The 144,179-nt window shown below is 40.5% G+C and overlaps 1 protein-coding gene and 1 pseudogene across 2 annotated transcripts; both read right to left on the bottom strand.

The window, feature by feature from the left end:
* Positions 1-30,689: 30,689 nt before the first annotated feature.
* LOC131240150 (pentatricopeptide repeat-containing protein At3g57430, chloroplastic-like) lies at positions 30,690-36,957 on the bottom strand (annotated as a pseudogene).
* A 154-nt stretch (positions 36,958-37,111) lies between these two features.
* Positions 37,112-133,302, bottom strand: LOC131240149 (probable cyclic nucleotide-gated ion channel 5). 2 transcript variants are annotated; one of them, XM_058238218.1, is made up of 8 exons: positions 133,079-133,301; positions 106,217-106,398; positions 102,548-103,124; positions 76,686-76,898; positions 62,412-62,713; positions 41,214-41,325; positions 38,857-39,093; positions 37,112-38,375 (listed from the first exon to the last, which is right to left on the bottom strand). In XM_058238218.1, the coding sequence occupies exons 2-8, from the start codon at positions 106,273-106,275 to the stop codon at positions 37,671-37,673; spliced, it is 2,205 nt and encodes a 734-aa protein (XP_058094201.1). In that variant the 5' UTR covers positions 106,276-106,398; positions 133,079-133,301; the 3' UTR covers positions 37,112-37,670. The 2 variants fall into 2 exon arrangements, with proteins under 2 accessions (XP_058094201.1, XP_058094203.1); XM_058238220.1 differs by lacking the exon at positions 106,217-106,398 and having other exon boundaries at positions 133,079-133,302.
* Positions 133,303-144,179: the final 10,877 nt, after the last annotated feature.

Raw genomic sequence — 144,179 nt, 5'->3', positions numbered from 1 at the left:
GATGGCATCAACAAAGTTAGGTCTAACTATACACCTGAACTGTGTACAACTTTTTTTTCTCATTAAAAAAGTTACAGGTGGTGTGCTCCAATCCTTCTGGGGAAAAAATGCGCATGATACGGACTAGCAATTACTATTAGAGAACTTAGGTCTAAATTTTAATATGAAAGTGCCTCACAATGAACAACAAAAAATTTGCTCAACTAGTTGCATTGGGTCCACTATGGTGTAAGATGAGACACTTTAAAATCAGACTTAAGTAGGTCACATAGTGGAAAACAATGCACAACCACCCATTGGCTCCAAATCACGTGGGCCCACTTGATGGTTGGATTAGCCTAATTTTGGAACCTTTTACTTTGTAGTCATGCCATCCTATTGAATGAGGAGGTGAATTGCCTATGTAACCATGGGTTATGGGAATATCCTATAAATTTAGATATGGCCTAATAAAAATGTATTATGTATGTATTTTAGAGGTGAGACCTGCAATAATGAAAAAGTGTCATGTGTGCGTGTTAAAAGTGAGACTTGCAATGAAAGGGCACAAATATCATTTCATCGAGAGAAATTTGTTCCTTCTCACTGCGGGCCCCACCTCTAACATGTGTACATTGTGTTCTTTCATTAAGCTATGTCCAAGTCATAAGGGATTCATGTAACCACTGATTAATGGATTAAAATGCCATGTATATATAGGCACCATAGTGGGCCCCTCATTCAATAATTGGTTAACACAAACTTCTCATTTACAATTAGTTGGTTGCGCGACATTACCATTGTTGATGCAAAAATCTAGTCCACCCTTTTTTGACCTTCGAGTACCTGCACAGGACGAAGACAAAGGAGACCCTGGCTAGAGCAGGGGACCCTCCGATGCCAAAGTCAGGCTAGAAATCTGGGTCTTATAGTATTGAGGGGTTCGAGGAGAGAGTTTTTGCGTACCTTTCATCCTTGGAGTCTCTCCTATTTATAGTAGAAAGACGATCCCGCCGTATGGGGATTCTTTCCCGATTTTTTGAGATTTGATTTAGATGGTATTTTATTTATGGATATTCCCCGATCCCGAGATTTTCGGGATTGGAAATCCTTTTATAAGATTCTCGGGACGGTGTTTGAGATTACACCATCTCTCCTTTGTTTGGCTCGGCCTTAATAAATTTGTAATCTCGGCTGGCTTACAAAGGAGGTTTTTTCGCCTACTATCGGACGAAACTGAGTCGGTTCAGGACCGATGTCTTTCTTATATCCGATAGCTAATACCCCAACCCACCATACATGGGTCAGATTCATAATCGGTCAGGTGGCTTCCTGATTTAGGGCCTTTACTAGGTCCCTTTAGATATTGTTGTCTCGTTAACCGAGTCAACTTGATGTATCTTATACTTGCCTTAGGCTCTCGACTCTCAATTTTGGTCGGGATTCGTTTCCCACGAATCCGAGCAAGTTTCTCCTTTAGGCTTTATTTTAACTCAGTCCTCACTATTGACTCGGATCCCTCGGATAGTTTCAGTAGATAACCGAGTCTCTGGACTTGCCATATTTTTGCATACCTTTTATCCTTGGAGTCTCTCCTATTTATAGGAGATGGAGGATCCCGCCGTATGGGGATTCTTTCCCGATTTTTTGGAGATTTGATTTAGATGGTGTTTTGTTTAGGGATACTCCCCGATCCCGGGATTTCCGGGATTGAGAATCCTTTTACAAGATTCTCGGGACGGTGTTTGAGATTACACCGTCTTTCCTTTGTTTGGCTCGGCCTTAATAAATTCGTAATCTCGGCTGGCTTACAAAGGAGGCTTTTTTGCCTACTGTCGGACAAAACTGAGTCGGTTTAGGACCGATGTCTTTCTTCTATCCGATAGCCGATACCCCAACCCACCATACATGGGTCAGATTCATAATCGGTCAGGTGGCTTCCTGATTTAGGGCCTTTACTAGGTCCCTTTAGATATTGCTGTCTCGTTAACCGAGTCAACTTGATGTATCTTATACTTGCCTAAGGCTCTCAAATCTCAACTTTAGTCGGGATTCTTTTTCCACGAATCCAAGCAAGTCTCTCCTTCAGGATTTATTTTAACTTAGTTCGAACTATTGGCTCGGATCCCTCAGACAGTTTTAATAGATAATCGAGTCTCCGGACTTGCCATATTTTTTCCCAACAGTAAGCCCCCTACTCCTTGTGTCAGTTATATCGGTAATAAGGAGTAATGCACTGTAGACCGAGGTTATGATGAGACATTTATTGCTTCTTGTGTCGTTCTTAACGTGCGATAGATCGTTACTCGAGGTTGCACGAGCGGACAGTCATCAAGTCGTTTCCTCCGCTTATAAGCATCAGACACGTGGCGGAGACATTACTTACGTCAGTCAGCGTGCGCCACGCGTCGGCGGGGGAGTCGAAATAAGCGTCGATTCGACTCCTCCTTAAATACTACTGCCACGTGGCTCGACTATAAAAGGAGGAGTGGGATCGACTTTCGCACTTTCGTCTACCCAGTTAATCTCCTTCTTCCGTTCTCTCTTCTTCCTTCTTTACTATACTTACGTTCTGCCATTCTTCTCCGTCCTCACTTTCTTCCTCCCTCCTCAACTGTGTGCTTTTCGTCTTTCTGATGAGTCTTATCTTCTTCCATTTTCTTTTCGTCGTTCAGTGGCAATGCATCCCTCAAGTCTCCAGGAGGGGATTTCCAGTGATGAGGACGATACAGAACATTTTTTGAATGTTTCAGAATCGCCTTCCTTACTGGCGGAGATGGCGATGAGTGCCAATGAGGCTTTCCAGCTCACCGCTAGGACGTCCAGTGGGACTCCAGCGGAACGCCTTGCTCTAGAGGGCCCTTCTGTCCTGAGACATGCCCCGGGTAGGCCCACCCCCTTTTTCCCTGGGGACGACTTAGAGGAAGAGGAAAAAGAATTAAGAACCTGTGAATCTGCTCTTCCCAAGAGACCGATGAGGACTAAGTTTGGGGGAACCACTGGGTCGGTTCCCCTACGAAGATCGACTCGGTTTACTGAGTCGGCAGCTGAAGAAGGAGAGGCTGCCGAGAGTGAGGAGGTCGGAAATGAACAGAAGGGGCCGGTTCCCTCAGTTTTGATTGAGACGGATTTGGATAGGATTCGAGTAGGGTATCATGTTCCCGACTCAGTAATTCTTTAACTTTCGTTTCCGAACAAATTGCCCGACCATCCCCCTCCTGGGATGGTCGCAATTTTTCAAGTTACCATACAATGTGGCTTACGTCTGCCCTTATAACCTATTGTTCAGGATTTCCTTTCCCGGCTCAGAATTGCTCCCGGGAAGATAGTTCCAAATGGGTGGAGGAACTTGTTTGGATGTGCAGTGTTGTGGGCTGAGACAGAGCAGCTCCTACTTACCATGGACGAGTTCCTTTATTTATACTAAGTTTGGCTGAACACTTCACAGCCCGGCTGGTATTTTTTGAGCGCTTGGCGGAACAAGGGTGGTTCTTTGATAACCGACCCTCATACCTCTAACAAGCATTGGAGAGAGAGAGAGGTGGTTCTGGGCATGCGGTCGCTGGGAGACTGCCGAGCCTAGGCTGTACGAATCCCTTGTTCCCCGGGTGTTCTCTAAAGCAGGTGACTCGGCACGCCTTTTCCCTCATCTTGCCTTGTTAGAATCCTTTTGAGTCTGACTGAACGTATTCTGCAGATATTTTCAAGAAAAAACCGAAGTTAGCAGCTAACGCCTTAGCTCGGATTAGAAACCTGTGGACGTTGAGCCCGAACGACAGGTCTTGGAAGTCTCTTTTACAACCGGAGCGTCTTTTTCTTTCGGGCTTGGATTCATCCGTGACAGGTATCTTTGAATTATTCAGGCACATCCTTCTTGAATTCTTTTGACTCTACATTTTGTCTGACACAGAAATGGCTGAAGCTCGACCCCTTCTGAAGCCATCGTCAAAGTTGAAGGCTCCTCCGAGTTCAGTCCTTCTGTCCGAGCCTCGGCCTCCAAAGAAGGCGAAAACTGCTCCCTCAGTCGCGGAGCCTTCTGCCCCGTCGTCGATCTTTTTGACCCCGAAGAGAGGGCGGACGTTCCGGTCGAGTCCCGGACGACTCCTGAGCTAGGACCTGTTGCAGAACGGGTCTTGGGGCAAAGGGAGGAGTCGGCTTCACAGGAGCAATCATCCTTCCATCGGGTCGTGGCGGACATGGTTCCTTCAGCTGTTTCTGCCAGGAGCGAAAGGGAATTCGCTTCCCTCTTCGAAGCTCTCGGGAGTCGGATACTCTCTCATGCTGTGAGGGTCTTGCTTCAGGTAGGATCCCGAACTTTATCCCTTAGCTCCTTGTCTCTTTCGGCTTTAATCAGGCTTAGTTTTTTTTTTTTTGTAGCTTGCCCCTTGCCTGCTGAGAGCCAGCGTCGATTTGACCGAGGCTGAGAAGACCCAGAAGCATGTGGCGGACGTTGAAGCGGCCTAAAAACGGGCTGCAGAGGCAGAAACCCAACTGGAGATTATCACAACTCGGGTCGGCCGTTTAACTGGCGAGTTGAGCTTGGCCCGAAAGGCGACTGAAGATGTTAGAGCCGAATGTGCTCGGATGGCTCAACTGCTGAACATGGCTATTGATGAGAGTCAGCAACTCTGCCTGGCTCATGACGCCTCTGAGGAGAAGCTAGCTCGGCTAAGGGCCGACACAAAAGTAGCTCTCAAGGTGGCCAAGAAAGAGGCAGGAGAGAAGGCTGTAAAAGACTTCCTTGAATCTTTGGAGTTCGAAGACGAGAGAGATCGCTTATACGCGAGCAGGTACAAAGCTTGCATTCAAGTGATGAAGTAGTTTTTTCCCAACCTTGATCTTTCGAAATTCGAGGAAGGGCCTCCCGAGGATCCGGCAGTTGAGTGTGATGATGCTGCGGGTGGTATCAGGGCCAAGTCTGAATCGGCTCAAGCTCCAGAGGTCATTCCGAATGACCCTTGATAGCTTTGGAGCTTGATTTTTGGTATCATCATCAGCTCCTCTTTTAGTACCATCATCGGCTCCTGTTTTGGTACCATCATTGGCTCCGGGCAAGCTCGAGAATAGCGTTATTCGAAGAAGAAACTCACACGTTGTGGCCGATCTTTCTTTTACCCCTTTCTTGTCTAACAATGTATTGCTGAAACAAGATGTAACTCGATGTAACAAACTAATAAATGAATATGCTTAGTTTCATTCTATTCATTTTTGACTCAGTTTACATGTCTGTTATTTTTTTAGCCCCCGTTTTTTTATTACTTTGCCGTACCGACTTTAGGGGTAATAGGTTTGTAGATGCTCAGCATTCCACGGATGAGGTAACAGTCGTCCGGTTAGGTCTTCCAACCGATACGTCCCCGGTGAAATGGTGGCTGAGACGATATAGGGTCCTTCCCAGTTGGGTCCCAGTGTTCCTAAGCCAACTTCCTTAGTATTGAGGAATGTCTTTCGGAGAACCATGTCTCCGACTCGAAAACGTCTAACCTTTACTCAGGCGTTATAGAACCGAGTTACCTGTTGTTGCCGATGCCCCATACGTAGCCGGGCTTTTTGTTCGTCCACAAGATCGTGTCCGAGTGCTAAGAGTTGTTCATTATCCTCTTCGTTAAACGTACTGACTCGGGCTGAAGGCAACCCGATCTTGACCGGAGCGACGGCTTCCGAGCTATAAGTATGGGAGAAAGGAGTTTCTCCTGTGGTGGTTCGAGCTGTAGTTCGATATGCCCACAATATTTTCGAGAGTTCTTCAGCCCATACTCATTTGGCTCAGTTGAGCTTCGTCCGGAGATGCTGTTTGATGATCCTGTTGACCGCCTCAACCTGTCCGTTCGTCTGAGGATGGTGGGGCGACGAGTACACATTTCTGATCTCGAGGTTGTCACACATTTCACGAAAGGTCCTATTGTCTAACTGCTTTCCATTGTCGGTAACAATGGTCCGGGGTACTCCGAACCGACAGACAATGTACTTCCACACGAAATCAGTGATCTTCTGTTCGGTTATTTTCGCTAGTGGCTCAGCCTCGGCTCATTTCGTGAAGTAATCCACGGCTACAACAGCGAACTTGGTTTGGCCTCTTCCCACAAGGAGTAGGCCTATGATGTCGATTCCCCATTGTGCGAAGGGCCAAAGACCAGTCCCTGAACCCCTCAATACTATAAGACAGATTCCTAGCCTAACTTTGGCATCAGAGGGTCCCCTGCTCTAGCCAGCATCTCCTTTATCTTCTTCCTGTGCAGGTACTCGACGGTCTAAAAAGAGTGGATCAGATTTTTGCATCAACAACCATTATATATTGTTTCACAGTTAAATGTGTTTGTTTACCAAACATAATATTTCATGCAGGCACCATAAGTATGTTGTTTACCAAACAAATCTATCTGCGAATAAGTATAAATCAAAATAAGTTACATGAAGCATAAGTAGCTTAAAGTAACTTATGAACCAAATACTCCCTTAATATGAGGTGCTTCGTCAAAGGATTACCCTGAAATCATAATATTTCAAAACTCAAGTGGACCATGCTATTAGATTTAGAGGTTTTTGCATAATTTCAAATAAGATGAGTGTTGAATCAACATGATATATATATTTGGGATCAAGCAAATCCATAGCTCAAGTGACAACAAGAAATAATGGAGATTGGAAGCCTAAGGTGAAAACTTCTCCGGGACCACCTAAGTTTTCCATCAAGCTGATATTCGTGTTTCCCTTCATCTAGGTCGGTGTGACTCTATGAGGAGGAGCCCCAAAATTGAACTAGGAAAATAAATAGACGTGCGGATGGAACAAATACATTACAATGGGCTACAACAGGGGAAGTGGGTGGTGGCAGGGTCACCACCCAATCCGTGTTCCAAACAAGAGCTGGTGTAGCTGATGGACGGGTAGATATCGTGCACGTAATATGCTCTCTCCACTCCAGAGAAAGTTGCCCGAGTTAGGCAGTTGCGCGAGTTAGGCAAGAGTTTTCGTCCACGACGTAAAAGATTATGGATGGCTCAAAAATGATCAAAGAGTGTTTTCGTCGTTCCGTGATTAGGGATAGCTCATCGGTTGCTTGTCCCAACCGGGACCATGTTGCGTCTCCATCTAATGCCAATGAAAAGGAGCTGCAAGTGAAATCGGTCTATGTGGGGCCCACCAACATAATATATGTTTGGCATGTATCCATGCCCTTCATTTATTTCTAAAAATTATTCTAGAATAGTTGATTAAAGGTACAAATGGATTATTATTTGTCATCCAACCAGTTCATAAGGTTACATATACCTAGATGAAGAGAAAAAAACAAATGCGGGCTTGATACAAAAATTATGTGGCCCTAAGAAGTTTTCTTGCTTGGAGCAGATATAGAACATTTCCACCGTTTCAACGGATGTGGATTGCGTCCTACCCCCGCCCGTTTCTATCCGGGCATTTCTATAGCTGGGCCTACTGTGATGTATCGGTTTATCCATGCTGTCCTCCCTCCTCTCGGATTATTTTAATATATGTATACAAAAATAAGGCACATCTAATAATCAACTGTACCAAACAAAATAATAACCTCGGGTTGTATGAAATGACAAAGCATTAGATGCAAGAGTCACATGTGGTGTAGTGCACTTGAGAGCGTTGGATCTGTCTTATTTTTCTTCGTATGCCTTAAAATGATTCAAGTGGATGAATGGACGGTGTGGATAAACCAATACGTCACGGTGGGCCCACCCACAGAACCGCCCATTCGTGGCTAGAGACAGGCGGAGGTAGAACGCAATCTGCGTCCCCTTTCAACGGGATTTCGTCCCGCTTGTACGGACTCCGTGATAGAAGGGCAAGGTGATGTATGTGTTTGATCAATACTATCCATCCATGTTTTTCCTATAATTTTAGTATGAGCCAAAAAAAAGTTAGGTAGAATCAAGGCTTTAGTATACCAAAAATTGAGGACTAAAAATCCATCATTAAAAGCTTTAATTTCTTGATAGCTACATAAGCTTTGATTACGCTGATGTTTGTGTTTTTTCTTTCATTCAGGTGTACTTGCCCTTGTGGACGGCAAATAAAAATGTTAGGCTCTAAGTAATCCGTGGTTGTAATTATCACCATTATTTCCTGTGGTATGGTCTACTAGAGCTTTGAATTTAGATTTTTTTTTAACTCATGTAATTAAATAATCTGGAAAAAAAATGAATGGATGGCATGGATAAATCACTATACATCATGGTGGGCCCTAATATCCCTACCATTTTCCTGTAACGTAGGCTACTTGATTTTTAGATTTGCTTTAATGTTGAAATTATGCTTTAAAATGAGGTAATAAAATAGATGGACAACATGGATAAGATGCACACATCAGATCATGGTAGACCTCACATAATTTAGTAAATAGGCGATGGGTTCAACGCGCTTTTGAAAAAAATAAAAAAAATTGCTCGGTACGCAATCCGCATCCGTAGTACTGGCGCAGGACGCGATGGGCGTCCCTCTCATCGCACTCGTTTTCTCCTCGAATCACGACTCTATATTCAAATGAGAGACTCTCAGTAGTCCGCATGAATACCTCCAAACTGTAATACCCCGGATCGCTAGAGCAAACCCCCAGTTACCGGATCCCAATGAATGATTCGGTTTGCATATACAAGTTATGGATGAAACAATCCTAACCGTCCAATTAAGGAAGTTGTAAGGTTTTGATTGCAGAATATAAATCATTACTCTTCATTATTTGTTTGCAGGCTACTGTAGGACCCGTTTGATTGAGCAATCAGGGATGCCTTCTCACTCTGCGATACCAACAATTTTGAGTACTCCTACAAGAGGAAGCGGATTGCGTACTGAGTAACTCTTAAGCGTACTGAGAAAATTCTGTGGGGTCCAAAGTGATTTGTGTATTTTATCCGCTCCGTCCATCCATTTTATCAGATAATTTTAGGTCTTAAACCTAAAAATAAAGTATATCCAAATCTAAAGTGGACCACACCACAGGAAACAGTGAGAATTGAACGTTCACCGTTAAAAATTTCTCACAAGCCACGGAAGTATTGGATCAAGCTTGTATTTGTTTTTTCCCCTTCATCCATCTCTTTGTGATCTTATGAACAGTTTGGATTAGAAATAAACATCATTGAGGGCCCTATAAAAGTTTCAACGGTGGAAATCATTATCCCAACTGTTTAGTGTGGTATGGTCCACTTAATCTTTGGATATGCTTATATTTGGGCTCAACCCCTACAATGAGCTGTAAAACTGATGGACAGTGTAGATAAACCACCTACATACACGGTGAGCCCAACAAAGTTTACTTAGTACCATAAGAGCTTATTGAGTAACTCAATACCCAATCCGGGTCCTTGCTCTTACTCTGGTGGTAGACTCTCAGGAGTTTCAACACCTGGTTGAGGGTTCGAGGACCCATGGGTGGTGAAATCCCACCACAGCCTGAGTGTGTCGTGGTGCATGTGCGTGTGTTAAAATAATAATAATAATAATAATACTCAGTAACCAATCCGATTTCTGCTACGGATTACCCCATTTTCCGGTGTATACTATTCATACGGCTGTCAATGGCTGGGCTGGCCTATTGGGCCCTTAGGCTTGGCCCACTTTGGGGTGCACTTGGTCAGGCATGTATGGCCCAGTGGCTAAACTTTAGCCCAAAACTAAAGCTCAGGCATGTATGGCCCAGTGGCTAAACTTTAGCCCAAAACTAAAGCTCAGGCATGTATGGCCCAGTGGCTAAACTTTAGCCCAAAACTAAAGCTCATTTATTAATCGAACTGGCTTTGTCTTTGTAGCGGAATATTTAAAGAAGCTACGCACCTTCACTTAATGTTAACGAAAGCGACGCCATGTGAAGTCGACGCCTTTACATATAGGGAGCTGAACGGCATTGGAATTGACGAGCTTCCCTGGCATTCAGGTATGTAATTCAATCTTCCGTTATTAGCATTGACTTGGGCTTGGTCTGACTAAGTCTAACCTAATTTGGTTCTTTTTAAGAGTATATACAAAAGTTTTATATCTTTCTTATCTATTTTTAATTTAGTTTTAAAATATTCAATTACTTATTTAAATTAGATAATTTATTAATAGCTATTAATATTATTTTGTGTAACTATTTCAATTTCAATGACAACTAACATTCTTATGAATTATTGTTAATGGCAATAAGTTCATGGATGGCTATTTCAATTTTAGTAGTAAATAGGTTCGTGCTCGGGGTTGGGCTTGGGCTGAGCTGATTATTAATTTATAGGTTTTGACTTGTCATGGGCTTGGGCTTTAGTCCTAGTAAATGATCTGGGCTTGGACAGTCCTCCATGTGGGAGCCTGATCAACCCAACGGTTACACTACAGTAAGACTACTGTGATAGTTCATCACCATTTAAGTATTAGTGTTGATTAAGTCAATGTATATGCGGTGCATACAACATCAATTGGACCATTCACGGTTGTGGTTAGATCATTATTTTAAAACCTCACTGATCTGTCGGTAATAACTATCTGATTTCTCCCATTGAATCTGAACCGTTGATCATTTTCTTTTTATCGATCCATTTGATACCTATCAATTAGATGGTCAAGATTATCCCAATGGGTGTGATTTTCATTCCACAATTCAATCATTGAGGATCACCGTACATCTATGCCACATGTAATGGATGATTCTGATCTACCACCAAAGTCTTTCTCTGCGGTACCATCCACTCATGTATGAGATGACTAAACTACCCTTGGCAACTATGGCTGTCAACGGGTCAGGTTTAGGTCAGGTCCCGTAATACCCCCTGCCCAAACTGGGCTGTTAGGTTTAGGTCCCTTTGGATTCTAGTAACCTGAAATAAATAAATAAATAAATAAGGTGAGACCCGAACCTGATCCGATTTCCAATGGTCCAAGACGTTGGGCTGGGGCCAGTTAAGATCGGGCCGGGTCCATCTGGTACCCGCGGTTCCCAGTAAACATTTTCAGCTCCGTTCACAACAGCTACGAGAACCTCGTGAAGCCTTCTTATGTTGAGGGGCACTTAGGTAATTTAATCATTGTGAAACTGCCGTGGTCTATGAAATCGGATTGCGTACTGAGTAACTCAGTACGCTCTTATCGTACTGAGTAAACTCAGTTGGCCCCACGGTGAATGTACGTAGTCTATCCACGCCGTCCATCCGTTTTTCCATATAATTTAAGGCGTTGAGCCCAAAATTGAAGAATATCCAAAGATCAAGCATATCATACTACAGGAAACAGTGGGAATAATGATTTCCACCGTTGAAACCTTGTTACGCCCCACGGTGCTGTTTATTTCTCATCCAAACTGTTCAAACAATCTTAAAGACATGGATGAAGGAAAAACATGAAAATAAACTTGATCCAAAACTTCTGTGGCCCTCAAGAATTTTTCAATGATAGATCTTCAATTCACATTGTTTCCTGTGGGGTGGCCCATTTGAGGGTTGGATATATTTAATTTTTTATCTAGATTTCTAAAATTATCCCATAAAATGGATGAACCGAGTGGATAAAATACATAAATCATGATAGACCTCGCAAAGTTTACTCAGTACGCTAATTGTACTGAGTTACTCAGTACACAATCCGCTTCCGTGGTCTATATACTCAATCAAGAAATCCATTTCCAGCCAGGCTTCGGTAGTGATCCCTCCAGTACCAAGCTCGGTACTGGTCTGTGAGGAAAAGTTCCGTGGGCTCATACGTGTATCCCTCATCCGTGCATGAACCCAAAAATTAAGTAGATCCGAATCTTAGGTGGAACACACCGCGTGAAACAGCCATTAAGGCCCCATGTAACATTTATTTGCCTTCTAAACTATTAATTGTTGTTGACATCTTAAATATATCAATTACAGGTTCTATTAATGCCATTAAGTAGCGGCCGATGCCAACGACAAGTGTTTGATTTTATCGAAAAATTCAAAAAATCTATGTTGATGCTAGAATGTTTTAATATTGTTACTTGATGTCATAGAAGTAAGTTTGATGACGTCGACAAATCTTAGATGAGTTATCGATGCCATCGAAGGTCCTCTTGAAGATGTTCGTGGAATAGCGTAAGTGCAGAATTTGTTTACTATTCCAATTATAATAGTATATATATCAAGTGTAATTGAGATTTGAGTGTGAGAGAGGTGTATTAGGGCTTCCTAAATCCTTCCTAAGGAATCAACGGCATAGCTACGACTTGTGAAGTAGATTTGAGGTTTGTTTGAATTGGTAAGACTCAATTTCTTATAATTTTCTACTTGCAAGTGTATTATTACTCAACACTTTGTGCCATGGTTTTTTCTGCAAGAATTTTTTATTGTAAAATTTGAATGGTTCTTGTTTAAACTTGGTTATGTGATTGTATGTATTTTGCTTGATTCATCTTTAGATATCTCCATGGTTTTCAACATTTATTAGGTCACACTGATCTACAGGAAGGGAAATCCAAAATATCAACTTGAACCAAAACTTTTGTGCCCCCATGAAGTTTTTAATTAGTGAGCGCTCTATCACCACCATTTCCTCTGGTGTGATCCACCTGATATTTGGATATGTCTTACTTTTCATCTCATGCTAGAAAATGATATGGAAAAATGGATGAACAGCATAGATAAGACATACATCATGGTGGGACCTACAGGCTTTTTCCAGCGCCAACCATGGGTCACTGCCGAATCCGCGTCCAGCCCAGGGGACACACCCATTTCTTCCGTTTGGATGATGAAAATTTGAAAACCCTTCCCTAAATTCTATCAAAGAACGTATATATGGAGACGAACCCTATAAATAAGGAAAATTGCACCTTAAAGTAAAAAATAGGATGAAAAAAGGAAAGATACAAACGAAACCATGACTTTTACGGACGCGGATCGCGTCCTACCCCGTCCGGCCGGGCGGGGCTCTGTGGGGCCCATCATAATGTAAGGGTTTTATCCATTCCGTTCATCGTTTTTCTCAGATCATTTTAATATGTAATAATAAAAATGAGGTAGGTCCACAGCTTCAGTGGACCACACCAAAGGAAGCTGTAATGATAATGACACCCACCGTTGAAACCTTTATAAGGACCAACGTAATGTTTTTTTTTATATTAATAAGGTCATGTAGACGTGGATGAAGTGAAAAAACAAATATCAGCTTGATCTGAGACTTCTCCGGCTCCCAAGAAGTTTTTAATGGTGGACGTTCAATCCCGACTATGTGGTCCACTTGAGCCTTGGACCTGTCTCGTTTTTAGGATAATATCTTAAAATTATCTGAGAAAAGTGATAAACGGCGTGGATAAAACGCTTACATTACGTTTGCCCCACAAAGCCCTGGCCAGACGGATTGCTGTCCCGGCAAGGGTAGGACGCAATCCGCGTCCGACTTTTCCTAATATATAAAAGGAAATATATAAAGGAAAACATTCTTTTCCTAACATATAAAGAGGATTATAAATTTATAATCTGTCCTTAAAAAAAAAAAATTTAAAAAAAAATCCACTATAAATACTCAATGCAAACTCACTCATTTCAACAAACACATGCAAGCCTCTAGTGCACCCACAACTTTCCACAGCAAGAGCTTCTTGGCCTTCTTAATTCCGATGATCCCATCACCTACGACGATGATTCCCGGTCGAGCATGGGCTGTTTTCCTCGTTTTCGTTGTCTATGTTGTCATTTTGCAGCACAGCAGCGTTGAGGCGGCAAGGATGTTGTTGTCTGAGGATTTCGCTGGCCACAATCACCTGGCGGTGTATCCTTCTGCGTATGACAAGGCAAAATCCGCCGTGGCGTTTTGGATGGGCCGACTGGTGTCTGGACCGAATCCCAGTGGTCCTGGCCACTAGTTCATGCATGCTGGGCCGACCCAAGCCCGTCGGTATATATATATATATATATATATATATATTTTGTACGTACAAAATTGAATAACGGCGCATGAAAGTTGAATCTCTTTATATTTTTGGATAAAATACTTACAGTTTTATTTATTTTAAGAGATATATTCGGATATTTTTCCTTCTGTTTATGACTGCTTTCTTTGTGGGTCCTTACTCATGGCTCAACGGTAAACTCACAAGAGTTTTAATACTGGTGTCATAGGTTGGAGTACCCATTGTGGTGTGTGTGGGTATGAGTGGGTGCGTTAAAAAAATGGCTTTTGTGTAGAGAAACCCCACCGGAAATGATTTTTGATATGTTCATGTGTGAACTGCCCGTAGCTACCGATCACTTTCTTAGTAATTTCTCAGATGAAGAATTTCAGATTTTGGTGATATATATATATATATATATATAGAGAGAGAGAGAGAGAGAGAGAGAGAGAGAGAGAGAGAGAGAGAGAGAGAGAGAGGAATGCTCACCTGTACACCTTCTTACGTGAGCACCTGTGGACACCTTTGCACACATGTCATGGCCACATAATCTGAACGGTCCACGTGATGCGGCACCCCTTGAAACCATGCAAGCCCAATTTTCAGCCTGATATAAACTCTGGTGGGCCATGGCAATTCATCACAAGTGATGTGAGCCTAAAATATGAACTATCCATGTGATGCGGTACCCGCGGGGCCTGACTTTTATCTTTACCCAAAACTTCGATGAGCCATGGCCAGAGAGAGAAATCAAGGGAGGAAACAATTTTCTTTTACCATGGCCCACCAAAGTTTTTGATCAGAGTGAAAGTCAAGCACCTCGGAATTTCATGGGGGTGAGTTCAGATTTTGGGCCGTCATCACTTGTGATGAGTTGTGAAAAAGTTCTCGATGGCACGGGTGTGCATTCCTATATATATGTGTGTGTGTGTGTGTGAAAATGTATCACGAGGCCGAGAGTATATATCCATGACCGAGGTGGACTACACCACAAAAAATAGTTGATAATAGAATATTCCTGCCTGTTGGAACCTTCTGATTGTATATAGGGCTCAATGAGATGTGGTTTGACTTGCTACTCATCCAAATTGTGTCCCAATTAGACGGAGTCACACCAAATTTTAGCCCATTCCAAAACTGAACTAGGCCCCATCAAGTGCATGTTTTAGGGATGATTTTTCATTATTTCAAATGGTGCGGCTCACCTAAGTTTTAGATATGACTAATTTTTGGACATCCCATACCTTAGAGGTGAACAACCAACTGCATGGGTGAATGTCCATCACACATCACGATGGAGCTTATAGAGCTTCACCTCATTGTGAAGCTCCCATGAAGTCGACCATATTACTATTTCCATATATAAAAACTTAAAAAACTCCTTTTACCTACACAGGCGCATGCTCCATAGAGAAAGAAAGAAGATAACGGTGAACAGCCCATCATCGCCGTTTAATTTCCTTGTTATGGCCACTCCAATCTCTTATCTACCTAATAGTTGGGCTGATGTCCTAATATAAGTCGATGGATGGCACAATGTCATCAAGGTGAGCCCATAAAGTCATGTCCCATAATCTCAAAAAATTAGAAAACATTAGACATTTTAGATAAAAGGATAGGGCGTTAGGCATTGAAAGTGAAAGGATGTGGGTGTATTTGTAGTAATATTTCAACCGTCCTTTCCCAAACAATTATAAGATTAAAAATGTTCAAAGATATTAGTTTTATATATAATAAAGACTATCTTTTCATTAATTAATGTTAAAATATCATAAGATTTCCAAACCTCAGCAATAGTTATAACATGGGTACCTGGAGGTAATGTACGGTGACGCACGCGTCTAATGGAATGCGTGGCCCCACATCTGCCCGTTACCACTGTAAACTTAAGGCGGCACGGATGCCACTGGGCCGTACCTCTCCTATCAAAACCTGGCAAATGGCCCTACAAAAAGTAGGTGATTGACAAGCCTCCGAGAGCTCATTTTCTGTGCCCGAGGCACAGAGATACACCGGTGCCCGGGACTGTGTGGGGTCCACAGAGATATCCGTGACAAATCCACTCGGTCCATCGTTTTTGAAGGACCACGATATGATAGGAAGTTAAAAATCAGGCATATCCAAAACTCATGTGGGCCATACCACATGAAACAGTGGGGGATTGAACGCCTGAGATGACGGAAGTTTTTTTTTATTATTATCAGGATGATATTTGTTTATACAGTTTATTTGAGTGGTAACAACCATATGAATAGTTTAGATGGGATATAAACATTATGGTCAGCTCCAGATAAATATTATGGTCAGCTCCAGGAAGGTTTCAACGGTGGAAGTTTCCCTTCCCACTGTTTGATTTTGGGTGGCCCACCTGAGTTTTGGATCTGATTGATTTTCATAATCCTATCCTATTGTGGTCTTTAAAAACAGATGGACCGAGTGGATTTGTCACGAACATCCCTGTGGGCTGTACACAGCCCCGGGCACAGTTCACATGCAATCCGCTCTTAAGAGCATGTAGAGACATGTAAATTGTAATAGAGTTTTGATGGAAAGGAAACATGTTTTGCCAAAAAAACAAAAAAAAAAAAAAAATGAGACAGATACAAAGCTCAAGTGGACTGCACAGCAGAAAACAATGAAAATTGTAATAGAGTTTTGATGGTCCACTGGATAATTGCATCTACATCAATTTTGGGATAATGCCATAAAATGATATGAAAAATTGGATGGATGAGTTGATACATAGTACATACATCAAGGTGGGCCCCATGGTAAGGGTCGCATCATCTTGGGTGAGTCCATGCACTTCTAAAGAGGGAGGGAAATGGGCTATTAATTAAAAAAAAATGCTCAATTATAATGTAATAAAGGTACTAACACTAGATTTTTAATCCATATCTTTTTTAGCACCTATACTTTTTGGCTTTTTCAATGACCAAAAAGTCCCCATGCAAGCTATCTCGTTCTACTGCGATAGTTTTTCGTAGAATTCAAGAGGGCCTTTTGAGAATGGGGTATGGGCCCCACTAAATCAACGATGGAGATCATCTCTCAACCGATTTAATCCTTCACTTTAATCAGATAGTTGTGAACTCATAATAGGGTCATTTCAAAAAGCAATTACAATTATTTATGGTCCACAATTGCATTAACGTTGTGAATTAATTTCAAACTATTCCATCTGGTATGGTCCATTCGTGATGAATTTTTCTCTCAAACTTGGACAGATGGCATGAAATTAAAACTCATTTAATGTGGACGGCTTAGATTTGCTACAAGATGATCTAATAGGCCCACCCATAATTTGAAATGAGTTTAATAGTTGGGTCCCTTACGCGAGAAAGTCATTTACAATTTTTTTCTCTCTTTTTTTTTTAATGAAAATGAACCATTTTTGCCATTAGAACCGTTGCCACTTTCGTGAAACACACTCTGGTGAGCTTATAAGATATGACGACCAAAGGTAGATTTAAGTTTGCATAATAGTGGCTTCTGTGTATTTGTGTGTTTTTTTTAGTGAGTATCAATGATAGAGTTTGTGAATGGGAGGAGGGTGTGGTGGTTCCTTTTATAATTATTTTTTTATGGGTATGAATGATTGAGATTTGTGAAATGGAAGAATGTTGTAATGGATATATATGATGAATGTTGAAATAGATAAATATGATGAATGTTGAAATGGATAAATATTGTGGTGGAAGAATAATGAAATAGATAAATATATTAGTGGAAGAATGTTGAAACGGATGAATGGTCATAACTGTCATAATGATGGAGTTGTAATCATTTTTGATGAGTCGACGATCCACAGTGTGTATCGACAATTCAGTCATTGATGAACTTTGGACTCACTTTTGGGTAATCAAATGTTGTTTAAATAATGAATAGTTCTAAAGTCATTCGAAATTTCATCAAATTATTTTTCTAACGAGTACATGATCACCCAAATCGAATATGTAATGAGAGAGTTATGACCGGTTCATCAAATCAGTGATCCATAGTAAGTATCAACAATATACAATGAATATCGACGATCTATAGTTAATATCAGTAATCCTCACTGAATGTCAACAATCCATAATGAATATCAATGATCCACAATTAATATCAGTGATCCTCACTAAATATCATCGATGCAGAGTGTATACCGGCGATCTTCACTGAATATTAGCGATTCATAATGAATATTGGCGATATACAATTAATATTGGTAATCCTCACCGAATATCGGTGATCCACAATGATTATCAACAATCCATAGTGAATATTGGCGATCCACCATACAACATTCATCCATTCTAATATTCATCCGTTACAATATTTATCCATTACAACATTCTTCCATTTCGACATTCATCACATTCATCCATTACAACATTCTTTCACCCATTACAAAATTCACCCATTTCATAAACTCCTATAATTCATACCCAATAAAAAATAAAAAATAACTATAAAGGGAACCACCAAAACTTCCTCCCTTTCACAAACTCCTACTATTGATACCCATAAAAAAGACACATAAAAGCTACTATTATCCTAACCAAAAACTACCTTTGGTGATCATACCTTATACGTTGAAGAGAGTGATCGAAAATCTTCAAATATATATATATATATATATATATACACACACTCAAAAACTTGTTATAATAGAGGGAATGACACCGACTGCATGCCGGAAACTTGTTGAAGTGGGTGCTACGTAGGTGGCAATGATCTTAACGGCCAAAATGGTCCCCTCCCATGAAAAAAAATGAAGAAGAAAGAAAAAAAAAAAAAAAAAAAGCTAAATGGCATTCTCGCATAAGGGACTCACCTATTGAACCCATCGCACATCGTGTGTGAGGCATATTGGATCATCTTATAGTAGATCTAAGCCATCCATATGAAATGAGTTTTAATTTCATGTCATCTGCCCAAAATTGAGAACAAAACTCATCACAAATTAACCACACCGGAAGAAACAATTCAAAATTAACTTACAATATTAATGCAGTTGTGAGCCACAAACAACTCTATTTTTTAAAATGGCCTTACTGTGGGTTCGCCTGTTCAATTAAAGTGAATGGATCAAATCAGTAAAGGGTGAACCTAATCATTAATTTAGTGGAGCCCACACCCCATTCTTAAAAAGCCCTCTTGACTTCTGTAACAAACTAATGTCATACGAGGGGACGGCTGACAGATGACATTTTCATCGGGAAAAAGCCAAAAAGTACAAGTGTGCTAAAAAAGATATGGATTAAAAATTTGGTGCCAGTGCCTTTATTATGTTGTATTATTACGTCATAATTGAGGACCATGTTAATTAACAACTCAAGGAAAATGGATTTGGCTTAACCCTTGCCTCACCTAACGATGTTGCCACGATGAACGTGGGTCCCACCTTGATGTACATATTGTATATATATCCATGCCATTTATCCAATTTTCTAGATTAGTTCAAGGCATGAGCCTAAAATTGAGGCAAATCTTAATATCAAGTGGACCAAAACTAAGACATCTATCACCTCCATGGTAATTGACCATCCATATCCCAACTTATTCTAGTACATGAGCCTAAATATGAGGCAAATCCAAAACTCAAGTGAGCCATGCTACAAGAAATAGTGGGGATTGAACCCCGCCATTAAAACCTTCTTATGGTAGCAAAAGTTTCAAATCAAGCTGATCTTTGTGTTTTTCCTCCATCTAGGTGGGAATCACCTTACAAACACAAGCATGTAAATATTATGGTGGGCCCAAAATGGTTTCAATGATAGCCTTTCCATCACTATTATTTCTATTTATTTTGGTATATATATGAACTATCTCTACAAAAGATAAAGAAAAAATCAAAATACTTATTACAAAGAATAATAATAAACTAAAACTATCCAAAACCTAAATCATCAAATCCAACATGCTAATGAATTCTTGATATAAAACTTGATATCCTAAAAAGATTATGGTAATTGGCTGATTAGCAGACATCATCTAATGGGCGCTTAAACAGACAATAGACAACATTCCAAGATTCATGGGTCACCCACGAATGTTTCAACTATAGCCATCTAAAAGTTTGTTGATGATATCATTTTCAACCAAATATCATAGAGATCAGGCATCATACAATGTTTCAGATTGGCATCAGGCTATTCTTAATAGTAAATCAAACTCTTAAGAATAAGTTTAAAGGCATTAGGTTAATTTTTATATTTTCAATTTTTTGCCCTCTGCATCATTATGATTAGGTCATTACCTCTTCTTTAAACTAATTGTTCATTATCCAACTGAAAAATAATTTCTTACTCTAGACCTTTAATTGAGTGGTTTTGTTTTGTTGTTCCCTAGGATTAGTTTGAATTCCCTCAAGTGAAATGGACCCACTAATTTACGGTCCTACATTCCTGTTAACATAGGACTTTCCAAGTATAGAAAAACATCATTCAAGTCCTATTTGTTCATGAATTGATTTTATTATGTTATCTTCTTTTGATTGTTGTGCTCTTCTCCGTTGAATATATGGGACAACAAATTGAAAAATCTTCTATGGAGAAGATCAAACACACCAACATTTTAAAGTCCATGTCAACATCCAACCCCACATCACCAAGAGCTCCTCCGGTGTACACAACATCCAAACCATATCAATGTGTGTGGTAGGAGCTACCAAGCTCATTACTCTTGTGATTTTCTTTAAGAGTTGAGATATACCTTAGGGATGATGACAACACAGAATATCTTTTCTTAGGTTAGTATGTTGTTGCTTGACATGATAAGATTTGTTACTTTGCAGTGAAGAACTAACGATGTGCTCGATTGAGTTTTATTTCTTACACGTAGCTAAATGCTTGATATCCCAATGATTTAAAGAGCATAGCTTGTTATGTTTCATCATTCCTTGGGCTTTTGGGATATTGGGTAGGTTCTTAAAACAAGCACCTGATGTCCCAACAAGATGTCCATGCATGAGTTAGGCCGGGTTTTCATAGCAACACCTTGCACTCTTGCTCCTCCTCTCTGCCTCCTATATTTGATTTTTGATACCCTTCTCAACCAAATATTGAGGAAACACATTGATCGTGCTCACGATGAAGTCCTACCACCAATATGTTCAACCAAGTGCATATGAAACACATTAATGCATTGTTAGATCGAAATTCAACTATTAGCTAACAAGGTGTAAATAACTCTTCATAATTCAATGTGCTTGAACTTAATGCTTGTAATTTAATTCGTTCATGCGTCCACAAGCAACCTAACTCTCTATCTGCCATGCTTAAATAGTTCATGCATGGAAGTTCCCAGAAACACAAGTAATATGTGTTAGGGAAATTCACCTTGGTGGTATGGACTAGAATTCAAAATTTGAAATTAATATGCATTGCCTAATGACTTTTGGGAACCCAATGCACTTAAATAAACCCAAACCAATGTTGGTAAATGATCCCCTAGATTTATTTAAAGTATTTTTAGATTTCTTTTGAAGTATTTTATGTTAGATTATGAGTTATATATGTTTTATGTAGCTTTTTTTAAAATAATAGGCCTCACACTAATTTTTTTTCAATGGAAAGTAGGTCTTATGGCTTTACATGCCATGCTTGGTGGATACCTTGCCTCAATCACAACATGATATAGACATCAAATCAAATTATCAAGAAGGAATTTATGAAAGAATGCTTTAGGATTTAGACTAAAATAGAATTTGTTAGTGTAAGTTTATTAACAATTGAAGCAAAAAATGAAATTTTAATTAAGATGATGGTTGGCCAAGAAGTATTTGGGCGTGACCACTTTGATATATCTATAACTCATGAGAGTATGAAGATGGAAAAGGTGAAAGAAATGGGGATGAGGTTCTTGAGTTTCATGTGATTGTTATAGAATAGTTGTAAGATCAGCCAATAGGGTGGGTAATTAAAAAACAATGTGTTTATAAGATAAGCATAGCTAAAAAAGGATGTTGAGATGAATGAATACCAATATGAAAAAGAATAGAATTATAAATGAATGCATTCCAAGAAACTCATGAGTAGTCCTAATATATATTAAGATGATGGAAAGTAAAACTTCGGTGATTTGGCCGCATATAACAAAGATCAGGAACTGCACCAGGTACAAAAAGTGAACTAAGTAAAAGTTAAAGGCTATAGAGGGATAAAAGGAATGCCTGAAAGGAGGCGGTCATGTGAGTGGAGGCAGTGTATTAAAATAAAATAAATTTAAATTTAAATTTTAAAAAATTAATGAACTATCGTTTAATTGAAGTTATGAAGTTATTTATGGCCATGATAAAGTGGAATGGACGGACAGGATCTGTATAGCTGACGCCAATGAAGACGAGGATGCCAACTTACATATTTTTATTTTTTAGTTTATAAAGAAGTCTCAAGTCTAACCGGTTGGACATGATCCAGCTGTGGTGGGCCTACGAATGGTCCAAACTGCTGTGTGCCACTTGTACCATTCACAAGTGGGGTCCACTTGGACATGGCCTATCCTAAAATCATGATGGTCCACTCATCAAGTACCCGCACGTGTATGATGAATACAGATAATCAGTCCTTTTTTTTCAACTGTCTATTTTTCCATACATGTGGCCCACCTGATGAATTTATCCTAGCTAGCCTGATGTTTGGGCCAAGAGAAGCTCATGGCAAAACCCATCTAATGAACGGCTTGGATCCTGCACAGGGGTGTCGCAGAATCATGTTTGATCTTGACATGCCCTGGCTCATTCTCCTTGCGAAGAGCTTGTCCAGTGCTTCAACATTGTGGTATGGAGGATCAAGGAGGGGTGTTTGTGGCCAGTGGGTTGGTGGTCCTCACCGTTTGTCTATCCAGTGGTCCAATCCATGGATGGCCATTGTTCAATTTCACAAACAACGCACAATCCCGGCCATCACTTCACCACAGGCGCACCATATTGACATGTGCTAGAATCCTAGGTTCATTTCAATCAACCAACGGTGCATATCATGCTGATCGAATCAGATCATGCAATAATATGATCATGGTTTTGGGACCATTTCCTTTCCTTCCAACATGCACATTTTCCATTCAAAACTCATTAGCTCAAATCCAATTTAGTTATAGATTAATGAAAGTTGAGTGGTGAATCCAGACCGTCAATCTACTTCCTATCCATGGATGGAATGTTAGAATACATGCGTGCATGCGCATTCCTCATGGAAGTCTTCAAAGCCCAATCATCTTTAATCCAACGTCCAAAAAAGTTAACACGAGTAAAGAAAGAGAGTCCGAGTAGAATTAGGGAGCGATTGCATCTGGATCCTTACTCTCGCTCCGGTGGTAGACTCTAAGGAGTTTCAACACCCGGTCAAGGTTTTCGAGTATTCATAGGTAGGGAAATCCCACGACCGCGTGAGTGTGTGGGGGTGTGTGTGCGTGCAAAAAAACAAAAAAAGAGAGAGGAAGAAGAAGGACAAGAAAAGAAGAAGAAAGGGAGCTATTGCATTTTTACTAATAAGAGCTTATTGTCTTTGTTTTAAAAATTTAAAAAAAAAAAAATTTATTTTTTTATGCTGTTTGATAAATGTCTAATTAGAGTATTTTTTTTCTCTCCTTCTCTCGTTAGTTCTCATTCCAGGCCTCTCTTTCGTCTCGTCTCAGCTTCTCCTCTCTCTCACAGGATGAAAGACCCATATTGAAGGTTGGGCCATATACAATGGATGGTCCACAACAAAGGTGGGACCTACATGATGGATGGTGGGCATCAAAGGTGGGTCCCACCCGATGAATGACCCGTATCAAAATGTGGCCCTGCATGATGAACTATCCACATCAAGTGGGCTCTACATGATGGACGGTCCACGACAAAGGTGGAACCCACATGATGGGTGGTGGACATCAAAGGTGGGTCCCACATGATGGACTATCCACGTCAAGTCTGCCCCGCATGATAAATGGTCAACATCAAGGTGGGCCCACATAATGCATGGTTTACATCAAAGGTAGGCCTCACATGATGGATGGCCCACATCAAAGTGTGCCCCAATATGATGAACCATCCACATAAAGTGGGTCCCACTTGATTAGTGGTCCACATTAAAGGTGGGACCCACATGATGGATGATGGACATTGAAGGTCGGCACATATGATGGTCAGTCAACGTCAAAGGTGGCACCCTACACAATGAATGGTCCACATCAAAGTGGGCCCACATAATGGACAGAGTGGGCTTCACATAATGGATGGCCCACATCAAAGTGTAACCCCTCGTGATAGATGGTCCACATCAAGTGGGCCCCACCTAATGGATGGTCCACATCCAAGGTCTCTCACATGATGGACGACGCATATTCAAAGTGGCCCACATGATGGAAGGTGGATATAAAAAATGGGCCTCACATGATGGACAATCCACTTCGAAGGTAGGGCTCACATGATGGACACATCAAATGTGTTCTCCATGTGTTGGGTGATGGATAGTGGACATTGAGGGTCCCACATGATGGTGGGCCTCCCATGATGGATGGCCTACATCAAGGTAGGCCCTTAATGATGAATGGTCCACATCCAAGACAGGCCTTGCATGATGGATGGCCCACTTTAAAGGTTAGGCTTACACGATGGATGGTCCACATCAAAGGTGGGCTCCATATGAGGGACGATCCACATTCAATGTTTTGTTGAGATGTGGAGCCACATCTGGACAGGGCTGCTCAATCAGTTGAGTGTCCTGCTCGACCGGTTTAGTAGCCTACTCGACCAGTCGAGGACTGGTTCAACACAAAGTCAAGCGAGCATCAGTTTTTGGGTTCCGCAGTGCTAGACCGGTCGAGGCCCATGCTTGACCAGTCGAGGTTACGCAGATTCGTTTTGCGGATTTGATATGGACTACGGAAATTTGAGTCAGTTTTGCAGAGGTGAGAAAGGGAAGTTGCCTAAACTATAAATAGGGGTCCTATGGTTTATTCTAGGGTATACAAAAGATATTCTAAGGTGTGGGCAAAGGGTTTTCTCTATACATCTAAGGGCCTGTTTGACCGGGCAGATTGGATGGGATTGGATGGTATTAAAGTGGATTGCACGGATTTTAAGGTAATGATAGCTGCGTCAGTGGATTGGTGCAAGATCTATGGGATTGCTATATCCCGGGATTACTATATCGGGTCTGTTTGGCATGCCTGGAATCCTGGGATTAAACCTTCCAATCCCTTTCAATCCCTCGAACCAAACACGTCCCAGGCAATTTTGAAGGGATTAGGGTGGATTGGATGGGATTTAAAGGTAATGATGGGGATGTCAGTGGATTGTCTTAAGATCCATGGGATTGCTATATCCTGGGATCAGGATCCCGTGTCTATTTAGCACGCCTGGCCAATCCCAAGATCTATCTTCCAATCCCTTCCAATCCCATCGAATCTGCCCAACTAAACAGGCCCTAAAAGGAAAAAGTTAGTATATTACTTGTAATCTTGTTTTCTTCATATTGGAAGTTTACCCATGGTTTTTTACCCTTGTTTGGGGTTTTTCCGCGTATATCTTGTCTTATGGTTTGTTTGGTATGTTTTGATTCTACTTTGGGATTATATTTCTTTCTGTTTATCATTTGTGGGTGAGACCAGAGATTGGATCTCGATTCACTGCGTTGTTGGCGTACTACGCAACAACTGATATAAGAGCTTTTGGTTTAGTTCTATTAGGAGCAATGACGGAAGAAGGGAAGACTAGAATTGAGAAGTTTAATGGTTCAAACTTTGCCTTCTAGAAGATGCAAATGGAGGATTATATGTATCAAAAGGACCTCTATATTCCTCTATGAGGAAAAGAGAAGAAACTAGAGAAGATGATAGATGATTAATAGTTTTTATTAGATCGGAAGGGTTTAGGAACGACTCGACTCTCTTTGTCTAAGAACGTCGCCTTCAATATATCCAAGGTGAAAAACACAAAAGAATTAATGGAAGCCCTAGCTACAATGTATGAAAAACCATCAACATCCAATAAGGTTCATCTTATGAAACAGCTATTCAACATGAAAATGTCATATGGTGGGAGTGTGGCTGAACATCTAAACGAGTTCAATACAATCACGAGCCAGTTGGAATCCGTTGAAATTGTTTTTGAGGATGAGGTCGGGACGTTATTGATCTTGTCCAATTTGCCAAACAGTTGGGATGGTTTAGTGATTGCTGTGAGCAATTCTTCAGGGTCGACAAAGTTGAAATTTAATGATGTGGCCGGTCTAATTCTCAGCGAAGAATCTAGAAGAAAGGCATTAGGAGTTTCAGGGATTCAGGGAATGCTCTAAACGTTGAAGGAAGAGGAAGATCGCTGAACAAAGGAGGTAATAAACACGGACGTTCTAAGTCAAGGAAGAAGTCCAAGGGACCGAAAGATAAAGATGGGTGTTGGCATTGCGACAAGAAGGGGCACATGAAACTTGATTGCAGGGCGCTTAAGAATAAAGAAGGAAGCTCTCGGGGCGGGAAGGATTCAGTGAATCTATCTAAGGAAAGTAACATAAAGGCGTTGATCTTGTCTCTTAATGCGAGGAATGAGTCTTGGGTTATAGACTCGAGTGCTTCGTTTCATGCCACTTCGTGTAAGGAAGTTCTACGTAATTATGTGTAAGGTGACTTCGAGAGAGTCTACCTGGGTGATGATGAGCCGTGCAGTATTGTTGGAAAGTGAGACGTTCATATAAATTAGAAAGAAGGAACAACATTGAAATTAAAGGATGTCAGAAATGTACAACGGAACTTGATTTCAGTGAGGCAGTTGGCCGATACCGGATATGTGACGACCTTCACTAGTAATTCCTAGACTATCACAAAAGGTGCTTCGGTGATATCTCGAGGTAAAAAAGAAAGTACTTTGTACGTGACTTCAGGATCGTATAGTTCACTCGCAGTCGCATCAACTGGAGTGAATGGGCAGTTATGACATCAGAGGTTGAGACATATGAGTGAGAAATAGATAAAAGTGCTATTGTCAATAAGAAAGCTACCAAGGCTGAAGTCCATTGACTTGGAATTCTGCAATGACTGCATGTATAGCAAGCAGAAGAGGGTAAATTTTAAGAAAACAGGACGCGCTCCAAAGACATCTGTTGGAGCTTGTACACTGATGTGTGGGGACCGGCACAGGTATCATATCTTGGTGGCTTACGTTATTTTGTTTCTTTTATTAATGATGTTAGTAGAAAACGGTGGGTCTATTTCTTAAAGTATAAATCTGATGTATTTGACGTATTTAAGAAGTGGAAAGTAATAGTAGAAAATGAGACAGGTAAAATAATAAAATCTCTCAAATCAGATAATGGGGGCGAGTACTGTGATAAGAGGCTTGAGGAGTATTGTGCAGCAAATGGAATCAAACATCAGAAAATGATTCCAGAGATACCACAGCAGAACGGTGTGGTTGTGCGCATTAACAGGATCATCCTTGAGCGTGCCAAGAGCATGAGGTTACATGCATTGTTGCCCAAGACGTTTTAAGCAGATGCTGTGAATACTGCCGCATATCTCATCAATAGAAGTCCCTCAGCACCATTGGATGGTGGGCTACCAGAAGAAACATGGATTGGGAAAGAAGTAAACCTTACACATCATAAAGTGTTCGGTTGTACTTCATATGTTCACATTGATGCAGAACACAGAAACAAGTTAGATGTGAAGTCCAGGAAGTGCACGTTTATAGGTTACGGGCAACATAATTTTGGCTATAGGTTTTGGGATACAGAAAATAGAAAAATCACCAGAAGCAAAGATATAGTCTTCAATGAAAAGGTGATGCATAAGGACAGTGTGCAACAAAATAAGGCCGATGAGAAAGAATTCATAGAGTTGGAAGAGTTACAAGACACGGGTATTACAGCGCCACAGGATGATCATGCATAGGAGCATTATAAGGCAGAGCCGCAGACACCAGTTATGAGGAGGTCTACTAGGGAGAGGAGACTCACGGTCTGATACTCACCCTCCTTATATTATCTATTGCTGACAGATAATGGTGAACTAGAATGTTTTGAGGAGGCATTACAGTCAGATACACGGGTTAAGCGAGAGCAAGCCATAGATGATGAGATGGACTCTCTTATGTCTAATTGAATATGGTAGGTAGTCACTCTACCTAAGGGTAAGAAAGTTCTTCATAACAAGTGGGTTTACAGACTGATGGAGGAGTATGATGGTTCAAAATGGTATAAGGCTAGATTGGTTGTGAAAGGGTTCCAACAAAAGGCAGGTATCGACTTCACTAAAATATTTTCACAAGTGGTGAAAATGTCTATAATTCGTATAGTCTTGAGTATAGTGGCTACAGAGGACTTACATCTAGAGCAGCTAGATGTTAAGACAGCCTTTCTTCATAGGGACCTTGAAGAAGAGATACATGCATCATCCGACAAGATACGTAGCACCAGGAAAGGAGAACAAGGTGTATAGACTAAAGAAGATTCTATATGGTATGAAGCAGGCCCCGAGGCAGTGGTATAAGAAGTTCGACAGTTTCATGTCGGGAAACGGTTTTAGGAGATGTCATACAGACCATTGTTACTATTCGAAGAAGTTTGATACATCATACATCATCCTTCTTCTGTACGTTGATGATATGCTTGTGACCAGTTCAAACATGAAGCACATCTCAGATCTCAAAAGACAACTGTCTAGAAAATTTGCCATGAAGGATTTAGGAGCTGCAAAATAAATCTTAGGCATAAGGATAAAGCGTGACAGGGAAAATAAGAAAATGGTTTTGTCACAAGTACATAGCAAAGGTACTTGATCGATTCAATATGCAAGGTGCTAAGCCGGTTAGCACTCCATTAGCCAACCACTTCAAGCTTTCTAAGGAGCAAGGTGCAAAGACGTAAGAGGAACGGAACTACATGACTAAAGTCTTATATGTGTTAGCTATTGGGAGTCTCATGTATGCTATGGTGAGCACGAGGCCAGACATTGCTCAAGCAGTGAGAGTTGTTAGCAGGTTCATGAACAACCCTGGGAAGGAACATTGGGAAGCTGTGAAGTGGATCATTAAATACCTGGTAGGTACTGTGGATATAGGGCTGTGCTATGGTGGATCGAAAATCAAGCTACAAGGCTACGTAGATTCAGATTTGACAGGAGATATCGATAGCAGAAGAAGCACTACAGGTTATGTCTTTACTATGGGTAGTGTTGCAGTCAATTGGGTCTCTCAGTTACAGAAGATAGTATCTATCAGTACGACGGAAGCAGAATATGTTACAACTAAAGAAGCGTGCAAGGAGATGGTGTGGTTGTAAGGTTTCATGGAAGAGTAGGGTAAGAAGCAAGCAGATTGCAAGCTGTACAGTGACAGTTAGAGTACAATACACTTGGCTAAGAATTCAGTCTTTCATTTAAGGACCAAGCATATTGACATCAGATATTACTTCATACATTCGTTACTAGAAGATGGATCGATTGCTCTGGAGAAGATTCATACAAGTGAGAATCCTGCGGATATGCTGACCAAGGCAGTCACACGGGAGAAGCTGAAGCTCTGTTCAGCTTTGATTGGTCTTCAGGCTTGAAGACAGGGAGGTGGTGCACTTCGGATGTAGAAGACGAAGGTTTATAGTGATATGTCTCCAAGTGGGAGACTGTTGAAATGTAGAGCCACATCTGAATAGGGCTAGTCGACTAGTTGAGTGCCCTACTCGACCGGTCGAGTAGCCCACTCGACCAGTCGAGGACTGGTTCGACTCAAAATCCAGCGAGCATCAGTTTTTAGGTTCCGTGGTGCTCGACCGGTCGAGGCCCATTCTCGACCAGTCGAGGGTCCGCTCGACTAGTCAAGGTTACGCAAATTCATTTTACGGATTTGATACGAACTGTGAAAATTTGAGTCGGTTTCACAGAGGTGCGAAAGGGAAGTTGCCTAAACTATAAATAGGAGTCCTAGGGTTTATTCTAGGGTATTTAAAAGGTATTTTAAGGTGTGGGCAAAGTGTTTTCTCTATACATCTAAAGGGAAAAGGTTAGAATATTTCTTGTAATCTCGTTTTCTTCATAATGGAAGTTTGCACCTGTGGTTTTTTACCCTTGTTTGGAGTTTTTCTACGTATATCTTGTCTTGTGGTTTGTTTGGTATACTTTGATTATAATTCTGTATTATATTTCTTTTTGTTTATCGTTTGTGGGTGAAACCGGAGATTGAATCTCGGTTCACTACATTGTTGGCGTGTTGCGCAGTATGTTTGACATATTGGATGGCCCAAATGCCTTCAAATATGAAAATTGTAGCCATCCACTCGTTTTTTTATTTGGGACACAGTCCATTTATGATGAGATCCACCAAAATAACCATCTGAATTGCTCTTATAATAAAGTTTTTGTAATCTTTAAAAATAACATCAACTGCCTCTTAAAAAAGCTCATATTTAAACATTTTACGTAACATACTTATTTTGAAATAAGAGCTTTTCATCATTTTGAAAATGTAATTTTTACAAACCAACTTATTTAAGGCAAGAACTTAACAAAAAGAGCTTATTAGAATAGGCCTTTTTCCAACACCAAACTCAAAATATGTGGAGTTGTCCATCTATAGCACATGGATGGGAGATAGAATTAGGGAGAAGTTGGGCCAAAGGTATCTATACTATAGAGTCGACTAATGATCAAGGCCGTTCATTTCCAAACTCAATCGTCTAAAATGGTTTTGTGGATCATTGGATGGCTAAGGTCTACGCTCGATCTCTATCCCTGATTGTGGTTTTTCAGCTTGATAATATTGTGCATGTATACATTTAATTATCCTAAATCTGGAATCCTAACCATTCATAGTCTTCCACGAAAGTTTACATGGATCACATTGAAAAGAAGATCATAGCCATCACTTTTTCTCCATTGAATACTTTAAGTCTAACCATTTACACTATTTTACTGTCCATTTGAAGGCCACCTCTACAATGTCCAGCATCACCAATCAATGCAATTCCAACCCTGGGCTGATGCGATGGATGGTATAAATCGACTGGCCAATTCACCATGTAACAAGTATTGTGCTATGATCCAGCGAGCCTCTATTGAAATGGAGGTAGTAGAGCTCATGTAAAATCCTGATCTTCACCATTTCCAATCTGCATTTCTATTCAAGTGATCATAGCTCACCAGTAATCCCCACATGAACATGATCCATCCTTGAAATGGTGGAATCACCACACATCCCTAACGATGATCTCCCACCCCACCATCTTTGAAATGTACTTGGTGGCCACATGACAATCATTGCAGACTCTTTAAGGTTCTTGGTGCCTCTAGTTCTGTGAATGGGAAGCATCGCCAGCTATGAACTTGTGCACCTTGTCCCTGGCCTCAATCCAACTGCATCTGGTCTCTTTCCTCACTCCACTTTCATTCATGTTCTTCCTCACCTCTGTCACCTCACCCCAGAGCCCAGCTGATGCGTATATGTTTGAGAGGAGCATGTAGTGGCTAGCCACATTGGGCTCTAATTGTAGGAGTTTTTTGGCTACCATCTCCCCAAGTTCTATGTCTCCATGTATTCGACATGCCCCAAGCAGGCTACTCCATGCCCTTGCTCGGCAGGTGCCAGGGGCCATGGTCGTGATGAGTTGTTGCACCTCCTCCAGTTTCCCCGCCCAGCCGAGCAAATCTACTATGCATGCATAGTGGTCTGGTGTAGGCTCAATGACGTTGTCCTATTTCATCCTGGAGAACGTCTCGAGCCCTTGGCTCACCATCCCAAAGTGGCTGTAGGCAGCAAAGAGCGCGATGTATGTCACCTCTGTAGGCTTCACTTCTTCCTTTGGACACCATGTCCTTAAATAGCTCTATTACTTCCTCTCCATGATCGTGTATCCCATACACTATGATGAGGATGTTCCATATTATTACATTTCGTTTGGGCATCCGATCAAACACCCTCCTCGATAACACTAGGCACATGTTGACCAGGGCGCTCCCCACTGTGACATCAAAAGCTAATCCATGTTGAATGGCATACGCATGGATCTCTTTCCCGTTTGTCAGGGCAGGGGCGGCTCAACATTTTTGGGGGCCTTAGAAAAGTCATAAACATGAAGCTTTTTTTAAAAATGAAGTTAGAATTTAATTTTTTGAGAATTTAATTAGTAATAAAGTAGGTAGGTGTGGCCCTAGGTTTTAGGAGAAGAACTTATCGAGAATGGTGCTATTATTTTGAAAAGAGATGATAGAGTTAGATTGTTATTATTGATAGTGCTAGTTTCTAAGATTTATTTTTTATTTTCAATTTCAAATTTGTAAACTAATTTTTAAATGTTCCTATTTTATAGGCTTTTCAATAAGTTTTATTTCAAAAAATTTAGGCTTTTTTTCTTCTTCTTAATTTTAATTTTGCTATAATATAGGACCTTCATTATTATGGGGAAATCTAAACAAGGACAATCAGGGTCGTCTTGAGCTATCCAAATCAATTATTAAGGCCTCCAAAGGAGAGCATCACGCCAAGTGCAAGCAGGCCGAAACGAGCTCTCATCTCCGTTCTCGTCACCTAAAGACGACATTCAATGAACAACCGAGCCATGTGTATGTCCGAGCCCGAGGCGAATAATTCGACTGACTCTGAATACTAGTACTTGGCCTCAGGTCTGGATAAGATGAGGCCGAGCCCGGGTAAGAATACTCCAAGTGCCGAGCCAAGAGGTTAGCCTAAATGCGAACGTGACCGAAGATCTCGCCCAAGGACACATGTCCTTAAGACACGATATGCCACACGACCCAAAGAATGTGGATAATATCTCCACAATTACAATATCCGCGTGATTGAGTAAATCGTGTCGAGATTAACGAGCGCGATCCTCTTTACCCACAAGTATAAATACCAGGGGACCCCATCGCAACAGGTATGCAATATCTCGCACCCTCTCTCTACATAACACGACTTAGACCCAGATTCTCTAGCCTAACTTAGGCATCGTAGGGTCCCCCGACTGAGCTAGGGTCTCCTTTGCTCACCCCTTTGTACAGGACCAGGGTTCGTTTGAGGTTCGCAGCATTGAGTGAAGGGTAGTCTAGATTTTAACCTCAACATTTTTTTGGCGTCGTCTGAGGGAAACGTAAACAAAAAGCTAGGAAGTTTTATCAGATATAGCGAGAGGAAAGAAAAAAGTGACAACGGTGGAGCCCGAACCTAGTGGACAACATCAGTCTTCTTCGTTGTTGCATACCGAATCGACTCCAATAGGGCCATCCCAACGGACTTGAAGCCGAGGAGGAAAGTATAAGGCACTACAAAATGAAGTCCAGATGCTGAAAGACAAGATCAGCCGAATGAAGGCGCAGCAAAATCAACAGTCACTTCTTAATATGGTGGAAACCACCCCGACGCCCGAGGAATGACCGCAACAAGTTAGTTCCCGAGTCAGAGGATCCCAGGCACAGTCCGCACAAGCTCCCAGCCCTACGCACAATGCAGTGTCCCAGAATCAGTCCGCCCAAATCCCAGAACCTGCTCGGGATGCAAAACTGTCCTATGTGTCCATCACTTCTACTCTAGCCCTCACCGACCTCCACCATCGGCTGGAGAGGAGAAGACAGGCAAAGCACCCGAGGTGGCAGATGCCTCCTAAGAGACAATAGTTGAGAATTAGAATCCTTGGGAAGCTCAGCTTAAGGAACTCTGTGACCAGTTCAAGACGTTTCAGAAAAATCAGCAATCTGCGTCTGTCCCAACTGCAGTCCAGGCAATGATGGAAGAAATCGAGCCTCCCTTCACCTCAGAAATCATGGATGAGGTGATGCCGCTAAGGTTCAGGGTGCCTCCCGTCATCCAATTCTTTGGGTCTGGAGACCCGTCGGAGCATGTAGAGTCTTACCGTTCATAGATGCAAATCCAGTCAGCCACAAATGTAATGATGTGTAGATCTTTCTCAATAACCCTCTCCGGGTCTGCTCGGAGTTGGCATCGACAGCTTAAACCAAAGTTGATCGGCTCCTTCGCAAAGCTCAGCAGATTGTTCCTTACCAAGTTCATCTCTAGTAAGAAGAGTTGGAAGCCGACTACCTATCTGTTTACTCTCAAGCAGGGGACAAGGAGTCACTGAAGGAATTTATTGCCCGCTTCAACGAAGAGGCATTGTTAGTGAAAGACTACGATGACAAAATAGTACTCTCGATCATGTTCGGTGAGCTCAGGAAGGGGAAGTTCACCTTCTCGATCGGGAAGAATCCACCGACCACCTTGGCCGAGCTCATCAGCATGGCTCAGAAATATACCAATGCCGAGGAGTTCTCCAACTCTCGCATGAATGTCCAAGTAGCTGAGCGGTTGTCCAAGGAGAAGCAACCGATGAACGAAGAGTCTCAGTCATCCAGCAAGAGGCCTGACGATCGAGCCACTGGCGAGCGCCGACCAAGCAAGAAACCTGAGGGCAAGTTCCGCTCCTACACCCCCCTCAACACATCTCTTGAGCAGATCCTGTTAGACATCAGGAATCAGAAACTCCTGCACTAGCCAGTTTGCATGATGACCAACGCAGAACAGCGAGACAAGCATAAGTACTGTCATTTTCATCATGACCATGGTTATAATACGAGCAACTGTGTGGATCTCAAGGATGAGATTGAAACTCTCATCCATAGAGGTCATCTGCGACAATACGCCAAGGAAGAGAAGTCAGTCTAGAAAGAAGAGCGGCCGAGCAAAACTGCGGAAGAACCTGCCGAGATCCGAACCATCTATGGCGGTTCATCTAGTGGAGGCGACTTGAATAGGGCTCGCAAAGCTTACTCTTGGAGCTCAGACCCCGAACATTACGTCCACTTGGCTGAAAGGCCGAGGAAAGAACTCCGAGTGAGCCCCTGTAGTCTGACCTTTACAGAGGATGACGCAAGCGGAATTCAACATCCGCATGACGATGCCCTCATGGTGGCTATGACTATAGCTAACCACAAAGTTTACCGCATCTTGGTTGACACCGGGAGTTCAACCGACATCATATACTCCGAGGCATTCGAAAGGATGGGTATCGACAGGTCGTGCCACCAACCTATGAAGAACTGTCATGAGCATTATCAAATTCGGTTTATGTGGAATCTTAAGGCGAATCTTAAGGACAATACCATTGCCTTCTTTATTTGCTTCTCTTACTACCTACATTTCGCTTAGCAGACGAAGCGCATCATCGTGACAGCCATTTATAACATAACCCATGATCACCGTGTTCCATGAAACCAAGTCTCTATCATCCATCCCCTGGAAGATCATCTGTGAAACCTCCAACTTCCCCCACCTTGGAGTACATGTCCATCAGGGCATTCTGCACATACTGATCACCCTCAAAGCCCTTATTCAGCACGTACCCATATATATCTTCTTTACAGGAGAATGCTTCGCAACACACACAAGCAGGCAGCATGCATGCCATCGTCGCCGGGTTTGGGCAGAGGCTCAACCGCTTCCATCTGAATGAAGAACCTCAGAGCCTCTCCGTGGAGTCCATTTTGCACATACCCGCTGATCATAGCATTCCAAAGCCCAACCCTCCATTCCGAAATCCTGTCAGACGCTAGACGACCACTCTCAACTAGCCCACAATTACAATACGTGTCAACTGGCGTACTGCCCACATAAGAATTTTCAAAGAGGTTATCGTTCCTCGAAGGCAAAGGCATGGATTTCTTTCCTGAAATCTAACATCTCCAAATGGGAGTAAGCCAGCAGCACGTTTGCAATTGTGACCCCATCGAGCTTGATCCTGACGAGTGTCATGTGGCATAAGAGAGCTAATGCTTCCATTAAACGATCATAAGAGAGCTAATGCTTCCATTAAGTCGCATATCAAGAAACCAAATCCCGCATATCAAACTGCTCGAACAATGCGTATGAATCATCCACCCATCCCAACTTAGTGTACATTGCCATCAGAGCATTGCCTGTGAACGTCCGATCATCAGAGTAGAAATAACCTATCCACAAACCATGCCCATGATTTTTTTTCCTGATCCGCACCCATCCCACCCGTTCAAATGTGAGCAAGCGAGGCAACACTGACAAGCGTGAAGGAGCTGGGCTCCACCAGCTCCACCTGCATGGCACGGACTGCTTCCAACGCAAAGCCCCACTCCTCAGATTGGCACAACGCCACAATCATCGAATTCCAAGAAATTTACTCTGTTAGGAATTCTATCAAACACCTAGTCGACGTCCTCGAGATCACCGCATTGCCCATAGAATGAGAGGAGGGTGTTGACGACAGTGACAGGGGATGAACTGTAGCCGTATTTGACAGCGGCAGCATGGAGCTGCTTCCCGTAATTCAGGTGGTGGAGACCGAGGAATGCAAAAGTTGTCAGGCGGGATGCGGCAGAGATAATCTCCACGTAAACAGAGAATGCTTCTTGGAAATGGTCGTATGGGGTGTGGTACCGGATCGTCTCTATCCATGATGAGGGTGGGATTAGTGGTTTCGAGGTAATGAACGCGAAAGTGAGTTTTTCGATACTAGTTGGTTTTGGCGGGAAGAGGGAAAGGTGAAAGGGAGAGACAACGGTCGATATTATCATTCGTTAGTTAGACCATGCGAAATCATATGAATCGGGTCCGGGTCCTGGCCAGGTCTGTCCAAAAAGGTGCTGCAAAAGCTATGGGCCCGACCATAATTTGTGTTTTATCCACGCCGTCCATCCATTTTGCCACATACATCATGGTGGGGAACACAGCTTTTCCACCAGCTAACTGGGTGTTATTGGGTCACCACCCAATCCAAGCCCTAATATTTAGTCCCAAGAAAAATAAAATAAAAATCCGCTAGCGAAATACTTGAGAGAGACATCCACCGTTAATTTTTTACAGGCCCAGTGTTAATATATGAAATCTAAGGCCCAAAAATCATACCTATAGTTAATTCACAGGAAACAGATGAGACGGCAAGTGCCGCCTGTATGCTTTCCAATCGTGGTCCACCTAAATCAAATGACGGATCTAATTTCAGCCCTCGACCTAACATGTGGTGACACACCTAGTAGTTGGATTAGATTTATATAAACATTACAGTGAGGCCCATCCAAACCACAACACTTTTTTTTTTTGGGCAAAATTCCCATGGGCGTCGTCAAGGACAGAGGCCAATATCAATGGTCTGGGATCACTGAACAATGGAACTTGAACAAACTGACAACCGAACATATCCCACCCAGGATTGCATGACGCCACTTTAACAAGGGTTGTGGCATGGCACTTGGTGGAGGCTGTTCAGAAAATAATCAGCCAGAAGTAGATTACCAAACACAACTGTAGCGGACCCCACCTTGGAATGGTGGCTTTCTACAGCCCTGATGACATTTGACTGCATCTAGGGAATTCCTTTGCCATATACAGAATAAGAGGAATCATCAACCTCATCAACATATACAATCTCTATGTCAGTTTAGTGTGGGTTGCATGTATACTTGTGCAGAAAAAAATAAAAATAAAATAAAAAGGAATCAGGGCACTGTCCCTCTATCCATCCGTCCATCAGGTAGTGTGTCCAGATTGAGATTTGCTAGCAAGGCTCCAGCCTAACCCAATCTGCTTGGCCCTTCTGCCCCACAATTGGATTTTTGAAGCTGTTGATCTAGTTCTCATCGTAGATGGTTCTGAAGGAGAGAAAAATCTCACTCATTGGACATCTCTTCATCCATAAATGTGACTTGCAACAACCATACACAGACTAGCAGTGGCAAGCTTACCTTTGCATGATGGGTGGCAATGTGACTTTCAATGAGATTTAGTTGGATGTTGATCATATAACTGAAAGAGCTTCTAGATTGAGCGGTTCAGATCATCAAGTGGTGGGACAGAAGGGGGGAGTAGACCAGCAAGCCTCTTGGGGAAGATCCTTGCTAGAAAACCTATTCCAGATTTTTAACTTCAATCTGCATAATCAGTAGTGAAATCCGGCTCTGGAGGCTTCTGCAATTTCACCAGGTCCCTCCCACTCTTTGCATCCCGGAGCCTGTGAACACCGCGGAGAGCATTAGCCGCAAACCGTGATGCATAAATGGTGGCCCCTAGACTTGACGAACCACCTGCTACACTATTTCCATGCCACATCACTTCCTCCTCCTCTTCTTCTTCTTCCTCCTTGCGCCGCAGCTCTGCAATCTTCCTCTTCGTGTGCCGTCGCCATGCTGCTTGGATGAAGCACGCAGCCCATGTCCTCCATTGCTGAGAGTAGAAGCGGAACGTGTGCTGCACCTGTCTGCTGTGCAGCCGCCTGAACTGACTGGCCACAAATTTCAACTCATCAGCTATCAGGGCGAAAGCTTCCACCTCCGTCAACGCTTTCACTGTTCTGGTTGAAGATGGGAGGCTAGCACCAGCTTTCGGATCCAAAGCCCATGTCAGCAGTTCCTCACCGCAAAAATCCCCTTCTTTCAGTAAGCCGCGATTGAAGAACCCAGTCCTCCCGCCGTCAGTCGTCACGCTCTCCAAACGACCGCGTATGATGAAGAGCATCTCGTCCACAGGGTCCCCTTCCCTGACAATGTAAGTGTTATCCGTATATAAGCTGGGCTTGAGCCGTTCGCATATGGCATCCAGCAACCGCTCATCCATTTTCTCAAACAAAGGCACCTGTAAACAGCAGAAACCACCCCATGATAATTAAGAAACAAAAAGAATTTCAGTTTTGGATAGACGAAAGGGAAAGGAGAGACATTAAAGTAATCAGTGCACTGAGAGATTGATGAGGTGAATCTAGCGGGCATGTGCTAGACCCAAGACATGTATCATGTGGGCTCTGTGTGAGCATCCACTGTCCCAAAATTCAAACCGGTCCAGTCATCTAGTCAGCCACAAGTGTACATTGATGTAGGCCGTTCATGAATTCTCCCTAAATTTTTCTTCTTTCTTTTTTTATCTTGTACAAGAGTGTCCCAGTTGAATTATGAAAGGTATGTTCACTCTCGGTCCCACCTAATGACTGGCCCAGATGCTCTTCACAAGCGAAGTTGGCACATCCCGCAATTCACCCCTCCAATCTCTAATGCAAATTGCCCTAGAATGCTTCAAGAAAACAGTAAAAAGAGTGACTGGCAAGGAAATAAGCACTTACCCTTCTCACCAATGCCAAGCAGAGATGTCTCTTGATGTCCCTTCTAAGATCCTTGGGCAGGGACTGAACTAAGCTTTCTTCATCCACCCCTCGTGTCTCCAACCACTTGTATTGGTCATAGCGTCTAACACGTTCCCTAAGATCCTGAGGAAGCAAGCGATGGTGCATCCACTGCTCTGAATCACGCCTTTTGACTCTCATCTCTTCAAGCCGAATGGTCAGTGATTGGAGATATGTCTGTGGTAACAGTCAACACTTGAAACATCATTTCTCCACAAATATACTTCTTTATAAATTTTTTTAAAAAAATGGCATGCTATCATCCCACAAAAGTTATAATCATAAACACCTCAATGGATATAAAGTTACTGTCTACCTTCCACATACTGCAAACAGGTCACATGTTTACAGCATACATAGTGGAAAAGGTTGGCCCCACCCTGAAGATCATTGGGGGCACAAAACAGTCCAATCCATTCATCAAGTGGGGCGCACTATAGGAAAAAAAAAAAAAAAAGGATGGCCAAGGGATTGTCAGTTAATTGTATAGATGGGCTGAACCTGATTCATGGATTCATCTGATTTTTGCACCAAATGATCTTCAAGGTGATGTTCGGAGTATACCCGATATTATCAAAATATCCCCAAATATTATCCATATCTTCAACTTGGTGATACCGATAACATTAGTATCAGAAATTCCAAGCACCAGTGATATATCACTAAGCATCTCCAATGTATAGATATCGCCAATGTATCACCAATATTTTCAACTCTGTAAATTCGAGGCATCTCTTGTATCACCAATGTATCACCTATTTTTTACTGTGTTAAATTCCAGGTGTCGCTTGTATCTCCAGTGTATCGGCGATATCTAACTAATATTGCCAATGTATCGATATCGTTAAAAATCTGTTTATTAAAATAAATAAAATCATTTCAATTTTTTGTGGGTGCATGGTTGTATGATGAACTGCATGTTTGTTTGTGTGTATATGCATGCATGCATGGATGGATGGATGGATGGTTGGATGGTGGGTTGAATGGATGTATAGATGTGTGCGTGTGCGCATGCATGGATGGATGGATGGATCCACCATTTTCCCCATGTTTCCCCAATGTTTCACTGAGACAACGAAACATGCTTTTAGGCCCCCATTAAACGGGAAATTATTGTTTGATTCCTAAATATGCAAATATGCATATCACTCAAAAAAAAATGCAAATGTCTTTCTCATTATTAATTGATTCTTAAATATACAAATATGTGAATTTTAGCATCTCCTGAAGTTTCACTAAAAAAACCCACCGTTTTCCCCATGTTTCCTTACATTTCCAGGAATCGGCAATAACGTGTTTCCATATCACCAGCTAGCGAAACTCATAGCGATACCAATACTTCGAATATTGGGGTCAACCTTTTCAATGGCTTGGGTGCTGTGTACCTGACATCTTGGCCATGTGTGCAAGGTGTTCAGTATCTTTATTCTGGAGGTGGTCAGCAAATGGTGAGTTATCGGTAAAATCTTCTTCTCAGTGCTATTGAGAGGTGCCCCCTTGTGCTAAGGTATGGAAGTTCCCTATTTAAAGCCTTTGCGAGGGTGGCTATGGTGAATAAGATCCTAACACTAGACAAATTAAAGAACAGGAAAATGGCATTTCCTTTATGTGTTGTGTGTGTAGAACAATGAAGAGTTGGTCAATTATTTGCTTTTTCCATTGCTCGATTGTTATGTAGGTTTGGACTTTCTTTCTCCTCCTATTTGGGGTGGATGGGACATTTAACACCTCAATAGTATGGCTTTTGTGTGTGTGTGTGTGTGTTTGGTGGGGGGGGGGGGGGGGGGGTGGGTTTAAAAAAACGGAAAGGAATATCGCAGAAGATCTAGTGGGGTATGTGGAATGGAAGGACTGTTAGAATTGTTTAGAACAAGATCTCATCAGTGGAAAGAATATAGAGGAGGATCCACCACATGATTATCAACTGGGCACTATTTTTCAAAGCAGGCTCTGTTAGGTAATTGGAAGTTTATAGCTGTATTTTCTCTTAGTATCTGATGTAAGTGTATTAGACTTTAGTAGGCCCTAATCATATGCTTTCGAGGGGGTCACTGTTTTTGCATTAGGCCTTCTTGCATGTGGTGTTTTTGCGTTATTTTTCAATGAATGAATACAGCTGTCAATTCTCAACCAAAAAAAAAAGGTATTTGACCACTATCCAACAACAAAAGGCTAATCCACAAGCACGTTTGCATCAATAGTGCAATACAGTTGCATTCTCTCATCAATTACATTTTGAGAAAGAACTAATCACACAAAATGAAATAGATTTGACAGAACCCCTGTTGTGACTTTACCTGCATGTTGCCAATAAGGAGAGCAAAAAGAATAAGCCCAAGAATGGCAAGTGCTATGGAGAATATAACCTCTCCAGGGTAGGTACTAGTCGCAAGCCCCTGGCCAAGTGTACTGCAAAAAGCAGAAACCAAATGACATTAACTACTGAAATGTGAACACAGCCCAAACAAGCCAAAGAGATCACTAATTTGACATTATGAAATGACTAAGCATGGGAACATTTATTTTTTCATATATGCTCAGCCAGCAAATGTACAACTACAGATATTGGAGAGTACAACTTCAACAAAGAAGGCTAAACAAGGGCAGAAAATCGCCTCTGCACTGATGTGGCACCTCAGTGATTCTTTATATAAGGCCACAATGAAACGCTAGATTGTGAGAGAGAAGTAAAAATCAAAATGTCCCATGTAGATGGGTTCAAATCCAATCAACAGGACAGTAAGATTGGATTGTGGAAAGGAAAAAAAAAAAAATCAAAATGTTTCATGTGGACGGGTTAAATACAATCAACAGGACAATCACAAAAACAATTCAACTCAGTAAATTTAAAAAATAAATAAATAAAGGAGAAGGAAGATGCTAGTTAACCAAGAAATTGCATACAAAAAATCTAACCAGGGAACTGGGTAATGGTTTCTCAGGAAGGCAAAAACTGTGAGTAGCATTGATTTCATTGGTCATCATATTGTAAAGCATAAATAAGAAAAAAAACAGACATGGAGAAACAAATATAGACTGCATTTGAATGACAAAAATTGTCTTGCAGAAAAGAAATATCAAACAAGTGTTGTATTTGTAAGAGCCCTGCAGTACAAAGATAGCAAAATGATAAAATTTGTCTGCATGTGGCATGGTAATCTTTTCTAGATTCCAAGTTTTCTGAAGCAAAAATGCAAGCGTCTGTATGCATCGAATGGTTTCTAGCCAACTGATGCAGAAAAATGTAGGAGTCCACACAAAAAATAAAAATAAAAATAAAAAAATCAAAGATTACTAGGATTCAGTAAAGACATTGGCAGTTAGAAAGCTGAAAAAGGCCACAGAGACATTCCTTTCAGTCATAACAACAGCTTTATGGAAATAGAAGGAGAGATTACATGATTACATCAAAGGCAAAGAACCCCAATACAGATAGCCAAATGCTGCATTATCTGTTTTGCAAGATTGAGATTGTAACCATGGGCTTCTCTAGAAACCAAGGGAAACAAAGGGTCCATTTGGATGTAGAAAATAACTCCACAAACTACCCAATTCAATAATCGATACGTTAATGAAATTGGAATTTATGATTTAACAAATTAATGTTTGGTTGTTTCCTTGTCAGATTCATGATTTAGTGATTCTGTTGTTTGGTTGGGGTTCTCAATACATTTTGAAAGATTTCCACATCAAGTTCTAATGTCCTTCATAAATCAATTGGAAAACCATGACCATCAATACTGACACTGTGAATCAATTATAATATAATAGGTCCAACCACAGATTTAAACCGTCCATCATATGGGACCCAAACTTGCCTGCACTCCATCTTAATTATAACTTTGACTAGATGGTCATAACCATCAATATCAATGGTTTCCAAAAACATACAATCCATATTTGAACATGACAAGTCAAATACGTATGAGAACCCCTTCATTATGTGGGTCACACATCGGATTCCCACATATTTCAAGAATCAGTTTGATTCGACAAAGGAACAATGCATATCAATTATAATTGAGTAATGCAGATGGCCTCGTATTTTGAAGCATGCAACTTTCTTTGGATTGAAGTCCACAAGCAGAAGACGATGATGATGGTTGAGAGAACACTGAGATACCACCATTTCAATTGCTCTGCAGCAATCTCAAAGACATTCCGAAGAACATGGTCGCTCACCCAGGAAGAATGTGGTGAAGATGGATTTACAAGATAACTAGATTCCCGTGAAGAAGGTTTTGGCTACCAGAATGGTCCTTTTTTCTGCTTTTGTTGCTAGGTTCGACCCTCAGTAGCCTGCAAATGATGTGGTCCATCTGTTTGAAGAGTATTGGAAGGTCGTGGAGACTGTCATCCCTAAAAACAAGGTAACCGGCAAGCTCCAAAGGTTGGAGTTCATTAGGTTTCTGCATCTTGATGTGGAAAAGGCCACTGATGTATTAGCTGGAAGGTAGGCGTGGCATCTTATGGTGAACCTTGCTAGCGACTGAAGGTATGGACAAAGAGTGGTCTTGAATCAAGGAAGGTGAGTTCAGAAAGGTCGACACAAAGACCTGTTAACAGGAAAGAAATGGTGATATCCAGAACCAGGGGAGGTTAAAATGAAGGAGATGAAATCATACAAAGATGTGCATGGAGAGGGTATTTCAGGAAATCAGGGTGTGTGGAAAGATATGGTTCAAGAAAAATAAGGGTTGTGGTGAGGGACTCATTGGCTATAGTTAGGAGCAATGTTTTCCGTATCGTCATCGTGTAACGTATCGCACCATTGGGTTACAGAGACATATCAGTTATCACATGGGATATATCGGTTGTATCGTGCAATGTATCGCTGCTGTTGGGAAACACAGGGAAGCATTGGGAAATTGGACGAATTTTTCAATGAAAGTTCAAGGATTGTTAAAAAAGACATCGATACACTTAGAAATCAAAACATTAGAAAAAAAAAAAAAAACAAAAACAAATGCACATAATAGGTTTCCTTTGTATGGGGTATGGGGTCCTAATCTATATGTTGTTGAACTGAACTAATGCAGTATATTCAAAGTTTATTCATATAATTTATAAATGTAAGAAGACATGTATGGAAACACGAGCAATACATTTAAAAGCAAAAGAAGAATCACTAGATCAGGTTACATACATGTTTCATTCTTTGTTTGGACACAAATTGCAACAGATTTGCTAGAAATTGGATTTTTTTTTTCTCAATTTTCCGCAATTTGGCCCATCTCCCCCAAATCTCAAAATCAAAGCTCCAAATCCATGATTTTTCATGCAAAGTATGAATAATCATGAATTTGTAACCATTTGACACTAATTTAACATGATTTACAAAAAAAAATTAATAAATAAATAAATAAATAAAGAAGAAGAAGAAGATTGAAAATCGAAAATGCTCATCGTATTGAACATGTGGTATATATCGGCATAACATGTGCGTTTCGTATCACACAAGTGGGAAACAAGATATATCGTGAGATATATTGACTGATATCGTCAATACTGAAGACATTGGTTAGGAGATATCTCTTTAAGGCTTGCCTTGTTGGGAAGGTAGATTTCAGCATAGTTAATATGGAAGATTTACAAAAGTGTGCGCCTGAGCTTTGTAAAACTCAGATCCTAGAGGGAGTCAAGAAATTGGATAATGCTCAGTTGATGCAGGCTGAACTGGCCCCAACATCCATGGGCTAGGCCCAAGCCCAAGCCCCACAGCTAGCCAATCAATAAAGAGGCCCAAGCCTCCTAATTAGGCAGCTAGCCATACAAAATCAATCTGCCAAATCTTCGTAAATTCATTCTAATCCCTTAAGCATCTTTTGATTACTTTTTCATACATGTAATAAGTAATTAGTTGTCAATGACATTATGAAACCACCTTCTTTGTAAGTCCAAGGAGCCAATTTAAGGGCCTTATATGAGTAGTCTCAAGGCATCTTTAAATTAAATAAAATTTCTGAATTTTTTTTCTACTTTGTTTGTGCTTCTCGTGCTTAGATTAAAAGGGCCTACGTTAAGGCAGATCCTTCCCATTAGCCGGCTAGGCCTAGGCCAAGCCCAAGACCCACAACTAGCCCATCAATAATGAGGCCCAATCCTCCTAATTAAGAAGCGAGCCATATAAAATCAATCTGCCAAATCTTCCTAAATTCATTCTAATCCCTTAAGCATCTTTTTATTACTATTCTATCTCTGTAATAAGTAATTGGTTGTCAATGACATTATGAACCTACCTTCTTTGTACGTCTAAGGAGCCTATTTAATAGGCTTACATGAGTAGTCTCAAGGTATCTTTAAGTTAAATAAAATTTCTGAATTTCTTTCTACTTTGTTTGTGGTTCTTGTGCTTAGATTGAAAGGGCCTATGTTAAGGCGAATCCTTCCCATTAGCCGACCACGCTACTTTGGTATCAGAGCAAGTTCAAACTGGCTAGATTGATGCCCTGATCAACAACAATCTCGATATTCTATTCCAGGTTCTTTAATCATAAAATTTTGCATCTTTTCAAAAAAAAAAAAAAAAAGCACTATTCCAGCCCATTAAAAGCCCCCAAAAATCAGCCATATTCTAGCCCATTAAAAGCACAAAAAAAATCAGCCATATTCCAGCCCATTGAAAGCCCCAAAAAATCAGCCATATTCCAGTCCAAAATCCCACGCCCCAAAAATCAGCCCTATTCCAACTCATTAAAAGCCCAAAAAAATCAGCTATATTCCAGTCCAAATCCAACCCCTACTACCACTAATTAAAAGCCCAAAATCTAATCCCTATTATGGCCCATTAAAAGCCCTAAATTTAGCCCTACACCAACCCAAAACCAAGCCCCTATTATAGCCCATTAAAAACCAAAATCCAACCCCTATTCCAGCCCATTAAAAGCCCTAAAACTTAGCCCTATTCCAGCCCAAAACCCAATCCTGTTTACAGTCCATTAAAAGCCCAATAACAGCCCAGAATCCCCTCTTCCAGCCCATTAAAAGCCTTGAAACCCAACCCTATTCCAATCCAAATCCAACCCCTATCCCCAGCCCACTAAAAGTCTGAAATCCAACCCATTAACAGTCCAAATCTAGACTTTGTTCCAAACCACTAAAACCAAGAATCTCAACCCATTAACAATCTTCTTCTTTTCTTTTTCTTTTTTGGAAACGGTGATCAGATTTATTTCTAAAAGGGCAAAAGCCCAAAGAATTACAGCAACAAAAAGAAGAAGAAAACAGAAAAAGAAGATATTACAAATCGGCCCAATATTCACTGAGCTTACTGATGTCACTTCCTTGGTATGATCTATATTCTATCCATTAACAATCTTCAAATCTAAAACCGCTCTATATTCTATCCATTACTTTATCGATGTCACTCCCTTGGTACGATGTCTACTCGGAGTGACAACATCTATTAAGGGAAGCTTAGTGACCAATTGCATCACCGAGCAATTCGCAAGGGTAGCCAGCTTGGAAGTCACTATTTACGAGCTACATAGAGAAAAGCATGAAGAGTAACCTAATTTCGTTGGAGATCCTAATGGTAACCCAGATCCGCAACCACAGTTCTAGCTAGAACCTTCGATGAATCAACATGGCACTGCTCGGAAGTATGTGTATGACTTCATGCAACGACTCTTTGCAAAGAGCCCATGACACTTCGATAGAGACAACTCTGAAAGACGATATGACAAAAAAGATACGAACTGAAGTTCCGGACTTCAGAGATCACTTTGATGAAAAAGCTTTTGTTAATTGGATTACAATGCTTGAAGATTATTTTGCATGGTACGACATGGACGATGTCCAGCGAGTGGCCTTTGTTAAGGTCAAGCTAAAGGACCCAGTAAGAATCTAGTAGCAAAGCATTGATGAGAACAATCTTATCATGGGCCACCCTGCTATCATCAGGTGGGTTGACATGAGTGAGAAGCTGGAAAGTAAAAGTATTTGCCTTTAAACTACATAAATACCCTCCTCCAAGAGCTCCTTGTGTTCAAATAAGGAACTTTATCAGTGGCTGACTACACTAAGAAGTTCAATGAGCTTTATGTCTGTTGTAAGCTTGTAGAGACAAACCGCATAATAGCTAACCACTATCAGCTAGGGATTGCGCCAAACGATCCGGCAGGATGGTCATGTATGATTTCGGGTCAACCGACGATGTTCATCAGAAGGCTTGATGAGTTGAACACAAGTTGCGACAACACTCTCCAATGCTTGGCTCTCCAGTGGGAGAACCTCCGATGAGGAAAGGTCCAAATCCACATCTTAACAAGATTCCATTGCAAAGCGACCGGACACCTCCCTACCCTTTTCAGTCGCGGCCACAAATGCAGGCTCCGCTTGTAAGGCAACCAAAACTTTTGCAGTATTCTCCATTACATAATTCATACCAAAGGCAACCAACATTACAGGAACATGGCACTAAAGGGGGAGGTCCTAATTCTAATCCTCCCCTCAGGGAAGAACGGCGGGTTGTTGATTGTAACCTTTGCAAACATATAAGGCACTTTTCTAATGAGCGTCTGCAAGCCAAGAACCTCTATTATTGTGGTAATGAGGACCCCTACTACCCAAACAACCATGAGTATTACGACAAGCACGTCAAGATGGAATAGCGTTGTATAAAGCCTACATCACAGCTAGAGGAGCCCCCTGCTGAAACCACGAACAAAGCAGGGAATGCCAAATCGGTTACGTATCGGCCGATACGTAATGGTAACGGTACGCACCGTTACCCGATTCGGGGCCGAAACGGCTGATTCCAATTTTTGTACCCGTATCGGCCGATACGGGGCCGATACGGGCGTAACGGCCGATACGGGCGTAACGGTCACCCGTAACGGTCAGCGCCGTAACGGTCGAAAAACGGCCATTTTTTTTTGCATTTTAAGGTCCGTTTTTGATGTTTTTTCGAAACTTCTTGCTTCCAAACTCCTTCTCACTCCTTCTACTGCTAATTTCGACCAACCTTGGCTGGATATTTGAGGAAAAAACACATTATATTGGCGGATTTTGTTGAATCAAAGCTTGGTGGGCCATTTTTCATAAATTTGTCAAAAATAGGTATTTATACTTTTTTTAATATGTTTTGCTGTTTTAATCACTCCATATGATGTGTTAATCATAGTAGAACATGTTAATATGCATTTTACAGATTTGGGGTGCCATTTAATATTTTTTTAATATTTTTTTCTATTTACGCATGAATTTTGCCCCTTTTTTTTAAAATTCAAAAAATCAATTTTTAATGATTGTTTTGCTGTTTTAATCACTCCATATGATGTGTTAATCATAGTAGAACATGTTAATGTGCATTTTACATATTTGGGGACCCATTTTATATTTTTTAAATATTTTTTTCTATTTACGCATGAATTTTGCCCCTTTTTTTTAAAATTCAAAAAATCAATTTTTAATGATTGTTTTGCTGTTTTAATCACTCCATATGATGTGTTAATCATAGTAGAACATGTTAATGTGCATTTTACAGATTTGGGGTCCCATTTTATATTTTTTAAATATTTTTTTCTATTTACGCATGAATTTTGCCCCTTTTTTAAAATTCAAAAAATCAATTTTTAATGATTGTTTTGCTGTTTTAATCACTCCATATGATGTGTTAATCATAGTAGAACATGTTAATGTGCATTTTACAGATTTGGGGTCCCATTTTATATTTTTTAAATATTTTTTTCTATTTACGCATGAATTTTGCCCCTTTTTTTTTAAATTCAAAAAATCAATTTTTAATGATTGTTTTGCTGTTTTAATCACTCCATATGATGTGTTAATCATAGTAGAATATGTTAATGTGCATTTTACAGATTTGGGGTCCCATTTTATATTTTTTAAATATTTTTTTCTATTTACGCATGAATTTTGCCCCTTTTTTTTAAAATTCGAAAAATCAATTTTTAATGATTGTTTTGCTGTTTTAATCACTCCATATGATATGTTAATCATAGTAGAACATCTTAATGTGCATTTTACAGATTTGGGGTCCCATTTTATATTTTTTAAATATTTTTTTCTATTTACGCATGAATTTTGCCCCTTTTTTTAAAAATTCGAAAAATCAATTTTTAATGGTTGTATTACTGTTTTAATCATGCCATATGATGTGTTAATCATAGTAGAATATGTTAATGTGCATTTTACAGATTTGGGGTGCCATTTTATAATTTTTTAATATTTTTTTCTATTTACGCATTAATTATGGCCCTTCTTTTTTAAATTTAAAAAATAATTTTTTAATGATTGTTTTACTGTTTTAATCATGCCATGTGATATGTTAATCATAGTAGAACATGTTAATGTGTATTTTACAGATTTGGGGTGTCATTTTATAATTTTTTTCTATTTTCGAATTAGTGACTTTATGTTTTTATTTGCTTATATTGGACAGGTTTTGCCTTGGAGCTTCTTAGGGTTTAGTTAGAATATAAAATCTATCTTTATTAACATAGGTCATACACTCATACTCAAATCTAATTATCTAGTGTCTACCTAAGCCTAAAGAAATGTCTGGATCTGGCCAACAACAAGTAAGTGATGATATTGGATGGCAACATTGTGAGAGGGTTGGTGGTACTAGGCATCAAATGAAGTGCAAGTATTGTGATAGACTAGTGACTGGTGGAATTACCCGTCTCAAACAACATTTGGCACATCGAAAGGGTCAAGTTGCGGCGTGTATTAGATTACCGAAAGAGATAATGCTTTTAATGCAAGCTAGTCTGGATGAGTCGAAGGGTAAATGTGTTGCTGTACAAAAGAAGAAAGATGATGTTTTAGATGCAGCTCAACAGGAAGTGTTTGGTCCTGAATATATGGGCGTTCGTGATGAAAATATTATTGATTCTGACGAAGATTCAGATCGAGAACTTACTATAGCTAGGAGAGAGAGCTTACGTCTAGCTCGTGAAGAGGAAGAACGTCGCCGCATGTTTGGCACGCATGGGTCAGTGCGTGATACAGGGGGGGCAGTGGGAGTGGGAGTGGGAGTGCAACTGGAAGTGCAACTACTTCTGCAGGTGGGGGTGGGGGGGTAGGTTTGGTGGGTTACGACGTATGTTTGGGAGCCGACGACAGACATCTTCACATGATGCCCCTATACGTTTGGATGAATAAGTAAATGAGCCTAGGAGACCCTCTATTGATCCAATCCTATTTAGGAAAGAATCAACTAAACAAAAGAAGATAAAACAAATGTGGAGTAGAACTTCCGTTGAGAAATTAGGTAGAGCAGCAGCAAAGTTATTTATACATGCCAACATACCTCCTAACGCAGCCAATTCTCCATATTGGCAGGTGGTAATTGATGCAGCAGCAGAAGCAGGTGAAGGAATAAAAGCTCCCACGGCTAAGGAGATTAGGGGGAAATGGACAGATGCAGAGTATGTGGATGTGAAAGCATACGTGGCTACCTTTAAACCTGTATGGCAAGCCAGAGGATGCACAATCATGTGTGATGGTTGGACTAGCCCAACCAAACGCAGCATGATCAACTTCATAGTGTACCGCCACTTAGGAACTATATACCACAAGTCAATTGATGCCTCAGAGGCAACCAAAAATTCTACTTATATTAATGAACTAATGGATAAAGGTGTTGACGAGATTGCACAGGATAATAAACTGCCGATTGTGACAAAAAATGAAGCAACATATAAGCTTGCAGGACATATGTTGATGGATAAGAGAAAACATCTTTTTTGGTCACCATGTGCTGCCCATTGTATTGATCTTATATTGGAAGATATTGGGAAGAAGAAGAATGTTAAGGAAATGGTCGAAAGGGCAAGGGAAGTGACGACGTTTATTTACAACCATAATCAAGTAGTTGCAATAATGAGAAAGTTTACGAAAGGACGAGAGTTGTTGAGGCCTGCGGCGACTAGATTCGCAACAAACTTTATAGCATTAGAGAGTTTATTACAGCATAGAGAAGAGTTGAGTGAGATGTTCGCTTCCCGAGAATGGCTCAACACAAAACATGGGAAGAAGACATCAGGAATACCGGTCGAAGTTGTGAACACCATACGGGACAACAAATATTGGAAGAAGGTCAAGGCGATCCTAAAGGTGATGGAGCCATTAATGAGGGTACTCCGTCTTGTTGAATCCGATGAAGCACCTACCATGGGCTTCCTATATGATGCCATGGATAAGGTAAAGCTTGTAATTCAACGTGATTGTAGAAGTTGGCAGACTTATTGGAAGATGATCGACAAGAGATGGACAAACCAACTCCATCACGATCTTCATGCAGCAGGTTATTACCTAAATCCTAGGTATAGATATGCCCAATCATTTGTTGCGGATGATGAAGTTCGTGTCGGGCTAAAAAATGTGATAAAGAGATTAGAGCCTGACTTAGATCTGCAAATAAAGGCATTAAATGAATTAGATACATTTGGAAATCGCCTTGGTAGCTTTGGAGATGCTCTTGCACAGCATGCAGTATCTAGATTGCAACCGGCCGAATGGTGGATTAATTTCGGAGAGAGTACGAAGGCTCTCCAAAAATTGCAGTAGAAATTTTGAGCCAGACAACATCTTCATCTAGTTGCGAAAGGAATTGGAGTTGTTTTGCACTCATTCATTCAAAGAATAGGAATAAATTGCAGACTAGAACATTAGATAGACTTGTCTTCATGCACTACAATATAAAACTAAGAATGCGACGACATCATAGGAGCATTACAACTGCTGATGACGGAGACTACTGTCCAATAAACTTGGATAATATTTATGATGAGGATGACCCACTTCTACCTTGGTTGGAAACAAGGGAAAAACAAATTGAAGAGGATAGTGAACAATTGGAAATTGATGACCCAGAAATACGCAGAGCGCAACAAGAGAGTCGTGCAGATGTGTTGGACCCAGTAAGAGGGGCAGCGTTTATGCCACGTACAGATACGGCTCAAGATCAACAAAAGAGTACGAGCAGTGGTAGCGTGACCGTGTCGGATGAAGACGATGACCCCCCTGCCCCTGGTGCTGGCACTTCTGGTGTTGCTCAGTGCCCTATACAGCCGTCTACAGATCACGATGTCGATGAACAGCGACGAGGTGGTACACGAGGTCGGACTTATGAGTGTACCGAGTCACGATACAGCCAGCAGGAGGTGGGTACATCTAGTGGTGCACCGGGTCCGAGAGGTTCGAAACATCAGCAGGCTCATGGTCTTGGTTATTATGATGGATATTCTTATGGTGAATTGAATTATGATGGTTATCGAGCCTGTTCCATCACATTCATGTTGGAGTAGCCCTCCGATCAATATCCATATGATTATAGATATCCGATCCAAATCCAAGTTACTCATCACAGACGCACTCTCAATCTCAAGATTCTCAACAGGCCTGAGTATGGGCACCGGTATGGCTATTCGACGGGCACCGGTGGATACTTATTCCGGGTCAGAGTCGTTGCCTAGTCAGGATCAGTCATCCTCTAGTTTCGTTGATCTAGTATTTCCTTCTGGCACTGGATATTATGGATATGTAGCACCTACACCTATTGGACAGCCTCAGCCTGATGGTGACGATGACGATGATGTGGAGGTCGAGCAACCACAAAAAAGCAGATTTTCATTTTGGTGGTGACTTGTGAGTATATATTTGTGTTAAGGTAAGTATTTGTTGCAGCAGACAGCTCACAACAGTATTATTGCAAGATCGCGAGTACACACTTGACACTGCCGAACTTGTATTTAAAATAGCTCCCCCGACAACCAATCAAGTAATCCTTAATCAAGTTGCAGGGAGTATATCAGACACTACTAATTTTTTATTTTTTATTTTTTAATATTCTTGACTTGAGGATGACAAGTCATAGACAAGAATCATCACAGTCACGTGCATGGTGCACCACACTGCACAGGACCACAGGTATGTTCGAGAAATTCCTCAAAAATAATTACAAACACCTGATGTAAGATATTTTCATTTTACATTCATTCTAATATATCTATCATTGACAGTAGATAGTTAGAAAATTAAATATATGAATTTTGTAGTCAAATTCAGGTTATCTGGTTCATAAATTCATCAGACAGTCCGATACAACTTCTCACCAAAGAGTGGACCGTTACACCACCATAAACATGTTCCAATTTATAAATGAATGCATATTTGGAATGCTTAGAATATTCTGGATTTAATCCATATTTTTTCATATTTTTTTGGCAAAAAAAAAATTTTGCGCCGTTACGGGCCGTTACGCCCCCATATCCGTATCGGTTTTGGAGGACACCGTTACGCCAACCGATACCGATACGGGATACCTTGGGACAAAGCTGAGGTTGAAGGCCACACTCTTATCATACGTTGCCTCCTTACCACCATTGAGGAGGAAAAGGAAGACTAGCAATGGATTACTATTTTCTATATGCGGATAAAATGCCAAGATAGGTTATGTAACATGATCATCAATGGCAGCAGTGCGATGAACATCATCTCACAAAAGGTAATTGATAAGCTCAAATTTCCAATTGAAAGGCATCCAAAACCATATAAAGATGCATTAATTGATGACACGACCATCCCCATGACTTCAAAGTGTTTGGTGTCCTTTAAAATCAGCATCTATTACGACGATATTTAGTGCGACATAATTCCAATGGATGTCACCCACATCCTTCTTAGTCAACATTGGTTCTTTGATCAAAAGGTATAAAGCAACGGTGAGGCCAACATGCAAACTCTCATATGGCAAGGTCATCAGATCCACCATCGCACATTGTAGCCTACATCACCTCTTTCATCTACACCCCCATCATCAACATCAGCTTCCCTTCCCAACTCACGTGTTCTCACCATGCGAAAGTTCGAAGAGGAGAGCAAAGAGAAATGCACAATGTTCACTCTAGTCACAAAATAGGTGCAAGAGACTGTTACTGATAAGGATGAGCTTATTCCTAATGAAGTAAAATCCATGCTTCATGACTTTCAAGATTTGGTCCTTGGTGATCTGCTTGAGGAGTTGCCTCCACTGCGAGATATCCAACATGTCATGGATTTGATTCCCGAAGTATCCTTACCTAACTTTCCAGCATACTGAATGAGTCAAACAATGCATGCTCAATTGAAGCGTCGAGCTGATGAGTTGCCAAAAAAGAGCGACATCGGAGAGAGCCTAAGCCCATGTGTAATGTTAGTCCTCCTTACTCCCAAGAAGGATAGAATTTCGCATATGCGTGTGGACAACCGAGCATTAATAAAATCATGGTGAAGCACCATTTCCCTATTCCCCGACTTGATGATATGCTAGAGTTAATGTAAGGTGATAGCATTACCTCCAAGATTGAGCTTCACAGTGGATACAACAAGATCCACATCTAATTTGATGAAGAAGGGAAAACGGCATTCAAGACGAAGGACGATCTCTACGAGTAGTTAGCCATGCCATTCGGTCTCACAAATGTGCTTAGCACTTTTGTGCGCATCATGACCCAGTTGTTGCACCTTATTGGAAAATTTGTCATGGTCTTCTTTGATGACATTCTTATCTATGGTAATTCGAGGAAGGAGCACCTCAATCACTTGGGTCTTATTTTCGAAGTCCTTCGCGGCGATTGCTTGTACATCAACCTTAAAAAGTGCACCTTCATGAGTGCATTCGTCTTCTTCTTAGGGCACACTATCTCATCACAAGGTGAAGGGAAGATAGCATTCAAGACGAAGGACAGTCTCTACGAGCAGTTAGTCATGTTATTCAGTCTCACAAACGCACTTAGCACTTTCATGCCCATCAAGACCTAATTGTTGCACAATTTATTGGCATATTTGTCGTTTTCTTTGATGACATTCTTGTCTACAGTAATTCGAGGAAGGAGCACCTCAATCACTTGGGTCTTATTTTTGGAGTCCTTCACAACGAGTGCTTGTACATCAACCTTAAAAAGTGCACCTTCATGAGTACATTCGTCATCCTCTTAGGGCACACTGTCTCATCACAAGGTGTAGAGGTGGATCCCGCCAAGGAGAAAGCCATTGTTGATTGGCTGACACCTACTACTATCTCTAAATTTCGTAGTTTCCATGGCCTCACCACATTTTCCATACATTTTGTACGGAACTTCAGCAACATCATAGTTCCAATTACCGATTGCATGAAGCAACAAGAGTTCAGATAGACTAGTGTGGTAATAAAAGCATTTGATACGATCAAAGATAAGATGACCGAAGCTTCGGTTTTGTTCCTTCCAGACTTTGAGAAGATATTAAAGGTGAGTTGTGATGCTTCCAACATTGGCATTGGTAGAGTTCTTAGTCAAGTGGGCCATCCAACAACCTTCTTTCCCAAAAAGCTCTTTGATGCGAAGCGGCAGTACTCCAATTATGACTTGGAGTTTTATGTCGTTGTTTAGACTCTACAGCATTGTTGTCACTATTTGTTGGCAAGGAATTTGTCATATACTCCGATCGTGAAGCACTCAAGTATCTAAACTCTTGATAGAAAATGAACGCTCACCGTGTCAAGTGAAGCAGTTATGTTCAGTTCTCCTTTGTCATCTGTCACAAGGCTGGAAAGGACAACCACATTGTTGTCGCATTGAGTTGTCATGTGCATTTATTGTCATTGATGTTTGTCACTATTCCAGGATTCAAAGAGATGCGGTGTGAATATGCTACCAGCAAAGATTTCAAACGTATTTATACAGGCATTCTTAGTGGAGAGCATGTGAGGCATCCACATTTCAAAATTCACGATGACTACTTGTTCCAAGGGAAGCAACTTTGCCTACCCAATATGTCCATCCACAAGTATATTGTGAGGAAGTTACACACCTGTAGGTGTAGTGGTCACTTGGGGCGTGATAAAGCCCTAGTCCTAATAGATACCTTTAGCCTCATCAAAATCAGATGCCACAAAGATCTGCCAGTTATACAGGGTTAACCATCTCGCCAAAGGTTTTTAAAAAATGGATTGTATCAACCACCGTTGATCCCACATGCTGCGTGGGAAGATCTCAACATGAGCTGTCTTATGTTTGCCAAAAACCGCTAGAAAAGTTTATTCAATTTTTGTGATGGCAGAGCGACTTTCAAAGATTACTCATTCATACCATGTGTGAATACTGCAAACACCCTCAGGATTGCTCAATTATTTTTCAAGAGATTGTTCGTCTTCATAGGCTTCCAAAGACAATTGTGTCTAATCGTCATACTAAGTTCACAAGTTATTTTTGGAAAACTCTTTGTGCAACAACAAAAACCAAGCTTTAGTTCTCTAGTGCCTACCACCCTCAGAACGATGGTCAAACGGATGTAGTCAACCATAGCTTGGGAAAGTTATTACGGAGTCTTGTATACGATTATACAGCTATGTGGGACATAGTAATACCCATGGCTGACTTTGCTTATAATAACTCAATTAACAGGTCCACAGGGATGTCACTTTTTGAAGTAGTAACTAGTATACAACCACGTATTCCGATTGATTTGGTTCCTCTACCCACCATAGAGTCAAGAGTAAGCGCAAAAGTTGATGACTTCATCCACCATATGCAGCAAGTGCATGATGAAGTTCAACATAATATCACTGCAAGTAATGAAACTTATAAGCAACATGCAAGTGTGAGATGTCGTTTTGTTGAATTTGCAGAAGGCGGCATGATTATGGCCATATTCATCTTCAATGGTTACCCCCCAGATTCTCAAAGAAGCTCCATCCTCACAATGCAAGACAGTTCACAATAAAAAAGAAGATTAGTGTCAATGTTTATGTTTTAGAAGTCCCACCAGATTTACCTATCAGTCCTACTTTTAGTGTGAAAGATCCATCTATCGTGAGCACCATGCTAAGGATGGTAGGAACAAGCTATCACACTTCTGACCATTTTGATACCTATAGATATGATCATTGAGATTCTCAACGACCAAATCGTCCATGCGTTAAGGTGGTTACCAGAAGTTTCTCGTTCGCTAGCCCATTAATAAGGAGGCACAAGCCTCCTACTTAGTTATGCAAAATCAATCAGTCAAATTTTCTTAAATTCATTCTTATTCCTTAAGCATCTTTTCATTACTTCTTCATTTTTGCAATAAGTCATTAGTCGTCAATTGATATTATGAACCTACCATCTTTGTACATCTAAGGAGCCTATTTTAGGGCCTTACATGAGTAGTCTCAAGGCAACTTTGAATTGGATAAAATTTCATGATTTTTCTCTCTACTTTGTTTGTGGTTCTCGTACTTAAATTGAAGGTTACTACTTTTGGGCAGATCATTCCCATCAGCCGATTGCGCCATCAGTCCTCTTTATGGTCCCATTAAAGAGGGAGGTGGATAAAATTTTAATGGAATGATGGGAAATCCCAAATGGACCAGTGAAGAGTTCTTTTCGACAAAGAAAGACCATGGGTTCATAAGGGAGATTAGCTTATTCAAAATATGGGGTGTTCCTCTTCACGCCAGGGACATGGACACATAAACCCTACGTTTGTGCATTGAATACGTTCTAAACATTGATCCAAAATGAATTGAACATTGTCTTGGCCAAGTAGGGAAAGTGCAGATCCTCTTTAATTGTATGGCCAACAAGGTATTCAATAATGATAACGTTGGTCGTAAAGGCCAACCTTATGGGCATTATGATATGGTTTTTTTTTAAAGATTAACAAAGCAATTTATTAAGAGGGCACCAAGACAGTGCACAAAAAAAAATGCAGAAGAAGGAGGAGAAGCCAAAGCAAAAAAGAACATAAGCAAAGAAAGAAGCCCCATCCATTACGAGGTGCTTAGGTTTGGAAACAGCCTCTTCAGCCCTACTACCCTCGTTTAGGATGCACCTTCCTTACCTTTCCCCGTGTATAAACCACAAAGCACCCAAAAGAACCAACCTCCAAAAAACTCGAAGCTTTCGATCAAGCCGAACACCATGCCATATCAAGAGTAGGTCCCTAATTGATTCAAGCATAACCCATGATATATTAAAGGAACCTATGAGACAACTCCATACCATCTCTACGAATGCACAATGGATGAAGAGATGAATGATGGGATTCGGCATTTTCCATACACATAACGCACACATTCAGGAGCACATTGGACCTCTTTTGGATATTGTCGATAGTAAGAATCTTTGCCCTACCTACAAGCCACACAAAAGTTGCGATCTTTGGAGGGGCTCCATAATGCCAAATATGACTTGTATGATTACTAGTCTCCCTCCTCTCAAAGCTCCAGAGGAACTCATAAAATGACCAAACGGAGAAGCACCCCAACTTATCTTTTACCCACACCATTCCATCCTCTTCTTCCTTGATTGGAACGTCAACTTAAAGGCAATTGAGTAAGTTCACAAATTCTTCAATTCCCTTCAACAAGGCGATGTCCACGCCACCTTGGACCCTATTATAGGGAAGCATTTAAATACCATGAGCAGTTATGATACGGGTTGTAACGATCGTTATAGGGAAAAAAAATCTTTTTTAACGAAAAAAAAAACATTCCGGCCCCATATCGATCCATTAAGGCCCCTTACAGGTCCATTACAAGCCATTTTTTTTCCAAATCAGGCGTTACAGCCCCATATCATGTAACGAGCAACACTGTTACCATTACGTAATGCATAACAGCCATTGTGGCCGTAACATAACTGTTTTTTAATATCTTGATGACCAACTCTAAGGTGTTGTTCCTCTCGTGGTTGAGGAATGGGATGCGCTATGAAGATATGAGAGGAGGGGGAAGGCTCTACTAGAAGGGTGGACTTGGATCTCTGGCATGCTCTAGCTACTCGTTCGAGCGACGTCATCGTGATTCATGACAAGAATCGAAAGGAGGTTATGGATTATGGCATAGGAGTCGCAGTGAAGATTAGAGTTGACATGGAAGAGGGAGCCCATACATTTGTGGACCATGGGCCTGATAGTCACCATGTGTTAGATAAGGTGGACAGGGCATCATTGAGATCTATACGAGTCACTTCTTATAAAAATAGGCAAGAGGCATTAAAAAGAGGCACTTTATGTGGGGTCAAGGTGTTCCGTATCCGTTACGATATGGTCGTAAAGGCCGATAAGTACAGGTAACGGACGTGACTGTTACGCGATACTGGGTGAAATGGGGCAATTGATTTTTTGGGGCCGTTACGAGGCATAAAGACCATTACCCCCGTAACGGTCAAAGAACAACCACTTTTTTCCTATTTAAATCCATTTTCTCCTCATTTTTTCACTTATTACAAAAACTTTACTAGACTATTCTACAACAGATTTCGACCGCTCTTACTATAGTTTTTAGGATTAAAACGTAGATCGAAGCAATTTGGGCAAATAAAAGCTCCGAAGACCCTTTTTTTCACCAAAAAAAAAAGTGGTATTTATGCCCTTTTTTCCTATTTCTAGTTCCAATGCTTGATTGTGATGTGTAAATATTAGAGACACTCAAGTTCATAAATTCACCAGACAACCAGATACAACACTCTCACCAAAGAGTAGACCGTTACGCTACCATAAACATGTTTAAAACAAAAAATGAACACATATTTGGAATATTTACATTATTCTAGATTTTCTAAATATTTTTCTAAAATTTTTCGAATAAAAATTCTTTTTCAACTATTACAAGAGTCATAACGGTCGTCACGCATCCAGATCGCTCGTTACGGCCAATACCCGTATCAGTAATGGTGATGACCGTTACAGCCACCATTACGGATACGAAAAACCTTGTGTGGGGCGGATGGAAATAATGGCACAATGACAGGGGATGTTACATCTTAATCCCAAAGTCAAAGCATGAACGATGATGGGTTGACGCATTTAGACGCATTGGCATATTTAATTCCATCTAAGATGACACATGCTTTTTCAATTTGGTTGCAATCTTATAAGGTGCAAGATAAAGAAGATACAATGCTTTTGCTATCATGAGACATAAGATTGTTGTTAGACACATTGGCATATTTAATTCCATCTAAGAGGACGCGTGCTTTTTCAATTTTATTGCACTCTTATAAGATGCAAGATAAAGAAGATACAATTCTTTTACTATCATGAGACATAAGATTGTTGTCTCACACGTCTCCAGTGTAGAATTCAAGTTTATTGAGGCGTGGAATGCAATGAGGACAACCAAAGTTGAGGTGAAGGAGAAAATGGGTTTGGGCTTGGACACCAAATACAAGAGGGGCCTTGGTGGTTGAGAATCGGGTAGTGCAGAGAGTTATTGCCAACACTGAGCATGATCAGAATACAGGCAATAGGCCGAAGAGTGTGCAAGCTAAGACAAGCCAGATGCAAAACTAGCATAGATGGTGTGTTTATCTTCCTAAAGGAGCCCACTTGCCACTGGATCTATAGCCCCAATCCTCTCTGAAATAAGGTCCAGGGAGGCTAGGCTGAATAGGTTAAAAAAGTGGGCAATGCGGATGGGTCAAAGGTCGCCTTCATGGTTGGAGTTAGGAACCTACAGAAAAAGATGGAGGGAAGCATTGATCTTGAATGAAAAAGGTAGGGATCAGTCACTAGGGGACCTTAGCTGTAAGCCTGTAACTTTGGTTTGTCCTCTGACAGAATAATTAGGAGCAGCATAAGAGTTCTGTTGAGTTGGAGGAGACGGATGGAGTTCTAAGAGGGGCAATGGAAGTTCAAGCAGTGGAGAACTGTTTGGTTAATTATGACGAAGTGGCAGAACGGATCAAAATCGAGTAGAAGAATCGAGAGAAGGGACGAGGATCAATTGTGTGTCTAATGAAGATCATGGTGACATGGAATGTCAGAGGACTCAAGCATCCTAATTATGGACTTGTAGTAAAAGATTTTCTTAGGAGAAAAACTAACATAAAACAACTCATGCCTTGGCCCTAGTTGGATGGACATGATGCATCCAACTAGGTGTTGCTCCCACTTCAAATTGCACTTTGGACTCGCGCTCACCAAAAAAAAAAAAATGCAGAGGATCTCCATACAACCTACTAAATGGCCTCTCACACCATGCAAACACCAATTTCACCAATGGAATTATTGAAGATCCACAAGGTTCCAAAAGGAGCTAGAAAAAAGTTCCAAATATCTCTTGCCAAAGAACTACGGATGAAGACAATCCAATTATTCCTATTCTTTCCTACACATAATGTGGTAAGGCACACGTCGGGGAAGACCAGTTACTTAAGTCTCTTCAATTTCCAATTTTAGAATTTTGTTTGTCGTAGCCACCCAAGCAAACTTAACTCTTGGGGGAGCAAGGGCCTTCAAAACACTAGCACAAGGAGGGACGCAACCCTACAACAATAATAACTTGAAGAAAGACTTGGTCAAGAATTTACTACTTGGCGACCATTTCTAAACTTTCCCATCTTCCAACGAACTGTCAACATGTATGTCCATCAAACTGTCAATATGCACGTTGCACAACCTGCCCATTAAAGTCACAATATGAATCAATTCCTCATCAGACAGGCTTCTTTGAAACATAATGTTCCAGATCACATCAGCCACACCAGCTCATAATAGCCTATAACCATTTTCTCCTTGCCAATCATGAGCGACCTGACACAAAGCCGGAAAAAGAATCTCACCCAACCAGCATCCATCCAAAAACGTGGTTTATCACGCTTTACCAACAGAAACAATTTCTCTAGGTTGAAACATAGATTTGATGGATCAATTAGAAGTTTTCCCTTGGATGTCTAAATTTTGCTATCTACTCAAATGAGCTACATCTCACTCGAAAGCATTTTCATAAAATAACTTTATCTTGATATTATTTTTAGAAAATGACTTTAGTATGCAATTAGGTAGATCGTTGTCATTGTTTTGGTAGTCTTTGCACATTGTAGCCATGTGCGGACTATCACACCCCCATTGGTGCAAAGCAAGGACCACAACCCTGATTGGTGATCGCTACCCAAACACACCCCCAAATCCAGAACCACAGCAAAGGATCTTCTAGCAATGGTACACTACATTCACATACAATTTGTTCAAGAACTCACTGTATTTCTGTGAAACTGGCCATTCCATTAAATTCACGATATCATCATCATAACCTTGTCCCAGCTATTTGGGGTCATCTTTATTAATTGTGTTTTGCCAAGCACTCCTATCAAAGGCCTATCCCACAGTAAGACTAGCCTTCATATCCCTTCTCCCACCTGGATCCATGCCCTTTTAGGACTTAACCTCATCTTTATCAGTGCCATCTTGGTTCTAATAGCACATGGTCAAGCCATCTCATCGGCTCTCCATCAAACTACACCCTGTTGGGCTACTCTTAGGCTGCCCATTCAATCAACCTACTACCAAATAATAACATAACCTAAAGGCACCTTATCTCATCAGAAAAGATGAGATCTCAAAAAGGTAGAATCAAACAATTAATTGCTTGACATTTTGAAAATTAAAACAGGAAAGTTTCGTTAATGATTTGTCAAATCAAGAAGATCAATGACATGGTGATAATATTTATAAAAAAATTTAAAATTAAAAAAAAAAAAAAAAAAAAAAAAACCAAAAAAAAACAAAAAACAGTGGCTTACCTCAAATTCTGTAAACCCCACCACAAGCAGTAACAATATTTAGACACGAATGATATGGATTCAACAATTCGAGACGACAGAGCCTGACTGTAGATTCCAAAATCAAATGGTGAGTCATCAGAAGCAGAACAATTGCTACTAAGAATTCCGGTTTTAGCTGTGTTCCACTTATCATAACCTTCCATATGCCAGTTACCACAATATAAGTAATTTCCGTTGCAGTCCTTGAAACCAGTACAAGCTAAATGCCAGCAGGCATCGACACGTTCTACAGCTAACAAGTACCAGAAAGCACCAACTATCTGCAAAGATACCAATCAACAAATGTTAAATACATACCTTGTTTTACATGACAGCTTAACTGATGGTATTCAAAAAGGCACATAACAACAGTATCAATAGAAATAATTGAGGTTTTGCGGTCAGTACTCTTGTGTAATAGATACAGTGAAAAAAAGATTATTTGCTTTTCTTCCATTTTTCAGTTGTTACATATCTGAAGCTACACTATAAATATCCACCTCCAATCTACAGAAGCCCAACAATTGACAATATCATTCATTAATTCTTAACAGTACATTACATGTATTAAATCTTCCCAATTACATATTTGCAATTATAAACCCAAGCAAAACTGTCATTTCAAATAAAAATTACAAATGATGATGCAGTAAAATAGTTAACACATCAATCTGCAATTCCATTTAATGCACAAATCCATCCCTTCTAAACATGGATAATTTAGTTTTTCATGATGGTGGTACTAACTCCTTGAACCCTTTACTTAATGATGCAGGACATGAAATTTAAATATGATATGCAAGAATTCAGGCTTAGATCAAACTAATGCAGAACGATCACATAATAATTCCACATCCCACACAAAAGTTCAAACATTCAAGTAAAGCGGAATCTGCACGGGTCCAGGCCTACAAATGTTGGGGCTGGATCAATAAAAATTACGGACCAAACAATGCTCAAAGGGAAGCAAAAATCATCCACACATGCATAGCAAACAGTCCCTAATCCAAGGGATTCCCCAATCTCAATTCAAGGAACCCTAGGGTGAAAAAAGGGGCAAATAAATTAGGACTAATGCAAACTAAGGCTAGGGTTTAGGAAATAGGAATGAAAAGAAGAAAACCAGAGGAAAACCTGACCCGGAGAAAGCTCCTGCGTGTAGATGATGACTCGGGGCTAAAGCACGTGCGCGGGTGGGCTGGCCGCACGTGTGATGGAAGCCCGCATCTCCAAAGTGACACATAGGCCTTTGTCGGCCAGGGGAGACCTCCAATCCCTCCAAGTTTGACGATGATCCGATATAAGGTCGAGGCATAGTGCTCCGCCAAAGTCTCAGCCCTCCTACAGGTCCAGATTCTAGAAACTGGCTGTAGGGGGATGAATAGTTATAAAATGCTGGGAAATTCAAAGCAATAATGATGGTAGAAGATGAGATATATGGATGGGAGATGGTAGGGACAGATGGAGATAGATGTGCCTTACACCACGTAGTTAGCCCTGTGAAAAGGGAGGGCTTCACACCCACTTTTGAATTCTTCCACAACTCACTAAGAGAGCAGAAAAATAAAGCAAGAATTTTTATTAAGTTTCAATCAATCTAAAAGAACTACAAAGGGTGTCTATTTATAGGGAAAACTCTATACCCCTAAACTCGCGCCATGTGCGCAACTTATTACTTGGCGATGAAGTAAACTAAAATAAAAACCAAACAAAGAAATCTAAAGCGTTTATGATGTTCTAAATAACATAAATAAGCAAAACCTAAAATATGAACTTAATCCAACTAGTGGGCCCCGATCATGAGATCCCATGATGGACTTTACTTAATTATCGGGCCCACTCCAAGGAACTAAAACTCCGTCTTCTAGCTAGGGGGGCCTCCTTCGTGCGTACGTGCGTTTTGGGGGGGGGGGGGGTGTGATGTCCCCATCAATTCTCCCCGGCTGGGAAGATTTCGCCACTGGCGAAATACAACTCCTGAACCGCTCTAAGATGTTAGGACTAAGTCTCTGAAGCACCTCATCGGTGAGCCACGTGTTGTCTGAAGCTGGGCGTGACTTCCATTTAACTAGGTACTTCTGTAACCTGCCGTCCGACGTTGAAACTATCCGATGGTCCAGGATATCCTCTAGTTCCTCTCTGGGTGTGTGAAGGTTAGGTATGGGAGGCAGAGGCTGAGAAGAAAGGTCAGGAAGAGTAGGTAAGCTGGAAATATGGGTTGGGACGGATAGGTATGGAAGGTTGAGGCTGGGAAAATGGGTCGGAATGGGTAGGTATGACAAGTAGAGGCAGGGAAAATGGGTCAGGAGGGGTAGGTATGAGAGGTAGAGGCTGGGAAAATAGGTCGGAAGGAGGCCATAGATCAAGGGAAAGGTCTGGGGAATCAGGACGATTAGGCGAAAGGCTAGACAATGCATCAATGACCCCTTGAAATGCAACCAAATCCTCCACATTGAATGTGGAACTAATTCCCATGGAGGGTGGAAGATTTGCCACATACGCATTGAGACCGTTTCATTTTATAATTTTGAATGGTCTGGCGCTATACACGTGTAATTTTCGAACAGCTCCCTGAGGGTACCGCTCTGGCCTGATGCAGATCATCACAAAGTCCCTTACATTGAATTCCTTGAAACATTTATGTTGGTCTGCAAAAAGTGAGTAATGTTCATTACTAGTCATGATCTTCTGCCTGAATTCTTGATGCCATGAATGAATGTGATGTGCAAAAGACTCTGCAGGCTCTGACGGCCTATGCGATAGTGACATAGGGACAAGATCAATAGGTTTCCCAGGTTTATAACCAGTAACGACTTCATAAGGACTGAGACCTGTGGACCTATCAACAGAACTATTAAACGCAAACTCGGCTATAGGTATTACGGTGTCCCATATTCTGGTGTGCTCTACATCCCTCCTAGGGGGAGACTCATCCAGTAGATCATCAAGAACGACATCACGAAACGCATCCACTACCGGAATGGCCTCAGTGGGTAACTCTACACTAGCCTCTGATGCACTCTCTCTAGCCACGAGGCCGCACATGTTGTACCCCTCAAAATAATGATCGATGTCCCTCATGAGGTGGGGGTACGAGTGCACGCCCATGACTGATTCCTTGGCCACCTCCATTCATTGGTCTATCTTCCTAGCCACCTGCCTGAGATTGGCTATCTTGCCTAATGGTGGGGTTTGTCCTAAGGGAGGCCTCTATTTGGTCAAGGCATTGATCTATGCTTTGTTCCAAGCACTTACCCCAAGACTCGATCTGCTAGGACAGCTTGTTTAGTAACTCTAGTAGTTGTTCCATATTTAGTGTAGGGTGCAAGCCAAAACCATGACCCGTACGTGTGGGCATACACTTGCTAACTCCACCTAAGGACTTTCTAAGACGACTATATGTAACTAAATAGGACAAAATGATCCTATGAGACTCTATATGTGGGAACTATGCAGTGTTACTAAAATCCAGTAATATAGTTGACAAAAAGGGACTATGAACTCCTAAAAGCTACATGTGATGGACTTGATGCATGAAGGACTCAAATATCCTAACCCTAAACAAGTAATGTATTCCCCTATAAGAACCCTAAGCTTTGATACCAAATTTGATGCAGGACATGAAATTTTAATATGATATGCAAGAATTCAGGCTTAGATCAGACTAATGCAGAACAGTCACATAATAATTCCACATCCCACACAAAAGTTCAAACATTCAAGTAAAGGGGAATCTGCATGGGTCCAGGCCTACACATGTTAGGGCTGGATCAATAAAAATTATGGACCAAACGATGCTCAAAGGGAAGTAAAAATCATCCACACATGCATAGCAAACAGGCCCTAATCCAAGGGATTCCCTAATCTCAATTCAAGGAACCCTAGGGTGAAAAAATGGGCAAATAAATTAGGGCTAATGCAAACTAAGGATAGGGTTTAGGAAATAGGAATGAAAAGAAGAAAACCAAAGGAAAACTTGACCCAGAGAAAGCACCTGCATGCAGATGATGACCCGGGGCTAACGCACGTGCGCGGGTGGGCTGGCCGCAAGTGTAATGGAATCTCGCCTCCCCAAAGTGACACCTAGGCCTTGGTCAGCCAAGAGAGACCTCCAATCCCTCCAAGTTTGACGACGATCCGACGTAAGCTGGAGGCGTAGTGCTTCACCGAAGTCTCAGCCCTCCTACAGGTCCAGATTCTGAAAACTGGCTGTAGGGGCATGAATAGCTGCAAAAAGTTGAAAAATTCAAAGTAATAATGATGGTAAAAGATGAGATATATGGATGGGAGATGGTAGGGACAGATGGGGATAGATGTGGCTTCACACCACGTAGTTAGCCCTTCGAAAAGGGAGGGCTTCGCACCCACTTTTAAATTCTTTCACAACTCACTAAGAAAGCAAAAAAATAAAGCAGCAATTTTTATTAAGCTTCAATCAATCTAAAAGAGCTACAAGGGGTGCCTATTTATAGGGAAAACCCTATACCCCTAAACTCGCGTCATGTGCGCAACTTATTACTTAGCGATGAAGTAAACTAAAATAAAAACCAAACAAAGAAATCTAAAGTGTTCATGATATTCTAAATAACATAAATAAGCAAAACCTAAGATATGGACTTAATCCGAATAGTGGGTCCCAATTATGAGATCCCATGATGGACTTTACTTGATCATCGGGCCCACTCCAAGGAACCAAAACTCCGTCTTCCAACTAGGAGGCCCTCCCTGAACGTCGTCATCGATCCAGATTGACGGTGGGGCCCTCGTTCGTGCGTACGTGCGTAGGGGGGCGGCATGCCTGTGCGTGTGTGATGTCCCCATCAATTCTCCCTGGCCGCGAAGATTTCACCACTGGCAAAATAAAACTCCTGAACCGCTCCAGGATGTCAGGACCAGGTCTCTGAAGCTCCTCCTCAGTGAGTCACATACTGTTTGAAGCTGGGCATGACTTCCATTTAACCAAGTACTTCTGAAACCCCGCCATCCGACGTTGAAACTATCTGATGGTCCATGATATCCTCTATTTCCTCTCTGGGTGTGTGAAGGTTAGGTATGGGAGGCAGAGGCTGGGAAGAAGGGTCAGGAAGAGTAGTTATGGGAGGAAGAGGCTGGAAAAATGGGTCGAGACGGGTAGGTATGGGAGGTAGAGGCAGGAAAAATGGGTCGGGAAGGGTATGTATGGGAGGTAGAGGCTGGAAAAATGAGTCCAAAGGGGGTCATAAATCAAGGGAAAGGCCTGGGGAATCAGGATAGTTAGGCCAAAGGCTGGACAATGCATCAATGACCCCTTGAAATGCAACCAAATCCTCTACATTGAATGTGGAACTAATTCCCATGGAGGGTGGAAGATTTGCTACATATGCATTGAGACCATTTCGTTTTATAATTTTGAATGGTCCAGCGCTATACACGTGTAATTTTCGAACAGCTCCCTGAGGGTACCGCTCTAGCCTGATGCGGATCATCACAGTCCCTTACATTGAATTCCTTGAAACATTTATGTTGGTCTGCGGAAAGTGAGTAATGTTCATTACTAGTCACGATCTTCTGCCTGAATTCTTGATGCCATGAATGAATGTGATGCGCAAAAGACTCTGCAGGCTCTGACGGCCTATGCGATAGTGACATAGGGACAAGATCAATAGGTTTCTCAGGTTTATAACCAGTAACGACTTCATAAGGACTGAGACCTGCGGACTTATCAACAGAACTATTAAACGCAAACTCGGCTATAGGTATTACGGTGTCCCATATTCTGGTGTGCTCTATATCCCTCCTAGGGGGAGACTCATCTAGTAGATCATCAGGAATGACATCACGAAACGCATCCACTACCGCAATGGCCTCAGTGGGTAACTCGACACTAGCCTCTGATGCACTCTCTCTAGCCACAAGGCCGCGCATGTTGTACCCCTCAAAATAATTGTCGATGTCCCTCATGGGGTGGGGGTACGGGTGCACGCCCATGACTGATTCCTTGGCCACCTCCATTCATTAGTCTATCATCCTGGCCACCTACCTGAGATTGGCCATCTTCCCTAATGGTGGGGTTTGTCCTGAGGGAGGCCTCTATTTGGTCAAGGCATTGATTTATGCTTTGTTCGAAGCACTTACCCCAAGACTCGATCTGCTGGGACAGCTTGTTTAGTGACTCTAGTAGTTGTTCCATGTTTAGTGTAGGGTGCAAGCCAAAACCATGACCCGTACGTGTGGGCATACACTTGCTAACTCCACCTAAGGACTTTCTAGGACGACTGTATGTAACTAAATAGGATTAAATGATCCTATGAAACTCTATATGAGGGAACTATGCAGTGTTACTAAAATCCAGTAATATAGTTGACAAAAAGGGACTATGGACTCCTAAAAGCTACATGTGATGGACTGGATGCATGAAGGACTCAAATATCCTAACCCTAAACAAGTAATGTATTCCCCTATAAGAACTCTAAGCTTTGATACCAAATTTGATGCAGGACATGAAATTTTAATATGATATGCAAGAATTCAGGCTTAGATCAGACTAATGCAAAACGATCACATAATAATTCCACATCCCATGAAAAAGTTCAAACATTCAAGTAAAGGGGAATCTGCACGGGTATAGGCCCACACATGTTAGGGCTAGATCAAGAATTCAGCTTACACATTCAAATAATTCCATCATATGTTTGGAAATCAGAAGCTCCTGCGTGCAGATGGTGACACGGGGCTGACGCACGTGCGCGAGTGGGCTGGCCGCACGTGTGATGGAAGCCCGCCTCCCCAAAGTGACACCTAGGCCTTGGTCGGCTAGGGGAGACCTTCAATCCCTCCATGTTTGACGACGATCTGACGTAAGCTCGAGGCATAGTGCTCCGTCGAAGTCTCAGCCCTCCTACAGGTCCAGATTCTGAAAACTGGTTGTAGGGGGATGAATAGCTGCAAAAGGCTGGAAAATTCAAAGCAATAATGATGGTAGAAGATGAGATATATGGATGGGAGATGGTAGGGACAGATGGGGATAGATGTGGCTTCACACCACGTAGTTAGCCCTTCAAAAAGGGAGAGCTTCACACCCATGATTAAATTCTTCCACAACTCACAAAGAGAGTAGAAAAATAAAGTAGGAATTTTTATTAAGCTTCAATCAATCCAAAAGAACTACAAAGGGTGCCTATTTATAAAGAAAACCCTATACCCCTAAACTCGCACCATGTACGCAACTTATTACTTAGCGATGAAGTAAACTAAAATAAAAACCAAACAAAGAAATCTAAAGCGTTCATGATGTTCTAAATAACATAAATAAGCAAAACCTAAGATATGGACTTAATCCGACTAGTGGGTCCCAATTATGAGATCTCATGATGGACTTTACTTTATCATCGGGCCCACTCCAAGGAACCAAACTCCGTCTTCCAGCTAGGAGGGCCTCCCTAAACGTCATCATCGATCCAAATTGACGGTGAGGCACTCGTTCGTGCGTAGGGGGGCGGCGTACGTGTGCATGCATGTGATGTCCCCATCACTTAAAGGTTAAGAAACCATATAGACCAACCTGACAAAGGAGAGGAATGGTAGCATGGATGCTTTTAGTTCTTTTCAGTTCATATTATGTTCTCGATATTAACAAGACGGAAAAGTTCCATTGTTTGCACTTTTTGCACAACCTGAAACTCGCAACTGATGCCAAAAAAAATGAGCTTTGACATTATATCACTTGCCTCTTCTTCTTTTTTTCATGTGAAAATAAATGGTTAGGAATTGCAAGTTTCACAAGACCAAAAGGATAAGAGGACCAACGGCAAGACAATGGATAATTATACAAATCGCATAAAATAGCAAGCCCATAATCAATTGTATTGTATAATTGGGCATTGCTTTTTATAAATGCATCACATTTATCAGTGAAAAAAAAAATTTAAGGAAAAAAAAAAAGTGTAGCAGATGAGGATGTGGACTTTCAAATGTTGATAAATCGGGTTGATGTGCTTGCTGAGGAGTTTTGGGGTGGATTATAGCGTGGAAAGGGGCCCAAATATCCTCCATAATAGGCTAAATCCGTAGACCCATCAATGGACCACATATTGTGGCACCCATGGTAAACTTTTGGATCCACAAAAGGGTCTTTAGGGTCTACTTATTTTGGTATATTTTTGGATGAATTTTAGTTTATTTTTGCTATGCTTATTCTCATTTAAATAGATGGGGGTATTTTAGTCATTTTCCTTTAAATAAAGAGTATAGGGTTGAGATTATAACATCCAGCACATATTTTATGTTCAATGTGAGGTAAAGGATAGTGCTAGGGCTTCTCTTTTGTTTTCCTTCATATGAAAACTCAATAAACATAAAAAAGTCCAGCAGCTTTTTGGGACATTTTATCTTTTCTACAAGTCTTAGGCTAGGATTCATGCAATTGCATGTTTCCACACATGGGACATGATCTAGGCCATCAAAACTGGTGAGAGCTTTATTTATTCATTGGTCATTGCATTGTTTTTCTTTTCTGTCAAGTGAAAGAATCTCTATTTTAGGATTGGGTGTGTTTGGACATGATTTCGTCCTAAGATTTTATACAACTACATGTGGTTAATGACTCTTATTCATTACCTACACCAACAGCCCAGTATAACCTCAAAATTCTCTGTGTGGTAAGGGAAGTCGTGATGTTATTCACCTCTACTAAACACAACTAAGGGGCCATTTGGATGGCCTAGATTTTCATTTACTATATCATGCTATCAAATTGATGGTTGCATTGGATGTTGCCCAAGAGCAAAATTTGCACGTGACCCACAATGACTAGAGAAATGAGAGCGGCCCATTTTGATCATACAATGGTCTAGTCATTGATCTAGACCGTCCATAATGTGGTTCTCACCCTTGATCGACCATCCCATGGAAAATCACTTTTATTTGAAGATCCTTAGGGGGCATTTGGATCGTAAGTTACTTAGGATAAGCTACTTATGCCTCAAGTAGCTTATCTTGATATCTACTTGTTAAACTAAAGTGATTAAGTAACTTCAAATAGAAAAGTTACTTATAACTATAAGTGATCTTAAACCAAACTTATCTCAAATAAGTTAATTATCTACTGTTGTAAGTGGAAAAGGTAACTTATTTGGTGGTATCCAAACGAGCCCTTACTATCCATTCAAAGGTTAGTAAAATGAACACCCATATTGATCATCCTGCAATTGGTCCAATCATTGATCTAGACCATCCATCATATGGTCCCACCCTTGATTGCCCATCATTATCTTTGTTGGATGATCTTAATCGTCTAGTCAATGGTTAAGGAAATAGATGGTCCATATTGATCATAATGCAAATGGTCCGAACATTGATCTAGATTATTCATCACTTGGTTCCTGCCCTTGATTGCCCATCCCAATGAAAATATCACTCCCATTGGTTGATCCTAACCGTTGATTCATTGTCTAGGGAAATCGATGGACCACGTTGATCATACTACAAATGATCCAATCATTGATCTAGACATTCCATCATGTGGGTACCAACTTAATTGCCCATCCTTCTTAGAAAACTCCTCTGGTTGAATGATTCTAACATTTTATTTAAATGATCCTAATATTCCAATCAATATTTAGGGAAATCGACAGTCCGTATTGATCATGCTGCATATGTTCCAATCATCTATGACATCCATCATGTGGGTCCCATCCTTGATTGTGCATCCCTCCCAAAAAATCACTTTTGGTTGGATTGATCCTAACCTCTAATCAATATATAGAAAAATGAATGGTCCATATTGATCATACTAAGAACAGTCCGGACATTCATCTGGACATTCATCTTGTGGTCCCACCTTTGATTGCCTATACCTTTCAAAAGATCAATTTGGATGGGTGATCTAGCCTTCCATTGATGTCATCATTGATTTAGACCCTCCATCGTGTGGGTCCCACAACTTTATTTGCCTCTCCCTCTTTAAAAAAAAAAAAAAATCATTTTGGTCCAATGACCTTAAGGCGAGATTTGGGAAATCCTTGGTGGGTGTTGGAGTGAAATTCCATCATATATTTGGAAATCAGAAGTACCCATTTTTGGGTATTACAATGGCCAATGAGCATTTAAATTGTGTTGTGATTTTCAAAGCCCGTTGTCCTCCAAACATAGGAATTGTGAAGGTAGCGGGTATTAGAATACTTCAGCATTCAAATTCCCTCCATCAAAATGACCCTAAAAGATACATCCAAGCTTGCTACCAACTCTTCGATTTCATGGATGATCTCCACGATAGCAAGCGGGAGACTGTTAGATTAAGTGTTCTTAAAATGTACTCGGTGACAATGATTGCACAATAGGGGCACTTCAAAGGGCGTTTTATCAGAGCAAAATCAAATGTATTAGAATGGTGGTGGTTTCTGCTTAATTCTACTCTCTCTCTCTCTCTCTCTCTCTCTCTCTCTCTCTCTCTCTCTCTCTAAGTTTCTAAATATGGCTCCTAATCTAATCTGTCTCCTTTATTGTTATAAATAAGTACCATGGTACTTTTCCTCCTTTATTGTTATAAATAAATACCATGGTACTTTTCCTCCATTCATCCAATTATTTTACTTGAGCTTACACTCTTGTTCAACAACTTTGTCAACCAAAATAACCCAGTATGTCCCATACATTTCCAAATGTCCATTAGTATATCATCTTATCTGAGGACCTTTCCTATTTTCATCTTTCTTAAAGTTTCTTTCACTTCCGATATCCTAATCCTATGAGAGTGTCTATGGTCTCTGACGACATATGAGCAATGTTTTTAATATCGCAATCGCATAAGGTATCGCACTCTTGGGATATGGATATATATCGGTTATCGCATGGGATATATCGGTTATATCGTGTAACATATCGTTGTTGTTGGGTAACATAAGAAAAAATTGAAAATTTGGTTGAATTTTTCATTAAAACTTTAGAGATTGTTAAAAAAGACATGAGTACACACTTAGAAATCAAATATTACAAAAAACATGTGCACATAGGTTTCCTTTGTATGGGGTCCTAATCTATGCGCTATCTAACTGAACTGATACAAGTATATTCAAAGTTTATTCATATAACCTTTAAATGTAAGAAGACATGTATGGAAACAAGGAAGAAAAAAAAAATCGCTAGATCAAGTTATATACATGTTTGATTTTGTGTTTGGACACATTGAAAATTTTCAATATTTCTCAACTTTCCGCAACTTGGCCCATCTCCCCCAAGTCTCAAACTCGAAAGCTCCATATCCATGAATTTTCATAAAAAACATGAAAATCATAGATTTGTAAACGTTTGACACTGATTCAACATGATTTACAACAAACGAAGAATGGATCGAAAATTGAACATGCTCACCAAATCGAACAGGTGGGATATATTGCATTACCTGTGTGTTTCGTATCGCACATGTGGGTTACAAGATATAGCATGGGATATATCGGCCGATATCGTCTATATTTAAAACATTGCATTTGATTTTATGGCTCCTTCCATACCTATGCTCTCAAAGTGATTGTCATTTAACGATTATGAAAATAGCTTCCATACCTTCCATTGATCTCATTGTCCTTGACTAATACCCTCTGGCTAGCTCTTAATGCATCTAACAAGATCCAAGTCCCTACCTTCATCTCTCTCATTTTTTGATGTACAAAGACAACTTTCTCACCTTCTCTTGCCCCCAATCTATTGTGAAGATCATCATAAGCCTTAAGTTTACCCCTAGTTACTACTTTAAAAATCTTTTTGGCATTTCTAAATTATTTAAAGTTTTCATCTTTTCTAGTCCCTTGTCAGGCTTAGACACATAAACATAATTCATTAATAGTTTTTTCTACATCGTCATTCCACCACCAATTTCCTTATGTGATCAACTTTTCCCTGTAGATACTCCTAAACATCTTTTGCCACTTTCCTAATGCATTCAACCATCTCATTTCATTCTCCCAAAACCATATCCTCCGTGTATTCTCTAATATCGACTCATATCAACATCACAATTTGGTTTTTTCAGTGTCATTGTGCAATGAATACTTGACATTGGAAAACATATTGAGTCATATGCTTTCTCTCATATTTGGATAGCTCAATTCCAGCTAAAATTCAATGCCTTTGCCTAGATAGCGGTGTCTGATAGAATCCTAATGATGGACCATCTCAAAAATAGGGTCCCTCCCCAATCATTGTACGGTGTTATTGCTAGTTTCATTGTGGCATTGCTCAGATCATTTGGGCAACTTTATTTGATAAATTTCGTGTGCAATGTGTGATAGCCAGATCAGTGGAGGAGCTGATTGCCAGTTGGGTTAACATGGCCTTCTCTCCATTAGGTGTAAGAAAATGGCCCCTCAAGTGATCCCATGGTCGTAATGGCTTGAGCACAAGTATACTTCAAGTTAAAGCTTGCAATGCTCTAAAAGTATTTGATAAAAACATGTGTGATGGTCATTGATTGGTGCAAAAAGCAGACAAAATTCAAAGGAATTACAAAAAAAATGATCATATCTAACTGGAAAGAAATAAACGAGTGTGGTATGGTGGTGTTACCAAAATAAATCAGAGATAGTCTCCCCATCAAATGTTTGGTTTAACTTGAATTTTGATGGGAGTTTCATTGGTAATACTGGCCAGACAGGAAATGGAGACATTTTTAGGAACCACGACAGGAAGTGCATTCTGAATTTTTCCAGTCCTTTGGCATTGCCACTTCAAATTTGGCCGAGGCAGCATTAATGCTTCAAGGGTAAAGATGGCTGCTGTTCGTGGCCTCTCTCCTTTGATCATTGAGGGTGATTCAGCTAATGCAATTAATCAGGGATCTTCAGGGCAGTGGCATGCGAGCTTCCAAATATTGTGTATATGAAATGTGGGACATTTCCTAAGGATTAACCATTGGATTCTCTCATATTCGCCATGAAACAAATCAGGAAGCAGATACAATGGTTAAAGTGGTAGTTGCAATGGCTGCTCTTATTATTTCTGAAATGACCCTTGTTAATGGGGATTAGATCTTAGGTTCAGTATTTCTGTCTGGATGTTGATTTGTAATTTTGGCCTCTTTGACCCCTGTAGCATATCCTTTTCCTTCTAATAGACTCAAGTTATCCATAATAATAATAATGATGATAATAATAATTTATTATTAATAAAAACTTGCAACTGCAAGTGTGGTGTTCTTCTCTTAGAAAGATATCCGGCCACACGCACTACTCGGCAGGAACGAGACCCAAATAAACCATGTGGACGGAATGTGTTCCATTCCTGTGACCCCTGGGATTACCTGCATTGGCACCATCAAAATGAAATTCCAAAAAACCCATTTGGAGTGAAGTCAACAGCCCCTAGAGGCTAGTTGATCGAATCGAGCAGTTATTTTGAAAAGCTAGGCATTAAAGGGTCTTTATCGTGTGTTAAACAAGCCTAGAACCTGATCGTTAGGTGTTCAACTTTGAAAAGAGCGTCCAGTTCTAGGCTATTAATGTGTAAATAGGGAACACACCTGCTTGTAGGGACTTCTGTCTAATGATTAGAAAAAGAAAATAGATCGGTAAGAATAATCAACTGAATTATTAGTGTAGAAGCCCGTAGGAACTTCTCATTCATCCATTTGTTGGCCCCTCTTGTATTTAGTTGAAAAATAGCTTAAAGATTCTAGGATTTGAGTCATTTAATGCTTCTTTGATGACTACTATATCTTAAAATAAAAGCAGGTTCATATCTGTAATGTGTACAAAAACAAGAATTATTCACAGTCAATGCCTTAATCGATTGATGTTAAAAGCTGTTGAAGAATTTCTTCTTATGCCATAATCATAGTTCTTTTGGACAAGGTACCGCTGAGATGTCCTGTTCTTTTCTATTATAGTATTCCCTTTGTGTCTCCTATTTAACTGTCGGCATCATCATCTAAGCCTTATGCCCACACATTGGAGTCAGCCACATGAATCCCGTTCCACCATTCCACTCTCAAGGACCGCATCCTCAGTTAAAACATAAGGTCATGAAGTCTTTTCTTAACCCACGTCCTTTTGGGCCTTCCCCTTGCCCCTTTAAAGCCTTCAACTTGAACAAACACACTCCTAACTGGTCTCCATTGCACATGGCCAAACCACCAAAGTCTACTTTCCCTCTTATGATTACCTATTGGTGCTACTCCAAACTTCACTTGAAAATAGTCCACAATATAAAACAGAGTAACAGCAATTAAATAAATAATACACCGCATACACAAGCATAGCAAGACCAAGTAACAGTGATACTTACATGACTAGCAAGCATGTACCACAGCAAATAGTATGCAGCACCAGCCCAAGCAGTTTCAGCAAAGACACCGGCAGTCCTCTTCAGTTCAGAAGTCAAAGGAAATATCCGGAAGAACCTGGGAATATATTGAAGCAAGACAATGAAAAGCAATGCATTTTTCGTTTCATGTACATCTGAACCTTTAGATCTGTGAAGGAATTTCCAAATCACAACCTGCACAAAATATTATGGAATTAAAAAGATTTCCAGTACCCACTGTTTCCAATCTCCAACAGCTAGAAAGAGGAGAAATAACGACATAAAACTGGATTATGAGACTATTTTTTATGTTGACAAACATGCTTCAAAAAATATTTGGATGTCCATTTGACTACTAGAGGTGCAATACAAAATACAGAGAAGTAATAGCATAACTTTTTTTAAATCATTGTAATAGCATAACATGTTCCTTTAAAAGAGCCAAATTTAGAAAGCATCCTGGAATCACTTCATTCAACAGTGAAAGAAATCAAACAAAAATATCTATAATATATGAAAATCCATCCCATAAACAATTATTAGCACACCTTATTTTCTGGTTAAAAAAAAGACCATTTGGTTCAAGCCGTTCCTTCATGACTACTACTCAAAGTAATATGGATCCATCAAATTTCAACAAAAACAGAACTGACATTTAAGAGGACCGTGCAAGTTTGTGGGCCTTGGAAGAAAATAAGATCAAGGCACTTAGGAAAGGGCTTTGCACATGGAGAGCCTCCCATTCAGTGGATCTTGTCACTGGCTGAAACTCTACAAATGCTATCAAGTCGTCTCTAGGATAGCTGATCCTTAGAAGTATGCTTTCATATGTCTGAAATTAGGTCCTCGGTTCCCCATAGGAATGGTGTATTTTCTAATATTCCAAGGAAGGCTAATGAAATAGCCAATTCCCTTGGCAAAGTTCAGTGACAAGAAGGTCACTCATAATCAGCCCATTGTTGCCTTTCTCTCAAGTCAGTTTTCTTTTACTTTTTGCTTTTCAAGAGAAGTTCAGTAATTTTGCTGAGTTCCTCAGAAAATCAGAGCTAAACAATCTCCCCTTTCAAGTGTTGCATTGTCTTCTAGCATTAGTCACCCAGTGAAAAAAAAAAAAAAAAAACACTACTTTCGTACTCCTTAAGCCAAATCACCCAATGTTTTCTCCTCCAAAAGATTTCGTCCAATTTTAATGCATCTTTGAATTCTTTTTTGAGAGTCCGAATCCTATCCCTCTCTTCTCTACGAAAAGCATTGACTTTCCCCTTTTCTTGATCCTCAAACTGAAATAAGATACATTTCTGCTTAGCGTCAATACTATTGAATTTCTCCTTTGTCCACACTTTCAAGTTTTCCTTCAACATTTCGAGCATTTTCAATGCCAAGAGTACTTTGAATGAACAAAGTGATTTGAAGAGCTTCGGTGAAAATGAGCATCTATTATGCCATCTTAAAATTCTTCCAACCAAGATCCAATGCTTGTTTGAGTCCAAAATAATGCTTTCTTCAACTTGCATGCTACAGTAGAGTCAATCGCATGATACTTGAGAGGTTTCATGTGTAGCATGAGATGTGCATCTCGCATCATTAACTCTATAAAACATCATCCTGACCACCTCCGTCATGCACAAGTGATGCAGGATATGAAATTCAAGTATGATGTGCAAGATTTTCAGGCTTTAGATCACAATGGTTCAGAAAAAATTACACAAAATTCCATGTCCCACACAAAAGTTCAAACACTCAATCAAAGGGAATCTTATGCAGATCTAGGCCTACACATGCTAGGGCCTGATCAATCAAAATTATAGATCAAACATGAATCAAAGGAGGGTGAATTCATCCACACATGCACAGAAATAATTCCCCCAATCCAAGAGATTCAGAAATTTCAATTCAAAGAACCCTAAGGTTGAAGAAAGGGTATAAAATTGAAGATTTGAATAATTTAGGGTTAGGATTAGGGAAAGTAAATAAAAGAGGGATGAAAGAAAGGAAATATTAGACCTGACGACAGTCCCCGCGTGTGGACAGCGGGCCAGACCTGACGCACGTGCGCAGGGGCCTGTCCGCACGTGCGCGGGGACCACGAACCCGAAAAGCAACTCCTTGAGTCTGTTTGGCCAGGGATGGACTCCAAAACCCCCGAGTTTCGGGTCGATCCGATATACGGTCTGTGCGTGGTACTCTGCCAAAGTTTCAGCCCTTCTGTAGGGCCAGATTCCAGAAATCTGTTGTAGGAGAGAAACGTCTACAAAATATTGATGGATTTGCAGGTAGGTGGCTGTAAGAGAAGAGAAATATGGATAGCAGAATGTGGGGGCGAATCGGGATGGGTGTGGCTTCGTACCACGGTAGTTAGCCCTTCGAAGAAGGGAGGGTTTCACACCCAATCGGATTTCCTCAACCCAGAAACATAGAGAAGCAGAAAAACAAACGTAGAAATTTTATTAATCTTCAATGAGAAAAAAGACTACAACGGGTGCCTATTTATAATAAAACCCTATACCCCAAAACTCGCGTCATATGCGCAACCTATTACTTGGAGACAAAGTAATTAAAAATAACAACTAATCAAAGCAATTTAAACCGTCCATGATATTCCTAATAACAATAATAAACAAAACCCAAAGTACTAGAATAATTAGAATAGCGGGTCACGATCATGAGAACCCATGGTGGGATTCACATGACCATTGGGTCCACTCCAACGAACCAAAACGCAATCCTCTAACTAGGAGGCCCTCCCTAAACATCGTCATTGATCCAGATCGATGGTGGGGCCCTCCTTGCGTACATGCGTAGGGGGGCATGCGTGTGCGCATGATGTCCCCATCAATTCTCCCCGGCTGGGAAGATTTCGCCACTAGGGAAACAAAACTCCTGAACCGCTCCAAGATGTCAGGATCAAGTCTTTGAAGCTTCCCCTCAGTGCCACGTACTATCTGAAGCTGGGCATAATTTCCACTTAACCAGGTACTTCTAAAACCCGTCGTTCGATGTTAATATTATCTAATGGTCCGGAATATCCACTATTTCCTCTCTGAGTATAGGAAGGATAGGTATGGGAGGTAGAGGCTGGGAAGAAGGTTCGAGAAAAGGCCATGGATCAAGGTACAGGTCTAGGGAATCAGGATGGTTGGGCGAAGGGTCGGACAAAGTATCAGTGGTCCCCTAAAAAGTAACTAGATCCTCCGCATTGAATGTGGAACTAATTCCCATGGAAGGTAGAAGATCTACCACATACGCATTGACACCGTTTCATCTTATAATTTTGAAGGGTTCAGCGCTACGCACGTTTACGAACAGCCCCTTGAGGGTACCGCTCGGGCCTAATGCGGACCATCACAGAGTCCCCTACATTGAATTCCTTGAAACGTTTATGTTGGTCTACAGAAAATTTGTAATGTTCATTACTGGTAGTGATCTTTCGCCTGATTTCTTGATGTAATAAATGAATGTGATGCACAAAGGACTCTACAGACTCTAATGGCCTATGGGATAATGACATAGGGACAAGATCAATAAGCTTCCTAGGCTTATAACTAGTAACGACTTCAAAAAAACCTAGACCTATCGACCTATTGACAGAACTATTAAATGCAAACTCAGTTATAGGTAGTACGGTGTCCCACGTCCTAGTGTGCTACCCCACTAAACATCTGAGGAAACTCCCTAGGCTCCTATTGACCACCTCAATCTGACCATCGGTCTAAGGGTGGTAGGCAAAAGAAAATTGGAGCCTAGTATTCATCATATGCTGTAGTATCTTCCAAAAGTAACTCATAAATCACACGTCACGGTTAGAAACTATGATTTTTGGTAACCCATGCAGTTTGACGACCTCACTAAAGAACAACTTGGCAACATCGGATGCGTCGGAGGTCTTAGAACAATGAATGAAGTGGGCCATTTTAGAAAAACGGTCCACGACAACAAATATGGAATCGTGTTTCCGAATAGCCTTGGGGAGTCCAAGCACGAAGTCCATACTGATGTCCTGCCAAGAGATGAATGGAACTGGCAAAGGTGTGTATAATCCTATATCTTGCTTTTTCTGCTTTGCCAGTTGACAAGTACGACATTACCCTATAATTTTGGTCACGTCTCGCTTGAAGCTAGGCCAATGAAACCTATACTCCACTAGGGCAATGGTCTTGTCTCGACCAAGATGACCTGCGACCCCTCCTGAATGTAACTCCCAGACAAGAAAATCGCGGAGGGAGGTGCAAGAAATGCACAAATAGTCACTTCTAAACAAATATCCGTCTAAAATCAAGTACTCTCTACTAGCTCCTGATGAACTCTTTAACAACAATGCGTACACAACTCCAAAATCTGGACACTCAAATTAATCTTCTTTAATGCGCTCGAGGCTCGTGACTTCGACACTCGTGGAATTGAGTAACGCGACTCGACGACTCAATGCGTCAGCAGGCTTATTCTCTACATCGGCCTTGTGCTTAAGCACAAAAGTGTACTCTTGAAGGAATTGAACCCACTTGACGTGCCTAGGGTTTAATTTCTTCTGAGAATTCAGATATCTCAAGGCCTCGTAATCTGAGAATAAGACGAATTCTCGCGGCAATAAGTAATGATGCTAATGGCGCAGTGATTGCACTACCACATAGAACTCTTTGTCATAGGGGGAATATTTTTCTTTCACCTCATTTAGTTTCTCACTAAAAAAGGCAACAGGGTGCCCTTCCTAACCAAGTATTCTTCCTATGCCGACTCTTGACTCGTCACATGCGACTTCAAAAGCTTTTGACAAATCCAGAAGTCGCGTGACTGGAGTTTCGGTCATCTTGACCTTTATCTCCTTGAAGGCCTTCGAGGCTGCCTTTTGTCCATTGAAACTCTCCCTTTTTTACGCAATCTGTGATGGAAGCCATAATAGAACTAAAGCCTTGAATGAACCGCCTATAGAATGTGGCTAAGCCGTGAAAGCTGCGCACCTCATGAATATTGCAAGGTTCAGGCCAATTGACGATGGTCTTGACCTTCTCGGGATCTGCTGATACGCCCTCAGCTGACACAACAAAACCTAAGAAGATAACACTACTCAGTGTTCAAATTGTCGGCGATATTATCGAAATATCGCCGATAATTTCGGTGTCGCTGCACTGGCGACACCGAAACCCCAATATTTCGTTTCGTTTCCAAATTTCGCCGAAATCTCGCCGATATTATCAATATTTTCAAGATCAGGACGACATATCACTGTTCCCACCAACCACGGGTGGGAACTATAGCCACCAACCCACTTTTATCGATAAAAGAGGGGGTTGTCAGCGAAAAAATCACAAAAAACATAAGAAATACCTGTTTTTTCGCCCGGATTTGGAGGAAGACGCGAGTTCAGCTGCTCTTGAGTGCAGATCGACATTTCCGGTAAGATTCAACCCTAAAAATATCTTCTTTTTTCGTCGAAAAATCCTCTGCAAGTTGCGGAAACCGCTTGCAGGCCGAGATCTTGTACCAAAATAGAGGTTTTGTTTGATTTGGGATGAGGGAGAGAAACTTTCGGGTAGAAAATCTCGGAGAAATCGGTGGGAAGGAATGAAATTTCAAAATTTTCGGAAGGGGAGAGGGAATTTGGGGTTTTTATCGCGATTTGGGGATCGGGAGGGCCGCGGGCAGATGCGTACTCGGTTACGCGGTACGCTCTTATCGTACTGACTAACGCTGTGGGGCCCACCGAGAATGCATCTAGTCTATCCATGCGGTCCATTCGTTTTTCCATATTGTTTTAACGGTTGAGACCAAAATTTAATGGCACCAAAAGATCAAGTGGACCACACCATTGGAAACAGTTTGAATAATGACTTCCACCATTAAAACTTTTCTAGGGCCCACAGTGATGTTTATTTCTCATCCAACCGTTCATAAGTTCACACAGACATGGATGAAGGGAAAAAAAAAATAGAAGTTTGATCCAAAACTTCTGTGGCCCCCAAGATATTTTCAACGGTAAATGTTCAATTTATACTGTTTCCTATGGTGTGGTCCACTTGAGGTTTGGATATACTTATTTTTTAGGTTCAAGACCTAAAATTATCTGTTACAATGGATGGACGGAGTGGATAAAATACATAAATCATGATGGACCCCACAGGTGGGCTTGGACGGTGCAACCTCACTTGGTTGCACACCACCCCACCACGAGCTTCGGCAGCATGGGCTCTGGGTGCATGCTGATGCTATATGGGCCCCACCACGATGCATCTGTTGTATCTATTCAGTCCATTAATTTTTAAATATTATTTTAGAGCTTTAACCAAAAAATGAGGTAGATCTAAAACTTAGGTGGGCCACACCACGGGAAAATAGTAGTGATTGGATATCCACCATTTAAATCCTCCTAAGGCCCACTGTACTGTTTATTTGACATCCAATCCGTTAATTAGCTCATAAAAACTCAGATGAAGGGAAAAAACAAAGATCAGATTGTTCCAAAATCTTTATGGCCCCCAAAAAGTTTCTAATGGTCATAGTTCATTCAACACTGTTTCTTGTAATGTGGTCCAACTGAGATTGGGATATACCTTTTTTTTTTTTTCTAAATATCATAAAATTATCTATATAAATAGATGGACGGCATGGATGAAACACATACCTCATGGTGGGGCCCACAGAACACGGCAGGGGAGTAGCCAAATCCCTCTCCGCGGCGTGCGGACCAGGGACGCGGATTTCCTGCCGAAGACCGTCTGCTAGCTCAGTTGGGGCAGGTGGGGCCCACTGTGATGTTTGTAAGAAATCCTCTCCGTCCATCGATTTTGTGATTTCATTTTAGGACTTCTTGTAAAAAAATGAAAGATATCCAAAGCTCAAGTGAGCCGTACTAAAGGAAAATGTGGTTTGGAAAATTCCTACCGTTGAAACCTTTCAACAGTGATGTTTAGATGCAAACCATACTGTATACTCTGTTGGACCCACCGTAAATGCATGTGGTTCATCCACGCCGTTCATACGTTTTTAAAGATCATTGTAGGCGTTGAGACCAAAATTGAAGTATGTCCACACCTCAACTGGACCATACCACGTGAAACAGTGGAAATATTTATTTCCACCGTTGAAACGTTTCTAAGGCACCTGGTAATGTTTATTTTTCATCCAACCTGTTCATAGGATCTAACAGATATGGATGAAGGGAAACAAACAAATATCATCTTGATCTAAAACTTCTGTAGCCCTCAAGAACTTTTCAACGGTAGAAGTTCAATTCACACTGTTTACTTTGGTGTGGTCCACAAGATATTTTTATAGGCTTCTTGTTTTGGCTAAAGCCCTAAAATTATCTGGTAAAATGGACGAACGGGTTGGATAAAATGCATGAATGAAGGTGGGCCCCACAGAGTTTACTCAATACGCTTAGGGCCTGTTTGGCCGGACCGATCCCACGGTATTAGGTGGGATGGGATTCAAAAAACATCTTCATTGCCTATGGCCGGGACTCTTCCCTGTTACCATGGGATTAGCGTAATTCCCTTTTTTGTTTGTAATACGGTGGTACATTGAAAGGATGTACCCACCATCATTTGAAACTATTGGCAGTAACATACGTGTTATATCTAAACCGTTTATTTGTTTTTTAACCTCATTTTATGGCATGGGCCTAAAAATGAGGCAGATCCAAAACTTATGTGGTCCCAAAGAAGTTTTCAACGGTAAGTATTCAATCCCCATTGCTTTCTATGGTGGGGTTCACTTGAGCTTTAAATCTACCTGATTTTTTGGCCCATGCTCTAAAATGATCTCGAAAAATGGGTGGACGGTGTGGATATAGCCCACACATCATGGTGGGACCTACACAACTTGCTAACATTGAGTGATATTAGCACGCGACCCGATACGATTCCATCTAGCCTACTTCCAAGCTTTTCCACTCTTCCCAAACATGGAGTGGAATTGGCACAGGACCAGATGCAATTCCATCCCACCGAAGTCCATCTAATCCAGCCGGCCAAACAGGTTCATGGAAACGGATTGGCTACTCCCCCTTGACACCAGCCCCGTGGCTGGTGGTCGGTGCTCTGTGGGCCCCACAATGTTGTATGTGTTTCATCCATTCCGTTCATCCACTTTTAAAGATCATTTTATGGCTTTAAGATAAAGATAAGATGAATATAAATCTTAGGTGGACCACACCATAGGACAAAAATAATGAATGGATATTCACAATTAAAATCCTCCTAAGGCCCACTGTACTGTTTATTTGACATCCAATCTGTTGGTTTGGTCATAAAGACCCAGCTGAAGGGAAACAATAAATATCAGCTTCATCCAAAACTTTTATGGCCCCCAAAATGTTTTTAATGGTCAAAATTCATTCAACACTGTTTCCTATAATGTGGTCCCCTTGAGATAGAGATATACTTCATTTTTTTTTTTATCATGTATAAAATGATATATAAAAATATATGGACAGCATGGATGACACACATACATCATGGTGGGCCCCATAGAGCACCGACCACCAGCCAATGGCTGGTTTCAGCGTTACTGAAGTGACATCACCAAGCTTTGTGGACCCTGCCATGATGCATGTGTTGAATTCATACCGTCCATCCATTCAGAGAGAGAGAGTTTTATGGCATGAGAAAAATAATGAGATAGATTTAAAGTTCAAGTGGACAACACCATATAAAACAATGGGGACAGTGATCCACCGTTCAAAACTTCCCCAGGGCCAAAGAAGTTTCCCATCAAGCTGATATTTTTATTTTCACTTCATCTATTTCTATGTTAACTTATGAATAGGTTGGATCTAAAAAATACATAATGGTGGGCCTTATAAATGTTTCAACGGTGGGACCCGATTAGGGAAAAAGTGTTAAGCATCTATTGGTAGTATGGTGCACTTTAGCTGTATAGGACCTGATTAAATGCTTTTATCTTTGCCATCAAGCACCTCTCATCTCTTTACACGTGTGCACGTTTAGAAAATCTGGACTGTTCATGTGTTGGGACCTGTTATTGAGGGTCCATGGCCCATTTTCGATACTTGTCGGATATTCTCAGTATTTGATCAGAGAACTTGTTATTGCCATTGAATTTGTGGACGCTCCCTCTAATTGGCCTGGATCATCCATCCATTCAGTTACCAATGTTCTAGATCTAATGCTCCATCAATAGCTTTGAAGGATGAAGCAATATGCTTGATTTAGGAACCTGACTTGTTCAGGTTACAGTTGGTACTTGTACAAGTAAGGCCCATGATTCAGTGATCTAAGCCATTGATATGGTGAGCCAAATGTGAATGCTCCATGCATCAAACTTGCGATGGAAGAATAAATACATCAAGGTGGACCCCATAATCAGGACCGCACTGTCGTGGATGAGGCTGGGGCTGCACATGCACATGCATTCATAAAGTAAAATTCAATCCATCCGCACTTTTTTTTTTGTCGATTATTGCAAATTTGTATACTACTAGGGAGCACAATGTCGTCTGGATCGGGAAAAGGAGGAGCAAGGGACATAGGGTGGAAACATGGACGGCCAGTGGAGGGGAATAAATATGGAGCCATATGCAACTATTGCGGCCAAGTAATACGGAGTGGGGGAGTGTCTAGGCTAAAAGAACATTTAGCAGGGGGATACAAGAACGTGAAAGACTGTCCAAGTGTAACAAGGCCAGTGAGAGAGGAGATGAGAAGAGTGTTGACTGAAGCGAAGTCACGCAAGCTGCAACAAAATGATTGGGAGAGGGATATGAGGGAAGAGCTACGAGGCACTAGACGGGGCGTAGGTGCTATCGACGAGCATGATGACGACGACGATGAGGTAATCGCATACCCCAATGATTGTGTTATGGCTCGAGAAAGGAGTGATTTTAGACAAGTGATTCATGAGTCTCGGGCTTCAGAGTGGGAGAGGGAACAAAGAAGACGGATTGATGAGAGTAGGCCGTCGTTTGGGACGTCCCGACATGAGACTGGTGGGACCAGCAGACGTTTTGAGGGAGGCAGCGGGCATGTCATACAACGGACGCAAAGCGCTCGTGTCCCAGATGCATCCATCGCAGGTGTTAATCAAAAAAGATTAAAAAATATGTGGAGCAAGGGGCTTAGGGAGAAAGTAGGTGGTGCTATATCTAGGTGGTTCATCTCGAGCCATATACCAGCAAATGCAGCAGCCAGTCCTCACTTTAAAAATATGATTGAGGAGGTGCAGCGTGCCGGGCCTGGCGTGAAGCCTCCCACGCCACAGGAGATTCTTGGCGTCTACCTCGATCGGGAGCACGAGGAGATGCAAGCTTGGGTACGTGGACTCAAGCCAAACTGGAAGCAGTACGGGGTGACAATCATGTGTGACGGGTGGACGGGACCCACGAAATTGTCCATTATCAATTTCATGGTGTACTGTAGAGGACAACCAGTTTTTCTCAAATCCATTGATGCATCGGCCAAAATAAAAGAGCACGAATACATATATGCTCTCATAAAAAGAGTGATTAGAGAGGTTGGGTCCCATAATGTTGTCCAAGTTGTGACAGACAATGGCAGTGCGTTCGTTAAGGCGGGGAAGAAATTGATGAAGAAGTTCAATCTCTATTGGACCCCGTGTGCGGCACACTGCATTGATTTAATGCTCGAGGAGATAGGCCAAAGGGATTCTGTCAAGAAGACTATCCAGGATGCGAGAAGAGTGACAAACTTTATATACAATCACTCATGGTTGTTGGCTGCAATGCGTGAGTGTTGTGGAGGGGACATTGTTCGACCAGGCACGACACGATTCGCCACGAACTTCATTGCACTCGACAGCTTATATAGGCACCGCGTGGGTCTGAGAAATTTGTTCAGATCCGAGAAATACATGGAGTGGAATCAGAGGAAGACCGATGGTGCAAAGACATGTTCGAAGATAGTGCTTTCCGATTCCTTCTGGGAAAAAGTTCACAACGTCGTTTCCTTTCTGCATCCGATGTACAAGGTCCTACGAGTCGTAGATAATGAGATGTGGCCTTCGATGGGGTCAATGTATGAGCTTATGAGAATTATGAGAGAAGGAATAATGACTGCAATCCCCAGTTCGTATCAATGGGTGATCAATATCATCGATCATCGATGGACCAGGACCCTCCAGCATCCACTCCACCAAGCTGGTAAGTTTCTTAATACAACTGAGTACCTTAAGCATCACTTCTGTTTGCATGTTAATACAACTGAGCAACTAATATTTGGGTTTCAGCATACTATCTGAATCCCAAATTTCATTACAAACGTCGGCTCCATGAGAATCAAAATTTGACGATGGCTGTCCACGAGGTGTTTGAACGATTGTTCCCAGAATCAACAGCGCATGCAGATTTCGGTAACCAGGTAATGCAATAAATTTTCTTCCTGATAGCCTTTAGAAATATGAGTGATTAAAAATAATGACCTGTGAATCCGTGTTTACAGTTATTGCGGTTTAGGGATGCGAGGGGTACGTTCTCATCTGCATTAGCAAAAGCATCGACTGAAACGATGATGCCATGTAAGTATGGTAACATAATTAGGTAATTGCATTTTTCGTTTAAACTTCATACTAAACTAAGCTCCTTATGGATATATAGGTGAGTGGTGGGCGATGTACGGGGTCGACACGCCCGCACTGCAGTTATTAGCAGTCCGTGTTCTCGCACAGACTGTATCCTCCTCACCGTGTGAGAGGAATTGGAGCACATGGTCACTCATACACACCAGCAAGAGGAACAGGTTGGCATATGAGAAGCTGCAAAAGCTCGTTTACTGCCACTACAATATGAAGTTAAGAGAGAGGCAATTGAGGGTAGATCGAGACATGGAGGAAAATCAGGACCCACTGGACCTGTTGTCTATAGGTAACATGGCACAGATAGGTGATGATGATGAAGACCCACTTTATGAGTGAGTCAAATCAGCTGATTTAGATGATGCAGAGGGAGGCCCTTCTCCACAGGTAGCCGAGGGAGCAGCAGCTCTAGGTATCGACGTTGATCAGGTAGTATCTGAACAAAAGGCGGATACAGACTCCTTTGATCCTTTGGTGAGGAGTTCGGCACGTTCCAATGAGGGTGAGGAAGCATCTTCACGGCCCCCACCCCATCATCAAGTCGTAGTGAGTGATGATGATGATGAGACTCAACCCCCACTCAACACTGGTCCTGGGGATGACGACGACAGCGATGATGATGACCACGGCGATGACGACGGTGATGAGAGAGGAGACGGAGGCACCGACACTAGTATAGGTGGTACTAGTGGGGGTAGGGGTGGCAGTGGTGGGGGATATACGACGGCTCAGAGCCAACGATCCGTTGGCCAGTTCACTGAGGAGCAAAGCTTTGACCATGCCACTCAGGACATGGACCATGGATCTCGTCCACCATCCAGAGCGAGAGCATCGGAGCCCACATATATGTTCGAACGTCGTTCGAAGAAGAAAGCCGGACGTGCCGCGGCTGATGCCCTCACACGCAGCTTGTCATCTATGGACATAAGTTCAGATCGGGGGAGCTCCACCTCTGTCCCACCTTATGCTCATGGGGGATATCATGGGTATGGCCGTGACAGCTCTGACATTCAGTCACGCTCATCTACCCATGAGTACAGGCAGCCAGAAGATAGTTCTTCGAGTCATGACCCTTTGACAGGTGGATATTCGGGATACCCGTACGACTGGCAGCAATACTATCAAGGAGTAGGGGTTAGACTTGATCTGTTCCCTCAGTACCCTGCTCAGGAAATGCCATCGATGTATGTCACGCAATTCCCACGTCTAGGCGTACTCGTACAGTTTGGGGAGAATGACTATCAGAGGTACATAAGAGAGTTTCTCAATTGGTACGAGCAGAGGATGACTTGGGAACAGTACTGCCAATATGTTGGGCAACAGTACTACTCTCAACTGCCACGGGATCCAGACAATGATTACGAGCCACCTCGTCACTCTATGTGGAGATGAAAAATGGCCAGAAATGTGTATTTTTTTAATTTATTTACTTTTGCATGTCTTAATTGTTGTAAGCTTGCATTTGTATTATATAAACTCATTTTGATTACTATTTGAGTGATTTCTTACAACAACGCATGCTTTTTGGCCCCCATTAAATGAAAACTTTTAATTTAATATATTCTTTTTGCAAATTTTTTATTCCTGAATATGTAAATATATGTATTTAGGCATGTCCTGAAGTTTCACTGAAAAATTCCACCATTTTCTCCATGTTTCCCCCTTTTTCCCTGCATTTCCGGTTATCAGCGATATTATCGACGATAACGATATTATATCTTTATCTCCGGCCAGCGAAACTTGTAGCGACACCGACAACTCGAACACTGACACTACTAGACAAAAATGCACACTTCTTTAGGTTGGCGTACAATTTCTCAACTCTAAGGATCCCACAAAACTGCCTCAAATGGTTGAGGTGTTGTTCCTTGGTTATGCTATAAATCAAGATATCACCAAAGTATACGACCAAAAACTTCCCCATGAAGGGCCTCAACACTTGGGTCATCACACACATGAAAGTGTTTGAGGCGTTAGTCAACCCAAAAGGCATAACTAGCCACTCGTATAGCCCATCCTTCGTCTTGAAGACCGTCTTCTACTTATCACCAGGGCATACACGGATTTGGTGATAACCACTTTTAAGGTCAATTTTCGAGAAGATAGTAGCATTGGTCATCATATCCAACATGTCATTAAGACGCGGTATGGGAAACCGATACTTGATTGTGATTTTGTTGATGGCCCTACTATCAACACACATCCTCCATGTGTTATCCTTCTTAGGTGTAAAAAGGGCGGGCACGGCACACGGGCTCATGCACTCGAATGAAACCCTTTTCTGGGAGCTTGTCAATCTGTCTCTTCAACTCTGCATGCTCCTTTCGGTTCATTTTGTAATAAGGGAGGTTTGGTAGAGTCACCCCAGGGACTAGATAGATGGCATGTTGTATATCCATCATAGGGGGAAGCTCATTCGGTAGATCATTAGGAAAGACATCACGAAACTCATACACTACCTGAATGGCCTCAGTGGGTAACTCTACACTAGCCTCGGGTACACTTTCCCTAGCCATAAGGGCGTCTACCATCGAGTCCGCCTCAATTTCTCGCTCAAAGTCTTTGGCATTTAGAATATGGAGAAGTTTGGACTTGGACTTCGACTCCTTCAATTCTTTTGAGCCGCTCACACCACTCCGTGTGGTGGCCTCCTTTCCAGTCGTGTTCTTGGGTGGAAGTAGATTTAGTTTGACTTTCTTGCCCTCAAATCAAAATGTACACACATTCGAACGACCAAATATAGTGACATCCCTGTCATAGAGCCAAGGTCTACCCAGAATGATATGGCCAACATCCATTAGAACAACATCACACCAAAGTGTGTCTTTATATGATCCAAACTGAATAAGAACAAGACAATGGTGCGAGACTGAAATGGAAGTTTCATCAACCCAGGACACTTTATAAGGTTGAAGATGGGCTTCAAGCTTCAAGCCCAAACGGTTCACAGTACTAGTCGATGTCACGTTGGCACAACTACCACTATCCACGATCATCTTACAGCTCTTTTCCCCACATATTGCATAAGTATAGAAGATCGTGTTGTGGCGCCAATCGTTAGTGTTCTTGTCTTGAGCAAAGGCGCAACGCACAATTACAAGGGTCGCAGATTCATGCGCTCCCTCTTCCTCATCACTAGGGGTTTCTACTAGCTCATATTCTTCCTCTTTATCGTAACTCTCTGAGGGCACTACTTCTACTTGACCACCAATAAGGAGTACCTTAGTGCCCTCTCTCGTGCCGCACTGGTAGGCAAAGTGACCAAACCCCTGACACCTAAAACACCTAGTTGCTCTACTTCTACGCAAGCTAGACCCGACAATCTCTTTACTCTTATCATCCTTGGGCATGGACTGAGAACTGTTGGAAGGTTTGTTTTGCTATCTAGTGTTGGGTTTAGCCCTAAAAGGGTTAACCTTAGTACTAGAATTGCGAAAGTCAAACCGTCTTCCCACAGATGCTTTGAGGTATTGCTCAACCTCCAACACTACTTGATACAACTGCTCAATAGTGTCTATGTCTTTGGCAAGCAATTCTCTCCTAATGTCAGAACGGAGGCCCGTTTTAAATCGAGCAAGGGTGAGTACGGGGTCCTCATCAACCTCACAACGGATAAAGTACTCTTCGAACTTCTCAATGTATTCAACAACACTCATGGTACCCTGTTGAAGAGACTGTCGTTCCTCAATCAACCGTAAGCGATAAGAGAAAGGGAGGTACTTCTCCTTAAGAGTTTCTTTCATTTCTCCCCAATGGACTATTGGGAGCTCCCTCGCTCTTTCTTTCATTCGCTCTAAAGTAGCCCAAAACCTCTTTGCTTAGCCCACAAGCTTCATCTTGGCGAATCGGACTCGACGAGCATCCAACATGTCATACCACTCAAAATAGTGGTCCATATCCACCAGCCAGTCTAAAAAGGCTTTAGGGTCTAAGTGGCCATCAAACGTAGAAGCATTTACTCTAACTCCCTTGAGGAGTTGCACATCCGAGACATATTGATCATGATGTCCCTCGCGGGTGTGTGCACGGGTGCGCACCCATGAACAATTCCTTGGCCACCTTCATTCCTTGGTCTAACCTCCTGATCACCTACCTGAGATTAGGCGTCTTCCCCAATTATGGGGTTTGCCAGGGTGGAGGTCTCTAGTTGGGTAATGCGCACATTAAACTACTCAAAGCGTTGGTCCATACTTTGTTCCAAGCACTTACCCAAAGACTCAAACTGCTGCTAGGTCAGTTTGTTCATAGACTCTTGCAATTGCTCCATGTTTAGTGTAGGGTGCAAGCCAAAACCACAACCCGTAAGTGTGGGCGTACAACTACTAACTCAACTTAAGGACCTTCTAATACGACTATATGCGCCTAGATAGGACTAAATGCTCCTATAGGACTATATGGGGGAAACGACACAATACTACTCAATTTCCAGCAACCAATCTGCCGAAAGAATCTGTCAACAGAAAATCCAGCAAAGAGAAATGGGGATTTTCTGATAGCAGAAAATGCAGCAGCTTATATCAGGAATTATGGACCTCTAAACAGCTCTATATGATGATACTTGATGCAGAATGGACACAAATAAACTAAACCCTAAACATGCAATGCATTCCCCTACAAGAACCCTAAGCTTTGATACCAAATTTGATGCAGGACATAAAATTCAAGTATGATGTGCAAGATTTTCAGGCTTTAGATCACACTAGTTCAAAAACAATTACACAAAATTCCACATCCCACACAAAAGTTCAAACACTCAATCAAGGGGAATCTTATGCAGATCTAGGTCTACACATGCTAGCGCCAGAATCTTATTCATGTCTGGTCAATCAAAATTATAGACCAAACATGAATCAAATGAGGGTGAATTCATCCACACATGCATAGAAATAATTCCCCCAATCTAAGGGATTCAGAAATTTCAATTCGGGGAACCCTAAGATTGAAGAAAGGGCATAAAATTGGGAATTTGAACATTTCAGGGTTAGGATTAGGGCAAGTAAGTAAAAGAGGAATGACAGAAAGGAAAGATTAGACCTAACGACAGTCCCCGCATGTGGACAACGGGTCAGACCTAACGCACACGGGGAAGGGCCTGTCCACACGTGCGCGGGGACCACGAACCCGGAAAGCGACTCCTTGAGTCTGGTCGGCTAGGGGTGGAATCCAAAACCCCCGAGTTTTGGGTCGATCCGATATACGATCTGTGCGTGGTGCTCCGCCGAAGTTCCAGCCCTCCTGCAGGGCCAGATTCCAGAAATATGTTGTACAAGAGAAACATCTACAAAATATTGATGAATTTGCAGGTGGATGACCGTAGGAGGAAAAATGTGGATGGTAGAAGGTGGGGGCGAATTGAGATGGGTGTGGCTTCGCACCACGGTAGTTAGCCCTTCGAAGAAGGGTTTCACACCCAATTGGATTTCTATAACTCAGAAACTCAGAGAAGCAGAAAAACAAACGCAGAAATTTTATTAATCTTCAATGAGAAAAAAGACTACAAGAGGTGCCTATTTATAATAAAACCCTGTACCCCAAAACTCGCGCCATGTGCGCAACCTATTACTTGGAGACGAAGTAATCAAAAATAACAACTAATCAAAGCAATTTAAACCGTCCATGATATTTCTAATAACAATAATAAGCAACACCCAAAGTACTAGATTAATTAGAATAACGGGCCACGATCACGAGAACCCATGGTGGGATTCACAAGACTATCAGGTCCACTCCAACAAACCAAAACGCAGTCCTCTAACTAGGAGGCCCTCCCTGGACGTCGTCATCGATCCAAATCAATGGTGGGGCCCTCCTTGCGTACGTGCGTAGGGGGGGCGTGCGTGTGCGCGTGATGTCCTCATCAACAAGGCACATGCATAGGGTAGGATAGTTGACCCTGTGAGCCACCTCCTAAAGAGCTATAGCCAACAACACAATTGCTTCAGAATCACTTCTCACTAGTTCCACGTGTCCTAAAGACTATCTAAGTGGGAATCTAATTATTGATTTTATAATTAGATGGTCAAATAGCTAGATTTATGGATGAAGATTACCCCCAACGGTTAAATTCAAGCTAGAGTGAGGTGAACAGTTCAATAAGCTAGGTATTCATGGTAACACTCGAGTACTTAAAAGTAAGGGGTGATACAATCTACCCCCCTTAAAGAGAATTTTGTCCCCAAAATTCAACCTATCTATGATGACTGTAAACAAGGACAATATATTTTACCGTGTTTCTAATCATTCACTAGTTACCCAATGAAGTATATTTTGTATGTGCGAGTGTATACGACTGACTACCAGAACTAGGGTTATTACAATTCCACCAAATGGCCTAACATGGCCTTTCACAAGGGCACATCCACAATAGATCTGATGCTCTTGACAAGATCTCCTTCATTGGAGGTATAGATAGATTGATAGAGGAATAGATCAAATCGATCTTCCCTTTCTATCTGTTATTATATTAGATTGATGATTGATAGGTACTAAATGGTAGACTTTTAAAGTATGAGCAAGTAAACTCTCACGATCCAAGAGTAGGAATTGGATCACATCAACATGGGGAAGTACAAAAATGAAACATCCCCTTATCCATCAATAGAAATGAGAAGGCAGGATTGACTTTTGTCCGTCCTTAAAGAAAGCTTTCGAGCAACTGGAGGAAAACCAGTAAATACTTTTGTGGTGGAGTCCACTGCAGATGCCTTCCAGCTACAGGTTTCATCGAAAATTGAACTGGGAGGTTGCTACTAGTTAAATTGCTCAAATAAAGAGGATTCAGCAACTAATTGCTCAAGATTTTTCTGTCCCTACATAAGAATGAGGGCCAATCTAAGCAAGCAAGGGGTTTCATTGAAGATGCTTTAACTGAGTTGCCTACCTGCTTCATCTGACAGCCAGTCAGTAGGAATCTAACTCTAGTCAATCAACAAAGTTGGTAATTCCCTCCATAGGTTTTCCAAGTCACCTGTTGAATCTAAAGAACCCAATCTATCAATCAATCATTCACTCAAGCATTCCATTGCTGGTATTACTACAAATAATTCAATCAAACACGATTACAGTGGCCTTATTTGCCAAGGATTGCCACCTTGTCCATTCATGGCTTGACAACTCAGCAAGATTCTTTGGAGGCTGATTCTTTTAGGGATTTTTTGGGTTATTTTGGGAAACCGAAACAGGAGGGTATTTCAAAACAAAAACACTTCGGTTCAGCAGGCTATTAGGGAAATTAAGATGCTAGTTATGAGTTGGGCCTCTTGTATGAAAGAGGTTTCTTCTGTAGACCTCTCCTCTTTCTTTGCTTTGTAGCTTAGTTGTTTTCTTTTGCGCTCTTGTCGCGCCCGTTTAACAAATTGCTGTTATCTCTCTAAAAAAAGTGGCCTGGACAACTCAGTGAAAGTCCACAATGAACATCATGTATTCTTTTTTTTTCTTATGACAACAGGGGTGTCCCCACTCCATTTGAGGCGATACTATTCCCAGCAGATGCACGATTGATCCATTTAGGCAAAGGCTTATTAGCTTTTAATCAATCCCAATTCCCTATTTTTTGTGGCCCGCCTACCTCTTCCATCAGTCTCTTTCAATCTTTTTGTTGAAAGAGACTAATGCAATCTGGAGGTTGTCCTATTGTTCAATTAATTTGAATAATACCGGAATAGAATCAAGTTGAATAGAATTGACATGGAATAGAATGTAATGGTGGGAATTCAATGAAATTCAACTGGATTAAACATGATTCAAAGTTTGTAAACTGACGGAAGGGAGGATGACTTCTAGCGTCAATTCCTATTGATGTTCATTTGATGACTGATTGATTGATTTTTCTCCTGGTGCTTTTGTCGAAAGGGAGTACTAAGTCAGCCTAAGGTAATCACTCCATCGTTAAATCTTTCTATAGATGGGTTTTATTGAACCTGTAACTGTGGGATACATGAGGTACAAAACCCTATTTGTGGGGCCCACCGTGTTGTCTATGCGACCTCCACTCTGTCCCCCTAGAAAGGATACCACAATGCGTAACAGCCCGTACCTCATGCATACCGAGGATACCACCCACCTGATGGATGGTTCAAGGATGCCACACTTCCACCAAGCAAGACGGTCTAGAAAGGTTGATTGATCCATTTGCCCATACTTCACATTTAACAGAGGATAGACAACAGGTCATGTGTCACATGTGAGGTGATTGAAGGTGGTCAGAGGCGCATTTAGGTTTAACTCTTGAGAAACCCATTTTCCTTCAGTTGCAGGAAAATGCCCTCATTAAGCTGAATGAAGGAAAGATTGCAAACAAAAAGAACAATAACAACGAGTCTCGGAAAAAGAGGAAGTAGATTGATTGCAAAATTGATCAATCAAACAATAGACCAGAATTGAGAGTCAATCAGCATATACTCCTCCCTCTTATCAACCTTTATAGGTTAAGTTACGGGAAGAAAATTCTATTGAAATATTATAGGATATCTATGTACAGTTGTACATACTATGGATAGGTATATGTATATATTCATTAGGATCTTTATAGGTTAAGTTAGGGGAAGAAAATTCTATTGAAATATTATAGGATATCTATGTACAGTTGTACATACTATGAATAGGTACATGTATATTCATTAGGATCTCCTACAAATCTCCCACCTCTTCTAAATATTATTTTCACTCTCAATGGAATTATATACAATAAGATTAATGTAGCCCCTAAATCTACATAGTACCAGAGCAAGGTTCTATCAATATCGGCCATTAAATTTCCTCAATATCCATTATTAACCACTGCCCTCAGCAGCCCATAGCTCATCACCTCTATTTGTTTGCAATGGATCATCCATCTGCCATACGCACCAGATTTGTCGACCCATCAACGTCTATTGCCTTACCGCGCTCATATCATCTTCGACTAGATCCGCACCAGCAACATTATCCTCATCATCTCAACCAGTGTTTAAAATATCAACGATATTGGCCGATATATCCCACAATATTTCTTGTATCCCACCTGTGCAATACGAAACGCGTGAGTAGTGGGATATATCCCACATGTTCGATCCGATGAGCGTTTTTTATTTTCGATGCTTTTTTCTGTAAATCATGTTAAATCAATGTCTAATTGTTACAAATCCATGTTTTTTCATATTTTGCACGAAAAATCATGGATTTGGAGCTTCGATTTTGAGATTTGGAGGAGAAGGACCGAGTTGCAAAAAATTGAAAAAAAAATAAAATTTCCCCAATTTCTCGCAAATTGGTTGCAATCTTTGTGTCCAAACATAAAATCAAGCATTTATGTAACCTGATTTAGTGATTCTTCTTTTGCATTTAAATGTATTGCTTGTGTTTCCACACATCTTCTTACAATTATAAATTATATGAATAAACTTTGAATATACTTGCATCAATTCAATTAGTCAACGCATGGATTAGGACCCCATACAAAGAAAACCTATTATGTGCACTTTCTTTTTGTAATGTTTTGATTTGTAAGTGTGTATTGATATCTTTTTTAACAATTGCTGAAATTTTCATTGAAAAATTCAACCAATTTCCAATGTTTCCAACAACAATGATGCATTACGCGATACAACCGATATATCCCATGCGATAACTGATACGTATCTGTATCCCAAGGGTGCAATACATAACGCGATACTAATATTTCGAGCACTGATCTCAACATCGTCTCAGCATCTCCACCATAAGTCACCACTCACCAGTCACCATCATCACTCACCGCCTGTAGCTGCATCATCGACAAAATCTGCGGCAAATCTTTTCTTCCATCTCCTTCACTAGCGAACTGTTTTTGCACCCTCGGAAAGAGGCGTTTGCCCTCTATAGGGATGGCGATGGGCTAGCCAGCCCAGCCCACAGTTTGGACCGAGCTGGGTTGGCATTTCAAGTCCAAGGAACCTAATAAAGCCCACTCCGACAGGCTTATTTAAATTCAAGGTCGAACTTGGGATTAGTCATTTGTGGTACAGTCTGGCCCACTTAAAGCACCTATATTATTATTATCATCATTATTATCATTATTATTATTATAAAATAAACCCAGATAACCCAACTGGCCAATCCTAATTCCATAGCCATATCCCTCATTTAGAGCTTGACGATCTATGCTTTCCGCATACGTTATGTCGATTTGGCACATATGAACTAGATCTAGGAAGTTCATCAGGTGGGTCTCTAGTCTCCAGATTAGATGACACATGTATCATTTTTTAGTTTATTGCTTTTTTTTCTGAAACGTGTGCGCATTTGGTAAAGCTTGTAGGATGGGTCATAGATGAAGTTGCTTGGATCCAACAAGCCTAATCGGGGGATCACAAGTCTTTTGCCCATTCAACAAAGTGTTCTCCATTTGTAACTCCTAAAGCTTGGATAGCTAGGGTCATCTAACCAACAGCCCTGATCTTGACCTCACTTCCCATAACTCTAGTTGGACAATTGGAGTCATCCAACCAATGGCTCTGACCTTACATAGCATGACATGAAAAATGAAATAACCATCAGTCCAAATCTTATTACATAACATACGATGAAAATTTAATTAATGATTGTTGGACCCACTGTGGCCCAACCATTGATTGATCAAGACCCCAATGTGTTCGAAAAGTGTGTATGCAATTTATAATTAGATTTGCTAAGGTGTACTATTTTTCTAATACCACGAATATGGAGGGCTAGGTAGCAATGAGCTGGGTTGAGCTAGGCTTTTGAACTAGTACTATTGGGCTAACCATAAACCCAATCATCCTAAGCCCGACCCAATTCGGTTTTACAGGCCTAAAATGCCAACCCAACCTAGCCCAGACATTAGTTAGGCTGGACAAGGGCCCTTATGGAGCTGGTTTTTAGGGAAGTGTGAAACAGTTTAGGTTCGATATCAGCATGTGTGTGTCAATGCTCAATGCTCCCGTGCGTGTGGAATTAGCAAACCTCCACTTCAACGAGAACTGATCACCTCAGACAACTGTACCACAACTTGTCTCTTTGGCAGATTGTGATCATTCATACTTCATACACAATCCCTAAGAAATTATGTGTGGAGGTGGAGAACAAGTCCACAAAACCATCAAATAAACTATTGAAAGTTAGCAACAGATACAACTAAACTATCAAAAGTTAGCCACAAATACAACTAAGCTATTAAAGCCTCTATTGTATTCAGTTTCAATGTGCTACGAACTTTATTTACCAATCTGCGTCCGGTTCTGAACACAAATTCTATAGCAATGGTAGAAATGGGTTAGACAACATATCACAAGCCATTTGTGAAAGCTCGGGATACCTCAATGAGCATGCCTTCTGATATTCCAAAGTATCCAACTTATTGTTACTATCCATGCTTAGTTCCTCCAAAAAAAATCTAATTGACAGTGTGAAGAAATGGCGGTTTGGATTGTCTCAGGGTGAGCCTCACATACATGTCTGACAGGAACCCCACCACTTGGTTTGGCCACAACAGAATTCAGATCCAAATGGCCGGCTAACCTTGCAAGAAAGAACAGTCTGGCCCAAATTTAAACTGGGATGTTGGACCGAGCCTTATCAGGCTTCCTAGGCCTGAAATGCTAGCCAGCCTGGTCCAAACACTGAGCCAACCAAGATGAGTCCATTGGGCTAGACGGCCAATTGCCACCTTTGGCCCCAATGCACCTTTAGTGCTCAAAGTTTTGTGCACCTTCAACACATTTTAACTTGCATGTTTTCCAACCAATCCTATCATTGGCCTAGGACCTTAACCATTTTGCATGTTTTTACTCCATTTGAACCCCACCTTAGTGTTGCACATTCTCTCCATCTTCTCCACGGATCTCCTTTGATGATACATATTTTTCGTCCTACCCTTGCTAACTATTTTGAGCCTCGACCAGGATGACTCTTGATACACAGGAGAATTTTGTGTTGCCCATCTGTCCACCATAAAGCCCTAATGGACTTGCCACTGATGCAAACAAAAATGTAAATGATTTCCAAAGCCCAGAGTTGTGCTACCTCTGCTTCCCCTGCAATATGTCAACAATTGCATTTGCAGGCAAGCTTGAAGAATGTCGTTGCATATTCACGTGAAAGACCCTGTGTTCCATCCAGAATTACAACCATCAACATTATAGCTTTTCTTGGACATCTCTTTCCTATCCCCCAAAGAGCCCTTCCCCTTTCAATCAAGGCATTATTCAGTAACAATCATGGTGCTACTCAAAAAAAATGTCATGGTGGCCATAACGGCTAGCCTTATCGCCATTACGATACAGGCCGTTATGGCCCCCGTAATGGTCATTATGGCCCTAAAACAGTTTTAAAAAAATCTAAGGAAGAAAATTTATCCATTCATTATAGTGCCCTTTTTCTTTTAAACCAAAAAAAAAAAAAAAATCCATTTTGTCCGTCACAACCTCATATCATGTAATGGCCCCCACTGGTGCATTATGGTTGTTACATAACTGATTTTCAGTACCATCCTTTCGACGGCTTCAGTTTCTAACTTCCATTTGAAGATGAAATTAGTCATAAATATGACAACTTCTGTTTTGATCTGCTATTTGGTCTTCTATGTAACTTCCTTGTCCTTCGCATTTTTTGGGTCATCCCCTGAACTTCAAAAGTAAAAAATAATAAATATCAAACCAACCCACTTATTAACTGGGTTTGTTTAAATGGATGTGAACCTGGCCCACTTTTAAAAAATGTCTACTTTTAGAATCCATAACTGTTTTAATCAGGTCAGGTATCTCGTGTACCCCTAGATCCAAGTACCTATTGACAGCCCATGTTTGTAGGAAATGTATTTCATAGAGCTCAAAGAAATGTATAGTTCACAGTAGCATTTCCTGTAAATTATTTAATTTTGTGGCTTAACAAGTATTAGCTAATAGTCCAATCTATGGAGGAGGATCATTGCTGCCAAGTATGGATCGTCTCCCATGGGGTGGTGGATCAAGATTCCTCTTTGTATCGTGCCTCCTTTTCTGTGAAAGGATCTCCCCTGGGTAGCCCCTAAGGTGTTTCCAGGTATCAGCTTTGCTGTTGAGATGGGAACAAGGGTCGGGTTCTAGGAAGATGTTTGGTGTGGCAATTTGGCTGCGTTCATCCTTTCCCGGGCTGGCTCAATTATCCTGTGCCTGATATCTCTATTGCTGGGTGCTTCTCGAGTCTTGACTCTAAGCGGGTGTCGGTTCCGCCATGTCATCGAGACATATATGACTCTGAATTCGATGATTTGCTATCTCTTCATTGTCATTTGCAGGGGATTTCGCTCTCCGAATGTGGAAGACTCCCTCTTCTGGCGCCCTCGCAAATCCAAGTTGTTTTTTGTTTGTTCCATCTACTTGCAGCTACCTCAGGCCAATTCTAGAAGCTATAAGATTCCTCCTAAAGTTGTTGCATTTGCTTGGCTAGCTAGGAGAAATAAGATCCTTACCATTGACGGTCTTTGAAAATAGATCCATGGTTTTGCCGAACATCTGTCTCCTGTGTATGAAAGCTGAGGAATCTATAGACCATTTGTTTATCAACTGCTCATTTTCTGAATTACATGGTCCGGAATCCTTCGATATTCAGACGTCTTTGAGGTGAAGTCAAGCTCGAATGAAAGTTTGTTTCGTTCTTGGCATTTGCCGAGGTGGGGAGGATAAGCCCAGATGTTAAGATTGCCTTACTTGCCTTCCTGTGGTCCCTTTGGAGTGAAAGAAATAATCGGGGCTTTTGTAATCAGAGTGGGTCTGCCGATGGGGTTCTTAGTCAAGTTATCTTGTATATAAGGGAGTGGGTGCCTACTGCCTATATTGGTTGGCGGGGCTATTTTCTATTGGGGCTGATGTTTATTTCTTTTCTTTAATTGTTTGTTTTTCTATTCCTGTTGTGTTTTTTGTTGTTTTTTTGTCTGTCTTTAGTTTGTTTTGGCCATTGGCCCTAACAAAGTTGCATCATCTTTCAAAAACCAAAAAAAAAAAACAAAAAAACAAAAAACAAGTATTGACTAAGAGATACTTCAACATTATATACAAATAAGGTACCACATGAGACACTTCCAGAGAGTAAGAAAAAATATGCAATAACTACAAGATGGAGCAGCCAAATAGCAAATATCGCAACGAAAAAACACATTTTCAAGCATGATAAGTAGTTCCATCTGGAAAACCATAAAAAGTAATATTTCATAAATGCAAATACCATCACCATCTAGAGAAAATAAATATAGTTCTTATCGCAGATAGAAGTGTGCAACTAGAGGCACGCAAGCTACCGTGAAGTTAAGAAAACAACAAACCTAAAACAAACAAAATTCTTCAAACCTGTGGAAGGGGCAGTACAGCAAGGAAGTCGATGATAAAGTACCGACTCAAATACCGCTTGGCTATCTGTGCAGGGTCTATCACAAGTTCACCTCTCCCGAAAACCCGAGATGATGGAGCAATGTAAGCTGTTCGGAATTGAAGGGCCATGCGAATCACATAGAAAGCATCAATGACTGTTCTTACTGTGGTAGATGTAATTGCTAACTTTCGATCTATACCAAGGCAATTTGATTTATTATCAACAAATGGAAGATAAAAGAACAAAGGATCCACCGACACTGCAAGAATGCAAGATATGACGAAAAGCCTATTCCATATCTGAAGGAATTTATCTTGAGGATCAAATATCTTCTTCTCTGACACCTTAAGATCTTCTGGAAACACAGCCCTGGAAACCCCAAAGCGAAGTGATCGACCAATTGACTTAAGGCCTTCAGATCCCTTTTGCACTCCTTTCCTAAAGGATTTTGATGGGGTTTTGGATTTATGACCTAGCGCCTCAATGCTGAATCCACATCTATTCATTCCGCCTGTATCAGAAGCCAAGGATAATCTAGAGTCCAAGTCATCCAGCCTAAAACATAATACAACGCCAGTAGAAACCATAATTAAATTCCTATTTTGCCATAGTACTCAAGAAAATGTGTAAATCCCATCAATTCAAAGAAAGAAGCACAGTCAGCACCATCCTGGACATGCCATAATAAAATCATTTTCAATCCAACTATGAAAACTTTCAACATAGGTAATTTAAAAAAAAAAAAGGTAAATATATCATAATTGACAAAAAAACACGCATTTCAAACTCTTGTTTGCACAACACATACAAGGGGGTAGACTCGGTGCAGAGGAGGGACGCAGTTGTTCTTAAAATGTCAGGAAGTTTAAGTGCCTAGCAATCAGGTGCGAGATCCCAAAGCAGGAGCAGCAGCTTGAATGCAAGGCAAGGAACTCAATTTTAGATTTTAAAACGAACCTTGGAAGCTTTATAGAAAGAAAGCTTATGGAGAGAGCTAAAATGGACGTGCCAAGAAAAATTTCAATCCCGAACTAGAACAATTGGAACCCTCTTAAAATAGAATACATAGAAAATGAGAAAACATTGCCATTGTATCTATGAAGCAGTATCGAAGTCAAGTGATTGACAGCTGAAACAAAGTCAGGTCAGTATTTATGCTGAGCAAAAGAAAATTTCAAGAGGGAAAAAATGCAAGCAATCATCAAGAAGGGAAAAAATGCAAAACTTCTTCTAAGATGATACCTGCTTTTCACATTTGTTAAAAAATCAGAATACTTCACTTTTATGGACCTTATTGTTAAGTCAGCACATGATTCAGATTTATTTTTCCAGAACTAAAAGAGAAACATTTTGAAGTGGATGCACTTGATGCATGGGCATCTTTGTTTCTGTCATCAACCGCAATTAGGTCCTTAGAAATAACTTTAGTATAATAAAAGGATTAGTCGACCACCTTAGTCGGCTCCACCCAGACAAACTTCTCTTCTGATCTCCTTCTCATTCTACATCAATTCAGAGTGGTAATATCTGATGGACAGATACTACAGCTCCATTCTCTCTCCTGCTTTGTTCCACTCACGAAATTAACTTCATTCGTCCTTCTTCTTCCACACAAGAGAACAATGAGCTGGTTGATCCAAAGATTGTTGTTGTGTTTGTAAGGTCATGCAGCTGATATTATCAGCAATAAATCAGCGAAGGTTTTTTTTTTTTTTTTGGCAGTGAAGTGCTTTTTTTTTCAGCAGTGGAGCTATCTGCCAATCATGGAAGCAATGTGAATCTACTCCATCATTGAATTATTTCTTTTACGCAAAGATCATGAGTTGTGTTTCTTGAAGAACTGATACAATCATCTGCATTCTCTTGTGGATGCTTGCCCAAACAGATCTGATCTCATCCGATCCAGAAATAGTATCTGCTGTTTCTCACTGGGAGAATAGATTCTGTTCAAACACATTTACTGTGAAATCAGATTTATTTTAACCCACCCAGGGCTTGGGTGAATGGCTAGCGCCGTGGGTTTGCTCCCCACAGACGCAAGTTCAATTCCTCTCCCCGTGCTTTACCCAATGCACGTGGTTTGCGAGTGATTGTATGCATCTTCAGGGATTAGTCTCGCCTTAAAAAAGGATGGAGACACCCTATCATCATTTTTAAAAAAAAAAAAAATCAGAATTATATTAATAAGGCACAGGCTGCCTCTTTTCCTACAGGCTTCAGTCACGTTTCTAGGCGCAAGCAAAGTCTTACCAGATTTTCTTGCTAACAGTGTCTATGAATTGAAATCACTTGTATGTGTAAATGCCTACCCAATATTTTGATAGATATGTTTTCCCTTTTTATCTTTTCAACAAAATTGTGTTGACAATCAAAAAAGAATTTGATAAAAGAAACAGTTCACGTTTGAATCTTGAACTCAATTTTTACAATGATACAAGCAAGGAGCTCAAGCAATCAACTCCAATGCTTTTGGTATATGATGAAACAACATCTGGAAAGAGAGATCTCCAAGGGGCCGTCAGCTAGGTTTCACCTCGTTGCCTGGAACGAGGCTTGTAAGGCTTTCCGGGATGGTGGGGCAGGCATTAAAAACCTCAAAAATATGATTTTGGCACTACCACGTAAGTGGATTTAGAGGCTTGGGAATGAGTAAGGGACGCTTTGGAATAAGATCATCAAAAGCAAGTATGGTTGCTCGGAAGAAGGGCGGTGGACTAGAGACTCCTCCATTTATAGATCTTCAGCATTATGGAAAGGCGTGATGTCCATAAAGTCGACAATTTCAGGAAGGTATCAGATCTTCCCTTGGGAATGGTGAGAGAATTCAATTTTGGGAAGACATTTGGGAGGGAGATGCTCCACTTAAAAGGGAATTCCTGTGGATTTTCCATCTTGTTCCAGATCCTTCCATTGTTGTCTCCGAGTGTTTCTCCTTTGTTGGGGGTGAGGTGTTTTGGGAACCACCGTGTAGAAGAGGCACTGACAGAGCATGTTTGGCATTATGAGGTTCCCCCAAGATCACGGCATTTGGTTGGTTAGTAGGCAAAAAGAAGGTTTTGACAGTGGACAATCTTCGAAAGAGGGCGATGATATCCCAAATATTTGCCTTTTCTGCATGGAAAACAAGGAAACCATGGACCACTTATTTGTCCATTGTTGGTTCATTAATCTGATTTGGACAGATATTGTCTCGATTTAGCGTTTTGTGGTCTTTTCCCTCAACAGCGGGTGATCTCTTAAAAGCTTGTCATGGAGTGAATTTGGGCAATCAAAAGGACTAGGCTATGGAGAATGGCCATTCACACTGTTTGGTGGTCCGTGTGGGAGGAAAGAATATATGCTTTCATAATGAGAGCAAGCTGGCAGAGAGTATTTCCCAAAGGGAAAGGCTGTTACTCATCGAGTGGGCCTCCATCGGTGAAAAACTTAAGGACTGTAATCTTCTTTTTCTTGGGATGTAGCTGGGCCGCTGTCTTGTGGCTTGTAGTTTCTTTTGGTTTTTAATAAAATTCCAGTTATCTTTCAAAAAAAACCCCCGGCGGGGGCATCAGCTAGAGAAAAGCATGGAACAGTAAAATCAAATATTAGTTATATAGTATAATTGGCATAAAATACGAACTTGTTGTTCCATCAAAGAATCCATGTACCTTACAAACTTCTCTCTTTGTCCACCAATAAACTGGGACTTGTAACCACAATCAAACATGTTGCTAAACTGCACTGTCACAAAAATGCCAAGTTGCAGAACCTCACGACCTCACCATCCATAGAAGAGTTGTGCAGTTCAGTTTAAAAAGATGGCGCATCTGATATCAACTACACAAGACTCCTGTACCACAAATTCATCCAGGCATAAATGATAGACTCTAACAAGTCATGTTCAGGACCGACAGACCCATTAAGAGGCAAGAAACAAATCATACATACCTACATGATATAAAACAATGTATTGTCACATTTGATACAGCACATAAATTATTGCACGTTGATACTTGGATTCTTTTCGAAACTTGAGGAGGCCATTCATCAAGTGGGCCCCACCATGCATCTGTCACATCTTAAAAATCAGGCTGCTCAGGTGGGCTAAATGTAAAAAGTATCAATTAGGGTCCTCAGACCCAACCACCTGATTTTAGAGTCATGGCACATACATGTTTGGGCCCACCCAAAATCCTACTTTCTTGAGTAAGCAATGCTTGTAATGGATGAATCTTCAATTGAAGATAAAAATGAGTCTCAATATTGCATATCTGATTAGTGTTAGAGCCTACATGGGAGTAAATGAGAATGTATAAGGGGACTTTTTCTTAAAAGGTGATAATGCATAAGGAGACTGTCTATAATTTAATTCAAAAATGCTACTGAATTTTCACGAATGCAACTACTGCTCTTTATCCCTTCTCCCAATATGTCATATCCCATGCTATCTTGTTTTGATATCGTACTTCAATGAAGGCAATTTTGTATATTGCCACCCATGGTTTGAGGATTTTGCATAAAACCACCTCTATTATGGAATTTTGCAAGCATCCATCTCAATTTTCGGGGTATTTGCAAAGATCTGTGTGCCATGAACTTTAGAATAGAATAATAACTTCATGATGGAAAAATGACAAAACACTACAAGCACTCTCTCCCTCTCCTCATACACTCTCTCTCTCCCTCTCCTCATATCCCATGCTATGTTGTTTTGATATCCTACTTCAATGAAGGCGATTTTGTATATTGCCACCCATGGTTTGAGGATTTTGCATAAAACCACCTCTATTATGGAATTTTGCAAGCATCCATCTCAATTTTCGGGGTATTTGCAAAGATCTGCTGCCATGAACTTCAGAATAGAATAATAACTTCATGATGGAAAAATGACAAAACACTACAAGCACTCTCTCCCCCCAACAAAAAAAAAAAAAGTGTGGCATACACATGGGATCTAAGGGTCAATAGATAGGTGGGGCAAACCATAAACATTCCCTTGCCCATAAACCAAGGTTCAGACCAATTCACTCATCACCAAGGTGTTCCATAGTGGTAATTGTGGACGTAACAGTGCCCATTGTTAAGGATATGCTGAATCGGTGAAACAGGCAATACAGCTCTGTATCGGTCAATTTTTTCTCCAAAAAATCCAGAAAAAAAATTCAGAAAATTTGAAAAAATTTAAATATTCCAAATATGCATTCATTTAGGGCCTGTTTGGATTCACGTTTTGGGTGTATTGTATTGTATTCCGGTACAGTTCACGTATAGTTGGGCGATATTCAGAATATATCCATCAGAAACGTACCACTAACCAATGTTTGGATAGGATGTATTATCCTAGCATGTATACAATTTCGTGTCAGATCAATGTTTGGAAACGACGTATAAGGGCCTGGGACACCAGCCTGCACTGACTGTGAGCTGATGGCCATAGGGCAGCCATGGTCATCGTACTACACAATCAGTGTGGCGATACAAATGCCGAACTGAGTTATATGGTCTCGATTTTTTGGGTTTCTTTCACCACAAAATTCGGGCCGGAATTGCGGGCTTTGTCAGGACTCAGATTGTGCGCGACAGGAAGCTGGGTGTGACCCGTTGTGATGTTCGTGGAATCAACTCCATTCATCAGTTTTCCCAGATCATGTTACAACATGGGATGTGAGACTCTACCCATCAGATTGGATCACAGCGATGCCGTTGCCATGGCCGACAACGGCGAACTTCTACCCATCATCCTCTTCCATTGCTGCTGACCACCATTAATGGCCGAACACACATCTGTTTCTCGGTGTTGCTGGTGACTGATTACCACAACGAAAAACTCCATCAGCCATGGCCAACAACAGTGCACACCCCTTACTTGCCCATCCACACCTTCCAGCACCGCCGAAAGCCATTAATAGTTGCCGCACCTGGAGAAACCCATTTGTGATTTCCGGCAGCAATGGCCTTGCCATCTTCTCTGTTGCCGTCTTTGGAGAAGAAGGCAGAGTCAGAACCATCTCTGTTAGCAGCTGTCCAAAGCAACAGCGACATTAGCGGTGTAGCTAATGGCTGGATTGCCGTGCAGCAATGCAGCCGGATCAGCATTAGTGACTGCTAGCGACTATCATCCGGGTTCCGATTGTTTTTTTTTTTTTTTGATAAAGACAGAGGCGGCTTTGATATGGTGTATTTTCGACTTCAATCCCTCTTCAATACGATCGAGCGAAGAGACGGATCGGACATTGAATAGCCGTCAGCGGGTACTATCCAATCGATGACGAAAAGTGGTTCTAGGGCGTATTCGTGCGCGTGGAATGCGTCGCCCGGCCGTTCGAAAACAAACAAAGGACATGTCCCATCAAGGGTCTCAATATGATACTATACACTCCCAAACATGAATCCAAACACGCCCTTATAATTTTGAACATGTTTATGGTAGTGTAAATGCCCAATCTGTGGTGAGAATGTTATATCGGGTTGTCTGATAGATTTATGAACCTGATAACCTAGAATTGACTGCAAACCTTTTATATTTAATTTTCTTACTATATAAATATCAATATAAATTTACTATAATGAATGTAATACCAAAACATCTCATATTTGCAGGTTTTACTATTTTTTATAGCATTGGTATATTTATATACTCTATTTCATCTCAATATACAGAGTTTAGGGACTTTTGTGTCCTATTATATAACTCATATACTTAACAATTTGATATCATTTTCCCCCATAGATCTTTAAAAAAATAAAATTAAATTCGGGTAAATAGTTTTACCAATTTGGGGCTAATTTGGGAGACTATTCGATGCCCCAAATCAACCTCAAATTAATGCAATCTTTTGGCACTTATCCCACCAATGGATTGGCGGACATTTGTTGGATAGTGAAGAAAGAAAAATATCAAATGGTCTTAATTCGAAAAACAAGTGTCTGCAAATTAACGGTGAAAATTGTTCAAACAATTTAACTTTTGGACCGTGACTTAGTAACAATGGTCCCATAATGTAATTAATTAATTTTGTTGACTCAATATATACCTCATGCACAATATTTTAAGGCCACGTGGGGCCCACCTCGATGTATGTATTGTATATCCATGTCGTCCATCCATTTTACCAACTCATTTTACAGCATGGTCCAAAAATGAGGCAAATCCAGATCTTCAATGGACCACTAGTGGATGAGGCCCTAAATGTGGGGCACCCCTCAATGAATTTTTATATTCATGTCGTTAATATGTTTTGCCAACTCATTTTAGGCATTGTCCCAAAAATCAGGTTGACCTAAATCTCAGGTAGACCATAATGAGTTATGCCTTGAGTGTGAGGCCCATCTCAACGCATTTATTGTATATCCATGCCGTCAATCCTCTTTGCCAACTCATTTTAGGGCACGGTTCAAAAAATGAGGAAAATCCAAATCACAGGTGGACAACAAAGTGGGATTGAATTTCCACCATTAAAAGCTTCTTGACACCAAAAAGATGTTTTGGATCAAGATGCTATTTGTGTTTTCCCTTAGTCCAGGTCTATGTGAGCTTATCAATAGGTTCGATTTCGAATAAACATCATAGTGGGCCCCTCAGGAAGTTTTTAACGGTGGACATTCAATTCAATCCCTACCATGGTCCACTTAAGTTTTGGATCTACTTCATTTTAGGGACCATGACCTAAAATGAACTGGAAAAAATTGATGGATGGCATGGATATACAACCATATATCACGGTGGGCCCCATGCACCGAAATAGTGCATGTGCACTAAGTGGCGTACGCCACAGAGTATTAAAAAAAGGTTAAGTGGGAAAAAGAGGGGGGGGGGCGGGGTTGGCACACAAGAGGGAAAGAAGAAGAAGTAAAAGTCGTCGTAGCAGCGTCGCAGCAATACTATATGAAGAAGAAGAAGAGAATGAAAACGAGGAAGAATAAGAAAAAATCAAGTAAATGTTTTTCTTTTTTCTTTTAGAGTTACTGTGCGTGACGACCGTTACGGTTCAGTAACGACCGTTATGGGTTGTAACGCCTGTTACAGTATTGTTTTCCAGGGGTCAATCGTTTTGACCCCATATCACATAATGGGCTTGGCCGTTACTGATATGTATGACCGTTACGTGATATGTATCGATCGCTACAGCCGATAAGTAACCGATTAAGGAAAATGGACTGTATGAAAATCGCCAACGGCCTATATTCAGCATAAATATGTGAACCACCTAAATGTCTGGACCAGCATGGATTTTGGGATGGCAATTAGCACGTTTGCATAAATCCCCAAATGGTAAATGCGCCTCCATGGAACATGAGCTGCAACTCACCTCTTCAATTTCTCCAGCAAAAGTCATTACAGGCTTTTTCTCATTTCCCTTTTAAAGCGAAAACAATTATATTGTTTCTCATAGAAAAGTGGTGGTAACTCATCCACTACATAAGAGCCATGGTGTTTCCACTGAGGCCCTGTTTGGGAACCCATCCAATGTTTTAAAGAAAACTAGTTTCTGGCAGAAATTATATTTATACTGCTTGGAAGTCCGAAAACAGTTTTCCATTTCCACAAGAAGTAGAAGAGTTTCACAAGAAGTGCTAAAAAGTTTTTCAAAGTAATACTTTAGAAATGTCCGCCAAACTAATTCTTCATAAATGACTTTCCAACTTCGATAGAGAAACCTATTGATGCAGGACATGAAAATTAAATATGATATGTGAGATTTCAGGCTTAAGATCACGTTAGTTCAGAAACAATTACACAAATTCCATATCCCACATGAAAGTCCAAACATTCAATTAAGGGGAATCTATGTGGGTCCAGGCCTACACATGATAGGGCTGGATCAATAAAAATTATGAGCTAAACGATACTCAAAGATAAGAAATAATCATCCACACATGTATAGTAATCAGTCCCTAATCCAAGGGATTCAGAAATTCCAATTCGGGGAACCCTAGGGTAAGAAAAGGGGCATAAAATTGAAGATTTGAGTAATTTAGGGTTAGGTTTAGGGATTTTGGATGAAAGAAGAGTGAAAGAGATGAGAGAGACGAACCAAAGAAGTATCGCACGCGTAGACAACAACAATGGCCCAGACAATTAAGGGGAATCTATGTGGGTCCAGGCCTACACATGATAGGGCTGGATCAATAAAAATTATGAGCTAAACGATACTCAAAGATAAGAAATAATCATCCACACATGTATAGTAATCAGTCCCTAATCCAAGGGATTCAGAAATTCCAATTCGGGGAACCCTAGGGTAAGAAAAGGGGCATAAAATTGAAGATTTGAGTAATTTAGGGTTAGGTTTAGGGATTTTGGATGAAAGAAGAGTGAAAGAGATGAGAGAGACGAACCAGAGAAGTATCGCACGCGTAGACAACAACAATGGCCCAGACGCACGTGTGTGTGATCCCGACCGCACGTGTGTGGGACCCACTATTCAGAAAAAGGCCACCTTGGCCCTAGTCGGCCAGGGATGGACTCCAAAACCCCCAAATCTTAGCTCGATCCGATGTACGGTTTGTGCGTGGTACTCTGCGGAAGTTTCAGCCCTCCTGCAGGGCCAGATTCTAGAAATCTGTTGTAGAGAAAAACGGCTACAATAGAAGATGGATTTGAAACATAGATGATTGTAGGAGAATAAAAATATGGATGGAAGAAGGTGGGAAGTATGGATGATAGAAGATAGGGGCGGATCGAGATATATGTGGCTTCGCACCACGATAGTTAGCCCTTCGAAGAAGGGAGGGCTTCGCACCCAATTAGGCTTCACAACTCAAAGAGTAAGAAAACGCAGAATTTTTATTAATCTTCAATGCATCAAAAGAACTACAAGGGGTGCCTATTTATGGGAAAACCTTACACCTCAAAACTCGCGCCATGTGCGAAACCTATTACTTGGCGATGAAGTAAACTAAAATAAAAATCAAACAAAGAAATCTAAAGCGTTCATGATGTTCTAAATAATAACAATAAACAAAACCTAAAATATGAAATCAATCTGACTAGTAGGCCACGATCATGAGATCCCATGATGGGCTTTTCTTGACTAACGAGCCCACTCTTTTGAATCAAAACTTCGTCTTCTAGCTAGGAGGCCCTCCCTGGACGTTGTCATCGATCCAGATCGACAGTGGGGCCCTCCTTCTTCTGGCGTACGAGCGTGGGGGGTGGTGTGCGTGCACGTGTGGACGGAGTGCGTGGGATGTCCCCATCAATTCTCTCCAGTTGCGAAGATTTCGCCACTGACGAAATAAAACTCCTGAACTGCTCCGAGATATAAGGATCAAGTCTCTAAAGCTCCTCAGCGAGCCACGTATTGGTTGAAGTTGGACGTGACTTCCACTTAACCACGTACTTCTGAAACTCACCGTCCGACATTGAAACTATCTGATGGTTCAGGACATCCTCTATTTCCTTTTTGGGTGTGTGAAGGTTAGGTATGGGAGGTAGAGGCTGGGAAAATGAGTCGGGAAGGATGGGTATGGGATGTAGAGGCTGGAAAGATGGATCGGGACGGGTAGGTATAGGAGGTAGAGGCTGGGAAAATGGGTCGGGACGGATAGTTATGGGACGTAGAGGCTGGAAAAATGGGTTGTGAAGGGTACGTATGGGAGGTAAAGGCTAAGAAAATGAGTCGGGATGGGTAGGTATGGGACATAGAGGCTGGAAAAATGGGTCGGGAAAGGTAGGTATGGGAGGTAGAGGCTGGGAAAATGGGTCGAGAAAGGGCCATGGTTCAAGGGATAAATATGAGGAATCAGGATGGGTGGGCGAAGGGCCGGACAAAGTATCAGTGATCCCCTAAAAAGTAACTAAATCCTCCACATCGGATGTGAAACTAATTCCCATGGAAGGTGGAAGATCTACCTCATACACATTGAGACCGTTTCGTTTTATAATTTTGAAGGGTCCAGCGCTACGCGCGTGTAACTTACGAACGGCCCTCGAAGGGTACCACTCGAGGCTGATGCGGACCATCACGGAGTCCCCAATATTGAATCCTTTGAAACGTTTATGCTGGTCTGCAGAAAATGTGAGGACCATCACGAAGTCTCCAATATTAAATCCTTTGAAACGTTTATGCTGGTCTGCAAAAAATGTGCAATGTTCATTACTCGTCATGATTTTCTGCCTGATTTCTTGATGCCATGAATGAATGTGATGCGCAAAAGACTATGCAGACTTTGACAGCCTATGGGACAGTGACATAGGGACAAGATCAATAGGTTTCCTAGATTTATAACCAGTAACGACTTCACGAGAACTTAGACCTGTGGACCTATCGACAGAACTATTCAACGTAAACTCGGTTGTAGGTATTATGGTGTCCCATGTTTTGGTGTGCTTTATATCCCTCCTAGAGGGAGACTCATCCGGTAGATCATCAGGAAAGACATTACGTAACTCATCCATTACCGGAATGGCCTCAGTGGGTAACTCTACACTAGCCTCTGGTGCACTCTCTCCAGCCACAAGGCCGCACATGTTGTACCCCTCAAAATAGTGGTCTTGATGTCTCTCATGGGGTGGGTGCACGGGTGCACACCCATAATTGATTATTGACCAACTCCATTCATTGTTCTATCCTACAGGCCACCTGCCTGAGATTGGACATCTACCTCGATGGTGGGGTTTGTCCTGGCGATGGTCTTTAGTCGGGTAATGCGTACATCAAGTTGTTCAAAGCATTGGTCCATTTCCAAGCGCTTAATCATAAACTCCAACTTCTGGGACAGCTTGTTTAGTGACTCTTGCAATTGTTCCATATTTAGTGTAGGGTGCCAACCAAAATTCAGTAATATAATTGTCAAAATATAAGTTTTTTTTAAGAAACAACCAAGTTTCTAAAAACGAAAAAGGAAAGTTTTTAAAACAAGTTAGGAAAGTTTCTAAAAAAAAAACAAATTAGGAAAGTTTCTAAAGAAAAGCAACCTAGTTTCTAAAAACGAAAAAGGAAAGTTTCTAAAAACAAATTAGGAAAGTTTCTAAAGAAACAAATTAGGAAAGCTTCTAAAAAATAAAATAAAAAACGAATTAAAAAAGTTTCTAAAAAAAACAACCTAGTTTCTAAAGAAAAAGAAAAAGGAAAGTTTCTAAAAATAGAAAGTTAGTTTCTAAAAAAGAAAAAGGAAAGTAAACTAGTTTCTAAAAAAGAAAAAGGAAAGGAAATTAGTTTCTAAAAACATATTAAGAAAGTTTCTAAAAAATTAGTTTCTAAAAAAAAAACATAGAAGGAAAGTTTCTAAACCTAGAAATAGAAAACTAAGTTCTAACATAATTCAAATAAGGGGATAACAGAAAATTTCAGCAGCATATGTCAGGGTTTATGGACCTCTAAACAGCCATATATGATGAGAATTGATGCGTAATGGACATAAACAACCAAACCCTAAACATGTAAGGAATTCTCCTACAAGAACCCTAGGCTCTGATACCAATTTTGACGCAGGACATGAAAATTAAATATGATATGCGAGATTTCAGGCTTAAGATTACGTTAGTTCAAAAACAATTACACAAATTCCATATCCCACATGAAAGTCCAAACATTCAATTAAGGGGAATCTATGCGGGTCCCAGCCTACACATGATAGGGCTGGATCAATAAAAATTATGAACTAAACGATACTCAAAGATAAGAAATAATCATCCACACATGTATAGTAATCAGTTCCTAATCCAAGGGATTCAAAAATTCCAATTCGAGGTAAGAAAAGGGGCATAAAATTGGAGATTTGAGTAATTTAGGGTTAGGTTTAGGGATTTTGGGTGAAAGCAGAGTGAAAGAGAGGAGAGAGACGAACCAGAGAAGTACCGCACGCGTGGACAACAACAATGGCCCAAATGCACGTGTGTGATCCCGGTCGCACGTGTGTAGGACCCACTATTCAGAAAAAGGCCACCTTGGCCCTGGTCGGCCAGGGATGGACTCCAAAACTCCCAAATCTCAGCTCGATCCGATGTACGGTTTGTGCGTGATGATCCGCCGAAGTTTCAGCCCTCCTGTAGGGCCAGATTCTGGAAATCTGTTGTAGAGAGAAAAATGGCTGCAATAGAAGATGGATTTGAAGCGTAGATGATTGTAGGAGAATAAAAATATGGATGGAAAAAGGTGGGAAGTATGGATGATAGAAGATAGGGGCGGATCGGGATAGATATAGCTTCGCACCACGGTAGTTAGCCCTTCGAAGAAGGGAGGGCTTCGCACCCAATTAGCTTCACAACTCAGAGAGTAAGAAAACGCAGAATTTTTATTAATCTTCAATGCATCAAAAGAACTACAAGGGGTGCCTATTTATAGGAAAACCCTATACCCCAAAACTCGCGCCATGTGCGCAACCTATTACTTGGCGATGAAGTAAACTAAAATAAAAACCAAACAAAGAAATCTAAAGCGTTCATGATGTTCTAAATAATAACAATAAGCAAAACCTAAAATATGAAATCAATCTGACTAGTGGGCCACGATCATGAGATCCCATGATGGGCTTTTCTTGACTAACGGGCCCACTCTTTTAAATCAAAACTTCGTCTTCTAGCTAGGAGGCCCTCCCTGGACGTCGTCATCGATCCAGATCGACGGTGGGGCCCTCCTTCTGGCATACGAGCGTAGGGGGGGTGTGCGTGCACGTGTGGACGGCGTGCACGAGATGTCCCCATCACCTATGGGACAGCCCATGCTAATCATCTTCCATACTTGAGATCTATCTAATGAACCATTAGAATCTCAAAAAATGTTTATAGTACTTTTGGCCTTTCAATCTGTACAGGTATGGCCCATGGTTCAGTGATCCAAGCTTCGATATTGTAAGCCCTACTTTGACTAGAAGATGCAATATAAATCTTCTAAATGGAAAAATCCTAACCAATCAATTGGTGGCATGTCAACAAATAGACAATTAAGAAAGAAAACATCTTAATGCTTAATACTAAAAAAATGTTAGTATTCAACCAAAGGGTGGCCAAATATTTTATATTTAGGCTCTTTAATGGGGGCCTTAAAGTCCATAAAATAATAAATAAGGCTAGGATGGAGCCCACAAGTTTCCTCTAGGACCCACAAGTCAGCTGACCACATTATAAATGGTGCAGCTACGCCCCCTTGAGTCCAGTAGTGCATATTTGTTTTAATTAAGAAAAGTTAACTCCATGGATATTTTAGTAATAAGCATTTTTCTGTAAGTCAACCTAGTAGTCTTTATTTAGGGCTTTTTTAATGTTTTAAAAGGGGAGGTTTCTTTTGGGGAAAAGACTGATTATAATTTGGTCTTTGAAGAAAACGCAAAGGGCTTTCGTTAGACGTGTGGCGGTTATAGGTGTTGACTCATCTCTTCCGTCTTGGTGTTGATTCCTCTCCTGTCTTGGTGTTGATTCCAAGATCATCATTGGTGTCGATTCCGTTGTGAAACTTATCTCTTTACCTCCTCTAGTCTTTTGTAATCTTCTTCTCTTCTTAGTTTCTCATCTTCTATTTCAAACCTTTGAATCTCATTTGTTTCTCTTTATTACAAAGTTGACACTAACTCATCAACCCTTAAATATCATTTAAATGTCACATCCGGTATTTTTCAAGTTGTGAACTTTCAAATCCCTAGGCCATTCAAATCTCATCCCCATCCTTACCCTAATCTGTAAGGTGGGTTTTCCCTACTCTACAGGATTGGACCAAGCTCTTTATTGGTTTTCCTAGTCCTTTTCTCTTCTCTATATATTAAAACCTAAACACCCCTCTCTCTATTTCTTCTTTCCCTTAAAACTAGGATCTGTTGCATCCTGAATTTCCAAATTTGTATCCCTATTATTCAGTCCCGAATTCTTCCATCCTTCATTATTAGGTTTATAATTATCTATTGGCACCAGTCTACACCAACGTTGTTATTCTAATTCCCATTCGCTATCACTCTTCCAATCTTTAGCATTTTTAGTGAATGGGTCATCAAGCATGAGGCCTAACATACCAATGATCTTGACCATGGAGCCACAGGCCCATTTGTACAAACTAGATGCTCGAATGCACTAAAGTCTTGAATCGATTGTATATTGTTAATCCCACTTTGTTAAAAGAGAGACTATGGAAGTTGATCTGGAAGAGCCAGAATAAGATAGACCCATCTTTCCAAGGAACACGCAGCAAGGTGATGTATCAATAGAGAAGGTTCAACTAATGGGACATACTATAGATGGCAAGTGTTTTGAGAACCACATAGATCTGATGATCCTAGCCACTGTTCAGTTCCCTTCAAAGTAGAAGTAGGAATATATATATATATATATATATAGTTAATGGTTGACATTAAGAGCAGGAAACTAAAGAAAGTGGTGGGTAGAGCTGGATACCCCCGATTTGATCAGGGAATGTGTTTTCAAAAATGGTACATCTCTAATAGGCATGGGGAGAGCACATGTCAAGAGTCAAGATCGAGAGATATTACAAGGTAAAGAGTAGTACTTGTGGCAATTTTGTCATTCTCCATCACATAGTTAACAGTTCCAGCAGGTAGGTCTTTGCAAATACCCAGTAAAGTTGACAAAATGGCTTGGGAGTCCTTTGGAAGCCTGTAAATGATTTACAGGTAAATGATTTACAAGTGAGAATCATGTACAGCCTGTCCAGTTTGGCTTAAAGTTGTAAATGATTTATAGGTAAATGATTGTCTATGTTTGGATAGCCTGTAAATTGTTAAGTCCTGTAAATGAAGAGCCAAGCTTCCTTACACCAAGGGAGTTGTGAATACACCTCTTTTTGCTTTTTTGGGGTTATAGTTTTGTTTTGCATTCTTTTCCTGCTTTTTGATAGGTTCTTGATGTAGAGCAGGTCGCGGACAGTTACATGGCCAAGATGGATCAGAAAAGGCCCGGTCGACGACAGAAGTGATCCAGACCATCGAACCTTAAATCGGGTGTATCTTGCAATCCGGAATGAGTTATCTGACGTAAAATATATGATTTTGGGGTAGAACGAGCTACTGAAGCCAACCAACCCCGCTACGCCGGGTTGCGCAGCCCGGAATTGCGAAAAACCCCTGGATTGATGGTCGTTTCCCTGTTTTAATTTCATTTTTACTATAAATAGTAAGTTTTAGTTTGATTATAACTCTTCATCCGTCGGGCTTTAGGAGTTGCGCCCAACGTGAAAAGAGCTTAGAATAATTAGGAGAATCGTTTGGTGAAGCCAAATAGGACACTTACTATTTTTGGCCGAAAACCTTGCGCACTAGTAGACATCACGACCGTCTATAAATAGTAAGTTTACTATTTATAGTAAGTCGCGGATTCTAGGAGTTTGAGTTGTAGTTTGATTCTGATTTCTTTCCCATTGCTTGGTACCCCTATTTAAAGGGTTGTGAACTCGTTTTTATTCATCAATTAATCAATTTCGAATTTATTAGAATTTATTTCTATTTTCTGCTTTCTTTCCTCGTGGATTCGAGAAGTCTCTGTGAGGAGTCCAGAGAAGCTCCGTGGATTCGGAGTAGTTATCCTCATCACGTTCATCCCTGCGTCAGTTCTTCAAAAAAAAAAAAATCTTTCCATTTATAACTGCTAGGCTATAAATGGAGAGGCTGTAAATGAAATCCGAACTTTGAGCCTATAATTGAATTCCGAACTTTTTGCCTGTAAATGAGATGGGGGTAAATGTTGTAAATCACTTACAACCTGTAAATGATTTGCAGGAAAAAAAGGCCATCCAAACACAGAGAATAAATGAGTTATCTCTAAAGCATTTACAACTTGGCGGCATCCAAACGACCCCTTAATAAGAGCGTCTCCATGCAAAATCCTCAGGCCAAGGGTGGCAAAAAACATTTTTCTAAACGCCACAACCACCAAAGGTTAGGATTGAGTTCATATATTCTAAAATATAAATTCACATGTAAAACATCATTGTTGGCCATAAAAGTTAAGTGATAAAACATTATTAGAGATTCCTTGGATTGCCAAATCTACGCGGTGAGAAACAACTAAAACTGAAGAATCGAGAAAGAGAAGGACAAAGATAGAGAGTCTAGAAATCCACATATGGTGGGTCCGACAACCGTGAAACATTATTAGAGATTCCTTGGATTGTCATATCTACACGGTAAAGAAACAGCTAAAACTGAAAGATAAAGAGAGGGACAAAGATAGAGAAAGTCTAGAAATCCACATATGGTGGGTCCGACAATCATTAAACATAATACAAATACCATCTAAATCTCTAATGAAAAGCCTAAATTTTAAGGGAATAAAATTTATAAATGTTTGGTGATTGCTTTTCCCTTCATTTGAGAAATTAAGGGGACGTTTGGATGTCAATAAAGGGGGCAAGTTGTAAATGATTTACAAGGAAATCATTTACACTTTGTGCTTAGATGACCTTATTTGCCTACAAATGATTTACAGCATTTACCCATATCTCATTTACAAGCAAAAGCTGGAATTTCATTTACAGCCAAACACAATATTTTCAAAGATTGGCTCTCCATTTGTAGGACTTGAAAATTTTAGAGGCTTTCCAAACACAAACAATAATTTAAATATAAATCATTTCCAGCATACAGCCAAAAAGGTCAGGCTATAAATGGTTTACACATGTAAATCATTTACCATCTAAACCATTTATAGGCATCCAAACGACCCCTAATATAAATTAAGACCACATAAAGCTTGTGAATTTTCAAATATATCGGCACAAACCAAATGAGGCCGACAATGGAAAGAAATAGAAACAGACATCCAGAAAAGAAATCATGGAAGATGAGAGATTTCTCGGGTTATTGTTTGTTTTAAAAACCGAACCATCCATCGAATGCTTGTTGATCCGATGGGCATCGTCATCATGGTGCAGCAATGCTTCCAAAATCCTCCTGATTATTAGTTCATAACCCATTGGTCAATGGACCCGAAGCTAGATGTCAATGATAATCTAGAAGATTTTGGGTTGTCGTCCATCAAGGTGGGTCTACAAGATCAACGATATTGATTAATGAACACAAACCAATTCCCATGTGAACCTAAACGATTGATCTATTTATTCCCATCATGATCATGATACCCAAAAAATTCAACAAATGGGAAGATCGTAACCGTTTGATCAATATCCTACAAATAAGCACAAAGACCTTCCAAATGTCCACAAAAAGAAGGGTTTCCATCATTGCCCATCAACGATGAGTCCATATAATCAACGATTTAGACCTACAGCCATTGTCGTTATCCACGCCAGAGAGAGAGAGAGAGAGAGAGAGAGAGAGAAACGTACCTTTGCCGGCAGTGAAGCTTCGTTGACGGCGAAGGTTGTTGAAACGCACAAAGAAGGGAGGTTAGAGAGAGAGTGAGAAATGGTAGTTTGGGCATTAGGTTAAAAAAGAGGAATTATGTGATGGGTACATATACCAACTACGACTTTGGTTTTTAGTTCTGATAAGTGGGGCCCATATGTAATGATACAGGCCATTGTTTTGTTTCTTCTCAACATTAATAAACGGTGACCAAAAAATTTCCTCCATACGGTAATTTTAAGATTTAGATTTGTGGTATACAGATGAGTGGTTGAAAAGAGCAATATAACAAGGGGCTAATTCAACTGAAGCAGATTTTGTCAAGATGGGTCCCTAGGTTCTTACATGTCATGGAGATTTCCGTCAAATCGCACATCCACGGTGGGACACAAGAGGCCAATGGTCTGGATTACCGGAAAGTTCATTCGATTGTCAGAACTACTACTGCTAGCAATTTGTATACATGATATAATTCTCATTTAAGAAAACTATTTAAAGAGAGTGTGGATCTTCTATTTTCAACAAACAAAGACTTCTTGTTCCATTTCTGCATTAAAAAAGAAAAAATACAAAAAAGTGGCTATTAGAAAGAAGGGGGGGAAAAAAGAAGAAAGAAAGGGAAGAAAAAAAAACAGCCAAGAAAGAAGGAGAAAAATAGTTTTCTTACGTGAGAATTATATCATGTATGCAAATTGCTAACACTAGCAATGGTTTTCAGTTCTAACAATAAAACGAACTTTCCGATAATGTCTCGTGTCCCACCTTGGATAGAGTATCTGACGGAAATCTCCATGACAGGGAAGAACCTAAGGACCCATCTTGACAAAATTTGCTTCAATTGAACTGGCATGTTGTTATATTACTCTTTTCGACCATCCATCTAGACACCACAAATCTAAATCTTAAAATTACAATATGGAGGAAATTTTTCGGTCATCCTTCAACGTTGAGAAGAAATAAAACAACGGCTTGGATCACCCGATCTAGCCCCCACTTATCAGAAATGAAAACCGAAGTCACAATTGGTGTATGTGCCCATCACATAATTCCTCCTTTTTAACCCAACTCCCAAATTGTCATCTCTCTCTCTCTCTCTCTCTCTCTCTCTCTCTCTCTCTCTCTCTCTCTCCACACATTTCAACCACCTTCGCCGTCGACGAAGCTTCGCCACCGACAAAGGTACGTATCTCTCTCTCGCTCTCTCTTTGGTGCAGCCAGCGACAATGGTTGTAGATATAAACCATCAATCATATGGACTCACAATTAATGAGCGACGACGGAAACCCTTCTTTTTGTAGACATTTGAAATATCATAACCATTCAATCCGGTCCTACTTATTTTTAGGACAGTGATTAAACGGTTACGATATTCCCATCCGTTGAATTTTTTGGGTATCATGATCATGGCGGGAATAATTAAATCAACCATCTGGGTCCATATAGCAATTAGTGACGTAGTTATTAATCAATACCATTGATCTTATGGACCCACATTGATGGGTGACAACCCAAAATCTTCTAGATTATCGTTGACATCCAATCTTCGAATCCATTAACCAAAGGGTTATGAACTTCCAATCATGAGGATTTTTAAAACATTGCTGCATAATGATGATGCCCGTCGGATCAACAGGCATTCGGGGGATGGTTCGGTTTTTAAAACAAACGATTAACCTGAGAAAGCTCTCGTCTTTCATAATTTCTTTTTTGGATTCTTACTTTTATATATTTCCAGTGTCAAACTCATTTCATTTGTGCTAATATATTTCAAAATTCACAAACTTTACGATATGGTCTTAATTTATATTAGGGGTCGTTTGGATGCATGTAAATGGCTTACTTTAAATTGTAAATGATTTACAAATGTAAACCATTTACAGCCTGTCCTGTTTGGCTGTAAGCTGTAAATGATTTACATGTAAATTAATGTCTATGTTTGGAGAAAGCCTATAAATTGAAAGCTAATCTTTGAAAATATAGACGTTAGGCTGTAAATGAAATCCAACCTTTTGCCTATAAATGAATGGGGGTAAATGTTGTAAATCACTTACCGACAAATACGGTCATCCAAACGCAAGTTGTAAATGATTTCCATTGAAAATATAGACGTTAGGCTGTAAATGAAATCCCACATTTTGCCTATAAATGAGATAGGGGTAAATGTTGTAGATCACTTATCGATAAATAAGGTCATCCAAACGCGAAGTATAAATGATTTCCCTATAAATCATTTACAACTTGCCTCAACTACAGGCATCTCAATGACCCCTTAATTTCTCAAATGAAAGGAAAGGCAATCACTAAACATTTATAAATTTCTTCTATGAAAATTTAGCCTTTTCATTAAGATTATTTATGGCTATTCGTATTATGTTTCATGGTTGTCGGACCTACCATATAGGAATTTATATACTCACTCGATCTATGTCCCTCTCTTTCTCTATCTTTTGGTTTTAGTTATTTCTTCACCGTATATATCTGGCAATCAAAGGAATCTCCTGATAATTATACTACTTGACTTTTATGACCAACAATGATGTTTTCCACGGGAATTTATATTTTATAGTATCTTAACTCAATCCTGACCTGTGGCGATTGTGGCATTTAAAAAACTGTATTTTGCCACCCTTAGCCCGAGGATTTTGCACCGAGCCTAATGTAAGGGCATTTTCACACCGGGCTCAAGTAGGGTGGCCTATGGGATATAGGGGCACACTCGGGGTAGGCGGCCCATGTGAGACGGGCCCCACCTATGTGAGGCAGGTAGCTTGTATGAGGCAGAACTCATGTAATGTGAGGCCCAAGGGGGAGGTTTGGCCGAGGACCTAACCCATGGGATATGGGGCCTAGGCTTTGAGATAAAGGAATTGATTCGCCATGATCTATCAGTTCGAGCTTTTGGAGCAAGTAGTTAGTTGTCCTGCATCAAAGTGGTATCAAAGAGGGAGGTCTCATGTTCGAGACTCCTCAGCAGGGGTGATTAATGCAACGGCATTTTGGCATTGCACTCAAGTGGGGTGGCCTGTGGGATGCAGGGGCACACTCGGGGTGGGCGGCCCATGTGAGGCGGGCCCCACCCATGTGAGGTAGAACCCATGTGATGTGGGGCCCATGAGGGGGGTTCGGCCGAGGACCAAACCCATGGGATGCGGGGCCTGGGCTATTCATCAAAGCTCAAGAATCAAGATGAGCATTTTCACTTCCATCTGTAGTGCCCAATGTTTCACAACCAAAGCTATAGATGTTTAAATCCTTGTTTCAGCCTTTCCTTTCAGTAGCTTCATTTTGAGTTTTACCAACTGTTTTCTTTGTGAAGGAATAGTTGAGAGGTTATTTGCCATTGTGGAGATGGTTAGGCAAGGAGTGCAGGAAATCGATCTTGAAGCTTGAAATGTTGTGAATCTTATCTAGCAGTGATATCATATCTTTGTACTCTCTGTCTTTCCCTCTCTCTTAAATTGTTTCTTGAAATTTGTAAAACCTGAAAATTGCATATATTTTTATAGTGATTAATTCACTTATATTCCTCCACCTAAAAATCATTTAAACCTAGAAAAGACCAGTGTAAGATCATGTAATAGTCCTCAATAGCAAATTAGTTGCACAAGCCAGGGAAACATCCTATGTGACTGAGAGGATTCAAATGTAATCATGAGGGTTCAATTGAGATTACTGATGCAACAGAAAATTAGCCAAAAGCTATGATTTGTTCTATATGTATGTGCAAGAGGCCACTGTAGATAATGCAAGATGTTAACAAATGATCTGGAGCCAAAAGCTATCACTAATATATATGGTCTTTGATTCCTGCATTTAGATAAGCTAAATGCCAAACACAAGCAAACATCCAACTGTACAAAGCCTTTCTTATTATAACAATAAATTTTATTGATAACAGCCACAACATTACATAGGATCCATCAAGAGAATCGATAAGAAGAACCCATACATAAACATGAACAGGGGAACCCTTCTTTGGTGAGCCAGTTCAACAAGTACTTGATGAGAAACTCATGTTGTATACAAATTGCATGCATATCTATAGACCGAAAGAAATACCAACCAAACCACCTCAAATAACTGAACAACAATGGGAGAAACAGAAACTTAAATGTGTTTAGAAAACAGAAGACAAAACCATCATGCCCAAGACTTCTAGCTGATGACAAATTTACTTGTTTAGGATTTACCATGTTGAAGTTATCCATAGGACAAGTACCTCTTCAATGTAGTTCTGTCATAGTTAAGGGTGACTTACAACCCCCCGCACCATTTTTTTGAGAGAGAGATTGTATTTACAGTCTTCGCTCAAATATCATCTCAAATCCTTCCCAACTTGATACATTTTGATGGATGACTCTTGACTTGTCCATCTTTGGCATATTTTCTATTGGTATTCATATTTTTATGCAACTCTTTATTGGAAATAATATCAGTAATGACTAATTAATTGCAATATTATCAAGAACAGATAACTTATCGTGATTTTGTTGTTGTCGTTGTTGTTGTAACAAAGTAAATGATAACATTGAGATCTAAAGTATCTGATAAAATATTCATAAATTGAAATTATTACGAGTGACTATTACTAAAAGCAAAATCAGCCCCAGTTTTCTTAGGTGCGAGGCATATGACTGGAACTCCCAAGTGCATTTTGTTTCTTTTTTCCAAGTTACATATACACAGAGGATAGGATTTAAGGCTCTAAGTGGAAGGCGAGGAATATTTTTTATTTTCCCTTCGATCAGCAATAAGGAATTTTGTTATATCAAGGGCAAGAAGACAAAAGCAATACAAGGACATTACAAGAGAAGCTCTACAGAAGTTTGGAGGCGACAATTGAAAAGAAATCAAATTAGGCTCTTCCCACTCTATCAAAGACCATATCCTCAGGTAAACCATAGGTCAACAAATCTTTTATTACTACCTCCACCCACATCCCTTTAGGCCTTCCCCTTGCCCTTTTATAGCCTTCAACTTGAACCAACTCACTCCTAACCGATGCAGTTCTTGGTCTCTGATGCACATCTAAGTCTACTTTCCTCATCTTATTACCCATCAGGGCCACTCTTGGGTTCGCCCAAACACATTCATTTTTTCTACAAAGGGTACTGTAAGCTGCAGGGATATGTTTAAGCTGGGGAAAAGAGGGGACTCTTGAATCAAGGACTGTTTGTAGTAGGATTGGCTCTTGCTTTAATACCCTAAAAAAATCATTTCATTCCTTTTTCTTTCTTTCATGCTAGAAATGCCCATCAGCCCAGGTTCCTTGTTTTGCCTTGTTTTGCAAAAAAGAGAAGAAAACAATGCCCCTTTCTTTATCAAAATCACATTTTTGCTAACATGGACTGAAAATTTACAGTCCCTTCTAGAGCCTTTCCTTGGTGCAATCCTTCTATACCATTGTAAGTAAAGACCCTCATCTGCACCTTATCTTTAAGTGGACATCAGTCTGTAATGGCCCATAACTCTTACAGTAGGATGAACAAATGTCCAGAAAAGAAACCTTGCATTTTTTGGAGCTGAAAATGAAGTATAGAAGAAAATAGGAAACCAAGATGGAGAAGAAATGGAGAGGACATGTGCAAGTTGATGGAGAAGAACAGAGAATGATATATATATATATATATATATATAGATATATATAGAGAGAGAGAGAGAGAGGCATAAAAGGTAGTGTAGGGCCCAGTTGTTGGATAAAGGAAGGTACTTTTGGCTAGTTGCATGATGTGGGTGCGGTCAAATTCAGAGCATAACCCATCTTTGTGAGAAATTTCATGTCCCAAATGAAATTAGTCCTAGAGAACATGGTTTTTAAGCCAAGGAAGCTTAATTTTCTTAATATCTTCTATATTCATGGGAAATGCGGGTCAGATGGCCTTTTATTTACTAGATGAAAATTCCTATTTAAAAAAAAAATTTAGTCTAGATGACTACGCATGGTGTGACACATGGAGAGATGCGAGTAATAGATAAGATTTAAAATGATAAACAACATATCAGTGACTCAGTGAATTTTAGGACCTGTCAGACACATTTCTAGGAAATCTCAATTTAAAGATGAGAAAGGTGATTTTCTGCTCTTTTGGTGGGGGAAGAGACTGGAATTCAGATCGTAGAATCTAATTCTTATATTATAAGAACTTTTTAATTATTATTATTATTATTTAAAATCAAAGCTCTTCATATGGATCTCTTGGATATCTCATTTTCAGCAAAGAAATGTGCTTTTTACCTTATTCTTTTCATGAATAGAGAAACAAAAGCAAGCTAGCATTAATAAAATCAAAATGTGTGCTGTTGAATAAAAGAGAAAAGTGCATCACGCCTTTCTTGGTAGCGAATTTTCAAACCCAAACAAAGATTTCTAGGGACTTTCATTGAAGAGGAAGATAAATGTGAAGAGGAAGAAGAGATGTTGTCTTGGCTGTCAATCCAGGAAAAGCAGCAAAGAAGAGGTTCAAACAGGCAGCAAGAATAGACTATGCGATTGATTTGGAAGCCAAAAGAAGGCTTGACGTCACGCTGACATCAGGCCATTGTGCATGGTTGACTATGAAGATAAAAATTTTGCTAGTCCACATAGAGCTTGGGATAGCTGTGATAGGTTTAGTTCCTTAATTTATTGGAGTCAATTTACTGAAGGCATCATAATATTAAGGTTTTGATCAACCTACTTCTGAGAGTTATAGTAGTTTAGTCTTGTTAATAGAGATAAAAGGTTGTTTTATCAACCATATGAACATATCTATTGATTATTGTTTGCAGTGGATTCTATTTGGAGAAAAACATACGATGTATTGTAGGGTTTCGGGATCATTCTTTGAACCTAGGTTTATGAAGTCTGTACAATTCTTTTCCTTACATTAACGAAGTTACAGGCGGTGTGCTCCCACCTTTCTGAAAAAATGACGATATAACATGTCCATGTTGTGGAATGTTAACAACGGTTTTCATACGCATATGGCCCATCAATGCATCAACTGGTATGTAGCCCAGGCCATGACATTGTACAAGAAGGTGGAGAATTACTGAAGCATTTTTACTGGCGACCATCACTAACTACAGGTAAAAATGGGAATTGCCAGTGGCCATAAAAAAGCCCCTAATATCATATCTAGTGATCACCTGCTCTCTCTCTCTCTCTCTCTCTCTCTCTCTCTCTCTCTCTCTCTGACACGCTGTCCCTTCGTCCATCTCTCTCCAATAGTCGAAGAGAGTATAAGAAAGAAGAGAAAATCGAAGGTACTCTCTCCCTTCATTTGTCCCTCTCTCTCTCTCTCGCTTCCCCTTTCGATGCCAGAATTTGGGCAGCAACCATGGCGGCGGCAACCATATCCGCCGTTGTCCATGGACGCCGACATATGTATGTTAATTGTTCGAAACTATTAGGTTTCTTAGGCAGATTGTAGGCAGGTAGGTTTCCCAGAACACAGTTCTGTTGGGGATTCTGATACTGAATATTTCTTGGTCATTCTATTTATGGAATACTAATCTCATCTTGTTTGTCACATGAACAAACATTATGATGCCAAAGGAATGGCCTTCTCAAGAAAGCCTAGGAGTTATTTGTTCTCTAGGGTGCTGAAGTAGCCCTCATTGTTTCTCAAGCCGTAGCCGCCTCGACGAATACTCCAACAACAGATATTTCGTTTTCTCTCTACGCATTTCATTTAATTTTTTTTCCCATCACAAAAATGAGTTGAATTAAGCAATTCATTTTGAGAAAAAGAAGTAACTCACTTGTCCATTTCATTTTCTTTCTGTAAATGAAAAATTAAAATAAAAGGGAGGATTGGATTAGTTTGGAGTGATCGTATTTGGTGGGTTTCTTCTCTTCTGCATCTTTGTCCATTTATTTGTTATGTTGCACTACTGTCTACTAGTCTAACTCAGGGATGGTTCGAAAATGTTTGCTTGGGTAGGTCAGCAAGATGGCTAAAGCACTACAAAGGTTTTGCATGAAAAGAGCATTGGTAGTTCACTTAGAGAGTTTGGATGAAATGAGTCCACTTGGTAAGTTCCATTTCCATTTTAAGGTTCCTGAGGGTGTACATGGAAATCAATTCCATTCCATTCCCCTTTTGCTTCGTATTTGTCATGCATGCATTTGCTTTCATCTTTACTCATTGATTGGTGGCATGTCTTGATATTTGTAGGGTCTGGATTAGTCCTTGATGTGACACCAGAAAGCATTTCAAAGTTCTCCTTTGACCCATGTACTGATCATCTATCACTATATCCTTTTAAATGTCAAATACCATGTTGAAGATTTATCTACAGAGATGAATTTAAGCGATATGGATTATCCAGATATATCAAATCGAGTAATTGAGGATGGGCTTAAATGCTCAGTTGAACCAAATTGCAAAAATCCTAACCATTTAACTAGACACCACAATCAGTCCCTATGGAATGTGAGTCGTGACCATCCAAAATGTTGCTTGGCTAATTTAGGATCCATCCGGTAGCAGTGTGGATTCCAGTTTGGTTCCATATATAGAGTAGAACCCATCTACTTTGCATTTGGGATGAGTGGTGAGTGGTGAATTCCCATCAATCAGGATTCAGGAACTTGTCAATATGGTTTCTGTCAATAATTGGCTTTAATGCTTTTATTATTTTATTATTTATTAAATTTTGGCAGAATTGGCAAATCTGAGCAAGTTGGAGGTTTTGGATTTGGGATCTCAAAGGTAAGAGCACTTAGATCTCACCTTTGAAAAATGATTGATTATCTTCATTAGTCAATTTTGATATCTATACGCTTTTTTGTTATTTGGGATGTAATTAATTTCTTTTTGCCATTTTGTTTTGTAGGTTGTAGGCAGAGACAAATAAGGGCTGGATGGAGGGATTTTTTTTTTAATGTATTCGGAATCTCATTTGTTTCTCTTTAATTTTGAATTGACACAAATTCATCAACCCTTAAAATATCATTTAAATGTCACATTCAAGATTTTTCAGGTTGTGAACTTTCAAATTCCATCCCCATCCTTAATCTGTAGGGTGGGTTATCCCTATTCTACAGGGTTGGACCAAGCTCTCTATTGGTTTTCCTAGTTCTTTTCTCTTATCTATATATAAAAACCTAAACACCCATGTCTCTATTTTTTCTTTCCCTCAAACCATGGATCTGTTGCATCCGAACTTTCAAATTTTTATCCCTATTATTCAGTCATGTATTCTTCCATCCTTAATTATTAGGTTTCTAATTATCTTTTGGCACCACTCTACGTCAACATTGTTATTCTGGTTGCCCATTCGCTATCACTCTTCCAATCTTCAGCATTTTTGGTGCATGCGTCATCAAGCATGAGGCCCAACATACCAATGATCTGGATCATGGAGCCACAAGCCCACTTGTACAAACTAGATGCTCGAATGCACTAAAGTCTCGAATCGATTGTGGATTGTTAATTCCACTTTGTTAAAAGAGAGACTGTGGAAGTTGATCTGGATGAGCGGGAATAAGATAGACCCATCTTTCCAAGGCACATGCAGCAAGGTGATGTGTCAGTAGAGATGGTTCAACCAATGAGACCTAATATGGATGGCAAGTGTTTTGAGATCCACATAGATCTGATGATCCTAGCCACTAGCCACTGTTCAGTGCCCTTCAAAGTGGAAGTAGAAAAAAAAGGTTAATGGCCGACATTAAGAGTAAGAAACTGAAGAAAGTGGTGGGTAGTTTTTTCCGATAGTTGCAACTTTCAAAACATAGTCCATCTATGATAGGGATGGATGCTCCTGATTTGACCGGGGAGTGTCTTTTAAAAAATGGTACATCTCTGATAGGCATAGGGAGAGTACATGTCAAGAGTCAAGATCGAGAGATATTGTAAGGGAAAGAGTAGTACGTGCAGCAATTTTGTTATTTCCACTCGCATACTTTGCAAATATCCAATAAAGCTGGGGTGGGTGTTTGCAAAATGCCTCGGGGGTTGTTTGGATGCCTGTAAATGATTTACATGTGTGAATCATTTACAACCTGTCCTGCTTGGCTTTAAATTGTAAATTATTTACAGATAAATGATTATCTGTGCTTGGATAGCCTGAAAATTGTTTTAAGTCCTATAAATGGAGAGCCAATCTTTCCATTTATAGCTGTTAGGTTGTAAATGGAGAGCACACGTAAATGAAATACGAACTTTTTGGCCTATAAATGAGATGGGGTTAAATGTTGTAAATCACTTACAGTTTGTAAATGATTTACAGGCAAAAAAGGCCATCCAAACATAGTGTAAATGGGTGTAAATGATTTACCTGTAAATCATTTACAACTTGGCCCATTTACAAGCATCTAAATGACCCCTTAATAAGAGCGGCTCTAATGCAGGAGAACTAACCACTTGCTCTAAAAGCTCGAACTGATAGAGCATGGCGATTATCTGAGAAAATTTTAGAAGACACCAAAAGGAAGACTAAGACATTTCATCTACTTATTTGAATTATTTTTCGGCACAACAAAGCCTTGGTAAGCATTGCATAAAACCAACTTTCAGGCAACAAGAGCATACTTCTATTTCAGCCCGTGGTGTGAGAGCCAAGACCAAATCAACACATAGTATTTAGTTGGATCAAACCAGAAATAAGTCCTCTGCTCTCTGTTTCCTTTCCTTCCAGTAAATACATTTGTTTGTACTATATATGCATATGCAAGGTATGGCCTACTGATTGGTTTCCATCACATGCATGTTTGTATTATGTGTATGAACTATGAAGAGTGTCTCACTAAGACGAAGTGAAAAAAGAACAGACAAACAACAAAGGTCTAGCATTAATCAATATTATCCTGAGATATGCAAAATATTGACAAATTTTAAATGTAGCATTTTTACTGTGATAATATCGCAATATTAACCGTAAACATAGCAAAAATGTTAACAAATTTGTGATAATATTGCAATATAGAGAGTCAATTACGATCTATCACAAAGCATTCTTCAGTTATGATCAGGACTGCTTGATCCATCAACTAAACAAAGTCAAGGATGGAGGGATTCTCAGATAGATAGAGTGTTGTTAGGCTTCTCAGATTTCCAAAGGATGGAAGGATTGGACCAGACAACTGATTATCAAACAGAGTGAGTCTAGTTAGGCTACTCAAATTTCCTAAAGATGGAGGGATTGGACCAGTAAGGTTGTTTGTGAACAATTGTAGATCAGCTAGGTTGTTGAGATTTCCCATCCCTGGAGGAATAGAGCCATATATCTGATTTTGAAAGAGCAGCAAACTTGAAAGTTTGGTCAAGTTTCCAACAGTAGAAAGAATGAAACCTGTTAGACGATTACCACATCTGTACATGGTACAGATTCTTAAGATTGCCCATTTCTAAAGCCATTGGGTCAATAAGCAGTTGCATGTGCAAAAATGAAACCCGTGTGTGAGATTTGAGCAATCCATTAAGTTCAAAATGATGGAAATGATGCTTAGATGTTCTGCCTGTAAAATCAGACAATGTCGCTCTTCAGGTGGGGCACATGGTACAAAGTAAATAGGAGTTTATTCTTTTATAGTCATTCATTGTTTGATGTGCCCCACCTGAGGTGTGAAATGATGTGATTTCTGTGTTAGAAGATCTAAGCATTGTAGCGCATCTTAACTGGACGGATGAAGAGAGTGACTCTATTTTCAGGTTCAATCACTACCCTCCATGTCCCGAACTTCAAGATTTGAGAGAAAACTCTGTTGTAATGAAATTCAGCAAAAAAAATCCCGATGAGGAATTATATGATCATTAGCCTGAGGAAATGTATATCAACAACAGACCATTAGTCCATACAAGTGGTCCACATTCCACTGCAAACCGTTGATTTATGCCAACAATCAAATAATTCCTCCGCCTCATCAAATCCATCGAATATGGACCATTGCTCCATCTTTATGTAACCATCGACTCCCAACAACCAATCAAAGTCTAAAATCGTTCAATCAGGGAGATTGATTTCTAGGGCATGCACCATCCAAATCAGGACCGATCAAATCAATGGTCCAAATCAGCAAACCACTTGCCCAAAATGCACATACAGACACTACACACACCCTCATGCCAACAATCACACAATTCCACGGTCTCGTTGAATTCAAATTCCAAACCCCTAAACCAATTTTTTTTTTTTAGCATCTACAATCAAAACACGAAGAAATTCAAAAAAAAAAAAAAAAAAATCAATAACCCTGATATCCCACGTACTTACCGACTCAAAAGGCATCAAAATGAACAAACCACATCAAAACCCTAAAACCTGAAGAGAGCAAGATCAGAAGAAGAACGAACCTTCTCCACCATAGGATCTCGAAGATCGCTTCTTCCTCTGCAGCAACAGCAGCTACTGATGATCGAACCGATCCGTCTCTCTACAACATCCCGCAATAAATTAAGAAAACGAGAGCTGGAATCCCATCGCCGTTGCTGCCTGAGAGAGATGAAAGGGGGCGGAGAGAGCGGAAGGGAATCAGGGGCGGAGGGGGAGAGAGCGAGAGATATGGAAGGGGAATTGGGGGCGGAGGGAGAGAGAACGAGAAAAGGGCGGACGCGGATTCCGTCCTACCGCGCCCGATTCTAGCCACGAACGGGCAGTTAAGTGGTCGGGTCCACCGTGACGTATTTGCTGATCCACGCCGTCCATCCCTTGTCTCGGATCATGCTGGGGTGATTGGCGCGTGGAATTAGATGGCATTAGGTGGTACGGGATTAAAACAACGCAATTACTGATTGTGACGAGGATTGTCCCTGTTACCGCTGGACGCTCGTTCGTTTGTTGGTCATATCGAAGAGATCGGATTGCGTACTGAGTTACTGAGTACGATCTTAACGTACTGAGTAAACTCAGTTGGGCTCCCTGGAAATTTATGTGGTTTATCCACACCTTCCATCCATTTTTCCAAGGCGTTGAGCCCAAAATTGAAGCTTATAAAAATCTCAAGTAGACCATACCACGGGAAACAGTGGAAATAATGATTTCCACAGTTGAAACCTTTCTAGGCCCACAGTGATGTTTATTTGTCATCTAAAAGTTTTCATAATATCAAACAAACATGGATGAAGGGAAAAAACAAATATAATCTTGATTGAAAACTTTTGTAGCCCCTATGAACTTTTCAACGGTAGAAATTCAATTCACACTATTTCCTGTGGTGTGGTCCATTTTAGCCTGGTATATGCTTAGCTTTTGAGGTAAGGCCCTAAAATTATCTTGTAAAATAGATGGACAGACCGGATAAAAATACATAAATCACAGTGGACCTCACAGAGTTTACTCCGTCCGCTTGGTGTACTGAGTTACTCAGTGCGCAATCTGCTTCAGTCGTTGTATAGAAAGACCAACCAACATTTGAACAGTTGAGAATAACATGTTTTTTTTTTGTTTTTTTTTTTTCATACACACGCACGCACACACACCCCACACACGCACGCCGTGGGATTTCACCACTGGTGGGTACTCAAACCCTTGACCCGGTGTTGAAACTCCTGAGAGTCTACCACCCGCGTAAGAGTAAGTACCCAGAATAACATGTGTTTTATATCCATATTGTCCATCTGTTTTGCAACCTCATTTTATAATATGGGCTCAAAAATGAGGCAGATCCAAAGCTTACGTAGACCACAACATAAAAAAGCAGTGGAGACAATGACACCCACCATTGAAATCTTCCTAGGGTCCATGTGATGTTTATTTTGCCATCCAAACTGTTCATGAGGTCAAATAGACCCAGATGAAGGGAAAACACAAATATTAGCTTGACCCAAAATTTCAATAGCCACCAAGAAGTTTTCAGTGGTATGCATTTAATCCCTACTGCTTTCTATGGTGGGGTCCACTTGAGCCTTTGGATCTGCCTGAGTTTTGGGCCCATGCCCTAAAATGATCGATGGTGTGGATATTACCCGGACATCATGAGTGGACCTACAAAACTTGCCGACATCAACAGACATTTTCAAAATTTTCCAAATGAAACGGTGGAAAGCAATGCTACGATACTCATGATCCAAAGGAACCAAATGCAATTTCATTTAACCTAATCTCAGCCTTTTCCATTCCCCCTAAACGCGGGATGAAATTTGCAAAGGACCAAATGCAATTCCATCCTACCTAATCTCATCTAATACTATGACCCAAACGCTCATGTGCACAAAAATGAGGTAGATCCAACGCTCATGTGGACTACACCAAATAATAAGCTTGGGTACATTAAATGCACAAAGCATTAAAATGCAAGTTGCATTAAATGTAAGAGCCATATGTGGTGTGGTCCACTTGAGCGTTAAATCTCCCTCATTTTTGTGCTCATACCATAAAATGAACTGAGAAAAGGGATGAACTACATGGATAAACAAATACATCACGGTGTGTATCACGGTGGGCCCACCCACAGAATTGCTCGTTCATGGATAGAGACAGGTGGGAGTAAGACGCAACCCACGTCCAAAAAAGGGCATCATCTAGGTTTCATTGACACCTGAGCTAAAGACAGTGAGTCTTATAAAGGGCTCGTGGGGCCCACCGCGATGTATGTGGTTTATGGACATGAACTGCATCCTACCCCTGCCCATCTCCATTTGGGAACATGCAGGACCTTTGAGTGGCCACTATTATATATGGGTTTTATCCATACCATCCATCCATTTTTTTCCCTATCATTTAGGATATAAGCCCAAAATTGAGGCATATACAAGACGGATGTGGACTACACAATGGGGATTAAACTCTTACCATTGAAAACTTCTTAGAGGCCATAGAAGTTTTTGATCAATCTGATACTTGTGTTTTCTCTTCATCCAGGTCTATATAACTTTATGAATAGATTTTATGGCAAATAAACATCACGGGGGGCCCCAAAAAAGTTTTAATGGTGAGAATCACTATCACCACTGCTTCATGTGATGTGGTCTACTTGAGACTTGAATCTACCTAAATTTTTATTCTATCTAATAAAATGATATGGAAAAATGGATGGGCAGTGTGGATAAAAACTCATACATCACGGTGGCCACTCAAAGCTCCTGCCTGTTCCTAGCAGGAGATGAGTGGAGGTAGGACACAATCCATGTTTGTGGTTTATCCACTTCGTCCATTCATTTTGAAACTTCGTCTTAGGGCATGATCCCAAAAAAGAGGTAGATCAAAGGCCCCAAGTGAACCATACTATAGATCAATGGTAGCCAGTTAATATCTACTATTTCCTGAGGTGTGGTCCACTTAAGCCTTTGATCTACTTCCTTTTTTAGCTCATGCCCTAAAGCAAACTTTTAGCCTTAATTTCCTAACAATCGAGGCTAAAAGGTGAACTTTTAACTACAATTTCTTACTAGTTGAGGCAAAATAGTAGACTTTTAACCTCAGTTTCTTATGAATTGAGGCAAATGGCAGACTTTTAACCTTGGTTTGTCACCAATTGAGGTAAAAAAAAAAAAGAACTTTTAGCCTCAATTTCCTAACAATTATGGCTAAAAATTGAACTTTTGACACTGGTTTCTTACTAACTGATGTAAAATACTGAACTTTTAGCCTTGATTTATTACCAATTGAAACAAAATGGTAGACTTTTAGTCTAAGTTTCTCACTAACCGAGGCGAAATAGTAGACTTCTAACCTCGATTTTTGCTAAAAAGTGAACTTTTAACCTTAGTTTCTTACTAACTGAGGCAAAATGGTGAACTTTTAGCCTTAGTTTCTTACCAACTAAGGCAAAATGCTAGACTTTTAGCCTCAGTTTATCACTAATCGAAGTGAAATGGTAGACTTCTAGCCTTGATTTCCTAATAACTGAAAATAAAAAGTGAACTTTTAACCTCGATTTCTTACTGAGACAAAATATTAAACTTTTAGCCTCAATTTATTACCAACGGAGACAAAATGTTAGACTTTTAACCTCAGTTCCTTACCAATTAAAGCGAAATGGTAGACTTCAAGCCTCAATTTCTCACCAACCAAGGTGAAATAGCGAACTTTTAGCCTCGATTTCTTAGTAACCAAGGCAAAAGACAAACTTTTAGCCCAACCAATGCTAAAAAGCACATTTAACCTCTTTTTTTTTTTAACCGAGGCTAAAAATTTGTGGCTAAAAGCCAATTTTCTTATAGTGTGATGAGCAAGATCCTTTTTTTTTCCTAAGAAATCAAAGGCCTTTTTCAGTTTAATAGCCTGAAGAAAAAATGGGGCTACCCAACCACTCGCTGACTAAGTTGGAGTCTTTGTCCACGAAGGTTCTAGAATCAACGGCTGAAAATAAAAGTAAACAAGGTCGACATATATTCACATTCATATATTGACCCATTCATACACATGCTTTATCAGCCAATATTGAACTTTAGGAAATCCCATTAACATTAAGATTATGAAATATCCATACTTGGTTCTATGGATAATAAGTTTAGACTCGCATGAGTAAAACTCAATGATGTTGGACGCAGAAGCAATTTCATATATGAATCAAACAAGCAATAGAGAATGAAAAATAAAGCAAGCATAGAGAACACATGAGATTTTTACGTAGAAAACCCTTGGGGGAAAAGCCATAATACAAAGTGATGATGACCAATCTACTATAATCAGAATAAGGTTACAAGAAATGGAATAACTTATGGTAGAAGCCCTAGGTTCCCCCCCAAAACCCTTAAATAGACGTACTAGGCTCCTTTCTTACGTTCTACTTGCCTTTCTTAACCCTAATCATAATTACAAAAGTATTTATATACTCCCATAAAAGATTAGGAAATAAAAGCCTACAGTTACTCGCCCATAAAAGATCATTGACAACACATGTTTTTTAAAGTGTGTAAAACACCCCAGCTCTTTGAGAACCATTATTTGAACTATGAGTGCAAAAGATTATTCGATTAAAGACTCACATGGGCCACACCAATGGGAACAATGTAAAGTTGCTCACAAAACTGCTAAGTTCTCTCGCTTTGGCCCACTTGGGATTTTTTTTAAGTTGATTTTTTAATATATATATATATATATTCTCTTCTTCATGGCGAGTTAGACCTAATTAATGGATTTGATGAAAGATACACTTATGGTACTAGCCCCACATGCAAACCTATGGTCGGCATCCCATTCCTACTATTTCATGTGGTGTGGTGTCTTTGGATGATAGATCCAGCTAAATTTTTAAAATTTACATTGACTAAATGGTGGCCCCCACAAATTAAGTGTTTTATGCAAAATAGGTGTTGTAGGGGATCTTGGTTGGATAGAATAGGAAAGAAGGGAGATTCTTTGGTTATTAGATACTCTGCTAGAGTCTGACAATTGACACACAAGCACCAAGCACCATTAAATTTTACACATGGTATATATCAACTTATCAGAACCAACTATATTGTTGAAATCATCGTACTAAAGCCAAAGCTCCAAAACAAGATTAATTAAATAATTCTAATCTCTGAACATTGTTTATTGAAATGACATATTCATTGGAATTATTTTTTTTTAATTTATAAAACAAATTACCGCCTTAATACAACTTCCGTTAGAAAATCTAATGGAATGTGGCTTAATGAATGTTAGTTAATTTAACATGATAATTTTATGAAAATATCTTAAAACTGTGTTTGAATGTAAATTCTTGAAATGATAAGTAGTATTTTATAAAATTTCCTTTTTCCCATGGTGATCTTCCCTTGAAAATTATGAACGAACCACTTGGATATTTCACACACTTTCCAACTTGAACCTGTGATGCGGGCAAGTGTGATGAGGGCAATGTGAGGTAAGCAAACATTAACTATTAAGATAACTATAAAATTTTCATCTGTCTCTCACTAATTTTTCTAACACCTAATTTAACACCTTGGATTTTGTGGTAAATGGGAGTATTTCAAATCCAAATAGCTACATTTTGTGTTTGACAATGTTGGATTTGGAGATAAATGGAATCGGAGGCATTTCTAATATACGTGTTTTGAAATCCTAGGATTATGGTGTAATCTGAACGAAATGGCTTTTTGACTCGTTTTAAAGGGTAGGTGAGTCGCACATGTAACAAAGCTGTCTCTTGGTTGCTATCCACTAATTTCATATATGAAAGCTGTTTTAGTTAATCAAATCTAAGCCTATGAATATATCAAAAAATTCCACTGATATATCCCATGATACTGATCATCTATTTTTTCCTTGAAAAGTGGCAAGGCTAAGCATTGTTGAGCCCATTTGATGTGCATCCTACCATCATTATCACATGACCAAAAACTAAGGCCAATACAATCATTCAGTAGGCCATAAATCAATTTGGAGATTTTGGAGAGTTTGTACATTGTTTTCTAATGGTGTGGCCCACCTGATGATTGCATCAACATGATTTTTAAGGCATTTAATCTTCATGTGCAATGTGCTTGTTGGATGAGTCCCATGTGTGGGGATAATGTTTCATGGTAAAAACCCACTATAGGTCCACCGGTCACACTATGCATTGTCACTATAACAATTTAGACCTTTTGCACCGACTTTTTTAGTGACGAGTCTAATTTCATCGCAAAAGTCAAAATTTTACAACGATATTCCAAGTTGTCGGAAAAATTCGACTATTTATGATGGCATTTAAAATCATCGCTAATAGTCAACCTTTTTGTTACAAGCTTCAATTGTCGTCGCAAAACTTGTCGTGAAAACTTGCCATATGAATTTTTCATGCGAAAAAAAAGTATTTTACGATGACACAAAAGTTGTCGCAAATAGTGGCTTTAGTGACGACCGTTAAGCTCGTTGCAAAAATACAAAATTAGACCTTTTTCCACATGTCTTTTTGTGACGACTAATTAAACTCATTGCACAAAATGCCAAATCAAACTTTTTGCAACAAATGTAGTTTCATTGTAAAAGGGTGGAGTATTTGCAACAACATTGTAAATTATCGTCAACAGTAAATATTTTTGCAATGAGGTATAATTGCCATCACAAACACTTATCACACTAATTTTTTCGTAGAAAATTACATAGCCGGAAAGACTTTTCGTGACGCGTTTTAATTGTCATCGCTAATTTCCATTTTATGCGACGAATTGAGTGTCGTCGCAAAACATTATTTTTTGCAACGACACAAAAGTCGTTGCAAATAGTTTGTTTTAGCAATGACTAGGTTAACTTGTTGCGAAAAATACCAATTGAAACTTTTTGTGACGAATATAGTTTCATTGCGAAAGGGTAGAGTATTTACAACAACATTGTAAGTTGTCACAAATAGTCAACATTTTTGCGACGAGCTAAAATTATCGTTGCAAATACTCGTCGCACGAATTTTTCGATGAGAAATAATGTGACAGAAAAGATGGTTTGTGATGATTAGTTAAACTCATTACAAAAACACTAAATTGAACTTTTTATGATAAATGTAGTTTTAATCGAATGGTGGAAACGATCGCCTGATCAACCTCCAAATCACGTGGAATCCACTATTAATTTTTTTTCTAAAGAAAACATACTATAAGAAATTAATGTGATCTACTAATGGATTTTCTCGGTGGCTAAATAAGAAATATTCAGGAATGCTTAATTTTTTAATACGCATCCTAAAATGAGCCGTACGAATGGATGGACGGTGTGGATATCCAACGGATCTTCAAGGTGGATTCTACAGTATGGGTAACACCCACTAAGGTGTTACTCAGGTATGTAGCAGCTTATCCACTCCCATCATCTCTCTCTCTCTCTCTCTTTAAGTAGTTGCATGGGTAACACCCACTAATACCCACTAAGATAAGAATACTAAGAAAATTCACACATGATGTATGTGTCTAATCCGCACTGTTCATATATTTTAGTAGCACATTTTATGAATTGAGCATAAAATTTAAGCATATCCAAAGCCTAAGTGGATCATCCCAAAGAACTAGTGGGAATTGAACTTGTACTATTGAAAACTTCTTGGAGGCCACAAAAGTTTTGGATAAAGGTGATATTTAAGATTCCCTTCAGCTATTTGTGTGCTCTTATGAATAGTTTTCATTCATCTGTCTGTATGCTCATCGATTAAATGGTGGAAATCAACGTAGATTGCTTTATTAAGTTCTTGATCGACGATCGAACAGTGTGCATTACTGTTGATTGCCCGATCGATTTCCTAATCAACATTTGGACGACACGAAGTGCTGTCGACCATCTGATGAACCTCCAATTAATGATTGAACAGTACAGACCACCATAAATCGTGTTATCAATTCCCCTATTGACAATGGAATGATGCGCGTCACCGATGATCGCTTGATTGACCTCAAATCAACAATCGAACGATACAAAGTGTTGTTGACCATCCGATCAACCTCCAATCCTCTATTGAATGGTGAAATCATCATACATCACTTCACTAAGTCTTCAATCGACGATCAAATGTTTCACATCACCAATGATCATAAGATGGACCTCCCAATCAACGATCATACAACACAAAGTGCTTTCGACCATGAGATCAACCTCTAATCATCGATTGAATGGTGTATGGATGGATGGATGGGATAGTTGGGATGGTTTGATGCGATGGATGGATGGATGGGATGGATGGAAGGGATGGATGGAAGGGATGGATGGATGATTGGATGGATGGATGTTTGGATGATTGATGGGATGATCACATGTATGAATGAGATGGTTAGATGGATGGATGGTATGGTTGGATGGATTGATGGGATGGATGGATGTTTGGATGACAAGATAGATAGATGGAGTGGTTGGATAGATGGATTGATGGATGTTTGGATGATTGGATGAGATAAATGGATGGTTGGACAAGGGGATGAGATGAATGAGGCTCCAACGGGCCACTAAGGGGCCAACATGATGTATGAATTATATCCACATCGTCCATCGATTTTTACATATCATTTTAGAGTATGACCCCCAAAATAACGAAGATCCAAGGCTCAAATGGACCATGAAGTGGGGATTAAATTCCTTCCGTTGAAAAATTCTCGGGGGACACAACAATTTTGGATTAAGATGATATTTACTTTTTCACTTCATCCAGGTGTATATGACCATATCAACATGTTGGATGGTAAATAAACAACATGGTGGACCTTAAAAAGGTTTCAATGGTGGCCATCCTTTGCACCGCCTCCCGTGGTGTGGTCCAGTTAAGAAGTAGATCTGCTTTTTTTTATCTACTAAGCTGAAATGATATGGAAAAATGGATGGACCGTGTGGATAAAATTCATACATCATGGTGGCCACTTAGTAACCCTTGGAGCCTACACCTGTCCCCGGCTCTCAACTGGGATGGGACGGCATGTCCAGCCATTTGAAGAGATCATTTTAGGGCATGAGCAAAATAATGAGGCAGATCCAAGAATGGAGTGGACCCCACCAAAGAAAACAGTAGGGTGAGTGACGCCCACCGATGAAACCTTCCTAAGGACCACTGTGATGTTTATTTGAGATCCAACCTGTTCATAAGTTAACACAAACACTAAAAGAAGGGAAAACACAAATATCAGCTTGATTGAAAACTTTTGTGGCCCTTAGAAGTTTTTAATGGTGGGCGTCACTCTCTCCACTGTTTTCTGTGGTGGGGTCCACTCGAGTGTTGGATATGGCTCATTCTTTGTCTCATGCCGTAAAATGATCTCTCCAAATGGATGGACAGTGTGGATACAAAACATACATAATGGTGGGACCCACAAAACCAGTGACGTCACTTTAGTAGCGAGTTGGCTAGTTGCTACTCAACCTGTCAGTGGCTAATCCGCGCCGAGCGGACGTGGTTCGACGTGGTTCAGCTTGTAGCACCCCCACCATGATATATGTGTTTTATCCACACCGTCCATCCATTTTTATACATCATTCTAATATTTTATGTCATAAATGAGGCAGATCAAAATCTAAAGTGAACCACACCATGGGAAAACAATAGTGATTGAATGCCTACCATTAAAAACCTTCTAAAGCCCACTGTAATGTTTATTTAACATCCAACCTATAGATGAGGTCAAACTGGTCACTCAGGTAAAAAACAAAAATCAGCTTGATCCAAAACTTTAGTAGCCCCGAGATGTTTTTAATGGTTAGAGTTCAATCAACACTATATGGCCCACTTGAGATATTCATCCACTTCAGTTTTCGGTTCATATCATAAAATTATCTGAAAAAATGGATGGACGGCATGGATGAGACACAAACATTATGTTGGGGCCCACAGAGCTCCGACTACTAGCCATTGGTCAGTGGCAGGGTGAGTTGCCATTTCCTCCGAGAAGGGGATGGTGCTGATCCATGCATACGCTGATTTCCTGCTGAACCTTTGGCAGGAAGTCACTGCAAGGCAAACCTAGGTGGGGCCCACCGTCATGTTTGTACAAAATCCACCTTGAGCTCATTCTAGGACATGGGACAAAAAAACGAATATGAACCAAGACTCACATCAGCACTAAAGGAAAAGGTGGATAGGGAAATTCTTACAGTTGAAACCTCCCTGAAATCTACAGTGACATTTAAATGCCATCTATACTATTCATAACGTCAGTACTATTAGAATGAATTGAGAACACAAATACTACCCTGATTCAAAACTTATGTGGCCCCACAAATATTTCAACCGGACGTTCAATGCTAACATTTTCGGCCCACTTGAGTATTGGATCGAGTTCATTTTTAGACCCATGTCTTAAAATAAGCTCACAAAACTGATGGACAAGGTGGATTTCACACAAACATCATGGTGGCCTCGACCTAGGTTTCCAGCGCACGGACACCTTGCCAATGCTTTCACTGGAAATCTGTCCTGCACCATTTAACATGGACACACATTGCGTGGTACTCCATTAGATTACTTCCTAAGATTAAAAAGATCCATCCAATTCTAGATTCTCTAGCGGAGAAGATAAAAGTCCCTGAATTAGCCAGGGCCTCTTGTATCTGTTTCCTTGTGCAGGTGCTTAAATGTCCAAAAGAGGTGAGCCAGATTTATGTATCAATAGGATTGATGTGTCTTAGTTTTGGGTCATCCTCTATAATCATATGTTAAAATTGATGGACCACGTGGATCTAAAACATAAATCATTGTAGGCCCAAAGAAATTCCAGACATGTAGCAGAAAACCTATCTGGGAGAGAGAAATCAGGAGTATCTTGTTAGCCGGTGTCATCGGGCAGGGTGTGGACCAACGAGAAGCGACGGCACTTAATTTTCCTATGCCTACAACAAAGAAGATTCGCACTCCAGAAAGAAACAGCAGATGCCATTTTAGGCTACCCCCCATCCAAGTAAGGCGCATCGATGATGGTTATGAATGGTTTGAAAGTCGTCCAACATGATTCGCTATCGTCTGAGTTGTAATGGTTTCCGTCTAAAACGCAATGAGTCACCACACCATTACAGGACTGAGTCAGACCGAGTCGGAGTATATATATTGTACTGGTTTTGATCCCCATGCGAGCCTACACC

The sequence above is a fragment of the Magnolia sinica genome, chromosome 3 (genome assembly GCF_029962835.1).
Source record: "Magnolia sinica isolate HGM2019 chromosome 3, MsV1, whole genome shotgun sequence".
Taxonomy (NCBI): Eukaryota; Viridiplantae; Streptophyta; class Magnoliopsida; order Magnoliales; family Magnoliaceae; genus Magnolia; species Magnolia sinica.
This window is presented reverse-complemented; position numbering and strand designations above follow the sequence as displayed.

Coding starts and splice junctions, on each gene's coding strand:
- LOC131240149 (XM_058238218.1), bottom strand. CDS start 106,275: ATGTTTGATTGTGGTTACAAGTCCCAGTTTATTGGTGGACAAAGAGAG. Junction 39,094..41,213: donor TCCTTATTGGCAACATGCAG/GTAAAGTCACAA, acceptor CTGTTACCACAG/ACATATCTCCAATCACTGAC. Junction 38,376..38,856: donor GCTTGGCATTGGTGAGAAGG/GTAAGTGCTTAT, acceptor TGCTGTTTACAG/GTGCCTTTGTTTGAGAAAAT.